Source organism: Vulpes lagopus, chromosome 18, assembly GCF_018345385.1.
Source record: "Vulpes lagopus strain Blue_001 chromosome 18, ASM1834538v1, whole genome shotgun sequence".
Taxonomy (NCBI): Eukaryota; Metazoa; Chordata; class Mammalia; order Carnivora; family Canidae; genus Vulpes; species Vulpes lagopus.
This window is the reverse complement of record NC_054841.1, coordinates 13,870,748-14,012,426: the sequence shown is the minus strand read 5'-3', so window position 1 is coordinate 14,012,426 and position 141,679 is coordinate 13,870,748. Positions and strand designations below refer to the sequence as shown.

Sequence of the window (141,679 nt, the reverse complement as noted above, 5' to 3'; positions counted from 1 at the left end):
TTCCCTTCATTGATGAGGCTGCTTTCACATGATCCCCATAAGAAGGGAGAGTAGTAGGAGTGGGAACCCTCCCCTGGAACACAGCCTACACTATGAGTCCAGTAAATCACCTGTGCCCTCATTCCTTTCCGTGGGAAAATGGTGGGATGGGGGACCTGCACATTTTCTTTTCTCTCCGATCCTCAAAGAACTTTACTACCTACACAATAAATCTTACCTTAACCTGTTCCATGAGAATGTCTTTGAATTTCTAAATTTCTACTGAGCCCAACAAGTGGAGACCCCACAGGGGTCTCCCTAACAGTGGTCTCTTGCCCTAACAATGCTTTGTCAAGATCCTAGAGCAGGTGGGGCTACCCAGAAAACCCCCTGTCTGTCCCACCTCATTTCTATCTCTGCCCTGTCTCCCTACCTGTCAATGCTACCTTTGTTCTAGATCCTTTGGTACCTTAAAACCTTTTTAGAGGGAAAGCTTTTAAGAACTTGCCATCCACACTGAAGTTTCAGGGACTCAGTTAACTCCTTCTCCCAAGGAAATGTGCATATCCAGGAAAGACAATGCTTAACAAACTTCAAATAAACACCAACAGAGGGTGGGTGGGGGGATTTTTTTTTAGGACGGGGATGTTTCAGATTCCCTTCAATGAAAACATGGAGACCCTGCCTCTAGGTAAGGCTGGTTCCAGCAGTCATTTTATATTCCTCCTTCCCTGCACTATGAGATTTGGTGGTCCTAGAAACCTGGATCCAGGCGACAGGTCCAGAGGGCTCAGGCCCTGTTTAGACAAGGCAGGTGTCTCCAGCACCCACCTGGCTGCCTCCCCAGGCACATCAGCCAGGATTCTAGTGCCCATGCTGGACGTGTTCTCACTTCCCTCCCCTATTAGACTGGGAGCTCCTAAGAACAGGAGCCCAGTTGGCATTATCTCTGTAGTATCTGTAATGCCCAGCAGGCTTGCCCTGTATGTAGCAGGGTCCCAATAAAGTCATATGTCACTATGTAGAGGGAGGCAGCATTTGATGTTTATTCTGCAGGATTTTTTTTTTTTCAACAAAAAAAAAAAAAAAAGGTTCCCTGAATTTTCAGGAAGAGTGTGAACAGATTCCCAAGAGACCCTGGTGCTAGCTCCTACCCTACTCAATCTGCAAATGTTCATCCACCAGGCTGCCATTAGGCCATGGAGTGCTTTTGTGTAAATTATAAAGAGGTGCCTCCCTCTCAGACTGTATACTTATTAAATCTGGAAATTGTTTTACTAAATATACAAATCTCGACTGTGATGTGAATGGTGACCCCCCTAGGGCTGTGTGCAGTGCACAACCTGTGCACCTGTACCAAACAGTCCTGGGCACTACTCCCTCCTCCACCACTCCCCCCTCAGTAGAGATGAAGTAGTGAGTCTTGCCCTCAGGTGCCAGGATCTCCTTCCTGTCTGGACATCATGCTCCCTGGTTGCTTCTAGGAGCTCAATCTGATCTGGGAGGAGTCTTTGATGACACTGTAGTACACAGAGGCGGCCTCCTGGGGTGGGAGCTGGGGTGGGGCCCGACGACACTGAAATAGTCCGTGGAAGGCCTCCCGGAAGCGCTGGGACATCAGGGCGTAGATGACCGGGTTGACCGCGCTGTTCAGGTAGACGCAAAGGCGGCAGAAGAGAAGGAAGCCAAGGTTGAGGTAAGGCGGGCTCAGAAAGGAATTCACCACCACTAGGGTGCGGTAGGGCAGCCAGAGCAGAGCAAAAACCAGCACCACCACAGCCAGCATCTTGGTGACCTGCCAGGAAAGACAGGAAAAAGGGGACGGGTGGGTGCCGAATGCAGAGGGAGAATCCGAGGTCCAGGCCTCTCTGCGGGTATGCAAGAGGAGGAAGCCAACAGAGCATGCGGGCCTTCGCCAAAGGTACCCTCAAGCATGTCCCCGCTCCCCTTCAACCCCATTCCCAGCTAGAAAGCTGCTGTGCATCCTCCCAGGTCTTGCTCAACTCATTTTCCTGGGGTACAGAGGGAGGGACACCCCCATCCCACCTCCTACCCCCACCCACTCCCCAGCCACCTCCAAAGCTCTTGGACAGGCTATCATTTTTGCTGGCAGCAAATTCATGAATCCACTGCCTCATCACAGGAAGACTTGAGGATTGAAGGAGGGAGTGATGGTGAGGAACGCAGAACAGTGCCGAGCAGGCCCTAAATGCCCCGCATGGGCTGCTGCTAACAGGACCTCTGCGACTACCACTGCAAGTGCTCGGAGCTCAGAGCCAGGCACAGCAAGGTTAGGATCCTGGTTGCACCACTAACCAGCTGTTTAGCTTGGACGTACCTCTCTGTCCAGCTCAACTTCTCCCCCAACATCCCTGGCCACCCACTTGCTCACCTATGCTGCTTTCACTGCACCCCACCTCCCACTCGATCTCCAGACTCTTCCTCCCACCTTCTCTGGACATCCAGTCATGCCCCAGCCCCCTCCCCTCCCATCCCTCCCCTCCTCCCACTTCATCCTAGGCCAGCACTTCCCTAACGGCTAAGACTAAAGCCTCCTAGGAATCCCTGGGTGGCGCAGCGGTTTAGTGCCTGCCTTTGGCCCAGGGTGTGATCCTGGAGACCCGGGATCAAATCCCATGTTGGGCTCCCGATGCATGGAGCCTGCTTCTCCCTCTGCCTAGGTCTCTGCCTCTCTCTCTCTGTGTGACTATCATAAATAAATAAAAATTAAAAAAAAAAAAGACTAAACCTCCTAGAGGTGGTACACACTGGAAGGTGTTTCAAAAGATGCTTCGTTTTTAAATTCCAGAATGAAAAGCCCACAAGGGGCATCCGTCAATGGGAGACAGAGACATAAATTCCAGAATGAAAAGCCCACAAGGGGCATCCGTCAATGGGAGACAGAGACATCACTAATACGGAGGACAGCAGCACACTCAAGCTGCTGGAGTCCTGGGTGACTCCTTCGGAGACCAGATCTAGGGTGGCAAAAGTGCACTTGCTAGAGCTTGCATTGAGACAACTTGCCCATCAAGGAGGAAGCTAGCCTGGAATGTTCCTGCGTAAGATTGCTTCTCAGAGTCCAGGACTTTAGTGCTAGAAGTGATCTCTCCAAAGAGGCCTGACCCTGACTACATCAATAAGCTTCAGTGCTGTAATATTCTCCAGGCACCAGAAATCTCAGGAATTCCCTAGTCAGTCTTGACTCCTGACTTTACCAAATTCAGATTTAATTCTACTCCATTTTAAGTTCATTTGGGTGATAAATACTGGATACCAGTGTGTGGGCTGTGGAGCCAGTTTGCCTGGGTTCAAATCTTGGCTCTGCACTTACCAGTCCTGTAACCTGGGGCAGCCCCTCTGTGACTCAGTTTCCTCATCTGTCAAACAGAGATGGTAGCAGTACATAGATCACGGAGTTATTAGAAAAACTCAATATGCTAACTTTTGTAAAAGACTTGGGCCAGTGCCTGGCACATAGAAAATCCCCAATAATTGTTAACTATTATTAGTAGCAGTAGTATTCTCTACCTTGCTCTCCTAGACATGCGGCTTTCATTCAATGCCTCTTCCCTTTTGCTGCTGTACATGGCATTCTGCAAGGGCTCTCTTGGACATCAAAGAATGCTTAGGCCTTAGACTGCCCACTGTCAAAAAGACACTGATGCTCCAACAAAACAGTAATAATAGGTACCCTATACTGAACACTTACTATGTGCCAGATTCATAATATTCACTATCATCCACTGAGGTAGAGGGCACTATAGTTATAATGACTTTACAGAGTTGAAAATCAAGGTTCAGAGAGGTGAGTTGACCTACCTAAGGCCACACAGCAAGACATTAACAAAGCTGGAGGCTGGATAGATCCAGGTCTGGAATATAATTTTCACCAGCAGAAGTTGCACCCAAAACATAGGCCAGGTGGGAGCTTGAACCCAGCCCTTTTAGACTGAGCAGGAAAGTGGTAAACAGAGAAGTAAATAAGTAGTGGGAGGGAAGGAGGGACATTTGTTTGGAGCCTAAGGTGGTGTGGGGCCTACAACCAGAGTTAATGCTCCGCACCTGCTCAGCCTATGTCCTGCCCCCTTTCCTCTAAGAACCATTCTTGAGCTAACATGCCTGCAAGCAGGGGCTGTTTGAGGCGGCTGGAAGGGCCCCCCAACAGTGCACCCACCCCGGGAGGCAGGGAGATGGCACAGATGGTCCTCACGCCCAGGGCTCAGGAGTGACTCAGCAGGGGCTAGGTGTCCTCCCCCCTCCCCCGCCAGCTGAGGGTGTGGGTGGAAGGCTGAAGATAAAGACCAGTTGGGTTTGGGGAGCTCTCCTCCCACCTGTATTCCTTGAATACCCTTGGGAAGCCACACTGCCTGCTGGAGTGTGGGTGGAGGATATAAGGAGTCTGGACACTTGGGTTCTCGTCCCACTTCCCTCCATGTGTCACCTTCTCACTCCCTTTGTCCACTCTGAGCCTATTTCTTTATTCATGAAAATAGGTGTTCAACCTCCCAAAAGAGTAATGTCAGGAATGTCAGGCACACAGTAAGCGCTCTGTAAGTGCTGGGTCTCTCCTGACCTCACCACAACCCATCCCCCCTTAGGCTGACTGGCTCTGGAGTCCATGCTGGCAGCTTTAGTGTCAGATGTGGTAAGGACTTGAGAAAGTCACTTCTCCTCTCTGGGTCTCAGTCTCCCCATCATTAGGAGAATACCACCATGGGTGTAGCCACTGGTTGGGAAAGTTTAATAATAACCAATCTTAGGGGCACCTGGATGGCTCAGTGGTTGAGCACCTCCCTTCCACAGGTGGTGATCCTGGGATCCTGGGATCCTGGGATCGAGTTCTGCATCAGGCTCCCTACAGGGAACCTGCTTCTCCCTCTGCCTATGTTTTTGTCTCTCTCTCTCTCTCTCTCTCTCCCTCTCTCTCTGTGTCTCTCATTAATAAATAAATAATCTTTAAAAAATAACCAATCTTAATTGAATATTTAGTTTGTGACATGCTTCACATGGGCTAAAGACTTCCCATGGGTAATCCCATTTCTCAGGACACTCCAATGTGATAGAGTGTGATAGAATGTGTGTGTGAGGCGCTGTCATTATCCCATATGACAGAAGAGGAAACTGAGGCTCAGAAAGACAGAAGTGATAGCTCCAAAATCAAGCCTGGTAAATGGCACGACAGGGCTTGACACTGAGGAGTTTGACTCCAAAAGGGCCCAAGCTTCCATCCATCCATCTGCTGGCTCTGCACAGGGGTCCCAAGGAAGACAGAGGTCCCCACCTGCTTCCGGGAGCTGAGGGCACCTCTCTTGCCTCTGGAGGAGAAGTGCTGGTGGCCAGCAAGGTGGCCCTGGGGCGCAGAGCCTGAGTGCCCTCGGTCATCAGGAGACAGCGGCCCCACAAAGAGGACGCGCGCTATGAGCACGTAGAACACGGTGGCCAGGCCCAGGGGCAGCGCATAGAAGAGCGCGAAGTCCAGGAAGTAGATGGGCAGGTAGAGGGAGCGCGACACGCGGTAGCCGCACTGCACCTGCACGCCGTCGGCATACGCGGTCTCGCGTGTGTCCACCAGGAAGAGCCAGAGCACGCAGTAGGCGCCGGTGCCCAGCCACACGGACGCCGCGATGCGCTTGGCCCGCGCCACGGTGCACAGAGTTTGGGCGCGCAGCGGGTGGCAGATGGCGAGGTAGCGCTCCACCGTGAACGCGGTGATGGAGCCGGTGGACGCGTTGATGCCCACGTACTGCAGGTAGGTGATGCCCAGGCAGCCCGCGTGGCCGAAGACCCAAACCCGGGCGGACGCCGCCTCGGCCACGGTGGGGACTCCGGCCGCCAGGAGCACCAGCAGGTCCGCGGCGGCCAGGCTCACCAAGTAACAGTTGGTGGGTGTGACCATGTGGCGGCTCCGGAGCACCACCAGCACCACCATGGCGTTGCCCGCCACGCCCATGGCGCAGACGAAGGGCACCAGGGTCAAGGTCACCGCTTGTACAGCCAGCGGAGACCGGGGCATGGTGCCCAGGCCCGACGCGTTGGCGCGCTGGGGGTGCTCGGTGTGGTTCTCCATGCGCTCGGGGCCGCGCTGCGCCGCCAAGGCGAGCTGGGGCGAGTTGGGGCAATTCCCCGGCGGGCCGGCCGCACAAGTGCCCTCGGGGATCTGGAGACGCTCTCGGGGCGGGAGGTGGGGTGCCGGCCGCTGCCTCCCGCTGAACAGGTTTCTCCAGCTCCGTGCAGGGTCCCACTGTCCCCCGCAGGGCGCTGGGGACTCCCAGGAATCGGGACCGGGAGCCGGTTTCCAAGACGCCTCTGAAGCGCGCAGTCTCCCCGGGGCTGCGGTTCCCTGCAGGGGCGCGTTGCGGGCTGCTGGCGGGGCGCTCCCGGAGCGCACTGGGCCCCCAGAGGCCGCCCCCGACAGACCTGCTGCTGGAGCCCGCTTCAGGTCTTACCTCCGCTCCGTAGGCTCGGGGGGCTCGGGACTCTGATCTGGGGTGTCCGCTCCAGGAGGCACGCGGCGTGGGGCCGGGTCTCCGCCTCGCTAGTCTCTTTGCTCCGCTGTCCGCGACCACGGCGCGCGGGCTCCTCTGCCGGAGTTCGCGTGGTCTCTCCTCTGATACCGCTTGGCTGATTCTGGTTGACCCGGTGCAGCGCGCGTTCTTTGCCACGCGCTCCTGGCACCGCACCCCGGGCCCTTGGGGTCGAGTGGGGGATGCAGGGTGCGGGGTGGGAGGAACGGATGCCGAGGGCGGCCGTGGTATGGGGCGCCCTGCTCGCACGCCTCTTTCCCCCGTCTATGGGGGCGGCTCCATGGGGCCGTGGGGGAGGAGTCGGCCCCTCGCAGGCTCCTGGACTCAATCCAGAAATCCTATCTTGTTTTACTGGCAGAAACCTCAGCCCTGCTGTTGGCGAGGCCCAGAGCTGCGGAGAAAGGGAGGGTATTTGCCCATCTAGACTTGGGTCGGTCCAGTCTCCTAAACTCGCACCTCCTTGTTACTTTTCCCCTTTCTCCTGCTAACCTTTCCCAGTTATCCTTTCTTCCTCCTGCAGAAGATCTGGAAATTCTTGGCAGGTGTGCCCCGCCTCCAGAAGGATCTCTCCCATCTCAAAGACCCTGCCATTCACAGGGCACAAGCCAGTTCGGCATCTTTAGCTTTATGTTTGCCTCGGAGAAGGAGAAGGCGCATCATGGTAGTTGAAGAAAGGAAAAAACTTTTTTCTCCACTTAGAGGAAGCTTCCTGAAGGCGGGACCCACTGAGCTTCATAAAAAGCATAAAGGCTGCTTTCCAGGGACTCCAGCTCTGTACCTGCATAGAGTAGATGCTGTAGAATTGTTTGCTGCTTGCAGTCAATCAGTTATGCTCTCTAAAAATTATTTCTTCATCTGTGAGATGGGATAATAATGATGGAACTCATCTCGGAGTGTCCTTGGAAGGCTTACACGAGGGACATAGGAAAAATCCATGCAAAGTGCTTAGCTATGCTCGGCCATGGCAAGGGGTTAGTGTATATCCCTCCCTCCCCTCATGTATGACCCCAAACTCTGATAAATGGATAAGAAATGCATGATGGGGAACTTGGTAGGGTAGTATCTTGGGGGCACAGCCAGGGTTCAGGACATCCCCCGTTGTCAGCCTTTGTAATGAATGATGACAGTGTATATGAGGCACCTGCTATTGCCTGGTGATATTCTGAGTGCTTTACATGTATTTATTCATTCTGTGCTCACAACATCCACAGGGGAAGTTATTTCCAGATCCCCCACTTTACAGACAAAGAAACTGAGATCTAGAGCAGTTAAATTTCTTGCTCAAAGATACATGGGTTAGTAAGGTGGGGGGGGGGGACTACTAGCATTTTAGCTCAATATTGTGTCCACGGAGTCCTCATTCTTATACCCCCCCCCCACACATACTATGCTACTTCTCTGCCCTATACTCTTCTCTGGGATCTTCAGCAATAACAATAGCAAAGCATCCTACTCAGAGCCAAACACCATGCTGTGTTCATTATCTTTATTTCCCCCAGCCCTGGCGAGGCAGGTACTGTCAGTCCCATTTTATAGGTGAGGAAACGGAGGTCCAGAGAGGAATGATTTCCAGTGTCATCAGTCAGGGGCCAGGCAGGAAGCAGAACCCCAAGACTCTCTGTGTCCCCACCCCAACCCCAGCCATCCCTTACTCAGCTCTTTCCAAGGTATCAAACGCCAGTTAAGCCCAGGGTTCCTCCTCCCCAGTCCAGAGGGTGGCAGTCCTCCCTGAGTGTGGTCCAGAGCAATCCTTTTAGCCATATTAAATGCAAGTGGCTCCTTGGGCTTCTTTCCCTCTAAGCCTGCCGGCTCAGCTCTCTCTCCTGCCTAATTGAGCTGTTCGGTTGCCAGCAGCAAAGGGCAGTACTTGGCAATGAGCTAAGTACATCTCAAGTGGCATTCTCTATTTTTCCCAGACCCTCCCTCATCTCGTCTTCCTCATCTTAGCAAAGACATCTTAGTAATGGCACTGGTTGCTAAAACCTCCACCCTGTTGCTAAAACCAAACATTTGGGAATTATTTATCTCTCCCTCACTGCCGACATCCAATACTTAAGGAAGTCCCTCAATTCTACCTCCAAAATATACATCAAATTAATGCACCTTTCATCACCATGTCCTGAACTAGCACTTTCCTCCATCCAGATCCTCTTGATAGGACAACTGTGATTGTTTCCCAGTGGGTCTTTAGCTATGTTCTTGCTCCTAACTCGACAGCTCATTCTTCATGCAGTACCAAGTAATCTCTTTTTAAAAAGTAAGCCACTCAATGGCATCCTTTTGCACTTAAAAGGAATCCAAACTCTTTCCACAAGGGCATTCCCTAGAATGCCCTGCATGATGCGGCCCCTCCCCACCTTTCCCTCTTACTCATGATGCCTCAGTCAGAGCCTCCATCTATCTGGCTTACATGGTGCGATGTTTGGATAGTGTCCCCCCAGAGTTCACATCTACCCCAAACCCCAGAAAGTGACCTTATTTGGAAATACGGTCTTTGCATGTATAATTAATTAAGATGAGGTCATCCTGGATTAGAGTGGCCGAAAATTCAATGTCTGGTGTCTTCATAAGAGAAAGGAGAGGGAGATTCAGACAGAGGAGACATTCACGTGGAAAAAGCCATGCAAAGACAGAGGCAGAAGTTGGAATGCTACAGTTATAGGCCAAGGAAGAAGTTGGGAGAGGCGAGGCCTTGAGTCTTCCCTTGAGCCTCAGAAGAGCATGTCCTTGCTGACACCTAGGCTGTAGGCTTCCAGCCTCCAGAAACTGTGAGAGAATAAACTTGTGTAAAGCTATTGCATATGGCAAGCACCTTCCTGCTTTAGAGCCTTTGTACTTTGTACACAATTTCCTTAGCTCAGTGCCCAGCCCAGGTGACCCCAGTTGTGGGCATGTGATTCCTGAAACACTCGTTCTTGGATGCTTGTTTTGGGGATGCTTCTTCTCGGTACCCAGACACTACAAGAAGTCCAAGCCACATAAGCAGCCACATAGAGGCACTTCGATCAACAGTCCAGATGCGATGTCCCAGCTCAGACATCACATGGGGCAGTGAGGCAGCCCCCAGATTCCAGCCCCCAATCACTTGAATCACTCCCAGCTGGAATCCCAAGACATCACAGTGGAAGGCAAGCCATCCCCACTGTCCCATTCAACGTCCTAACACAATCCATGAGCATTAAGACATGGGTTGTTGCTTTATGTCACCAAGTTCAGGGTAGTCATTACATAACAATAGATAATAGCGGACTCATGTGAATCAGACTGTCAGCAATTGTCAGGAAGCAAAGTCTATCAAAGTGGGAAGCGAAACCCATTCAATAATTTAACCCATATTCACCGATTTTGTTGTAGGGACTGATCTGGGTCATCGGAATGAATAGCCAGGTCTGTGAATTAGGCAGAGGGGGCGTGACGACTCCCATTTGACAGGTGAATAAACTGAGGTGGAGTGACAAAGAGAGCTGAAGTGATCTACTCGGTGCCCCATGGACAGCAAGGGATAAAGGAGGCATGGGAACCATATCTGTGCAGTACTAAGCCCTCCGCCAGACCCTGTCCCGTGGAAGGCATTTCAGCTAGGAGGCAGCTGTGAACACAGAAGACTTGGTGCCTCGCCTCCCAGCACTTACGGTCCAGTAAGGGCAGCGAACAAATAGAACATTATATGTGCCGTAAGAGTTTTGGAGGTGTTACAGCATGTGTATTGGAGAGCCGTACGTAGTCTGCGGTGAGGGCGGGGTAGAGAATTCAGGGAATGCCTCCCCAAGAAAGTGATATGTCAGCAGAGCTGCTGGAATGGTCATCCTGTTGGCTCATTATGAATTCCCAAACAATTGACTTAAGCTCCCGGTTTTCTTTTTTGCCCAGTACCCACAAAAAATACATTTCAGATAGCACCCCTGGACACACACACAGCCAAAACAAGGTCTACAAAATTATGCTTATGCTCACTAAGAGCAAATGTATGCTGGGTTTTTTTTCTCTATTCTATTAGTTTTTTTGTTTGTTTGTTTTAAAGAAACAAAGAAACAAAGAAATACTGGTTACAATCTGTTAATTTGGTTCCTGATCTACAGTGGTGACCCACCGTTTGAAAAACATCTTGCCCAGCATTCACAATCCCAACCCCTTTACCCGTGATATGGCTGGAATAGGCAAGTGACTAATTCTAGTTAATGAGTCATGAATGGCTGTTGCCGGGGGGCTTCTGGGAAGGTTATATTCTTATATAACCAGTCCTAGAGGGAGAGGAAGAGAGGGAAAGAGACAGAGATCCTACATACACATGACCCTGAATGAGTGTCTCCTGAAAGTCTGTGCTCTAGGTGCTTTCTTGCCTCATCTGCCCCGCGACCTAGGGTGGAAGAGGTGGGGAGCACAGATCCATGCCACTCTCGGGGAAGGGCTCCCAGGTGAAGTCTGCTCCCCACACCTCAGGTGAAGCTCCAGAGGGAGCAGATTGGGTGACTTGGGCCCCAGGTGCCTGGGACCTGGTGCTGGATGCCCACCTCCATAGCTGCCTCCTGAGGTGTCATTCAGGGGTACACAGAAGCCCTCTGTAGCCAGATGGTAGCAATGCTGTCCCCAGGAGGACACCCTTTCCCTCTCCTGGTTTTCACTGCATGAGGAAGCCCCCCTGAGGACTGGCTATGGGTCCATGGGCGTTCAGTTTCACAGATGGCTTCCACCCCCTTGACTTCCTTCAGATGGAGAGTGAAGAGACCAAGTCTCAGAGAGGTGATAGGGGTGCCACCAAGCCACCCAGTCCTCAGTGAGAGAGCTGAGATTTGAATGCAGCTCTGGATGGCTCAAAGTAACATTGGCATGCTATAGAGATTATTCCCATTTCTCCTTCCCCTTCTTCCTGGAGTAGCATCTGGAGAATGCAAGTGTATAGACAGCGTCTTCTACAAGGTTCTTCCCAGCTGAAGTCAGAATGTCTCTTGCTCTTTGAAAGTCAAAGGCTTCACCTGGCTTCTCCTGCTTCACAGCAGCAGATTGTGTTTTCCAAGGTTATTCCAGGGATATGTCCCAAGTGATCTTTTGAAACATGACCTTAAAAGAGAAAGAAAGAAGAAAGAAGAAGAAAGAAAGAAAGAAAGAAAGAAAGAAAGAAAGAAAGAAAGAAAGAAAGAAAAGAAAGAAAGACCTTGCCACTCCCAGTCAATAGGTGGGCTCCCTTGAGTCTGGGTGGGTTCTGTGATTCTTTTGGTGGAAGTGACGCTGCCCAGTTCCAGGGACGGCCCCTAACTGGCCTGGCAGCTTCTGCTTCCCACCTCTTAGAATCCCAAGGTGCTGGTAAGATGGGCTGTTCAGTCCAGACCACCATAATGAGCACTGTGGCCACAGACACTGAGTGGAGGGGCCAGTCAAGCCTTCAAACGACCCCAGCCCGTCCCTTTCCACCTGTACCAGTACAAGAGACTGCATGCAAGAACCACCTGGGTGAGCCCAGTCAACTCGCAGAACTGTGTGAGATAGTAGTAAATCTTTGTTTCCGGTCCCTAAATTTGGGGGCGGTTTCCTCCCCAGCAATAGATAACCAAGAACACCCACCCTACGACAAGGTGAGTGTAATAGAAGAGATTAGAACTCAGGGACTCTCGTCTTGCAATTTAGACATATTTTGTTTTTGAGCCAGCAAGTGCTAGAGTGGGGATTGGAACTCAGGACTTGAACTCCTTTCCAGGGTCATATTGGCATTTCCAGGTGGGCAGCAGGGAATGTGGCCTTTTCCATACTTGGAAGCTTCCTCTTCTGGTGCTCATCCCCCAGGCTGGGCCTGTGGCAGCCAGCAGAGGGCGTCCAATACCGCCAAGTTTCCAAGGCCTTTGATAGCCCTGACCCCGGGGTCAAGGGAAGTTAGCACTCCTCTTTCCCCATCTCTCTTCTTTGAAGTTGTGGAATCTTCCTTGGGTAGGAGAAAGGCCAACATTAATATTTATGACTCAGGGAAAATCCGATAATCCTCTCTGAACTGCAGGTTTTTCATCTGTAAAATGGCCATAATAATGATCCTTTTGGGGCAGCCCTGGTGGCGCAGCTGTTTAGCGCCGCCTGCAGCCCGGGGCAAGATCCTGAAGACCTGGGATCAAGTCCCACGTCGGGTCTCTGTGTGGTGCCTGCTTCTCCTTCTTCTTTTTTTTTTTTTTTAATTTTTATTTATGATAGTCACAGAGAGAGAGAGAGAGAGAGAGAGGCAGAGACACAGGCAGAGGGAGAAGCAGGCTCCATGCACCGGGAGCCCGATGTGGGATTCGATCCCGGGTCTCCAGGATCGTGCCCTGGGCCAAAGGCAGGCGCCAAACCGCTGCGCCACCCAGGGATCCCCCTGCTTCTCCTTCTGCCTGTGTCTCTGCCTCTCTCTCTCTCTCTGTCTCTATGAATAAATAAATAAAATCTTAAAAAAAAAATAATGATCCCTTTGCCTGCCTCAGAGAGCTCTTGGGATAGAAGGGGGGAGCAACACCACCACACAGTTTCCAGCCATGTGTTTTTCAATCTCTAGACCAAAGAGTAAAAGGATCCCAAGGCCAAATGCGGGATTGTCAACAGGGCTGGAATTAACCTTCACTTTTTTCTGTCCTTTTAGACCTGGCACCCAACAGGTAATCTGGTGATGGATTCCGGAAAAGAGCCATGGCCTCAGAGAAATGATCTAATGACCTCTCCATCCTCTTTTCTGTCCCTCAAAAATATCAAATCTGTCCTCAGTGCCTTTGCACTTGTAATTTCTCTGGCCTGGAATGTTCCTTCCCTTTCTCTTTGCATGCTTGGCTCCTGTTCATCCTTCAGGTCTCAAATCAAATGACATCTCCTCAGAGAGATCTCCCGTGACCACCCCATGTCTACATGAAATTATCTTGTTTATTCATTAACTCATTTTTAGAATGTCAGCTCCATGAGCAGCTCATATGTCCCTTTCACCACTGTACAGACCAGAGCCTAGCACAGGACTTGGCCTGTAGTACGTGCTCAATAAATATTGGTTGAGTACGTGAATGAAATGTTGAAAACCAAGTACGTGTAAAAATGGAGCTAGATGCTTCTTACCATACTTCTCTCACATGGAAAGTCCCATTATCCCCATTGAAAGGCAAAGAAAAATGAGGGAGACATAGTGATTTGTTTAGTGTCACACAGCTACAAAGTGGTGGAATCAGAATGCAAACCTAGATTTTTCTGACCTCCAGTTGTCTGTTCTTTCCAGTATATCTGGAGGAGAAGATGCTGTCCCCCCACTTGCATTCCCTCCACACTAGGACTTCCCATACAGGTGGCTGGTGTCTCACTGTGAACACCTGTGACAGTTCCTGAAGGAGTTTCCCCTCAGTCCAAGAAGAAGGCGGGCTGGAGGCGCCGAGGCAAGGAGCAGCCCTCAGCCCGTGAGAGCTGACAGCAGAGGATAAATACCCAGACTTCCTCAGGGTAAGGGTGGAGGGGACTCTGAGGCACGGTTCTTCACCAACTTCCAGAAGTTCCACAGCAATGATAATCTGTTTACTGATGCACCCGAATCAGCTTCTTTCCCTGTCTTCTCTAGCTTCTCCACATCCCTACTGGTGCTCCCTAGGATCACCTCCCAAATAAATCATACTTAAAACCCTATCTCAGGTTTGGCTTCTTCCCAGCAGGATTGCTGCGTAACAAATTGCCACAAATGAAGTGGCTTAAAACAACACACATTTCTTATCTCAGAGTTTTTGTGGGGCAGGAGTCTGGATATGGAGCCTCTGGGTCCTCTGCTTCAGTGTCTCTGAAGTTCAGGGCTGCGGTCAAGGTATGGGCTGTGGCTGGAGCCTCACCTGAAGACCCAAGGCTCTTCTCACTGGCTGTTGTCAGAATTGAGGCCCTTGGGCTGAAGACCTCAGTTCCAAGCTGGCTATTGCCAGAGGGGACCCTCCGATCCTTCTCTGTGGGCCTCTCCAGCATGGCAGCTTGCTTTATCAAAGCATGCAAGCTGAGAAGATGGCAAGATAGTGAGCCCACTAGCAAGATGGATATTGCATTCTTGGGGAACCTGATCACAGAAATGATACCCCACCATTTGTACCATATTCTCTTAGCTGGAAACAAGTTCAAGGGGAAGAATCACACAAGGGTATGAATTCCACAATGTGAGGTCATTGGGGGGCCATCTTGGATGTCTGTCTGTCATACCAGCTAACATGCACCTAAAAAGCTACAACCTCATAGATAAGTTAATAAGTAAGTTCCCATGTAATTTGGGAAGTTCTACATCTAGTCAAGGAAGCTCTCTGATGTACACAAGGAGGGACAGCCAAGGATGTCCACTGCAGCGTTGTTTACAATAACAAAAGTTGGAAACGACCTAAACATCAACCAAAGGGAAGTGCTAGACAACTCGTGACATATCAATGCCATCCAATAATTAGAAAGAATGAGGTAGGGCGGAGACGTACTGCTGAGTGAAAAGACAGGCTGTAGAACTACACGTATCACATCGTGCCATCGAGAACGACACACAACGGTATACATTCCTATGTTCTATCTGCATATACCTACACGTGTAGAAAAATATCCGAATGGTTCCCACCCAACTGATCATGGCGGTTGTGCTTGTGGGGTAGGGAGGCAGAAATGTGTGTGGTGGTCAAAGGAGACGTTCCTCTTATTTGTTAAGGTCATAGGCTCTGAAAGCCAGAGCACCTGGATTAAAGTTCTGACTCTGTAGCTTATTAGCTGTATGACTTTGGGCAAAACACTTAACCTCTCTGAACCTCAATTTATTCGCCTCTAAAAGGAGAAGAATAATACCACCATCTATTTAGTTTTAAGATGGTATACATAAAGCTTTTTACAGAGTTTTGGACATATCTAATGGTGTGCTAGAGCCAGCCTCCACCAGCTCCCGAGACCAATTGTGGGCATCTCAGCCCCACTCCCAGCACACCCCCAGTGCATCATAAGCACCCAACAAACACCAGCTATTATTATCTGTACTGCTCTAATTTTCATAAGGACAAGGATTCACGTGTTACTTGTGCAATTTAAAAAAACGTGTGGGTGAGTCACTGCCTATACAACCCACAAGGCAGCTTTGTGGGAAAGGAAGCTGGGATGGAACTGGGTTTCGGGTGAGGTCAAAGATGGCCCTCAGGGATGAGCACAAACACCTTCGAGGAGGGGGTGAAGTGCCTGGAGTGTGGCTCAGGTCCGAGCAGCTGGTGACTCACACTGCACTGGCTGTTTAAGTTGAAACACTTGACTGGGAATATATCCCTTCCTGCTTTGTATCTTTCCCTTTGGCCACTTATTTGGCCCAAAGCAAGCTGCTTCCAGTACCTACCATTCCTTTCTGCAAGCCCCAAATCTTCAGGAAGGAGCAGAGAAAGGAGAGCACACAATCCTACCTCCAGATACCTGGCCATTGAACTGATTTTTATACTGAGTGTTTATTCTGTACCAGGCACTGCCTCAGGAACTGGAAATAGCAGGGAGGACCAGACACATAGTCTGGAGTTTACATTCTTGTGAGGATGATATGAAACACACGGCAGGTAACAAAGAGCTAAATCTATGAATACACACGCAAGCTAATATCAAATAAAGGATATTGATAAGGGTATTTATAGAGGTGAGAAAACAATTTGATATGATAGATCAGGGGTCAGCAAACATTTTAGTTAAAGATCCAGAAGGTAAATATTTCAGATTTTTGTGGGCCACGCAGTCCCTGTCTCCACTACTCAAATCTGCCGTGAGAACAGAAGCAGCCAGAAACAATACTTAAACTAATGGGTGTGGCAGTGTTCCAGTACAATCCTGTTCACAAAACCAGCCCGCAGGCCAGATTCGGCTCACAGATTGCAGCTTGTCCACTCCTGTGATGGAGTGAAACTGGCTGGGATGGGACAATATTAGGTGGAGTGGTCAGGGAAGGCTTCTCTGAGAAGGTGACATTTGAGCTAATCCCCGAAGGATGCAAAGAAGCTTCTCCATGCCAAGACTTGAAGGAAGTGTGTTCCAGGATGTGGGAACAGCAAACGCATTGCCCCGAGGTGCAAACCACCCTAGTGTGTCTGAGGAGTTTGAGCCCATGCAGCCGGGCAGAGTAAGAGAGGGAGAGGTTGGCTTGAGCAGGGCTTTGCGACCCAGGCCACATCATCAGTCAGGGTCCTGGCAGGAAAGAGATGATAGTCTTAAATGGGAAATGAAAGAGAGTTTAATGAAGGGACAGAGGTGGGAACTTGGTAAAAGGAAGGATGGTGAGGCTCTCAGAGACCAGCACCTGTGGAAGCCGTACCCTTCCAGAACCCAGGGGCATCTACGCTACCGTGAGGGGCCGCCCAGCCAGAGAGGAGCTGTGGCTGCCAGTGATGGAATCTGGCATCTGCCAAGTAGCCCAGAGGGCCGCAGGAACACCAAACCCAACATCTCTCTCCTCTCCTGCTTTGGATCACCTGCTAGCATCTCCCACTGGCCAAGCCCAATTAGAAGTCATCGGCCAGAGGGGCCAGGGTGATTCAATGCACGGAGGTACAAATTCCTGGAAAAGAGAAGGGCAGAGAATGATCTAGAGGGAACAGAGAATACCAAGCCCACAGAGGAGAGAACTGGGGTTTTCCTAGAATTTCTTTTTTCTTTTTTTAAAGATTTTATTTATTTATTCATGAGAGACACACAGAGAGAGGTAGAGACACAGGCAGATGGAGAAGCAGGCTCCATGCAGGGAGCCCGATGCAAAGGGGTCCCAGGACCCTCTTACCAGTGTCCTTACCTCTTACCCAGGCTGGCAGGCCCAGGTGTTGGGAGCAGGAAGGAGGCCCCGGGGGCAGCCGCTGGCCTTTGTGCCTGTCGATCCCAGGATTCCAGGATCACGCCCTGGACCAAAGGGAGGCACTAAACCACTTAGCCACCCAAGGATCCCCCTTTTCCTAGAATTTCAATGAGGATGCAGTTGCCAGATAAAATATGGGTTACTCAGTCCCATTTGAATTTCAGATAAGCTACAAATACAGGTTTGGTATCAGTATGTTTAGGAATAAGAATACCCCAAGAAGGTACATACTAAAGCCGTATTTGTTATTTATCCGAAATTCAAATGGAACCGGTGTCGTGTATTTTTATTTGCTCAACCCTGGCAACCCTGGATGGGAAATCCCCAAAGGAATTTGAAACAAAAAGTGTTAACATAACTTAATTTAGAATTTAATAAATACCTTGTTTATAAAATCAAGAAAATTTTAGATCGCTAAATCTAAGGAGGATTCAGGGGACATATAAATAAGTTCCGGGAGCATTTAGAGGCATTCGCCATGTGAAGTTTCCGTCTACCAGGGAAAGCAGTGGATACAGAGGAGAGCCTTGGTTGACCCCCCAACTGGCTGGGAGGAACCTCGAGCTGCCTCCACACTTTCTGGTCTTCACTGTGCCGAGGGCTTTACTGCTTCTTGAAGCCTCTTATGCCCAATATCGAATTCCTTCCCTCCCACATCCCCAGGTGGAAAGTAGGTCACATGGGTTATTATTATGCAGTCGTGGAAACTGAGGCTCAGAGAGGTGAAGCAATCTACCCAAGGTCACACAGCAGGGCAGCAGGAGGACCAAGGCCTGTGGGCTCCCAGGCGCCTTCCCCTCGGCCCTCGTGCCCTCTGTTCTCCGCAGCGTCCGGCACTGGCCTGGCTATCCGTGCTGGGTGGGTGCTGGCAGGCCCGGGGGTCGGGAGCAGGAGGGCGTCCCCGGGGGCGGCCGCTGGCCTCCGTGCCCGTCGTATCTGCGCTGGAGCCGGGCGTGAAGGTGGCGGACCCTCCTGGCCTCCTGGGCAGAGAAGAAGGAAGCGGCGATGGTGTGCCGCAGGCGCCGGGCGTAGGTCTCCAGCAGGACGGTGGCACAAGCCGCCAGCTGCAGGGCCCCGGCCACCAGGGGGGCGGCGGTGCGGGGGTGCTGGGCGGGCAGCAGCGGGCAGCCCGGAGAGGTGAAGCGCAGCTCCCACTGCAAGGAGTTGTGAGTGGAGAAGAAGGGGCTCTCCGGAGGGGGCTGGTTGAAGAGGAAGGGGACGAAGCCCAGGACCGTGTACGTGGCCTTCAAAGAGGAATAAAAAGCCGCATCAACAGACACCCAGCCATTCCTGGACACCCACCACTTGGCGGCGGCTTGCCCTCCTCTGCAAGATGGGCCCAGAAGTAACACAGCCTCCTGCCTCCTGGGGGCTGAGGAGCATCAGATGATGAGATCAGGAGTCTGAAGCAGGCTTTCTGACCAACAAAAAGCACTGTACAAATGCTATCTTTATTACTAGGTTCTGAACGGAATGCTTTAGAGAGAACAAACGGGTACTATGGGCATTTATTCTTTGCTAAGCCCTTCGTGAATACTTTAGATGTCTTTTCCAACAAATACTCATGATCCTATGAGGTTGAGTCCAGAATGAGCCTCTCTGAAGAGATGGGAAGCCTGAGGTCACATAATGAGGTGGCCAACCCAGGGGGTCAGTCCCAGCCAAGGCGGGTCCCAACATCCTAAGAATTAGGCTCTACATTTCCCTTGTGGTATGTTGGAGCAGGTGTAGGGAGGCAGTGAGGTCAGAGGTTAACCATTTGACTCTGGAGTCAGACTTTTTGAATTGGATCCTGGTTCGGCCCAGGGCTGACTTCTCTGCTGGGCTCAGTGCAGGGGGCTCACGGAGGTATTTTTTATTCTCTCTCTCTCTCTCTCTCCCCCCCCTTTTTTTTTTTTTTAAGATTTTATTGATTTATTCACGAGAGACACACAGAGAGAGAGAGGCAGAGACAAAGGCAGAGAGAGAAGCAGGCTCCATGCAGGGAGCCCAACATGGGACTTGATCCCAGGACTCCAGGATCAGGCCCTGGGCCGAAGGCAGGCGCTAAACCGCTAAGCCACCCAGGGATCCCCTTATTCTCTTTTAACATCAGAATAATTCACCGGGTACTTTTACAGATGACCACATGTTAAGACTCACAATAACCAAGCAGGGTGAGGAGGATTGATCCAGCTTGTACAAGTGAGGAAAATGAAGCTTGGACACCTTGCCACTCAGGAAAAGAGTAACTTGGCGGGGTGTGGGGGGGGGGGTTCAATTATTTTCAAGTCGTTGGGTATCTATATCCTCATCTGCCCCAGGAGTGAGGATTGAACCCACTGCTTTGGGCTGGGGTGGCAATCAAAGGAGTCAGTCTGCAAATGCCCCAGGGTCCCATAGCTTTTCTAAGGGCTGGGACCTGAAGGCTAATGAAATTCAATTGCAAATCAAGTGGTTAACACACCCCGCCTCTTCCTACCAGGAAGCCACTCTAGTCCCCTCTTCCCGGCACTGGCACTTACATCGTACTTGACCGTGAGCGTGATGGGCACTGTGGGCAGCTTCTGGGCCCAGTCCACGGCGGCCTGAGCCAGGAGAAAGGCTACGTGGTCTGTGGCCACCGTCACAGCTGTGGCCATCAGGAGCAGGGTGAGCAGCCCTAGCCTCAGGAGACAACACAGCAGCTCCCCCGGGGACAGCTTCGGCCGGGCTGCCCAGAGCAGCCAGGCTGGCGGGGAGGCCACCAGGTGCATGGCCTGGGCCTCTTCCAGCTGCCAAAGCAGCTGCCGTGTGGCGTAGATATTGTCAAACTGCAGGTCAGTCAGGTAGCGATGGAGGTACCGGCCCGAGTCCACCAGGAGGCCCAGCGTAAAGAGCCCTGTGACCACCTGCTGGGTCCCGAGCACTGCCCCCTGGGCCAGGGACTCCAGGCGAGAGAAGTCCTCCAGCACCTGCTGAGTGGCCCTGAGCACGTGGAGCCGGAAGGCAGAACCGTTGCCCGGGGCCTGCAGCGTCAAGGCCCGGCTGCCGGCCTGGCCGGCGGGGCCCAGGGCCCTGGACGCCGTGTGCAGCTGCTGAGTGGTGTTGAGCAGACTTTCCAGGGAGCCCTCTGTGACACATCTCAGCACCTGCCCGGCCGCGCCCACATTGGCCAAGATGTTGGGCACCACGGCGGCGCCCAGGGTGGCAGCACTCCAGGACAGGAGCAGGCGGCGGCCCTGCTCCGTGCCCAGGCTGGGGACACTGAGTGCGAACAGACAGCGGACGGGGGGCACCGAGCCCAGCACCAGGAAGACCAGGAGGCCACACACAGTGGCCACCGTGGCTGAGGGTCCCGGGGGATAAAGCAGCGAGGACACCAGCCAGTGGCGCGTCAGACCTGCAGCAGCGACAGCCAGGGAACCGCACAGGAGGAGCTGGGTCAGCAGCTGGCCGCAGCTGGTTGGGACTGGCTGAGAGAAGGCGACCCAGGCAGCTTGCAGTGGGCCAAGGGCCTTGGAGAGCCCTAGCTGCCAGAAACTCCACCTGCACCAAGGACACAGGGGAGGGGGACGCTCTCAGGAGGATGAGGGGTTGGATGTCAACCCAATGTCCCTGATCCTCGAAACCTTCCATTGCTGACAGGCTCCCCCCCTTTGGCCACAGTGTTGGGCAGTCTTCCCCTGTGGGCCAATTCCAGCAACTCACCCCAAACCCACAGGACCCCAGCTGACCCCTAGTCAGAGCCTGCCCTAGGATTATCCTCACTGCACTTGTCGGGGAAGAGTCCAGATCCTGGGGATGTGAGGATGGATGCCTGGGCTGCCTGCGTCCATACTTCCAGTTTTGCCGGGACACCTTGCCCTGGGGAATGAAAGAGTCGTGGAGAGAGAAGCACAGATGAGAGAGAAGAAGAAAGAGACAAAAATGGGGAGAGAGAGAGAGAGAGAGATACTGTTTCACCTGAATTCACCATCTTGGTTAGCTTGGACCAACCAAGGACAACTCTTGGACATTCCTTCGGGGTCTCCTCTACTATTCAGGAGCTTTTCTATTCTGTTATCCTTGTATTTATGAAACAACCACTTTAGGCTCAGCACTGGAGAAACAGGGATGAATGGAACAGAAAAGAATCCCTGCCCTCCTAGAGCCTGTATTAAAGAATGATGGCAGAGGAATTAGTGAGAAGAGGTTGGGTTCTGGGTACGTTCTATAGGAGAAGCCAACACAACTGGCAGTCTGATTGGCTGTGGGAGTGAGAGGAAGAGGGAGGTTAGGGATGACAAGGGGGTTTGGTGCCTGAGGAACTGAGAACACCCAGGTGTCGTCCAGGATGGGAAATAAGTGACCTGTAAAGTCATTGATTTACACATGATACTTAAAGCCATATGGCAGGAGGAGACTCCTCGGGACCATGTGTTGGCAGCTGGGGGGTCAAGAAAGAGGCTGAGGAACCAGGTGATGTGGTGCTGGGGAACCAATTGAGTCAAGTGTTCCAAGAAGAGGGGAGTGACCACATATGTCAAGTGCTGCGGACCAGTCAGTAAGGCTGAGCACTGAGGAATGGCCTTTGGATTTAGCCACTTGGAGGTCCCTGGTGAGTGCCCAAAAGGGTAGTAGCTTGGTGGCATCTTGGGCCAAAACCTGACTAACTAGAGGGAGCCCAGAAGAGACCAGAAGAAGTAGGACGTGAGACACGAGCACGCCGAGTCCTGTTTGCAGGAAAGATGTGCAGAAAGGTGCCAAAGCTGATGGTGGGAATGGGACCAAGATGTGAGAGACTCTAACAGGTTTGCAGATGGCCGAGCCAATCAAGAGGGGGGTGTGGATGAAGCGGAGGCCCTCTGGAGCGATCTTTTCTGTGGTGATGGTGGTGGGGACAGCAGTGGGTAAGGTTGACAGCACAAAGGCTGGGACGGGTGACAGGTAGAGGATGGGTGCCGATCTCTCAGTTCCTCTGACACACAACAGAGCAGTGGTTAAGGGCCTGGGTTTAAATCCCCATTTCACCACCCACCACCATCTGTGTGACTTTGGTTGAGTTTCTTTTCTTCTTCTTCTTCTTCTTCTTCTTCTTCTTCTTCTTCTTCTTCTTCTTCTTCTTCTTCTTCTTCGCTTTTTAGATTATTTATTTGTGAGAGACACGGGGGGTGGGGGGTGGACATAGGCAGAGGGATAACCTGTGGGGATCCTGATGTGGGACTCGATCCTAGGACCCCAGGATCACACCCTGAGCCAAAGGCAGAGGCTCAACCACTGAGCCACCCAAGTGCCCTTGGTCCAAGGGCCTAGAATACTGTCTGGCATAGAGCCTAGAATACTGTCTGGCATAGAGCCAGTGCTCCCTAAATATGTGTCGTATGATTGCTTCTATCTGCCCAGGGTGGCAGGAAAGCCAGGTCAGCGTTGATGGAGGGCACGCTGGAGGAGGCAGCAGGAGCTCGAAGAGGAAGGATAGGGTGGAAGAGTCAACGAATCAGAGAAATGCTACATAAGCCGGCAGCACTAAGGACCCACTTGCAGTGGAAGATGATGAATTATGGCCTTTCTGGCCCCTCCCGCCAGGGCATTTTAATTTAGGACTAAGCCTCCTCCTATTGTGTGATGAGTATTCAGAACGTGGTAACTGTTAAAAAAATAGGGAAGCCAGCTCTAAGTCGTTCTGGAGGCCAAGGCCCGAGGGAGTGTTGGGAATGATGAAGAAAGCACCTGCCATCTGTCCAGAGCTCCACCCCACCCCCCCAGCCCAGCAGGACAGCAGGCCCTGGGCGTGCATTTTCTCATTTATTTCTTACAGCTCCCTGTAGACATTGTTACTATGCTCCTTGACAGATATGGAAACTGAGGCTCAAAGAGGTGGAGTTCACCCAAGGTCCCACAGCCAGGGAATGCCAGAGCTTGAGACCTAAGCTCATACCCATCGTGCCTGAGCACTGACTGTTTCCTCGCCTGTAGTCCCAGTGTCCAGGGTCCCCAGACCTACCCGGTCCTGGCGAGGTACTCAGCTGTCTCCCAGAGGGCCCTCATGCTTCCTGAATAGCCGTGGGTCCAGATCAGGGCAGGCAAGCCTGAGGCGGTGACAGCAGGTGGAGAGGAAGCGGGAGGAATTATATTCTCTAGAACTCAGAACTAGGGAACTCCTGTTGCTTCTGCTTTTTGGTTTTTAATTAAGCCCTCCTGGTCGCTTGGGCCCACCTCCCAGGGGGTTGGGCAAGCTTCCTCCTCCTCTTCCTGGAGGCAGGGGTGGGTGGAAGGTGTGGGAGGAAGGAGCCTATTCCCAGCAGTTATCTGTGATCCTTATAGCAGGAAGGTAAAACTGCTCCCATTTCACAGAGGAAGGAACTGAGGCTCATTAGTGGTAGTGCCAGGACTAGAAGTCTGCTGGGCTTCCCCTTGCCCAGAGAGGAGCCTGATTCCCAGCTCCGAGCAGTGGGAACCCGCTTTCCTGCTACTCTGGGAGACAACTGGACCTCTGCCGAGACTCTTTCAAGCATAGTGGCTCTGGTCTCCTCTCCAGCTGGCTTTCTGTCTTTAGCCTGATGCGGACCTGGCTTCTAATCACAGCTCTGTCCCTCCTTCTCTGTGTGACCTTTAGCAGATGAGCCCATCAGTTTCCTCCTCTTAAAAGAGAGGAAGGATGATAACAGTTAACATTTATTGAGCACAGGCTAAGTATCAGGCACTTCTCAAGAGTTCTATTTGAATTCCCTAAATCCTGGGGGCACCCAGGGGGCTCAGTGGTTGAGCATCTGCCTTGGGCTCAGGCCATGATCCCAGGGTTTTGGGATTGGGTCCTGTATTGGGCTCCCTGCAGAGAGCCTGCTTCTCCCTCTGCCTGTCTCTGCCTCACCCTGTGTCTCTCATGAATAAATAAATAAAATCTTAAAAAAAAAAAAAATGAATTCCCGGGAAGCCTGGATGGTTCAGCAGCTGGGTGGCTGTCTTAGGCTCAGGTCGTGATTCCGGGATCCAGGATTAAGTCCTGCATTGGGCTCCTGCGAAGAGTCTGCTTCTCCCTCTGTCTATGTCTCTGTCTCTGTCTCTGTCTGTCTCTCATGAATAAGTAAATAAATCTTTAAAAAAATTAAGAAATAAAATAAAAAATGAATCCCCTGAATCCTTATTTCCAACAACCCTTTGTGATAGGTATTGTTATTTCCATTCCTCAGTTCAGAAAACCGAGATCCAGAGAACTAAGTCCCTTAACCAAGCCACTCAGCTAGTAAGAGGTAGAGCCATCATTTATAGCCAATGGTCCTGCTCCAGAGTCTACTGTCAGCCACTGTGCTCTACTGGTGTGGAGGGAAGTGTTCACAAGACTCCTGCTACCTTCAGATGCATCTAGCACTGAAAACAGTAGTCACTTAATAAGTGCGAGGTCCCTGCGTGCACGCTCAGTTGCAGTCATTGCCCGGCAGGTACACTTCTGGGCTGGTTGGAAAGCCAACCCCCATCTGGAAGCAGACACCTTGCCCCCCGCATCTCTGTGCTCTGTCACTTGCCAGTAAGCTGCCTCGTTGGGAAGCCTTCCCCTGTGCCCCCAGGTCTCCACCCTGTAGGATGTGCCAGTGAGGAAGGACACACCTAGGTGGTGTTCCAGACTCCCCATCCTTTTCCCTTGTAAGGACGTGTTGCTTGGGTCACTTGCTCAGGCCTGAAGGAGGGTATTCTATGGCCCAGTTAGGGGAAGTGACATTCTCATGGTCACACAATTGAATGGGACACCTGTGGCCCTTGGAGGGCCTGACCCCCTACCCAGATCACAAGCCCCTCCAGGAAACCAGGCCAGGTACCAAGTCTGCAGAGAACTGAGGACCCCAAGTAGATGGGGAGCAGGAAACTCCAGCACCAGCAGGGGCCAGCCAGCCAAGGTAAGAAGCAAAGCAGACCAGATGGAAACAGTGTGAACTGCCGGGAGGGCCTAGGCCCTTTCAGAAAGAACAGCTTCTACTCTGCTCCAGTTGAGGGGTGAAGCCCTTTGAAAAGAGGTCCAATATTATCAGATTTTCCAATTTTTCCAAAGATGCCAGTCATTCCCATTTTTATGTAAAAGTCTCCAAGTTTTTAAAGCCAGCATAAAAAAAAAAAAAAAAAGGACTATTGTTTAGGTCCATCTTAACAGGTCTGTGGGCCAAAGCCAGCATGAGGGCCGCCTACTAACAACCCCTGCAGGAAGCCTCAGAAGGGCTGGTGCAGGGAGCTTTGTCTAGCTGTCCCTCTGAACTGCAGGGGCTCTGGGCTGGGGATAGTAGATCTGTATTTGAACGCCAACTTTGTCACTTACTGTGCTGAGTGACCTTGGACAAGACACTGTCCTGTGAACTTGTACCGACTCTGCTCTCATGAGAATGCTAGTACCTACTTCTCAGGATTGTTTGATTCTATGGAGTAATGTATGTAGAGTTCCCAGTAAATAGATAAATGCTCCTGCCCTACTTTCTCCAACCTGGGCTGACAGCTCTGCCTAAGTGAGCCCCATGCTGCTCGGACCTGATTATACAGGCTTTTGTGATGCCCGCTGGGCCAGAATCCCTGGCCAGGGTCCCCAACGCATGGGGAACTTCAGGGCTTTGTGCCCGTCAGAGGGGAGTGCTCCTGGCAGACACCAGCATTTGCCCGGTTTCTGGACTGACACCAGGTAGCTATTGTTTAAAGACCGTTTTGGTTATTTCCTGAAGGCCTCGGTGAATGTGTAAGACTTAGGGGTTTGGTGGCAGAGGGAAGGCAGGGGCAAAAGATATTTTTGACTTCTCTCAGCACATGTAGGCAGTCACTTCTGCCTACATAAAGCTGGCCTGGCTCCAAATCCCACAGCATCCGGAAGGGTCTTCTGAATCATCCAAAATAGAATCAGCGTTGTTGAGGGGAATTTCTGGGTGAAGGATTCAGAACCATAAGACAGAAAAGGAAGAGGAAGTGGTAAGCCTTCAGATCTAGAATCAGCATCAGAGGTCCGTAGAACATTGGAGTCACTGCATTGTACTGCCCGTGGGCATGGAATATTGCCACCACCCACCCAGCCTGAGAATACGGACAGGTGGCTAAAATCTTACCTAATAGCCAATGCTATCCAATAGAAACAGAGAGCGAGCCGCGTGTATAATTAAACATTTTCTAGTAGCCGCATAAAAAAGTGAAATTTATTTTAATAACATTTTTATCCAATTTTTATTTTAATTTTTTAAATTTTTATTTATTTATTCACGAGAGCCAGAGAGAGCCAGAGACATAGGCAGAGGGAGAAGCAGGCTCCCTGTGGGGAGCCTGACGTGGGCCTCAATCCCAGGACCCCGGGATTACAATCTGACCCGAAGGCAGATGTTCAACCACTGAGCCACTCGAGTGCCCCACAAATCTAGGTTTTAAGGTAAGACTTTCTGAATTTAAAAATATTAGCAGTCAGTTAATAATTTAAAACTCATGAAAGGCGGCCAAAAAAAACCTGACTGTGGGCTGGATGCAGACCTGGGGACCACTAAATTATAAGTTCTGATTTGGTCTAAACCTTCCCTGCTGTGTTTTCTCAGTTTTCTCCTCCAGACCAGTCTCCACTCTTCTCCTCCCCACCCTAAGCCCAGGGGTTAGACCTGGATGGGCGGTATCAAGGGACTCTCTTGCATTTTGGCTTCTGTGGGTGCGACAGACAGTTAGCTTTCTGTGTCAACATGGCTGGGCCGCAGCATCCAGCTCTTTGGTCAAACATTATTCTGGATGTTCCTGTGAAGGTGTCTTTGGATGAGATGTACATTTAGATTAATGGAGTTTGAGTAAATCAGATTGCCGCCCCATAATGTGGTGGGCCTCATCCAATCAGGTGAAGGTCTGAATAGACCAAAAGACTGACTTCCCCTAAGCAAGAGGGAGCTCTGCTAACAGATTGCCTTTGGACTCTTTCCTGGGAATACATATATTCTCCATCCTGTTGGTTCTGTTTCTCTGGAGAACCCTGACCCATACAGTTGGGTTTGGTCGTGGGGAGTGCCAACAGGCCTGCAGAGGGAAGGTGTAGAGAAAGATCCAGGGCAGCGCCCCGCTTTCAGAGTCATCAAGTGTTGAATGTGTCCCAGGAATAGAGGTGCCAGCCCCACTTAGGCCTCTGTCCCTCAGAGCTTTGGCTGGGAGGTTCACCCTCCCACTATTGAGGACTCACACTTTCCCTCCTGGTTTTCCTCACCCTCTGCCCACACCTTGGAACTAGGTTCCAAGCTTCATTACTAAGCTGTCCTCAAATTAGTTAGTCCCTGTGCTTACTATTTCCTTTGGAGACCGTGCCTATGACATCTTGCCTCTCAGATCAAGAAACTAAAGTCCAAAACATAAAGGACCTGCTTAACGTCACACGGCATGGGAAGACCAGGAGTCCCAAGTGGCCACTGAACCCCCATTCAGTGGTTTTTATTCATCTTGGTTTTCATTTACCATCACTGCTTCCATTCCTCTGCCCACCTGCCTGTACTTTCTTGATATATGCGCCAGAATATGTATGTGTGTCCGAACCTTCCACCGACCTGTTGCTCATCACTTCTATGTATTGTGGTGTTTTCCACAGTGTGTTCCCATGTTTCACTTAAATGCCACCCCCCTGGAGGTCACCTAGGTGGCATCTAGCTCCTGGGTACCCCTGGCAGCAGTGGCCTGAATATCCTCCTACATCGTCTCCATAGTGACCATGGGACAATTTTGCTGGAATGTGAACCCAGAAGTTGGAAAAGTGGGCCACCGGGCATGCAGGTTATAAATTCCCCTAATTACTTCCATGATGCTTGCCAGCCTGGCTGTAGAAGGTCGTAGTCTCCCCAGTACAGGAAGGGGGTCAATTTCCTCCCGTTCCACCACCTTATTGTCCTCTTGCCTCGCTGCCGTTGGTCAGATCAGCGTGTTGTTGGTGGAATTTGCGTTTAGCTGAGTTCCCCTTGAACCAGGCCAACTTTGGACTTGAGTTGACCAATAGAATGTGGCGGAGTTGAATTCCCAGACTCCCAAGGCCAGCCCTTAAGGGGCCACATAGCTTTTGCTTTTGCCTTCTGAGAAGCCCACTGTCAGGTTCAGAGGTCTGGCCTAGAATCCTTAGAGGCTCCACAGTCATCGTGTTCATTCAAGCTCCAGCTAAGCTCCCAGCTGCGTGGCCCCGGCCACATTACGTAGAGCAGAGACAAAACCATCCCTGCAGAGCTCGGTCTATATGCAGAAACATGGGGTGCCTGGGTGGTTCAGTGGATAAAATGTCTGATTTCAGCTCAGGTCATGATCTCAAGGTCATGAGATGGAGATCCGTGTTGGGCTCTGCACTGGATGTGGAGTCTGCTTCAGATTCTCTCTCTCCCTCTCCACCCCTCCCCCTCCAGCTCATAGTCTCTCTCTCTCTCAAAAAAAAAAAAAAAAAAAAAAAAAAGCAGAAACTAAAGCCAATAAGTTGCTGTGTTCTAGGGCCTTTTGGGGTGGTTTGTTATATAGCCACAGACTGAAATAGGTATTTTGGCTTGTGTTTGTTCTTTCTGACTTCTGGATGTTCCTCTTGTATTCCAGAGATGAGTCTCATGTATGTTTTCAATGATCCTGTCCCACCCCTGCCACCCACCTCTCTCCCATGCTGCCATAAGCACATGGCTGACTCCTCCAGGTCTCAGTCCAGTGCCACCTCCTCAGAAAAGTCCTCCCTGACCACCCTGGCTGAAGTCTCTGCTGAGTCAGTTTCATTGTCCAGTTTCATCTTCTTCTTAGCCCATATCATGACCCAGAGTCATTTTATTGATTAGTTTACCGGCTCACTGCCTGTCTCCTCAGCTAGAAGGTAAGTTCCACGTGGATGGAGACAGTGAATGGGCACATAACCAGGTTTTAAGTAAATGTTGTTGACTGAATAAGTGGAAGAAGGCATGAGCAAAGAAATGAATAGGACAGACCCCAGATCAGAGGGCAACATTACTTTCTCATAAATTCTGGTATAGATCCACTGGTCAAATATTTACCGAGCACCTGCTATGTATCAGAAACCGTTCCAGGTACCAGAGTTAGGGCACTCGACAAAATAAAGTTTGTGTTCTGGTAAGTTGGTATTCTAGAGGGAGACAAAGTTAATAAACAAGAAAATACATAATACAGTGGCCTGACTAAATACTAAGAAGGAAAATACAGGGCAGCCCCGGTGGTGCAGCGGTTTAGCACCGCCTGCAGCCCAGGGCCTGATCCTGGAGACCTAGGATCGAGTCCCACGTCAGGCTCCTGCATGGAGCCTGCTTCTCCCTCCTCCAGTGTCTCTGCCTCTCTCTGTCTATCATAAATAAATAAATAAATCTTAAAAGAAGAAGAAGAAGAAGAAGAAAAATACAGCAGAGTGAGGAGATGGAGAGTGAGGTGGGCAAGATTTTACACCAGATGGTCCAGGAAGCTTCTCTGGGGAGGTAACATCTGAGCAGAGACCTGAATAAAGTGAGGAAACAAGCACATATTTGGAAGTAAAGTATTCTTGGCAATGGGAACTGCATGTGCAAAGGCCCTGAGGCAGGACAGTATAGGCACGTGGCTAGAGCGGAGAGGAGAGAGCGGTAAGGAAGTGAAGTCGGGGAAGTCAATTCCATGGAATCTCTAGCTCAGGCATTCAGGGCTTTAAAGTTCTCTTATGTTCAGAAAGCAAATAAGCTGTAGGCCCAGTGTTGATTATCACTCTTTATTTTATAGTGTTTTCAATCAGAAGGATTTGAAATCACGATTCATCTGGTTACAAGTCCCTCAGGTTTCTCTGTGCATGGACTTCTTCGTCCCCTGTTTTCCAGGAGGACAGCTCCCAACCCCCTCGGGCTGTAACTGTGACTGAATACTAAGGTAGTCACATGGGAAGAGGTGGAGCCCAGCCTCCATCTCGGGGGACCTCTCCTGTCTCTTCCCCGCTGCTCCCAGGGAAGCATCCATGACTCACTCGTGCTGTACCGGGGACCAAGGATGAGTTCAGTCTCTGGGTGCCACCGTCCCAGCCCATGCTGCTCGGGGAACTTCATCCCTCAGAGATATAGGAAGGGGGTGGGGGGACAGGAGGCTTCCAGACCCCCTGCTTCTGGTGCCAGGCTAATGCTGGGTCGTTCACTGCACTTCTGGGAGTGCCCACTGGGCCTCATACTGTGCTGTTCACTGGGGCTGCCCAGATGCTTCTGCTGAAAACAGGGAGGGATCAAATCTTCCAGCACAGCCCCCTACCAGCCACTAGCTCAGGGGAAGTCTCAGTTGGCCCCCTCTGTAGAAGGTGGCTATGATATTTTCCCTGCCTGAGAAATTTTATCCTGGCCTTTTATGAGGCCCCAATTTATCTTCTGACATTTTTCCCCCTCATTCCTGAAAAATGGTGGCCTTTGCTAATTAAACATGCTTACCCCGTGGGGATGGGTAGGGAGGTAAAGACTGGCTTCTGGAACAGGTAGCAGCTGGCAGCCACAAAGGCCCCTGTGGGCGACATGTAGGAGAGTCCTCACTCTTGGGACCTTGGGTCACTTGTAAGACAGTGGGGCCGGGGCTTGGCCTGACCCCAGAATTATGGTCAAACTAAATCAGATTAAACAGGAAAATCTTAAAAGCCTTGGGTAGAGATGTTGGCTGGGGTTTCTAGAACTCCCCTGGTGTGCTCAGCACCCAGAAGAGCAGCAAGGAGGATTTGCACAGCCTCCATGTCCTCAGGAAGTCATCGATCCCTTCCCTGTTTCCAGGGATTGAAAATAACCCTGGCTGCTGGGTATCAGCAGGGGTAATATTCAAACAACGGGCACAGAATGGGCATCAACCAAGCAAAACCTACACTGGCTGTGAACAGCTGGAAAAACCATACTGGAACATTGCAGCCCCAAAAGCCTCTCTGAGGAAGGTGATATCTAAGGGCACGATGATCTCTCCAGAGTGTAACCTCAAGTAGGCCATGGGGGATGTTAGCTGTGCCCAAAGGAATCGATAGCCCCCCCCCCCACTCCAACCGTTTAAGACAAACGCCATTCTGGATTAGCTTCCTATTGATGAAATTGGGTTCTCTTGCATCCTAGCCATAAAACAGCTCAGAGACAAAGGAGCTTGTTTCCCTGGCAGCAGATCTGGGAGATATCTGGGCCCTGACCTCCATGAAAGAGAAGGAGAGGATGTCCTAGATGATGAGCCTGTGGGCCCAAGTGGACCACGGGAGGTCACCCTTGCTTCCTGCATACTGGATCACAGAAAAGAACTGCTTGATCGTCCCGTAGAGTCCTAGCAGCAGGTGATGGCAAAAGCCTTCTGGGAGGGCCCAGCCCAAAGAGAGTCCCGGGAGCGGGACTCAAAGGGTCCGAAAGGTGTTGTTGGCCAAGGCGGATGGCAGAGCTGTGATGTTGGCTGAGTGGATGTCGGCCCAGTCCGGGAAGGTGCCCAGCTGGAAGATGCTCTGTGCCCAAGTGTTCATGGCTAAGCTGAGCAGCAGGACGCCCATCAGGTTCATTGGGAGGCCTGTCCGCACCTGAAAGGGAGCCCAGATGAAGGGAGGGGTCAGCTCAGGGCCCATCCTACAGATGGGAAAACGCATGCCCAGAGTCAGGAATGCGTTCATTCAAGATCTCCGTGCCAGGACACGAATCCAGGCTGGTGGAGGCTCAAGACCCTTCCATCTTTACACTACCCTAGGCTGCCTCTCAAAGACCTGCAAATGCCTCTCCCCTCGCTCCCCACCCCCCTCCACCGGGTGGTTTCTAGGTGCCAGGGTCTGTGCCATGGAGTTGTCATGGGGATGTGTCATTCAACCCATCCCTAGGACACCCTCGAAGGGTCATTATTACTTACTTCCACTTTACGGAAGATGAAAACGAGGCTCAGAGAAGTTGCTTACCCCCATCACACAGCTTGAACATAATCTGGTTTGATCAATAACACACATGCACACTCACACTCACACACATGCTCATACACACACCTATCCACGCTACTTGTCTACTTAAGGTTATATGTATTTGTTGTGAAGAATTGGTCTCATGGAAATTTCAACCTTTTTAAGTAGCTAGAATAGGTCTGCCCGTTTGCTTCCCGGCCCCCCACCACCCCCCGCAACCTCGGGCTAACCAATTGTGCCATTCAGTCCAACCTTGGGCTGAAAATCCCGGTTTTGCATCTGGGTTTCCCCATTGGTCTACCTTAGCATCGCAAACTGCACAGTGAGAAAAGTCCCTCTCTTTTCAATCCCTTTTTTGGATCACTCAGAGACAGTCTCCCTTAGGTGCTATCATGCCCTTAACACTTCTCTCTCTTCCTTGCCGATTGCCCTCTGAACCTCTTGAACAGGGGTCCAGAACCTTCTCCAGGCCACCATTATCAGGGCGAAGGTAATTTGGTCTTTGCATTAATTTTTCGACTTACCTCCTATGGTGTACAATACCAGTTTTCCTTGTACAGATGCGTCAGAAACTCATCTCTTTAAATACTCTTATTTAGGTACTTTTAAAATGTCAGTAGATGTAGGAAAATTGTTAAGTCCAAATGGCCACGGATGGCTCATGGAAAGGGCATCAGTCGTGGAAGGGAGCATGCTGTCCTGCCTCTGCTCTGGGGTGGGGATGGGGGTTCTCTAAGCCCTGGTAACTTTGGAGGATTGGAAGGGGACTGGCCAAAGCTTTGGGGTGGCTGGGAGGAGGGCTGGGCTCCTGGGAGCCTGGCTCCGAATGCCTGGTGAGTCCCACATTGGTCACTTCAGTTACCAATGTCATCGCTCTTGGGAGCCGGCCCGCAGGTGGGCATGAGGGGTCCAGACTGGCTGGCAGCGGGCGACTCTGAAACATCTGCCCCCCCCCCCCCCCCCGCCCGACCTCCAGCTTCCTCCTGTTCTCAGGACGGGCGTTATGTCTGCATCTCTGGCCTCTTGCTTCCTCCCTAAGCGGCCACCTGCCCCACACCCACCACCAGCCCCCAACAATCTAATCCACCCCGCCTCTGCTGTTTTTCTGCTCGGCCCCATTTACTCATGTTCCCTACTTTGCCTCTGAATAAGCCCAAGATGTTCCCACTTCAAGGGGGAAGCATGAAGTTAATCATTCTCAGAGTTCTGTCCTCAGCCCCAAACACCTGACCACCCCTAAGATGAGCCAGATCCTAACATGTTCCAGGACATCAGCTTCGAATGAACCCCGGCTGACGCTGGCATCAGTCCCCCCACCTTCAGTGATTTATGCAAGAGCATCTAGTGTTCACCTGACTCCTTGAACGGACCCTGCCGTGGATTGCTAAAGGAACATGGACGTTCCCTTTTCCAATGTAAACCCCGCCTTCCCTTCCCAGTTTATCCTGGCCAGAGTCTCTGCACCTGGAGATTCTGGACCAGGAATTGGTTTAAGCACATCCTCCTCCTCTGTGATGCCAGCTTAGGATTTGCATTCCCTGAGTGCCCCGGGCAGCCAGTGGAGGGGCAGCGAGGCAGGAGGAGGGAGGGAGAGGTGGGTTCAGCAGGGGATGGAGGGGAGAGAGAAGACACTGGTGGGTCTCCCCTGCTGCCACTGCCACCCTGGTTTCTGCCTCGCCCCCAGGGTGCAGCCTGCTGCCTGCCTCTCCTGAAGATTCCAGGCACGGAGCAGTTGGCTGACCCAGTAAGAAAAAGAAAGCAGTGCCCGGAGAGAGGAGGAAGTCCCTGTTCCCTGAGGCAGACTCTGGAAAGTCATCACTAAGGCAGTGTTTCCTGAAATTGAGCATAAGAATCGTCCCAGAGTATTTACTAAAACTAAAATGGATATTCCTGGTCCCATTCCAATTCTCTCTCTCTCTCTCTCTCTCTTTTAAGATTTTTAAAAATTTATTTATTCATGAGGGACACAGAGAGAGGTAGAGATATAGGCAGATGGATAAGCAGACTCCCTATGGGGAGCCTGATGTGGGACTTGATCCCAGGACCCCAGGATCATGACCTGAGTCAAAGGCAGACAGTCAACCACGAAGCCACCCAGGTGCCCCTCCAATTGATTTAGTTAGAAACTGGGGGGGGGGGTGAAGCAGGAGCAGGGGTCCTGCCCAGATGTCTGGCCCAGCACCTGCCGTCCACCCCACCCACGGCCTCTGCTAGGACGTGCCCCCACTCACCATGTCTTTGACCAGCAAGTGTCCAGAGGCGAAGGCAATGGAGTTGGGGGGCGTCGAGACCGGGAGCATGAAGGCGTAGGAGCAGCCGACTGTGCCAGGAACCATTAAGTAGAGTGGGTGCACTCTCAGGCGGATGGCCTGGTCCGGACGCCACGACAGGGAAACAGAGAGAGGCCACAGTGACAGATGGAGGTGGTTGCAGGCCACAACAACAGACAGAGACAGAAAGAGACGCGATGACAGAGACGTGTAGACCGAGATTGGCAGAGGGGTGGAGAACAACCGCAGCCGACCAGAAGACAGGTTTAGAGGCACAGAGAGAGACATGCAGATCCACAGGCAAAAGCAGAGACAGACAAGAAGAGAACCAAAATCAAGGGACACACAGAGAAGACATTCCCAAGGTTAGTGACATTCCCCGGGGCCACATTGCATGTTCACCTGCAAGGATGGGCCTGGGAGATTCATCTAGGACACACCTTCTCCAGCCTGCGAGAGCATCTTCATACCTGGAGGACTTGCTAAAACACAGCCTGCCGGCCCCGCTTCACCCAGGGTTCTGATCCAGCAGGTCTGGGGCGGCCCCGAGAACCTGCCTTCCTAACAAGCTCCCAGCTGATGCTCGTGCAGAGAGCCAAGGCCCCGAAAACCAAGTCGCCTGCCTGGTCCTTCCCTCACCAAAAGGTCCCCTGGGCACCTTTCGCTGGGGCCTCACCAGATTTTGGAGACACAGAGAGCTCGAGGTAGCATCTCTTAATAAGCATTTCCCAATTTCTAAGACTGCGTGAATCAAACGTGTCCTTGTGTTGGCCTTGGATTCGTCACCTCTCCCAAATAATGGATTCATCAACAATTCATGTTGGCCTCCACTCTACTAGTGTGTTTAAGATAGGATATTTTTGGCTCCTCTAGGGAATTTTTATGACCTAAAGCATATACATCTTCTCAGAAAGTGCTAAATTCACCCCCTTATATCTAAAACGTTTTAGTGTTGGTGTGATAAGCAACATTTAGAACCCTGTGTCATTCCCTAGTGTCCTCTCTAGTAAGAGTTGCCTCAACAGACCCGGCTGGGTCCACGCTTCCCCTACCCCATCACCCCCCCAGGGACCCCATCTCACTCAATCATCGGCTCCCTTCCTGGGGAAGGGTGTGATTAAGTCAAATAATAGTTGGCAAGGTTTGGGGACCCCACCCCAGACTACTGGTGGGGATGTAAAATGGTGTGCCCACTTTGGAGGACTATTTTCCTACATGGAGCAAAATTATAATTGCACGTGCTCTTCAGTTCTGGGATCTCAGCTGGGCATGTATGTAGATGGAATCAAAGGTGCACAGCCACGGAAAGGTGCAGGCAGCGTTGCTGGATCACAGCAAAGGCTGGAAGCAGCCTACGTGTCCCTCGTAGAGATCTTAAATAGACCCACTGCCATCCACTCATAACAATATCCTCTAGTCCCTGAAAAAGGGTAAATTCATCTCTGTGTGCTAACCCAGTGTGATCTCCATTACAAATTCATGCAAAAATAAGCCAACTAAAACCCAAACCAAAGTGGCTCAGATAAGTGTGCCCGCCATATCACCGTTGGCATACAAAGCACATAGTTGCAACACTGATTTAATGTGACCAATTCTGGATTCTACTGAGATGATCATGTGGCTTGGTCTTCTTTAATCTATTTAAATATAGAACAATGCTGATCGGTTCCAGTGTTGATCTGTTTTGAAATTCCTCCTACAACCTCTATTTGAGCGTGATATATTCGTGATCCTGGATTTATTTTGCTATTTGCATCTTTGTTTACCTGTGAGATTGAGTTGTGACTTTTTTCTCCCCTCCCTTTGCTGTCCTTCTTTGCTTTTGGTTTCTGGGTTCTGCTAACCTTATTCCTGGATTGAATGGCTTTCTCCATCTTTCTCTGAAATCGTGTGAGTGAGGTGGGAGCTAGCTGTTATTTGAAGGTTTGCTAGTTCTCACCTCACCGACCCTCTGAGGACTGGCTGCTGATTTTTAGGGTGGTGGTTCTCAACTGCAGATGATTTTGTCCCCCTCCCTGCCCAGGGGATATTTGGCAATGTCTGCAGACATTTTTGATTTAGGGTAGTGCTACTGGCATCTAGTGGATATTGGCCAGGGATGCTGATGACTGTCCTGCAATGTACAGGAGAGCCCCTCCACACAACAGACAATTGTCCCAAAATGCCAACGGTGCTGAGAAACTCTTCTTTAGAGGGAACTTAGAACTTTGCCCACCATTATAATTTCTTCTGTGGCTGTTTGTCTACTCAAATTTTCTACTTTGTCTTAATCTGCATTTGAAAATTTATATTTTCCTAGAAAAGTCTCCAAAGGAAGGAAATTTGATACACTTTGAAAATATTTACTCTGCATTATTTCATAAAGAAAAAAATAGTATTTTTTTTTTTAAATTGGGGTCTGACACTTTCATGCCTTTCGGAAGAGGGCAAAGGCACCTGTAGCCCCTGGTGCTCCTGGGGGTAGGGGAGAGATTTCTGAAGTACCCTCCACCTCCTGCCCCAGGACTCTCACCAGCTCTGCCAGGACAGGCAGGAAGATGATGATAGTGGCTGTGTTGCTGGCAAACTCGGTGAAGAAGGCGATGACAACAGTGATGAGCAGCACAGCCAGCACGGGCGGCACGTTCTCCAGGGGGTGCAGTTGGCCACCGATCCAGGCAGACAGCCCCGACTCCTACGGGGGTGAGGGGAGCATCTGGTCATACCCCCCACCAAGCCCCAGCCACCCTCCACAAGGGCTGGGGCTAGGAAGGAGGTTAGGATGGACCACAATGATGACAGCAGTGACAACTATGCTCCTTCACAGACAGGGAGACTGGGGTTCAGAAACGGTAAATGACAGGTCCAAGGCCACACATTTGAGCTGACTGGCATCAGCTTCTCTGCTTGTTGAACTACAGTCTACTCCAACTCTGTAGGCCCAGGACCCAAACCCCTGGATCCCCAGATAATCCATTTGCTCTAAGAGCACCCCTAAGCTCCAACCTGAGTGGGAGAGGGTAACTGGACCCTCTGTGGATCATGATTAATTGTAAAATGTTAACACAATTTTGTATACAAAATATACATTGTTAATCTTATCATTACATAATAATATATACAAGATATACTGTATATCATCTGTAAAACAAATATCAAGGAGCACCTGGGTGGCTCAGTGGTGGAGCGTCTGCTTTCAGCTCAGGGCATGAACCCAGAGTCCTGGGATCGAGTCCCACATCGGGGTCCCTGCAGGGAGCCTGCTTCTCCCTCTCCCTATGTCTCTGCCTCTTTCTCTGTGTGTTTCTCATGAACAAATGAACAAAATCTTTAAAAAACAAAACAAAACATGTATCAGATATACATTAAATACTACACTATCAACATGATTAGCAATAGTAAAGATATTTGTGAGTAATGCTAAGGTTGATTATTACAATGATAACACAATATTGTATTATAAGAATCATCATTGCTGAGGCTTTACAGGTTGCTTGGCACTTGCATGCATTCCCTCCTCAAGCCCTCTCAGCCTTCCCTATGTTACAGAGGAGGACACTGAGCCTGGCAAAGTTTTCTGACTTGCCTGCAGTCCCCAAAAGTAATAACCTGAGATGTATTTCACACTCAGGGCCACATGCTTCCTCTTCTTTTTTTTTTTTTTTTTTTAAGATTGTATTTATTTATTTGAGAGAGGATGAGCAAGCATGGGCGGGGGGGAGGGTGGGCAGAGGGAGAAGCAGACTCCCTGCTGAGTGCAGAGCCTGACGTGGGGCTCCATCCCAGGACCCCGGGATCATGACCTGAACTGAAGACAGACGCTTAACTGACTGAGCCACCCAGGCGCCCTGGTGCCATGTACTTCTGTAAGCAAACACAGTCCTGCAAAGCTCCCTGTCACTTGGGCACCGTCCTCTGGACACAGCAGTTTGCCCCCCTTAATGTAGGGCGATGCCCAGAGGTGCTGACAGCCCTCCAGGACAGAGAAAGGACAGGTTAGATGGTCCCCTCTCTGGCTCCAGACTCCACTCCCACATCAGTGGTGAATTATCTCTCTGCTCTCTCTACTGACTTCTCCAGGAGTTCCTCTACCGAGGAGTATTTAAATAATCACCTGTATCCTTATTATCTTATTTAATCCCCGTAACAACTCTGTGAGGTTATATAATTACCTCCATTTTGTGGCTAAAGAAACTGAGGCACAAATTGGTGATGATTCACCTAAGTGAAAAGTGAAATGACTTGCCCTAGGATTGCAATCTTGAATTTAGAATCCGGCTCTTACTTCATTGGGCTACCTCTCCAAAAAGATGATAATACTGATCACCACCACCATCATCATCATCACCATCATCGCCACCACCATCACCACCATCATTAGCACCACCATCATCACCACCACCATCACCATCATCACACATCATCATCACCCCCATCCTCATTGAGGTGACTCTCCAGCAGGAAATGAGGGATGGGAAGGATATAAGTGTTTCTACTTGCCTACAGCATTTGCTCCCTTCTCACTTACTCTCAAGTTCCTATAACCCCAATGTATTTGTAGGTAAGTTTATTTTGTTGGAGATTAAATGAGATACACATGAAGGTGCCAGAAGAAGACTAACTTTTTAATTCATGAGATAATAAAACTATAATAATAATGAAAGTGAGGGGGTTGAAGGTGGTCCTGGTTTTAGCACCTGGTATGTATCAGCTCTGTGCTGGGCACTTTCCACACCTCATGTCATCAACCCTCAAAACAGCCAATCTCATGGGTCATGGCCAACAAATATTTATAGAGCATGTTATGTACCAGGACTCTTCTAGATGCCAGAATAGCAGTGAGTAAGACAAATATGACCCTTGCCCTTGTGGATCTTACATTCCAGTAAGAGAGACATCAATAAGCAAACAAATGAGCAGGATAATTTGGGGGAATGAAACAGGAAGGAAATAGTAAGGTGGCTATAGGGAAAGTGGCTGCAGGGGAGGTTGCTTTAGATCTGCCAGGAAGGGCCCCTGAGTTGGTGACTGTGGGACTGACCAGAGGGCCAGGACTCAAGATCTTGGGGAAGAGTATTAGGCAGAAAGAAAGCAGATGCCAAAGCCCAGGGGTGCAAATAAGTCTAGTGCGGCTGACATTAAGGGGCCAGTGGGATTGGAAGGGAGCCAACAAGGAGAGAGAGGTAAGAGCTGACACCAGGGAAGCAGGCAGGAGCCAGGCCATGCTGGGCCCTGTGTGTAGGCCAAGGAAGACTTCAGACTAGAGTCTAAATATATGGGGCATTAGGGGCAGTTTTACAGCAAGAGAAAGTGTACTGAGGACACTAAGCAGGTTTAAGTGAGTTGCCCAAGCTCAGAGCAAGCACTGGGATCTCCTTCCAGCCCTTCCGAGTCCACACAGCCAGGCTCACCCTGGACCCCATCCAAGGACCTGGCCTGGTGAGGGCACTGGGCAAGGGCCAAGAAGCAGGATGTGCCATGAGTGCTCTGGTCCCTCCTGGGGCCGGCTGTGCTGGCCTGGGCAGGGGACGGTACCAGCAGGGGTGGGGGAAGGGGGCAGCTGAGACACAAAGCCCTTGTTGAACAAAACCCCAGCGGCTGCCCAGGGCTGGGCCAGAAGCCAGCCTGGCCTCCCAGCGTGCTCAGTGGTCCTGCAGCCCAGCCCCCACTGAGAGTTCCCACCACATCCTGAACTCTCCGAGAAGCCTCTGGGGTACTGGACCATCTCCTCTACCCCCTGTCTCAGGGTCAGGCCAGGTTCATACCACCCCAATAAATGGCACCACTGCCCCCGAGTTGCTCAGGCAAGCACCTCCATGTCACCCCTGAATCTGATTCCCCCTCTTCCCTCACATTCAGTTGTAATAACCAACCCTGTCGGCTATATTCTAAGTTCTCCAGATGCATCGGCTCGTTTAATCATTGTAACCAGTCTATGACACGGCACCATTATTATTCCCATTTTACGGATGAGGAAACCGAACCGCACAGCTAAGAGGGACAAGACCCACAACTCCAGCTCAGGCAGTCTGGCTCAACAGCCTCTGCTTTGCATTGCATGGCCTCTTCAGGACCTGGGTAACAGGTCACTTCCTTTGGGAAGCCTTCCCTGATACATCCCTCCGTAGGAGGCAGTAGTTGGAAAAGTCAGACAGGATCCCAAATCCCACCAGGCTCTGCTACCTATGAGCTGTGTTACCTAGGATCAGTCAACCTTTCTGGTCCTCGGGATTCCTAAAATGGAGATGAAGAAGAGTACTTTTGCTCAGCCATCCTTTTGCTTCTTTTGAAGGCTATACTATTGTGTCTGTATGTGTTATTTGTTGGGGGGAAAATGAGTAAAACAAAATACGTCATAAAAAGGAGTCGTTGTGTAGAGAACTTGAATGTGCCACCTTGATCACCTTCAGGGAAGGCCTTGTGGCTGCCCTGGCATAACGGTTCAGGGAGCACGAGCAGCAGCCAGCCTTCACTGTCAGCCCCTGAGGGGCTGTCTCAGACCTGAGAGTCGTCTGCCCAAGGTCACACTCGCTCCTGGCACAGCTCACATGCACACACTGATGCAGGGATGCCGGGGTAGGGCCTGGCCATCTCACATCTCAGACCAATCGGGACATCTCTGAAGGGCCAGCTCGGCTCCGTGCTCCCTGTGGGGTTGGTGGAGGTGTCGTGGGCTCTGCTTATGGTCATGCTTCCCCTGCCCTCATCCTCGCCTGCTTCCCCTCCCTCCAGAGGGGGGAGCCTCGGGCACAGTTGAACCCTGCTCCCTTATCTTTACATCTCTGAGCCTGCTCCCCAGAAGTGGGACCTCCAAAAGCCACGGGATGAGGATTTAGAGAGAATGCACACAGAGTTCTCTGTGCTTCCTATTTGCTGTGTATCACACCAGCTATTGTGTTCTCTAATTACTTCCAAAACCCCCGAAGGATAGGAACTTTGATCCAATTCATAGATGATATAACTGGCGCCCAGAGGGGTTTAGAAACTTGCCCAAAGGGGCAAGGAGTGGTGGACCAGGGATTTGAATCCTGATACTCGATTCTCAAGCCTGAGCTTCTTACTAGTATACACTTTATGGATGTCTTTTACCATATCGCTGTTGGAAACTGAAAATTAAAATTGAATTAAAGAAAGCTATCTGAGAAGCAATTTCAGCTTTCCTTCACCTTAATTTCAGATTGACCCTCAACTGGTTGTGTTCTTAAATGCCTTGGCTTGCAAGGAGAGATTTAGGGTGGGGTGGGGCCCAGCATCGTGTGCTGGAGGTTCAGATCCAGCTCCAACAATCTCCTGGCTGCACAGAGGTATGCACGCTATTTAGCCTCGGGTTACCTCCGTTCCCTCATCTTTGAAGTGGGGGCAGCAATCACATCTACTTCAGCGCTGTTTATGAAGACTAACTGAGTCCCTATTTGCAAAGTGCTTCATGCAAGGCGTGCACTTGGGAAGTTCTTGAAAATGAACCATTAAGGGGCACCTGGGTGGCGCAGTCTGCTAAGCATCTGCCTTCGGCTCAGGTCGTGATCCCGGGGTCCTGGGATTGAGCCCTGCATCGGGCTTCCTGTTCAGCGGGGAGTCTGCTTCTCCTTCTGCCCCTCCCCCCACTCATGTTTTCTCTCTCGCTCTACAGTCTCTCTCAAATAAATAAATACAATCTTTTAAAAAAGAAAGGAAAGGAAAGAAAAGAAAAGAAACAAGAAAAGAGAAGAAAAGAAAGAAAAGAAAAGAAAAAAGAAAAGAAAAGAAAAGAAAAGAAAAGAAAAGAAAAGAGAAGAGAAGAAAAGGAGCTGTTAGGAGGCTGGACTCTGAAAGCAGACCTGGAGTTTGGAACCCCAGCTCCTGAGCAGAGTTCCATTATGTGACCTCAAGAGAGTTGCTTAACTTCTCTATGCCTCAGTTTCCCCACCCATAAAATGGAAATACAAATATTACCCAGCCCCTAGGGTCAGCCTGAGAGTTTGAAGAGATAACCCCGAGGCCTCACCTCCTCTGAGCAGGGCCGGCTGACTCTGCACCTGCACAGCAATGAGAGCCAGTGTTTCCTGAGAGTCTGTGCTCCCCTCCCCTCGTTCTAGCCACAGCCTTGCCTCTGAGCCCACAGAGCCCTCTAGAACAACATTCATAATAACACTAGCCAATTAACATTAGGAATCTCTAACACTTACATCATAGTGGTTAAGAGCATAGGCCATGGCACCAAACTCGCTGGATTCTAATCCTGAATCCACAGCACTGACCTTGGGCAACTCACTTTACTTCTCTGTGCCTCAGTTTCTCAATCTATAGAATGGGGATTGTAATGGCACCTCTCCCATAGCTGGTTGGGAAGTTTAAATGGGTTCATGTGTGTAAAGCGTGAGGCATGGTGCCCGGCCCAGGGGGAGCACCATGTGGTGGGATTCCTCTGTGCTCATGGAACCCCTGGAGCCAGGCTAGTAGGAGCCAGGATAGTAGGATGGATAGAAGCCCCGAGCTCATCGTGAGCTCCTTGAGAGTCAGGATCAGGCCTCACTCCTCTTATTTCTCCGCAGCACCAGGCCCTGGGTATGGGGCTGTGACACAGGAGCCAGGATTATCCTGATCTGGCAAAGGAGGAATGTGCCAGTGTAGCCTGTGCGCTCTGACCGGGAGCAGCTGGGCCAGGGCCCTGCGCCCACCCCCAGGCCTGCAGCCCACTCGCTGCTCTTACCTCACAGCCTTTGGCCATGGCAAAGCCCCCGCCCAGGAGGAGGATGACGTTCCAGGGCACGGTGTCCTGGGCCTTTTTCCACGTCAGCAAGGGCTCTGTCTCTGCGTTGGAAGCTGAGTGGAGAAAAGACGTTTAGCCTGAAGACGGGACATGGGTCCCCTGTGACACACACTCGGGACACTCAGCCTGTGGAAGGGTCACCAGGGGATCCCTGGGTGGCTCAGCGGTTTAGTGCCACCTTCGGCCCAGGGCGTGACCCTGGAGTCCTGGGATCGAGTCCCACGTCAGGCTCCCTGCGTGGAGCCTGCTTCTCCCTCTGCCTGTGTCTTTGCCTCTCAATCTGTGTCTCTCATGAATAAATAAATAAATAAAATCTTAAAAAAAAAAAAAGAAAAAAAAAGGAAGGGTCACCGGCCCCCGCAGCCCCATCTTTGCGGGGACACTTGACAGGAGGGAGTCTCCAGGAAGCCACAATCTGGCTCCAGCTTTTGATTTTGGAGCTTTAAGGGAAAAAGCCCCACGAGCATCATGAGGGGCCTCTGTTCTCTGCAGAATGAAAATAATTGTCATGGTTCCCACAGCATGAGAACCTCCTAGAACCTGGACCCCCACATGTCCATGCAGGACCTCCTTTCAATTTCCCAAAACCCCTTTTGGGGCAGTGCTGCCTTCATCCTCATTTACAAGAGAAAAGGCTCTCTTCGTCATTGACCATGTGCAGAGAGAGGAAAAAAGTGGAAGGAAATTGGGGGAAAAGAGAAGCTAAGAGTATCTTTGGTTTATGGAATTCTGGGAGGATTTTTATTTCCTCAAAAGCAACAGTGTCTGCATGCAGTGGTTAGAATGGGGACCAGCAAACTTCTCTAAAGGGTTAGGGAGCGGATACTTCAGGCTTTGCAAGCCTCTGCTGAACCAGGCTGCCACCAGAGCAGCCACAGACAAGATACAGGTGAGCTGGGCAGCGGTGTTTCCAGGAAACCTTACTTAAAAAGGGGTGTGTGTGTGTTTGGCCATTCCTGTGTCGGGAGCCTAGGCCTCGAGACAGACCCTCTGGGGTGTTGGCTCACCACACACCCTTGAACGTGACCTTGCCTGCCTGAGCCTCCATTTCCTTGGCTGACACATGGCACAGAAACAGTCCCTGGAGGGCCCTTGTGAACACTGACGAGGAAATGACGGAGCAGCCGGTCGAGAGGGACGGTCCCGTCTAGTTCACATCTGAATCCCTGCGTCACTGCCTGGCACCTGGTGTGCACTCGGAAATGCTTGTCTGCTAATGTGATGTGATATGCATAGCCCAGTGTCCGGTGCAGAGTGAACACTCTTGAAATGGAACTGTCCCTGCAGGCAGCCACCAGGGAGGTGGGGAGGACAGGTCTGGCCCATGGTGGCAGTTCCCAACTTCTTAGGACAATTCCTTAAATTTTTTTTTTTAAGATTTTATTTATTTATTCATGAGAGACACAGAGACAGAGGCAGAGACACAGGCAGAGACACAGGCAGAGGGAGAAGCAGGCTCCCTGCAGGGAGCCCGACGCGGGACTGGATCCCAGGTCTCCAGGATCAGGTCCTGGGCCAAAGGCGGTGCTAAACCGCTGAGCCACCTGGGCTGCCCGACAATTCCTGGTCACATAACTGTTGATGTTTTGTTTCTCCAGCTTTTTCCAAATTTCGAATTCTAAAATCAAAGCTGGAGATGTTGGGTGGCTTGGTCTGCTGCCTTTAGGCAATGAAGTATTATTTCATTAAAGAGGCAGACAAGGCCTAAAAAAGCAAAGGGACTTGCCCCACCTAGGAGGTAAGGGTCAGAGAGGGTGGGAGAGGCCCTGTCATCACGCAGATTGAATGAGTGACATGGAAAGCACTCGTGAGGCCACCTGTCCCACGAGAGGCACTCAACCTTCGCTCTGATTGTCTTCACTATGTTCCCATGCAACCATGCCCTCACTGCTGTTTCTTAAAAGCACAGCCTCTAACTGTGAATCTCACACTTCCAGCCCCACTGTATTCGAGTGAGCTGTCTGGAGCAGTAGCCGAAAGCACAGGCTCTGAAGCTGAACTAGATTTGAACCCCAGCTCTGCCCTTTGGCTGTGTGATTTGAGCTGCTGACTCTCGGAGCCTCAGTGTCCCCATCTGCAAAAGGGAGCAATCATGCCTCCTTGAAGACCCACTGGGGAGAAGAAACGGGTCCATGTGTGCAAAGGGTTCAGCTCTGGGTGTGGCCCAGAGCAAGTCCTTGGTCATTCATTTCACAAATATATATTGAGGACCTACCACGTGTTAAGCACTCCTCTAGGCACTTGGGGATTCAGAAGTGGCCAAGACAGAGAAAATCCCTCCCCTTAGAGAACTTACATTTCCAGGAAGGGAGGCAGGTGAGAAACCAATAAATATCTCATCTCAGGAAATTTAATGTGTTATGAAGGAAAGAAAATAGGGTCGCGGGGTGGAGAGTGACAAGGGAGGGATGCTCTTCTGGGCAGTGCAGTCAGGGATGGAAGGCTTCTCTGGGGAAGTGTCATTTGGCCACGGTCTAAGCATAGTGATGGGAGTGAGCCATGCGATATCTGGAGAAAGACTTGGAGGACAGAGAGGAAATGGAAGTCACCACTGTCATCGTCATCATCCATGGGCACAGTGCCCAGCACATAGTAGGCACTGCGTTGATACTTGCTGAGTGACCACAAAGGGACAGAAATGCAAGTGTAACTCCAACCCAGGCAAGGATGGAAGACAGTGGGTATAGTAAGAAAATCAAGGTTGTCCTGGACGCCTGGGCTCTACCCCCTGTCTCTGTTTAGCTAGCTGTGCGACCTTGATCGAGTCACTTTCTCTCCATGGAAACCGGCCGCTCCCAGGCTCCATGTGAGTCCTGAGGGCTGAGCGCTAGAGCGCATCATTTCAAGGCTGTGCGAGCCCACTGGTGGCCGAAGCACAGGCGGTGTTCGTGGAGTGGCCCCTCTCTCCTTCCACTGGAGGCAACACCTGAAACTCCAGCCTGAAGAACCTTCTGCCGAAGTGGCATTTTGTGCTCCGCAGACGGGCCAGACCCAACTCCTGGATGGGCTTTAACGCTCCTGTTCTGGGCCCACACCGTGTTTTCAATTCGAGTTAGTTGCCAATGTTTAAAATCAGGGAGATTGCATGAAGTGTTTTGCTTCTCTTGATAAATCAGGAAACCTGGCAAGATTAGTCCTGTTGTCCCGCATGGTGACACTTGGTGGAAACTGAGTCACAGCCACCTTTTCATTTAAAGGGCATTGGCTTGCCAGTTCTCCATGGACCCCACAGCACCCTGACCCTGAAGTGAAGGGTCTTGCCACTCATGAGCAGCCTCTGCTGCTCTTTTCCTCATATTGATGCTCTTCTCTGTTTCAAAAACTCTAAAGGAAAGCTGGGTGGGGGCGAGGCGGTGGGGGCGGTGGGTGTCATGAAGCACATCTTCCTGCCCCCAGTCGGCTGCACCCAAAGCCATTACCTCCCTGTGGGCATCTGAGTTTGCAAGCTTTGTTCTATCAAACCACTAAAGCCAGAGGTGAAGAGTGTCCAAGGGACATGTTCGTCCTCTAAGTGGGAAGACAAGGCCCAGACAACCAAGGAACTTACTCAGGGCCACCCAGCAACTTAGTACCAGGGCTGGGCTACCAGACATCCTCATCACAGGCCCTCGCCGGAGCCTCGGCTGAGGGGGAGCTCTGGGCCTTCTGAGCCCACCCACAGGTGACAGAGCTGCGGATGGGATCTGACCAAGGGCAGCCAGTCCACATGAGGGCTACGAAGCGGCCTGGTGGGAGAGCTGGCCAAATAAAAACAAGGCCGACCAAGCAGATTCTTACTCTCAGAGGTATGCATGGCAAGTGGAGCGACAGCAGGTGCACAGAAGTGAAGCTAAAAGTGAAAGGACATTAAAAAAATAAAAGTGAAAGCACAGAGAGAAAAGGGAGGCCTTGTGCTACGGGAGGGGGGGTAATGAGCAAGTGGATGCCATGAGAACGTGGGCATCGTGTCAGAGGAGACATGGGAAGGGAACCCAGGTTCTAAAAAAAGCAGGAACTATACAGAAGCAGAAGCTATAAAGAGGCCCAGAAGCAGTAGAAATCGGGGAGAGGCCAGGACGTGGTCTTCGGGGAGCATGATGAAGCCAGCCGGGAGGAAGACGGAGGAGCAGAGACGAAGCCTGCCTGGTTGCCCAATCTTTACCCACAGCCTGAGGCTCCCTGGACCCAGTATTCCTTTGGCTGCAATAACTATTTCCGGGGCCCTGAGAAATCATCTACCTACTGATCCCCACGCCCAGACCTCCTCCTTCTCCTTCTCCTCCTCTGAAACTGGAGCTAACCTGCCCTAGACTCTAGATGATGAACCTATTTCTGACTCTGGGTGCAGAGCTCATCCCACTGCCCCAGATGGAGCAGCCACTGTCACAGGTGGTAGGTGACAGCCTACCTGCACCTGCTGGGGACTCAGTGGGGGCACAGGCTGGCCATCTAAAGGCCAGCTTGCAGAGGTTTTGGTTTGGGGGGCTCAGTGGTCCTTTTAAACTGACCTGGAATGCTGCTAGGCTGTTGTGCCTCAGTCCCCACCACTTCCTATATCTAGCTTGAGATTTGTACGTCTGGTCCCTTAGGCGACGGAGTCAGAGTCCCAACTCCTGCCTTGGGCCCTGGTGTGGTGTGGGTTTTTCTGTAAAAGGGTCAGAAAGTAAGTATTTTTTTGTATGGGTTTTTGTGAGCCAAGAGGCAAAATCAAGGCTTTTGTGTAGATTCTTATGTCACTGAAGAAAATAAATGTCCACAAATTTCTTACTGAAGAAATAAACTTTATTTGTGGACACTGAAATCTGAATTTCATGTAATGTTCATGTCATGAAATATTTTTCTTCTGATTCTTTTCAACTATTAAAAAATGTAAAAGCTAGTCTTTCCTCACAGGTTGTACAAAGCAGCCATCTGGATTTGGCCAACTGTAGCTAACTCCTACCCTGGCCTGTCACCTCTGGCAGCCCCAAGCGCCCAGACTAGCTAATGCCTTGGACAGAGAAGAGGGAAGAAGTGGGACCACATAGTTAGTACAGTGGGGTTGAGGTCCCAGGCAGGGGCCCTGCCTCGAGGTCACTGATTACCATGTTCAGTCACAGTTCTCGCTGAGCCCACTGAGACCCCAGCCTTGACACCTTACCTTTTAAGTCAAACCACCACTTGAAAGAGGGCCTTTGGGATGGGAAGAAGAACAAGATGGTGACAATGGCCACTCCGGTGACAGCATCAGAAAGAAACCTACAATGACAAGGCCCCAAAGCATGTGACCCTCGGGCATCTCAGCAGGCTGCCAGTTTGACAGATTTGCAAATGAGGATTTGTGGGAAGGGGGCACTGTTGGGGGCCACTCAGCACTGATGCAACAGCCCCCTGGGATGCTGGAGCCCTCTCTCTATCCAGACTCCCCGAGGTGCTTTGAGGCTGCCTGTGACAAACAAAGGCTCATCCTCCTAGGAAGAGAGACTTGACCAAAGAGGGAAGAATCTAGGCATCACCAAATATGGGATCTGTGGAACTCCTGCCAATCACCATAACCAGGGCTTCTCTAAGAGCTTGTACAGATTTGCTCAGCTTCTGATTGCATCCCTCCTGGGATGGGCAGCCTAGTCCACAGACGCAGCCCCTTCACACCAGCAGAATGCAGATGGAAGCAGCCTCACGGCCCCACAAAATCTAATTACTGCCTTTGAAGGATCCACTGCGCATCTTATGGAGACATTAAGCTCACAGAAGTCCCAGAAACAGCCCTCTGGGGCAGGCAGCTTCGATCTCAGATGAGAAATCTGAGGCTTAGCTCGCAGAAGCAACTTGCTCAAGGCCACACCATGGTCCATGCAGGAGACGGGCATTGAACCCAGATTTGTCTGGCTCCAAGCCCAAGGAAGCATAGAGCCCCATGTCAACAAAAGCCCTTTCAGCCCACACATTTGAGAAGAAGAGTATTCCAATGACCAAGAAACTGGAAAAGATAGTCAACATCACTGTATCAGAGAAATAGAAGCCCACTGCTAATGGAGCATCACTCGTCTGCTAACAACAGGCAAAAGTTGAAAGGGTAACGATCATACCTAATGGACAGGTTGGAAAACATACACTGGTGGTGTGAAAATAAACTGATTTAACCTGCTGGAGGGCAGCTGGCAACATATTTCAATATTTTACATGTGAATACCCCTTGATCCAGTTGTTATACTTCTAGGAATTGATCCTCAGGAAAACTGGCCTCCGATATACAGATTAGGCGCAGGGATATTCATTATGGATAAGAGGGGAAAATAATGGAAGATTTTTAGTACAGACATGTGTAAATAAATTGTGTATGGTAATGTATATGTAACAGTGTATCTATAATGAAATACCCTGCATCTGCTTTTTTAAAGATAGATCAACCTTTACGCATTGACATAAAAGTACAACCAAGATATTTTGTAAATAAAAAGACAAAGTTTTATTTGCAGTATTAGACACGATCCAAAAGGAATTGTTTAAATAGATTAAGATACTCTCATTCTATAGAGTACTATGGAGGGTTTATTTATTTATTTTTATTTTTTTATTTTTATTTTTTTATTTTTATTTTTTTACTATGGAGGGTTTAAAAAGAGTGAAGTAGGTCAGAAATAGCAAGTTGCTTGTGATGATGTATTTGTACTTGCTAGTTTTTTGTAACATGTGTACACGTGTCTGTGTGTATATCCTATATGTTAGACACCAAACTCTTAATTTGATAATTTCTTCATTTACTGACTTTTACTTTTTTCAATTCAGCATTGTTTGAATTTTTTATAAGGAGTGTGCATAACATATAGTCGAACAAAAAAGAAAAAGGCAGATCACAAATAAAATGTCTACAGTAATCACATTTCTTTTTTAAAAAAATCTTCTGTTTAGATAGGTTTCTTTTCAACTAGTTTGCATGTATTTTTACAATTAGCTTTATTGAAATATATTTAACATGCAATAAAATGCACCCATTTAAAGGACATAGCTTAAATTTTGGCTAATGTATACTGTCCTGTAACCAACCACCAATGGGATTAAGATATAGAACAGTTCCTGGATAGGCATTTTTAAGTCAGAAAAGATAGGTTAAAAAGGCATTTTTAACTCAGAATTGGAGACTGAGTTTCTAGGTGATTTTTGCTTTCTTTGTATTGTTGGAATGTTTACAACACCTACTTTTCATTTGAAAAAAAAAATACAGTATCTACATTTTGGAAAATAAGACAATAGTAGTAAGAGCCACTTCTCTTGGCTCTGTGAAATGACATTGCTTCTTCCTCATAATTACTCACATGAGATCAGAACCTTATTCACCCATTTACCTGGGGTTGTTTGAGGCTCCAAGAGTCCCCTGTGTGGAACTGCTCTATCCAATAGGGCAGCCAGTGGCCACATGTGGCTAGTAGACACTTGAATTCTGGCAAGACCAAACTTAGATGTGTTACCTTATAAAAACACACACCAGACTTTGAAGATTCAGTATGAACAAAAATAAAATATCTCAATAATTCTTTATATAGATTCCATGTTGAAATAATATATTGGGTTAAATGAAATATATTACTAAAATTAATCTCATTGTTTCTTTTGACTTTTTTAAATGTGGCCACTTAAAACTGGGAAATTATGTATGTGGCTGACATTATATTTCTATCAGATGGTGCTGATGGAAATCATCAGATCTCACCAAAACCAGAGGACATATGTCCTATCTAATTCTGTTCTGACACACCAGAATCTGATGTGGTGGCTCACTCACTCATCTTAAAATGCTTCCCAATCTTAGCCTTTGCTCATTTGTTGCACGGGGTTTTCTACTTACCTCACTGCCTGCTTCTTCCAGGTCTCTCCTCTACCCAGCCCCTAAATGTTGGGGGTCCTCAGAGTCTTCTACACTCTCCCTTTACTCTTTTCACTAGCTGACCCCATTAGTTCCTATGGATTTAAATTTCAAATTTATGGGATGACTCCTGGATTTATACCTGCAACTCAATACCTCCGCTGAGCTCCGGGCTTGTGGTTCCAGCTGCCGGTTGCAGTATTTGAAAGACATATTTGGCTTGACAAGTCTAACCCAAGTCCAAAATTGAATTGTTGATAAGCTGCCCACTGTCTCCTAAAGAAGGTTCTTCTCCAACTAACCACCATCCATGCAGGTGCTCCTTCCCTCACGCCCCCAAATCCTACTTGGCAGCAAGAGCTATCATTTCTAACTTCCAAACAGATCTTGATGATGGTTGCCTGTCTAGTGCTACCGTTTTTATCATGCCGGCGAGACCCAGTGAGCATCTTCTGTAAAGGGGCGCACAGTAAGGCACGCACAGTAAAGGGGCACACTCTTGACTTTGCAGGCCATGTGGTCTTTGTCCTGACTCAACTTTGATGTTGCAATATGAAAGCAGCTGCAAGCAATACCTAAATGAGCCAGTGTGGCTGAGTTCCAATGAAACTTTATTCATAGACACTGACCTTTGACTTTCATATAATTTCTATGCATCGTGAATAATATTTGTCTTTTGATTTTTACCCATTTAAAAATGGAAAAGCCATCCGAATACAAGTGGTGGGCCAGAGTTGGCCCATGAGCCTTAGTTTGCCAGCCCTGTCCTAGATGACAGAGGGTCATCTAGATGGTGTTAGAGCTCTTACCTCTTTTCCCCTATCCATCCCCTAGCAAGTAGAGCTAATCCTTTATTGAGTTCATTCCTTGTGCCATCCTAATCACTTGACATGAACTACCTCATTGATCCTTGGAATAATCCAATAGGAATTGTACTTTGATAATTCCACTTTACAGATAAGAAAACAGAGGCACAGAGCCTCCCTCACAGAAAAGTTTTCCCAAAAAAAAAAGAAAAGTTTTCCTCATCCAAGAAGACTCTCCAGGACCTGGCTCTTGCCTGCCCTTTCTGTGATGTCTTGCTGATTTTCCTCCCTTCCCACCGAGCCTTGGTCACATGGGGCTTCCTTCAGTTCCTCAAATTAAGTTCCTGCCCTCTGGCTCTCAGTAGACATTCCCAACATGCCTCCAGTGCTTATTTCTACTGGGAACTTTGCTTCCTCCCAGAACTAGCCACAGTCAATGCCCACGCCTCATTCCTTTATAATATAGTCCTCTTGCTCTTTCTTTCTTTGTGCTCATTGCAATCTGCAGGGTTTTGCTGTCAAACTATTTGCTTTTGTCTGCATCCCCAGCATCTAGCACAATATGTAGCACACAACAGGTGCTCCATAAATGCTGACTGATTGAACAAACTCATGAGTCAATGAATGAATGATGTGCTCAGGATACCACCATTTACAAGCTGCAGAGCTGGCATTTGAACTTAGTTTTGCCTGAGTCCAAAGGCAAAGCTCCTGACACATGAGAACCCAAAATGTTTTATCATCAGAACCTAAATTTTTTTGAGGGTAAATTTTATAGTCACAGGGGACCAAGGATATACACCTAGCCCAGCCCCTTCCCCTCACCCCCAGCTACACTGTCTCTCCAGCTCTTGGTGGCCCATCCCAGAATCTTCCCTGTTGGGGCTCCACCCTCAAGTTCCCCAAGTCTCACCCAGGGGTGAAGAAACTGGCCCAGCCAGGGATGAACTTCGGATCCCGGGAGAAGAGGAGGATGGCGAACATGCAGAAAAGGGTGAACACAGCCTGTTCGGCAAACCTGTGGCACAGATAAGGCAGGCGCTATGCTGACGGCAGGCTTTGGGCGGACCACCGCGTGGGGAGGTCTGGGGCAGGTGCCTGCTGGCTGTAACCTGGTCCCTGGCCCTGCCTCTGAGAAGCTGCGAGAAGTAATCTACTCCCCAGAGTGAGGGGAAGGGTATCCTGAGAACTAATCCACTCCCCAGAGTGAGGGGAAGGGTATCCCGGGGTGTAAGGGGATTCCTGCAAGGGGTTCCCACACTCCCCCAAGCTCCTACCTGAGCATCAGGCACCACCTTCCCCCCAGGTTATTTATATCATTCCCACCAGGAATTTCCCAAGGTCCTAAGGAGAATCACTAGAGAGAAAGAAAAAGCAAAGTAGAGGCAGAGTCAGAAAAAAAGGAAATAGAAACAGAGGGAGGCGAAAGAGAGAGGAACAGTCATACATGCAGAGGGAGATGGATGTGCAGAGGGCAGACACAGACAATCTTCAAAAGTTGGAGTAAACATCTACCCAAAGTGGCCGTTCCACAGACTGGGGAGTAGGACCCAGAGAAGGTTAGTGCTTTGCCCGAGGCTACACAGCAGTTCGTGGCAGGGCCAGCTCCTGGGTGCAGACCTCCTAACTCCTAGGTATTCTCACTGAATGGAAAACGTGCTCTGAGAAAGGTCCCAGGAGGTCGTGTTGGGGATCCCGCGTGCCAGGAGGGAAACAGCACCCAAGCTGGACAGGTGGCAGGTCCCCACCCCAGGTACACCCTGAGGGGCTTCCTGGGCCAGGACAAGAGGCTGACTGGCTAAGCCACCCCCTTACCCTCCATCTTCAGGCTGCCAGGCCATCGTCTTGATTCCCCTGGAACTCAGCCCCCAGGGATCCAGAGGTCAGGGCGGGAGGTGGCTCTCCTGAAAGTCTACGCTGGGCTCCCCCCCACTACCAGGAACCCCGGTACCACGCACTTGATGGGCCCCAGGTTCTGGAATTCCTCCCGAATCACAGCTCGAGCCCTGTCTTCTGCAACACTTTTGATCTCAGATTTCTTCTTCCTCCAGCCCCTGAAATGGAGTAGGGAGGTTAGGAGCAGCCACTGCAAATGTGAATAACCCCTCGACTCCCCACCACTCCCTGGCCAAGCCTCATTATCTCTGTTCTGGAGATGAACAGCCTGCTGCTGAGTGGCCTCCCTCCCTGTGTCTTCCCTTTCTAAAGTCTTTTCTCCCCACTGATAGCCTCATTGGCCTTGTAAAAATGTGGATCTGCTCATAGGACTCCCAGGCTTACAGTTCTTCAGGGAGTCAAAAGGACACGTGAATAAAACCAACGGAACAAAGTCAGAAGTCCAGAAATAGGCTGGGGATTTAGTCTATGGTCAAGTTGGTATCTCAGACTGGTGTAGAAAAGATGGTCAGTGGTGGTGACATACAGATCAATGGGATGGAATTGGGAGTCCACGTATAAACCCATACTTCCATGCTCAACTGGGTTTTGGTAAGAGTACCAAGACCATTCAACCAGGCAAGAATAGTCTTTTCACATATGATGTTAGGACAACTGGATAGCTACATGCAAAAGGATGAACGTGGACCCCTACCTCAAACCATATAAAAAAGATTTAAACTCAAAATGGATAAGACCTAAATATAAGGGCTAGATGTATAAAAATTTTTTTCTTTTTCTTTTTTTGTATAAAATTCTTGGAAGAAGATATGGGGCTAAATTTTTCTGGTTCTGGATTAGGCAACTATTTCTTGATATAATAATGCTAAAAGCTCAAGCAACCAAAGTAGATAAATTGGACTTTGTCAAATTTTAAAACTTTTGTGTGACAATAAATAGCACTGGAAAACTGGGTGGCCACCTGAAACAAAGAAATGAAGTTGGATCCAAACCTCACATTGCACCTTAAGGATAAACTCTAAACAGGGCAGCCCTGGTGGCTCAGTGGGTTTGTCGCCACCTCCAGCCCAGGGCGTGATCCCAGAGACCCGGGATCGAGTCCCACATCAGGCTCCCTACATGAAGCCTACTTCTCCCTCTGCCTGTGTCTCTGCCTCTCTCTCTCTGTGTGTGTCTCTATGAATAAATACATAAAATGTTTTTTAAAAAAAAGGATAAACTCTAAACAGGTAAAAGATTTCAGTGTAAAAATCAACAAGCAAGCAAAAAACTAGATTAAAACATGAGATTATTTTTTTTTTTACAACTCCTGTAATGGGAAAATCTGTTACTGAAAATTCAGAAGTCACAATGAGAAGGATTGAGAAATTCAGCTATAAAAATTTTCTAGGGGCACCTGGGTGGTTCAGTTGGTTGGGTGTCTGCCTTCTGTTCAGGTCATGATCTCAGGGTTCTGGAATTGAGCCTTGCATCAGGCTCCCTGCTCAGCGGGGAGTCTGCTTCTCTTTCTGCTTCTGCCTCTTTCCCGGCTTGTGCACTCTTGCTCTCTCTCACACTCACTCTCTCTCTCTCTCAAATAAACAAAATCTTAAAAAAAAGTTTTTTTTTCTTTTTTTTGAGAGATTTTATTTACGTATTCATTAGAGACACAGAGAGAGAGGCAGAGACATAGGCAGAGGGAGAAGCAAATCCTTGTAGGGAGTCGGATGTGGGACTAGATCCCCAGACCCCAGGATCATGCCCTGAGCCAAAGGGAGATACTCAACCGCTGAGCCACTCAGACGTCCCTTAAAATTTTTTTTTCTAAAAAATTCTTCATGGAAAAAGCACCATAAGCAAAGTAAAACACAAATCAGGAAAAAATATTTGCAACTTATGTTGCAGAATAAACACTAATATTTCAATACATAAAGAGTGCTAGAAATCAAGAAGATCAGGACCAATAATCCATTTGAAAAAATATACAGAGGATATAAACACACGGTTTAGTAAGCCACAAGAAAGAAAATACCAGTGGCCCTAATGAAGATTGGAAAACTTTTCATGTTGCCCTCCAATATGAAAAGTTGCTCAAGTGACTCTTAATAAAATGAATGCAAATTATTTTTCTCTTATCAGATTGGCAAAAATCCACTGCTGCATGGAAGCAGATACTCTCATCCATCATAAATAGAACAAATTTGTATTTGTACAAATTCGTAGGAGAACCATCCATCATAAATAGGAGAACAAATTCTCCAAATTCTATGGAGAATGACTTGATAATATCTATTAGAAGGAAGATGTGTTTATAATGAGACTCCAAAGTCTCACCTATGGAAATTTACTTTAGAAAAATACGTGCTAATATACAAAATCGTATCTGTATTGGGAGACTAGTCACCGGAAAATATACTATATCTGCTTATATTTATTTACAGAAACTCTGGAAGATTACCCAAGAAACCAATAAAAGTAGCTGCCAGTTTTGGGGGAAGTATTGGGTGAATGGGTAAATGAAGGCATGGTTGGGAAGAAGAATTCTCACTGCCTATCTCTATGCATCGTTTTGATTTTTGAACCATGTGTATGTGTTGCTTATCCCAATTAAAACAACAACAACAAATGAATGTATTTTTAAAAAATCCTCACTATGGCTCTTTTGTATGAAGATCAAACCTCCACAAGCCTCTCAATGATCCAGCCCAGGGTTTCTCCACCTTGGAACTAATTAATATATTGGGGCGGGATCTTTCTTTGTTGTGGGGTGGGATGATTCCTTGCTGCAGGAGGCTGACTTGTGTTTTGTAGATCCTGTAGAATTGCAGAATGTCTACTCACTAGATGCCAGTAGTACTTCCTTAGCAGTGACAACCAAAATGTCGGTAGATACTGCCGAATGTCCCTTGGTGAAGGAGTTTGGGGTGGGGGTTTGGGGTTCATTTCCAAGTGAAAACTTCTGCCTCGTTCCCTGACCTTATCTCCCACAGGTCTCCCTCACCCCCTCAACTCAGTCACTTTAACCTTTCAGTTCCAAAACATCCCTCACTACCTGCAGCCTCAGGGCCTTTGCACTCACTGTTCTATCTGCTTGGAATGTTCTTCATCATGCCCACATATCCTTTCCTTCCTTTACCGAATTAGGTCTATTCATTCTTCATGTCGCTTCCCCAAAGAAGCTCTCCTGACCTCCCCATGAGGAGAGAGTCCTCCAGGGCATATCTTCACCTCTCACTGTCTTTTCCTTCACGGCCCTTCCGACTGGCATTCCTGCTACACTTGGCAGCTCCCTGTCTGTCTTCCCCACGTTGAGTGCAAGCTCCCCAAGGGCAGGGATGTTTCTGCCTCGCCCACTGCTACATGCTCGACACCCGTAACAGTGGCAGGCACACAGGAGGTGCTCAGTAGATGTCTGCTGAGTGAAGATGGTGTCATGACATTGGCCTGAAACTTCTCTGTCACCCAGAAACACGTCTGCCACTGAACTTCCCTCTACCTGCATTTCGTCCATCCTCTCGTGCCTGAGTTCTGCAGATGCCTGCTAGATTGAAACAGGTAGACTGGACAAACAGGCTCTATTTCTGGCTCGCGCCTGGACACTTTGTACGTCCTCCCTCATTCAGACTTGACTTTAGCTGAAGCTAACTTTTAGCCCCAATCTAAAGTGAAGACATTAAACCTCAGGGAGGTTACCAAATTGCTCGAGGTCACATGGAAGCGTGATTTGAATTCTGATCCATCTGAGTCCAAGGTCAGAACTTGCTTCTCTGAGCTAACTTGGGTCTTGAATCCCGAGTTTCTGCTCTGAGGATTTCTGGAAGGCATCTGAGTCAAAGAACACCGTGATCAGAGCCTTCCTATTCTCAAACATCTTCACATCCCTTTGATCTAGAGTAGCATCTAGTAGTTCCATTTTACAGATGGACAAATGAAGGCCCAGAGAGATGAGGGGATGGAGTCGGAGAATGACTCCATGACATACCTGCTGCCCTCAGCCCTGAACTGTAGTTCCTACATTAGGATGCCCCAAACTCCAGGCATCCGTAGCCTGCCTTCACAAATGTTCCCATAACCACATACCACCTGGCTCACATTTGCTTAATATTTTCCTCCAAATAGATTCATCATTTTAGATTCTTCATTTTAATGAACGAAATGTATGCAACCAGAAAACTTTCTATCGCTCTCATAAATGGAAAACAAGAATCATTTGTCATAAAAAAAAGTAATCGTAAAAATAAATACATGATAGCAAAGCGATTATTACACTCTGCCTGGACACCATTGCTGGCTTAGGTCTCTGGAACTGACGCTTGCTCTTTGTTTGAAAAGCTGATTTGGAAATGTTAGAGAGGTATTACAGTTTCCCCACCACCCAACTGAGACTCGTTCCATTCTATGAGAGTTGATAAAGGATTCTTTTTCTCACAATAGGAGCTGATGTTATTTAATACCTTGTCCTCACGCCACCCCAGATTATCTCCTGTACCAGGGCCCCATAAAATGGGAGAGAGTGCTCCTCTCTCTCCTCCCATAAGAGTGTTTATCATACTTAAAGGACAGCGCTGTCTGTAATTACCAATGATGGGTGGTCTGGGTGTAGCAGGCAGGTCACATCATCCACAATCCTCACATCCCTGGGAGGTGAGGTCTAGTATAGTCACCACATAAGAAAAGAACATGAGGGTGCCTGGGTGGCTTAGTGGTTGAGCACCTGCCTTTGGCTCAGGCGTGATCCCTGGGTCCTGGGATCAAGTGCCACATCAGACTCCCTGCAAGGAGCTGCTTCTCCCTCTGCCTATGTCTCTGCCTCTCTCATGAATAAATAAATAAATAAAATCTTAAAAAAAAATAAGGGAACATTAAATTGCAGTGACGATCCTCCATTTCCGTAGGAGGAAACTCGACTTGAGAAGACCACTCTCTACCCAATGAGAAGGAACCTGGAACTCCAGCTGGGCTCAGCGCTTGAAGTAAGCATGAAGGGTACCTCAGGGTCATTCCTCCATACAGGAAGGAGATCCACAGCCAGCCCACCAACAGGAACAGCACCATGAGGGGGAAGGCGAAAATGAACCAGGAGCCGAAATTCACCACATCGCACTGTGGGAAGAAACTGGGGAAAGGGGAGCGATGAGAGCCAGCCCAGGCCAGCCAGGCCGATGTATAGTGCATACATACAGGCGGCTATTTCCGAGCTAGAACACCGAAGTTTATATATAGAAACTAGAATATACTTAATATTAACAGTTGATTGAAGGTATTTCAATTTTTTTCCCAACATTTTCTGAGTGTTCTGTAACGTACCTATATAATCAGAGTAAAGTAACAAAATGTATTTGGGGAGCAAAGGCCAAGGGGGTTGCCCAGGGTAGCTCTTTTCCCACCTCCCCACACTCCTGGCTAGAGAATCAGAACCCCCTATTACTTGGCATTCATTTTAAATCCCCCCTTCTAGACCAGAAGGTCCAAGCTTATGCAATTAAATGTTGTATGTGATTCGCATGTGATCTGCATGTGATTTGTTCAAAATCCTTCACATTTGATATTTTTACTTATACCTCCAGCATTTTTTCCTTAATTTCTTTTCAAGCTGGAACAAAGTTCTGCTCACATCAGGGTGGGCAGGCAACCTGAAAACCTTCTGGTAGCAACTGCTCCCCTGCTCTGTCCATTCCTTCCTATGCCCCAACTCGGTATCTGCCCCAGGAGGCCCCAGAGCCCACATCTTTCCTGCCCAACCCTGGGGATGTGCTCCAGCTTTGTCCTCTAGGCCGAATGGCCCTTTGCTGGCACTTCTTCTCACTGAGGACACTAAAAAGCCAACCCAGATTGTCTCCACGTCTCAAGCAGGAGGCCCATCTTGGCTTCTGGTTTTTCAACCCTTAAGCAAAAAATACAAAGCACAGCCAGACCTTGCTCAAAGATGAAAAGACACCAAAGGTGTGCTGTGGGCTTAAGTCAATCGGGGAAATAGTGATGCCTGGCCCCCATCCACACCTCCTGAATCAGAATCTCTGCAACTGAGGCCCAGGCATATTTTTTCACCCTCCAGGCTAACTCTAATATGCACCCCTGGCTGAGAATCACTGGCTTCTATCATCAAGTCTGAAAATCAAAAAGATTTTAGAACGTGAGAATATGGTGGAAAATTAAGGTTTTAAAATTGGCTCAGGAGGTACAACACGGGTGTACCTAGAATTTCTTATGAAAATCACTTGATTAAAAGTGATAATGAACCTGCTTTCAGGAAGTCCAGCCTTCCCTCATCATCCTAGGAAGTCCTTGATTCTTTGGTTGATTACCGGGGCAAAGAAGTTGGCCACAGCCTGGGGCCATGTTGCATATTAAATACTTCTGTTGTGTTTGTTTGCCAAATGCTTACGTTTATGTTCATGTGGATTAAGTGAACACATGATGCATCTCCACTGCAGGGGAATCTTAGAATCCCCACTTCTCAAAATCCTGGAATCTGAAAATCTTAGGAACAGAATCTTTTTTTTTTTAAATAAATTTATTTTTTATTGGTGTTCAATTTGCCAACATATAGAATAACACCCAGTGCTCATCCCGTCAAGTGTCCTTCCCTCTCAGTGCCCGTCACCCAGTCAGTCATCCCCCACCCCACCCCCCTCCGGCCCACCTCCGCCTTTCCACCACCCCTGTTCGTTTCCCAGAGTTAGGAGTCTCTCATGTTCTGTTAGGAACAGAATCTTGAAATACTGGAATTGTTTACATCTGCAAATGCAGAGGCTTGGGATAATAGAATTGACGACTCATGCCATCTGAGAATCCTTCTCTTTTATTCTCCTGCCCTGACAGACAGCCATCCAGCTACTATTTGAACCACTTCAGCGCTGGGGAAACATAGCTCCTGGCCTGTGCACCTGGTTGCAAAGCTTCTTCTTGGGACCTTACAGCCACATACATGTCGTTCTTGCTTGCCTGCTTTCCACTGATGCCGCCAATCTCACTGTCAGGAAAAGCTGGGGTCCTAACAACTTACCTTATCTCCATCCCATCTCTCTCTCTCTCTCTGTGACTATCATAAAAAAAAAAAAAATTCACATTTTTTGCATATATGAGTATTAAGAAAAATTCAGAATAGAGTTTTTTGGTACCTTTCTAGGGGGTGGAAATAGTGGATCCCCCCCCTTTTTTTTCTTTCTTTGTATTTTCTGGTGCAGTGAAAAGAGTATGGGGAAAGAATGAAATTAAAAATTGTTAATTATATAATTAAAAGATAATAATGTTGCTGTAAATTTATTGAGGTGAAAAGATGTTCACTACATTCCATTAAGTGAGACAGCAGGTTTGAGAAGACCAGATACAGCATGATGAATGTTTTTATTTTAAAAATGCACTTAGGTACATAGAGAGGTATCGAGAAATAGTCTAGAATAGTATTCACGTAACTATTTTTAATCTGTCTTTGAGAGGGAGATGTAGGGTACATTTTTCTTTTTGCTTAAAAGTATTCTTCTAAATTGTGCAATTATAAAATTTTTGCAAGTGAATGAAATTAAGAATTGTTCCTGTACAACAAATCATTTTTTAAAAAGAATTAAAGATACTTCAAATATTTTCTGGCCGTAATTACTACATGAGAGGCCCCTTATCAGGATTGGGATATGATTTGGGGTCTAAAAGGATGACAAGGACTGGAGATTAATATCACAGCCCGACTTCTCAGGGTGAAGATTCTGGCAGGAACTGTGGGCTCCCTCAGACCTGGGCACCCAACCAGACTGAGCCTCATGATGCCATCCAGCTACTATTTGAACCACTTCAGCGCTGGGGAAACATAGCTCCTGGCCTGTGCACCTGGTTGCAAAGCTTCTTCTGGGGACCTTACAGCCACATCATGTCGTTTCTTTGCTGCCAGCTTTCCACTAATGCCCCAATCTCACTGTCAGGAAAAGCTGGGGTCCTAACAACTTACCTTATCTCCTCCCACAATTCCCTTTGCCTCCTGAACCCCAGCCTCATTGGTTTTGTGCGATTCACCTTTGAACAGGCTAGTCCCTGTCTGGAATGCTCTTCCCTCCTATGCTCACATAGCTCCTAGGTCTCAGATGTCACCCTGTTAGAGAGGTGGCACATCCCTGACCAGCCTATATAAAATAGCACCCACTCCTGTCCCTTCCACACCCTCATCCCCACTTTATTTTATTTCATAGCTTATCGCACTGATATATTATATACCCATTTCCCATTTCCTTTATTGCTTGTCTCTCCCACCCAAATGGAACTTCCCCAGGGCCGGGACTTTGCTGAGTCTGTCCACTGCTGTGTCCCCAGAAGTCTGGCCAATAGAAGGCATTCAGTACAGATTTCCCCAATGTTGAGATGGAGAGGGAGGCGGGAGGAGCAAGAACTCAAGTGCCAGCAGGGGCACACTTGCCTTTACCTTTTGAGCTGGCCAAGCAGGATGAGGTTGGGGGCCGTGCCCGTGAGGGTCGCAGTGCCCCCAATGCTGGCCGAGTAGGGGATGGAGATGAGGAAGCCCTTCCAGATGTTCCTGCGGTATTCCTCCTCCTTCTTGCAGTCTGCCAGAAGGTCCAATGGAGCCTCAGCCTCGGGACAGTCTTTGCTTTAAACAAACCCAAAGAGAAGCCATTCAGAACACAATCAGAATTCCTGGCCTCCTGGGAAACACACCAGTCGGGGTGGGAAAAAGAAGTGGTCTTCCTTGGAAATAGTCTAAAATAGTATTCACTTAATTGTTTTAATCTATCTTTGAGAGTGAGATGTGGGGTACATTTTTAATTTTGCTTAAAAGTATTCTTTTAAATTGTGCAATTATAAAATTTTTGTAAGTGGCACTAACTATACTAGAACAACCTACATCTCCATCCAGAAGGGATTGGCTCGATAAAAATGATCGTCTTTCCGAATGGGACGTCAGCATAGTTATTAAAAAACAAGATCTAGGTGGATGTTTATTAAGATGAAAGATGTCTATTATGTAAAGGGGAAAAGGGTCAGTGACTGCACCACTTAATTTTTTTATTTTTAAAATTTTCACATATTGGGGTGCCAGGGTGGCTCACTCAGTTAAACATCTGTCTTCTGCTCAGGTCATGAACCCAGGGTCCTAGATTGAGCCCTGCATTGGGCTCTCTGTTCAGTGGGGAGTCTGCTTCTCCCTCTGCCCCTCCCACCACTTGTTCTCTCTCCCTCTCGCTTTTTCTCAAATAAATAAATAAATAAATAAATAAAATCTTTTAAAAATTCACATTTTTTGGGATCCCTGGGTGGCGCAGCGGTTTGGCGCTTGCCTTTGGCCCAGGGCGCGATCCTGGAGACCCGAGATCGAATCCCACGTCGGGCTCCCGGTGCATGGAGCCTGCTTCTCCCTCTGCCTGTGTCTCTGCCTCTCTCTCTCTCTCTCTCTCTCTCTGTGACTATCATAAAAAAATAAAAAAAATAAAAAAAAAAAAAAATAAAATAAAAAAAGTTTGGAAAAAAAAAAAAAAAAAATTCACATTTTTTGCATATATGAGTATTAAGAAAAATTCAGAATAGAGTTTTTTGGTACCTTTCTAGGGGGTGGAAATAGTGGATCCCCCCCCTTTTTTTTCTTTCTTTGTATTTTCTGGTGCAGTGAAAAGAGTATGGGGAAAGAATGAAATTAAAAATTGTTAATTATATAATTAAAAGATAATAATGTTGCTGTAAATTTATTGAGGTGAAAAGATGTTCACTACATTCCATTAAGTGAGACAGCAGGTTTGAGAAGACCAGATACAGCATGATGAATGTTTTTATTTTAAAAATGCACTTAGGTACATAGAGAGGTATCGAGAAATAGTCTAGAATAGTATTCACGTAACTATTTTTAATCTGTCTTTGAGAGGGAGATGTAGGGTACATTTTTCTTTTTGCTTAAAAGTATTCTTCTAAATTGTGCAATTATAAAATTTTTGCAAGTGAATGAAATTAAGAATTGTTCCTGTACAACAAATCATTTTTTAAAAAGAATTAAAGATACTTCAAATATTTTCTGGCCGTAATTACTACATGAGAGGCCCCTTATCAGGATTGGGATATGATTTGGGGTCTAAAAGGATGACAAGGACTGGAGATTAATATCACAGCCCGACTTCTCAGGGTGAAGATTCTGGCAGGAACTGTGGGCTCCCTCAGACCTGGGCACCCAACCAGACTGAGCCTCATGATGAGAATGAGAGAGCAGAAGGGGCCCTAGGGCTCCTCTAGTGCAAGTCTCTCTTTGTTCAGTTGGGGAAACTGAGGCCCAGAGAGAGGACTTTTATTCCAATGAATATAGAGTCTCCATCCAATGGATGAGGTATTCATTCAGTGGACATGGAGTCCTAGAGAATGAGAAGTGGGCTTTTTCCAATAGACTCAGCACAAGCTCTGTGTGGGCAGATGGTCCAAAGAGATTCCTAGGTTGAGTGGTAGGGAGTGGCTGGGCCAATCACAGAAACCATATCTCAAAGCTGGACTCAAAGCCCCCAGGTATAGTGCCAGGAAGGAGCAGAGACCATGGAATAAGACCATCAGACATAAGATCATGTTCCTCCTCTGCTAAAAGCCTCCACTGGCTCCCCTGTCATTGAAAATCAAGGCTACCTCATTGGACAATGAGGTCCCTCACGCTCTGTCCCTCTACCACCACTCCTCAGCACAGAAGCAATATCTCTGACCCTGATTCCTACCATCCACTCACCCAACTCCAGCCATACTGGTTTCCTGGCTGCTTTGGACTCTCAAGACCTTTGCACCTGCTGTCCCCTGTGCTGAGAACACTCTTCCCACAGATCATCCCCTAGCCCCTCACCTCCTACAGGTGTTTGCTTAAGGGGAACCTTCTTAGAGAGGCCTTTCCTGAATACTCATTTTAACACTGCCTTTTCACACCCCACAGGCACCCTCCCTAGCTTTCTTTCTTGCTTTGTTCTCCTGCAAAGCTCTCACCGACCATCTGACATACTGTGACTTTTACTTATGTGTTTGTTTCTTGTTGCTGGGATGTAAACTCCACAAGGGCTGGATTTTTGTCTGTTGCTGCATCCCTGGCAGTTCCTGGCTCATGGTAAGGTATCTATATTTGCTGAGTGAATAAAACAGACCTGACTGATGTCCAGCGATGCCTTGAGCAAGTGACTTTACTTCCTGCTGTTTCATCGATGACCCAAGATAACGATGCCCTGAATAACAAGCATTGCCATCCATGCATGTAAGGGCCAGCATGGTCGATGCTTGACCAACATTGTCTCATTTAATCTCAAAATAACTCTCTAAGGTGGGTTCCACTATCATGTCCAGTGGGTGAAACTAACAGAGGCTCAGAGAGGTTAAGTGTCTTGTCCAAATCACACAGCCGGTAAGCAGCAGAGCCAGGTTCAAAGTCAGGTCTGCAGGGCTCCGGACCTCAAGATCTTAACCACGCTGCCAAATGCAAAGGACACCAGCCACTATGCGTGCCATCAATGTGAAGATGCTTCCTAAGTCACGCAAATGTGAAGGACTGTGATTGTCTCTTATGACACTTTTGTCTTGAGAGCCTCTTGATGCCTGTCTGCATCCCTCTCCTCCTTGACTGTCAGGCAGTCTTTGTGCTCCTACTCCTCTGGACCCTCCTTTCAGATGCTCCACCTCATCAGAAGGATTTAATGTGCTACCCTGCCCTTTCTATCCATATCTGCATTTTGTAAGGACGTTGGGTGTGTCCATGCCTCAGCCAAAGGGATGGATGGTAGAAACCTGGGCATTAGGTCATTTGGAGAAAAATCTGGGGATGGGGGGAGGATTGCTTGTAGCATTAAATTCTTGTTCATCATCTCCTTGAACCAAGCACTGGCTCCTCCATCAATTGTACCAGGAACTCACTCTTCTGTGCTGGCAAGAAACTGCATCTCCGTGGGCACGGGGTGTAGGCCATTCCTCCGCACGGCAGCTAGGGAAAGAGCATGATGTCTTTAGTAACGTAATGAATGGATAGGAGTGCTCCTATTCTCCTGTAGCGAATGGGAAGGACTTCTCGGGTTTCCCTCCTATACTATTAGTTGATTTTTTTTTAAAGGCACTCAAAATTCCATCCTCTTGTCTCATGAATCTCTATTTGGAGATCGCCTAGGCCAGTGGGCAGGGATTAAGTGGCAAGTCCTCTGGACTAAACTCACCTGAGCTGCAATTGCCAAAGGGATATTTGGGAAAGATTAGCTATAAATAATAGATCAACAATGGGCTGGGTGACCCCGCTGTCATTCATTCATTCATTCATTATTTGTTGAGCACCTACTATGTGCTATTGGCTATGAGTTTGCAGTACACAGTGAATAATATAGAACAAGTTCCCTGCTCCCATGAAGGCTATATTCTAGAAGGGGAGACAGGCAATAAGTGAATAAAGGATAGACATCTCAGGTAGTGATGGAGGAGAGGAAAGTGGGTGATATGATGGAGAGTGATCGCAGAGTGGGGAGGGGAGCAGGTGGGCTCAGTCAGGTCAACTGAGAAGACACCATGAGCTGATGGCAGCTGATCTGAGACCTCAAGGTCTCAAGAAGAAGCCAGTCTGTGAGCTGTAGGAAGAGCTGTAGGAAGAGGGTTTTAGGCAACAGGAGCAGCAAGTGCAAAGGCCCCGGGGTGAGAGTATATCTGGTGTGTTGAGTAGAAGGGAGAGCCATGGGGCTAGAGGGGCATGAGGAAAGAGCAGATGGCAGGAGGTAGGGTGAGATGAGGGATGGGGGAGAGATGAGGAGGCCAAGAGGTAGGCTCAGTCATGCAGAGGTCTTGGGGCTCATAGTAAGGACTTTGGCTTCTACTCCAAATCAGATGTGAGCAGAGCCAGGGGAGTATTTGAACAGAGGAGAATAGAGTCAGGACAGAATCTGACTTCCTTTTAAAAATATCCCTTGCCTGATAGGTCAGTTTCCCCAAAAGCCATCAATAGCATTTTGGAGACAAGAAAGATTGAGAGGACTAAAATTTTTTTGCAGCTGAAACCATCAGAGCAAAAAATCCGATCCCTGAGCATTGAGAGTGTGACTCATAGCTGAACACATGGGTTCTGGGTTCAAATCATGAATCCATCACTTACTATGTAACCTTACATCAGTGGTTCCCAGCTGGGGCCAATTCTGCCTCCAAGAGACACTGGGTGATGTCTGGAGTCATTTTGGGTTGTCTTAACTGGAAGGTGGGGTGGAGGTGGGAGTCTGTTACTGGCATTCAGTGGGAAGATGCCAGGAATGTTGCTAAACATCCTACTATGCACAAGTCAGCCCCCACAGCAAAGAATCATCCCACCCAAAATGTCATAGTGCTGGAGTTGAGCAAACTGGGTTTAGATAAATCCCTTAATCTCACAGTACCTCGGTTCTTTAATCCATAAAATGGAAGTGATAATTCTCCTAGGGTTGTCAAGAGGATTCAAGAGTTGATCCATTTGCTATACGCTGAATACTTGCATCCCCACCCACCCAAAATTCATATGTTGAAACCTAATCCCCAATGTAACAGTGTTGTGAGGTGTGGACTTTGGGAGGTGATTATGTCAGAAGTGAAGACTCCTCATGAATGGGATTCAAGCCCTTATAAAAGATGCCCCACAGTGTAGCCTTACCCCTTCCACTATGTGTAGACACAGTCTACACACCCATGAAATGAGAAACAGTCCCTCACCAGACAACAAATTTGCTGGCACCTGGATCTTGGACTTCCCAACCTCCAGAACTATGAAAAATAAATGTCCAATCTATGGCATTTCTGTTATAGCAGACTGGACTAAGACACCCTTCAAAGCAGGGGCTGACTCGGGAAAACTGTGGAGGTTCCTCAAAGAGTTAAAAATAGACCTGCCCAATGACCCAGCAATTGCACTGCTGGGGATTTACCCCAAAGATACAGATGCAGTGAAACGCCGGGACACCTGCACCCCGATGTTTCTAGCAGCAATGTCCACAATAGCCAAACTGTGGAAGGAGCCTCGGTGTCCATCGAAAGATGAATGGATAAAGAAGATGTGGTCTATGTATACACAATGGGATATTACTCAGCCATTAGAAACGACAAATACCCACCATTTGCTTCGACGTGGATGGAACTGGGGGGTATTATGCTGAGTGAAGTAAGTCAATCGGAGAAGGACAAACATTATATGGTCTCATTCATTTGAGGAATATAAAAAATAGTGAAAGGGAATAAAGGGGAAAGGAGAAGAATTGTGTGGGAAATATCAGAAAGGGAGACAGAACATGAGAGACTCCTAACTCTGGGAAACGATCTAGGGGTGGTAGAAAGGGAGGTGGGTGGGGGGTGGGGGTGACTGGGTGACAGGCACTGAGGGGGGCACTTGATGAGATGAGCACTGGGTGTTATTCTATATGTTGGTAAATTGAACACCAATAAAAAATAAATTTATATATATATAAAAAAAGCAGGGGCTGGCAAATTTCTCCTGTAAAAGACCAGATAGTAAATATCCTAGTCTTTGGGGGGCCATGTGGTCTCTGTCATATTCAACTCTGCCGTGAAAGCTGCCATAGACCATACATAAATGAATACATGTGGCTAAACCTTTATTTTTGGACACTGCAATTTGAATTTCATATAATTTTCACATGTCACAAAATCTTGACTTATTCAACCATTTAAAAATATAAAAACTATGCTTAGCTCACAGGTCGCACAAACAACAGGCAGCAGGCTAGATTCGGTGGGCCAAAGTTTGCCAGATGACAACTGAACAAATTTAACAGGAATCTGAACACTAGCAAGGATTTAGTGGATGTGGGTTACTCTTGAGAAAGAAGAAGAAAGCAGTCCTTGACGTCTGGAAGTGGTCTGACCCAGATATACGCTGTGTTGTCCTCGTGTTGGACCTAAATAATCTTAGACATCCCCAACATCGGCCAGAGTTGCTCTCTGACACTGACAAAAGGAGACAGAGCAAAGGCATTTCATAATCTTGCCTTAGCCCAGAGCCACTGGACACCCACAAAATGCCAAACATCCCCCTTTTCTTGCCAATTGAATGGCCGTTACTTCTCCACTCATAGAATCCCCCGTGATTTCTGACTTCGTTCAGTCTTGAGCGAGGTTCCTTAGACCCCCACAAATGTCTCGGCCAAAGTCCAAAGCCCATGAGAGGTCCTTTCTAGCATCTCTGACTGAGTGATCCTGGCTGCTGGGGGCATGTGCTCTCTCTCACGGCCCACCTGTTCAACGGCAGGTGTGTGCTTGGGACGAAGGGTTTGGACTCCAGTCTCAGCTCTTTCCTGTCACAGCAGGTGGCTTGAGGAGGCTGTCCCCTCCCCTCTCCACTCTGGGCTGCTCCTTCCCCGTTGGTTGGTACCCAGAGGGAGCAGGAGCCATTGCCATCTTACCGAGGCTGGTCCTGCCGACCACCTGCAGAGAGGTCTGAAGGCTAACGGCGGATCAGTTCACCCGGGGTCACGGGGACGAGGGCCCCAGATCTCTCATGATGGGAACAAATGTCCACATCCAATGCATGAGGCCAGAGGCCAGGGCAGTGAAGCAGGAAGTGAGAGCAGCTATTAATGAGACACCGGGGCTGGTGGGCAAAGTCGCTCTCCAGGGAAGGCTAAACAGGAAGAACCTGGACCCAGTCACCCCCAGGCCCAACTCACTCACCTCCAGCCTCCTCTGCACCCTTCCCACTCAGGTTGGGACCGCAGCCGTCACACAGCATCAGACCTCAGTAGAGCTTGCCGGCATCTCAGGCATTAAACCCAAGGCGGCTCTGGGCATCCTTGAATGAATGGGAGAATATTCTAGAAGTGTCCCTCCTGGCCCCACCCTAGGAGTCCTGGCTTAGTGGCTTGGGAGTGGAGCTTGGGCCTTGGTATTTTTGAAAAGTTCTGCAATTGATGGTTTTTCAGCCAGGGTTGAAAGCCCTCGTGTCACGTGATAGGTGGGCAGCTGCAGCCTCCAGAGGCTGCCCCCGCAAGAGGGGCCAATTTGCCACAGACAGTCCCCACCTGGCCCCTGTCACTCATCCATGGGGTCTGGTTGCCACCAGCACCCGGCTGGAGAGCCCCAACATGAGGCTGTCCGCACTATGGCCCGGGAAGAGGAGAGCTGTGCGTGCACAATAGCAAACCGCAGTCATCAGTAGCATATAAAATCCGGAAGGAGGAGTTTTGCGTCTTTATACGAGTAAGATGGAAAGATTTTATGCCAGGCTTCATTTTTCTAATAATTATGATGATAGTAAACCCAATGAAGATAAAGTTGAAAAAACAGGAAAACCGAGACCCTGAATGTTCTTAACCATTTACCCAGGGTCCGCCCCCGGGCTCCCTGTGACCGCAGTGACCCAAGTGATCACGCAGGAAATAGGCCAGTGGGGCAAAGTCTCCAAGACGGCTGGCTGGTTAGGAGCTGGGAGCTTACAGGAGGTCTTGCTGAGATAATATGAGTCCGAGGGACACTGAGGACTTTCACGTTTGTAATCTGGCAGTTGCCTCCTGATAGCCTGGGAGAGCCAGGCCGGGGTTACTACCTTCTTCTTTACATCTGGGGAAACTGAGGCCCAGAGAAGGGGCTACAGTCTGGATCAAGATGACCCAGTGGGTCAGCGGCAGAGTCAGGCTTATTCCCAGGACTATTGATCCTGCACCTCTTGAATCTCCCTCCATCTCCCAGAGCTCCTACCTGGCTCTCAGCGGGTCTGATCTGGCCCTGCTAACTCTAGTCCAGCCTCCCCGGGGTGAATGACATGTTCTTGAAGTTCAGGACACTCAGGAAATAGTTCTCGTATCTAATTAGGGTAAAGAGCACCCAGGGAAGGTCAAAGCGCTCCCCCAAAGCTAGGGCAGGTTGACATCCATGAACTCATTCAGAACTTAGAACAACCTGGACAGGAAGTAGTGAGACCTCATTTTATTATTTTTTAAGATTTATTTATTTGAGAGAGAGGGGGGGGGGGAGAGAGAGAGAGAGAATGTGTGGCCAGGTTCACAGGAGCCAGGGGAGAGGGGTGGTAGGCAGAGGGAGAGAAACTCAAGCAGACTCCCCGCTGAGTGCAGAGCCAACAACTTGGGGCTAGATCTCACACCCATGAGATCATGACCTGAACTGAAACCAAGAGTCAGAGGCTCAATCAACTGAGTCATCCAGGTGCCCCCCACCCTCCACACCCCCACCCCACCATTTTATATCGGAAGATGCTGAGCTTTAGAACAGCATTCCTAATCCATTCATTCATTTATTCATTAGTTTCACACATTTATTGAACACCTACTATGTGCCAAACAGTGTTCTGGGTGAGCAAGACTCCACCAGTGGAGGTTGTTCATGGCAATGAGAAGACTTGACACAAGCCCCCATGGAGCTCAGAGTCCACGGAGGAGACAGGTTACATACAAATAAATCCCTCTTGACCAGGCCTTGAAGGAAACACAAAGGTGCTCCAAGGTATAGGATCTCATCACCAGCTCCTCCCTAATCCCAGAAAGCTTACAATGGCTTTTATACAACTGCCACATATTAACTACATCCTGTGTGTCAGGCTCTCCTGTCTCATGGAAGCTTCACAGCAATATGTACGGAGTGGGGAGTGTTGTTCTCACTTCACAGATGAGGAAAGCGTCTCAGAAAGAGACCGCCCTCGCCAAACTGCTTCTGGCCTCCCGAGTGAAGAGTGAAGCAGGAGGGCAATGCTTAATCCAGCCTAAAAGATGGCTTTGGGAATGATGCTGTCTTGAAAGGTGGCAAGTTGGCCTTCTTTGGGCAGAGAAAAGGACGGAGATGGTGATGGAGTTTAGATTCAAAAATCAGACGGACCCCTTACTGGCTGAGGGACACTGGGCAAGTACCCCACCCATTTGAGCACCAGTTTCCTCCTCTGTAACATGGGCATGATGACAGGGCCACCCCTGCAGGGCTGTGGTAGGGGGTCTAATGAGAATGCACGTAGGGTGCTGGAGAAGCCACCACCCCCATGGCCCCTCAGTCCCTCGGGCAGGACAGGGAGCCAAGCTGGGAGAAGAAACTGAATGGAAACACCAGGGCCGCCCTCCAAGATTGAGGATGCACCCCTCTTCCTCCCCGGGTCTTGTCCAGCAAGTTCTGCCCTGCTGCAGGCTCTGTCCTGCTCTGACGTGATGCTTACAAGCACAGGTTCTAGATCCAGGCAGAGATCAGCAACTAAGTACACTGCCTTGGGGAAATAATTTTGCCTCCCCGAGTCTCAGTGTCCTCATCTGTAAAATGGGGATCATTTACCTACTTCCTAGCACATTTCATCATGAAGATGAAATGAGCCAATGGGTATGAAAAATATAGCACGCGTCTGGCGTATGAAGGGTCATCAGGGACTGAGAGCTCACATTGTCATCACTGTTGTTGCTGTGGGTGTCCCTCGTGGACCTAGAGCCCCCAGGAGCCTCCCCAGCCCTGGCCTGGCCCACTGACAGTCTCCACCCCCTCCACGGGTCTTCACGTCCTGCCGCCACGACAGAGCACACATACCGTGTGAAAGGGCACATCTCTCTTTGCCCTGGAATTAGCCTTGTTTTAGGTCTTAGGGCTGATCATTAATCAGTCCGTGCTCTCTGATCCCACCGCTTGCGAAAGCAGGTGTCTGCACCAGCTTCCCAGGCTCTCCTAACCTCCTGACATCTTGCAGCATTTGGGAGAAGACTCTGGATTTCAATTTGCATCCAACATTGTGTGTGACCCTAGGCAAGTCCTTTCCTCTTCCTGGGTCTCAGATTATCCATCTTTATAATGAGGGAAATGGCTTTCAAACCTTTTTTTCTTTTTTGGCCCCTAGACTTTTTGAAAATAAAGAACAGAGCAAAACAAAACAAAACAAAAACAACTCTTGAAAATGAGGCAGAATGGCAGAGATTAAGTCACCCTGGATTCAAAATCCCATAGCCATGGAGCCACGCAGGTATTTTGAATACCTCTCTCTCCCCTGCTCATGCTTGTGCGCTCTCTGTCTCTCTCTCTCTTCTTACTTTATTTATTCATGAGAGATACAGAGAGAGAGAGAGGCAGAGACACAGGCAGAGGGAGAAGCAGGCTCCATGCAGGGAGCCCTATGTGGGACTCAATCCCAGGACCCCAGGATCACGCCCTGAGCCAAAGGCAGATGCTCAACCACTGAGCCCCCCAGGAGGCACTCTCTCTTTCTCTGTCTCAAGTAAATAAATAAAATCTTTAAAGAAAAAAAAAAAGGGGGATCCCTGGGTGGCGCAGCGGTTTGGCGCCTGCCTTTGACCCAGGGCGCGATCCTGGAGACCCGGGATCGAGTCCCACATCGGGCTCCCGGTGCATGGAGCCTGCTTCTCCCTCTGCCTGTGTCTCTGCCTCTCTCTCTCTCTCTCTCTCTGTGACTATCATAAGTAAAAAAAAAAAAAAAAAGAAGAAGAAGAAAGAGAAAAGAAAACACACAAAAAAACAAAATACCGGAGCCACTATTTTGAAACTGTGACCTTGGAGGCTACTTTATCCTCTTTTTTTTTTTTTTTTTTTTAATTTCTTCCCCAGTTTCCAATCTTCTAAATGAGGTCAATGCAGGTTTCACCTCCTGTAGACATAAAGCGCTACGAAGAGCCCCAAGGCTCAGTAAACATCTGTAATTGCTTTCCTGGAAGCCCAGCGTTTAAACTAGGTAAAGTGGAGAAGCTGGGGTAGAAATGGGAGAAGGACCAAAGTCTTCATCGCCTGTCACCACTCAGGCTGATGATGACACACTTCTCTGGAAGCCTTGAGACTTGGGGGGAAACAGTCTGAAAACGAAGGAAGCAAATTCTGGCCTATGGGCTGAATCTGGCCCACAGCCTACTGACTCAGAATGGTTTTTACATTTTTAAATGGCTGGAGAAAGCCAGTAGAAGCAAATACTTCATATTGTAAAAAAAAATTTTTTTTTAAGATTTTATTTATTTATTCATGAGAGACACACAGAGAGAGGCAGAGACACAGGCAGGGGGAGAAGCAGGCTCCCTGCAGGAAACCCGATGCGGAACTCGATCCCGGGACCCCAGGACCATGACCTGAGCTGAAGGCGGATGCTCAACCACTGAGCCAACCAGGTGCCCCTCATGATGTAAAAATTACATACCATTTTAATTTCAGCACCCATAAATAAACTTTCATGGGCACCCAGCCATGCCCACTTATTTCGATCTTGCCTGGGGCTGCCTTCTCTCTGCAAGCGCACAGTTGGAGCAGTGGTGATGGTGTGGCCAGAAAAAGCTAAAATATTTTACAGTCTGGTCACTTACAGAAAAAGTTTTCTGACCCCTGGTATAGAACATCTCTTCCCTTCCATGTGGAAGGCTTTGACCTTCAGAGGCTCTGCTACTTTACCAACAATGTGATTAATTCTGTTCATATCACTTTACCTCTCTGAACCTCACCAGTCAAGTACTTATAATGATCATTTCTAACTTGCAGGGCTGATGTGAAAATAAAACGAGCAAGACCCCTTATTGCCTGATAGGCAAATACCCATACCGCAGTGAATGAGATGAACTTAGATGGTACATGGATCAATATTTAGATTTTTAACATATATATTAATTCTAACACGCATTCAAAAAAATAAAAAACATAACTAGCACTCAAAGCCCACGGTTTCATGAATCATGCTTGTTGTGTTATTTGGGATAAATGATCCAGAGTTCCTGGGCTGATCTGCCATCTGTCCTACAACCTGTGCCTTCCCAGGTAGCATCGCTGGTCCTCACATCATATGCATGTTCCAGGCAGCAGGAGTAGAGGGCAGGAAAGGCGGGACCCAGGAGCTGCATGGACCGTTCCCACTCAATACTGGGGATAAACTAGAAATTTCTGCCCACGTTTGAACCAATTTAAAGCTTCCTTTTAAAATACATTTATGTAAATAGGGGCGTCTGGGTGGCTCAAGTTGGTTAAACGTCCAACTCTTGGTTTCAGCTCAGGTTGTGATCTCAAGCCCTGCTCAGGCTCCACGTTGAACATAGAGCCTGCTTGGGATTCTCTCTCTCCCTCTGCCCCTCCCCGTGCCTGCACACCGGTGCTCTCTCTCTCAAACATACATATATAAATAAAATACATTTATGTAAATAAAAAGAAAGACGTTTTTTAAAGCAGACAATGTGGCAGCCACTGCCACCATGAGGGAAAGACCAAGGGAATCACAGAGATGCCAGTGAAAAGTTCTGATATCTTCGTGCCTCTGAATCAATCCTGAAATTGCCTTTCTCTGACTTCTTGATGTTTGAGGAAAACGAACCCATATCTTTCAAGCCACCTGCAGACAGACCTTCTTCTGCCTGCATTCCCACCAACACAGCTGGTTCCACGGGTAAGAGGGCACACTCTGGAGCCAGACTGCCCGGGTGCAAAGTTGAGCTCAGTTATTGATGTGCTGTGTGACTTGGGGAAGTGACTTCTCCTCTCTGAGCCCTTGCTCAGTCATCTAAGAATGCAGTGGCTACTTATATTTTGTTTTGTTTAGAACAGTTTCTGAGGTTCAAGTGAAAAATCCTTCAGTAGGTGGCACGTTCTCACTCTTTGTTGTAGGACGCCCCTTTTTTGTTCTTTGTTTCTTTCTTTGGTCTCTTGGATTCCCATTTCCCACTCCCAACCTTCCCAGAGCAACCATGCAGATGGGTTTAACTGTAGCTTTTCATTTGCTGGTGTTCTTGCAAAATGGTCACTTGTGTGAATTTTTAATTTACATAAAGGTATTGTCTTCTAGATCTCACCCTGGTTTCTTTTTCCAATCATGACTATGTTTTGTGAGATCCATTTCTATAACTACGTCCCTCTGATTCTTTGCTCCTACAGCTGCATGGTGCTCAATGGAACACATTTGACCTTTCCCCTCTACTGGTGGTCGTGCTCGTGTGGCTACTAACTCACCACACCACAGAGAATGCTGCAGTGAACACTGTCACACCTGTCCCCTCGTGGACCTCTGTCAGAACTCCTTTGGCATTTGTATCCAGGAGCCAAACTGCTAGGTGACAGGGTATCTGCACTTCTTTTAAGGGTATGTGCACATTTAATTCAATTGAATATCTGCAGAATTCCCTTAAGAAAGGCTGACCTAGTACACACGCTCTCTGAAAGAACACAAGGGTTCCCATGGCCCCATTCTTGCCAACACAGGGCATTGTCCAGCTTTCATATCTTTGCTGATCTCACTGAAGTAAATCACATTGCATTTCAATTTGCATTTCTCTAGGTATTAATGGTTTTGAGCAACTCTTCAAATGCTCTAAAGCCAGGTTTAAGGTTTAAGTATTGTATCTACTTCATAGATATTTTTTTAAAGATTTTATTTATTTATTCATGAAAGACACACAGAGAGAAAGACACAGAGACACAGGCAGAGGGAGAAGCAGGCTCCATGCAGGGAGCCTGACATGGGACTCAATCCTGGGCCTCCAGGATCACACCCCAGGCTGAAGGCGGCACTAAACTGCTGAGCCACTCGGGCTGCCCTAGTTAGATGGTTTTGAGAAGTAGAAGAGATACTGTAGGCAAAGTGTTGACCTCATTACTCAGTACACAGTAAGCACCCAATAAATGAAAATCTTTTAAAAACCAAGGTATCAAGTTTTGACTTAGCTAATTCTCAGTTTTTATTATTATTTAAACACTTGGCACATAGTAGATGCTCAATAAGTGCATTCGCTTCACCCTCCTCTGCACCCTTTGGATGTCCTGCTCCAACTCCTCCACGTTGGTGGGGCCGCCCCAGTCCCTTTCCACAGCCTCACCTGTGTTCTCGTCACTCTGCCAGCTGAGGTCTTTCTGAGCCTCCTTCTGGCTGAAGAGACTTTTCAGGATGGCACTGGCGATGGGCAGCATCATGGCGGTGGAGGCAGTATTGCTCAGCCACATGGACAGGAAGGAGGTGGTCACCATCATCCCCAGGATGAGCCTGAGAACAGAGGGCATTAAAGGCACACCCAGAACGGGGGCCCAAGAGATTCTCTGGTTCTATTTTGCCGACCCTGAGGAATCCAGCCCACTCGTTTTACAGATGGAAAGTTAAGGACCAGAGAAGACAAGCCAGTGACCAGGTAGGGACCAGATTCACTTACCAGCCTTATTTCAGGTCTAAGGAAACTGATTCCACACATTTAAGTGAGCTGGTCACAAGCGCCCAAGGTAAAAGAGTCCAAAGACACGCCAACCTTGAAATTTTCTCTCCCTTGACCCCCAGTCCTTGATGGCTTTCATTACAGAATAAAGTTGCCTTGGTTTGGCACCAAGACTGTCTACCATATCCCTCCAAACCATCTTCCCAGCCTCTTCTCCCACTTCCCCTCTCACTCTTACCAGGCACCTGCTTAGACTCCCCTGATCTCACCAACACACCCCAATAGGCCCCAATCTCCTGCCTGCCTGCCATTGCTTGGCCCCTCCTAGCAGCAAGAATCCAAATTCCATGATCTTTTTTCCTTACATTGAATTGTTAACCTGCCTGGAATTTATCTAAATGGATAATCAGATGAAGTAAGATCTAAGTAGATTATCTTTTTCAAAGAATAAGCCAATTATTCCAACCCTCACCATTTACTGAATAATTCTTTCGTTTCCCATGAATTTAGATTTCTTCCAGAATATGTATCTAGCATTTAAAAATCTATTTCTGGATTAGTGTCATGCTGTTTTCATTGTTCTAACTTTATCATATGTTTGAATAACAGCCCCACCCAGTCTTCAAGGTCAAACATAACCTGCTCCATGAAGTAGTCTACCCCTTACCTCTCCTGTGTGCTCCCACACCACATGCACCCCTAAGGTTGGAATTCCGCTTTGCACTGGAATCAGTTCTATGGATAGTGTTTCTTGCACAGGACTCACAGTCCCTCCATGAGGAAACACTGCTACAGAACCTAGCAAAGGGCTTGACGTAGAGCAGATACTAGACACTTAGGAGTTATCTAGAACCTTCTTTTCCCTAATCACTACTCTCATCGATTTTATCAACCCAAGAACTCTCAAAGCTATTTATCTTGTTCATCTCCACTCCCACTGTTCAAGTCCAGGCTGTCACCATTGCTTGTCTGGACACCCAGAACAGTCTCCTAACCAGGCTGCATTGGGTGTGTCACTCCTAATCTGCTCTCCACCTAGCAGCCTAGAGGAATTTTTTTAAAAATGCAAATCTGGTCAAGTCATTCCCCAACTTAGAACCTTTAAAATGCACAGATTCATAACCAGCAAGGATGTGGATATGATTCAGGATGGAAATGAGGAGAAAAATGCATCTTTATTTTACTGACCTCTAATGGAAATTAAGCATTTCCTTTGGTGATAAACAAAGGCAACAAAGTTCAATAGTATTAGAAGTGCCTGGGACTCCGCTGTAATTAAGATCGCAGATATTTTCAGATCATTTTATAATAGATGCATTTTATTATAATAGATGCAAATATCTTAGAATTTCACTGACACTCAAAACAGTCTCAAAACTGTAGCTGTTATTAGGCACTGGATCTAGTCACTGGGTCTTACCATTTACTGTAAAGGAGTACAAATGGTACTATATCACAAATTTATCTGTTTTTAAAATTTTATTTGGATAACTGCATTTTGTTGTGACTGTTGTTGTTTTAAATCCTGTGTGTTATGTGCTTTATACATTTAAAAACATTATTCTAGTAACGGATCCTTAGGTTGCAACAAATTGTAAAGGAAAAAAAAAAAACACCGAAGGAACAGTGAAACCCTATTTTAAAGGCCATTTAATCTTCTTAGAATAAAAGTTCAAATCCTAGCCAGGAAGCCGGAGGCCCTGCAGGAATGGCCCCTGCCTCCCTATCTCTCAGGGCCATCTTGCCTCCTACTCCCCACCTGCTTGGGCTATTAAACAGCAAAATGGGATGATAATGGCCGGGATTTATTGCACTTTACAGGTCTAAGTTATTATACTTTCATTTTAGAGGCAAAGAGAGAGAAGTTAAGTCAGTTCCCAGAGCAGGAAAGGTGGGTTTCAGACCCAGCAGTCTGGGAGTCACACTACTAAGATGGATCTCTCTAAAGCAACTAGACACTAATCCCGGGGGGGCAAGGCCTGTGATAAGTATTTCAATTGGCTCCCCAGGTGATTCTTATGCACTTTTGAGAACAGCCTAAAAGCCTGGCACTGGTCTGGCACACAGAAAGGGCTCACAAAATATCCAGGGAATGAATGAGTAAATGGAAGGTGGGATATGATGAGCTTGTTGGCCTGGGTGACCAGACCAGGAAGAGTGAGTTTGGGCTCCAAGAGATGTGGTCCCTCTGCCTCCCCACCTTTGGACTGGACCCATTACCTGGTCTTACCTGGCTGGCTGGACCCCAGCGAGCATTAGGATCTTGAGGGCGATTCTCCGGTGCAGGTTCCACTCCTCAATGGCACTGGCCATGATCAGTCCGCTGAGGAAGAGGAAGTTGGTGTCCAGGAAGTACTGGGGGCAGACTTTGTTGGAGGGCAGAATGCCCAAGAAGGGGAAGAGGATGATGGGCAGCAGGGCCGTCACCGAGAGGGGCAGGGCTTCCGTGCACCAGTACACCGCCATAAGCAGGATGACAAACAGGCAGCGGCCTTCCTGCGGGGAATGTGGGGGTGAGATGCAGCTCAGAAGGGTCAGTGGAGCCCTGAGTGGTAGAGGGAGAAGAGATCCTGGGGTAGCACCCATCAAGGTGTGTTCCACAGGGAAGCTATGGAGAGGATGAGCACCCAAAGTTTTGACCTTGAATAGATAACATCACCTATCTAAGCCTCATTTTGCTCAACTATACAATGGGAAGGCAATATCTGTATATTTTATAAGACTGTTTGAGGATTAAATGAAATATTCCATTGGGTTAGAAGTAGACCCCAAGATGAGCATGAGTGTGAAAATAGTTTACTTGAGGGTGGATCCCAGAAAGTTCTGGAAGGACGACAACAGAGAAGTGAAACAGAAAGAAGCCAATACAGACAGTGTATTAATGGGAAGAACACCCTTGTGGCCAGTTGGGGCTCAATCCTGATGGGGGCCCCTGAGAGAGAGTGTAGATCATGCTTCAGGGTTGTCCTTCCAGGAGACAAGGGAGGTGGCTTTTTACCTGCCAACTCCTGGCCATCACTGGTTGAAGGCTGCTCCTGAGAGCATTAATTCCCCCAAACTTCTTGCCTGCCCTGCATAGAGTGAGAGAACACACCAGTACAGAGCATCTCAGGTTCAGTAGGAGGCCACTGGCAGGTGCAGAATGGTGAGTGCCAATGGAGACGTGGAGAGAGCACCAGTAGCAGTTACCACATCCATGCACAGCACTTACACAATGCCCAACACAGAGCACACACTCTGTTAGCAGTAATAATAATAAGCAATATTTGTGGGGCTCTAAAGTACTGGGAACTGTTTAATCCTCACAAAATCCCAGAGGAGTAAGTACCCCCATTTTATGGAGCAGAAAGCTGAGATGCAAGGAGGTCACTAGCAAGACAATGATTGTGCAGAACATGTCAATCTGCATCCAGAGCGATCGCTCTTAATCAAGTACCCCCCAACTGTTATTAGCGCAATACTAGAACCTATGACAATTTGATAGGGCAACATTGAAGATTCAGAACAAAATAGCTCAGTGGTTGCCAGGGCTTGGGCAGGAGGTGCATGTATTGGGGAAGGGGGGCTGCAAAGGAGTTCAAGGGAACATTTTGAGGTGATGGAAATGTTCTAGAAATAAGAGTGTCGTAATGACAATGCCTTCACTTCCGAAACATCATCGTCTCATAAGATCCATCGTCAATAGTGTCATATTATTATTCACGTGGTCACTATCTGAATAAAATTTCTTACTGTCCTGACCTTGCTTTCTTAGGGTCTTTCAAGGCAATGACCTTGCATGTTCCAGGAAACACAGACTATTTCTTGAATTTGATGCTGTCTGGTACCATTTTATGCTTCTTACTTCTTACTCACAGTAGGTTTGGTTGACTTTATTCAGTGTCCACAAGAAATTGGACTGAATTCCATCCTAACAGAACATGGCATCGGCTACATGCAGACACTAGGACTAGTTAATCCATTTACCAGATGGGCAAGGGCAGGATCCGAGGGACTGACGGCTTTGGCAGCAATCCAAGCAAAGATTACCGGGGCCTAGGGTCTGGGAGAGTGGTAGAGGTAGTGAGAAGTGGTCAAAGTCAGGGTGTATTTCCAAGGGAGAGCCTGACAGCTTTGCTGAGGATCTGCTGGGTTGTGTAAGGCAAAGAGGGCAACCAGGAGGAATTCTAGTTGTTGGCCTCAGCAGGGGGAAGAAGGATGTAGTCACTTACGAAGCAGGAAAGACTGTGGGATACATCCATACCCATTTGCATACCTTGAGAAAATGCATCCTGTTTTCTCAAGAACCTGGCTGGGAGTTGAGACCAGGAAAATGAGTGAGACATAGAGACTCCCTTGAGCCAGCAAATCTGACCATGCCAATTATAGAAGATTCTCGGTGGCTGGTTGTTCTCAAACTTGAGTGATCCTCGCAGACTCAGTCTACCAAGTCTCCCTCAAGCAGAGGTTTGCTGCTAAGTGTTTAACAGCTGGCTCTCTGAAAAGCTCTGTATGTGTGCATATGTGTGTGTGTGTAGAAGTTTTTGATTACTATTCAGTGTGGTTAGGAAGTCACTCATGTCATTGACCCATGAATTCAGTTCTACTACGAATGTCAGTTTATCTTTTTATTTACGCTAGTGATTAAGACAAGAAGGAAACAATGAAGTATGTCAGAAATTCACTTGTTCACCAATGATGGGAGTGACTTCTGTACTGAATCAAATGATAGTTTTCAAATACTGGCAGATACTTCTTCTTCATTTTGGGGGGGATGTGCATAATGTGACCACGGTTGACGCAACATATTTTAAGTTTAATCTGCACTAGTAACATTTTCCATCACTTTCTTAAATCTAGACAAGCAAGGGGCTCCTGGGTGGCTCAGTTGGTTAAGTGTCTGACTCTTGATTTTTGCTCAGGTCATGATCTCAGGGTTGTGAGATCAAGCCCCACATTGGCCTGGCGGTGGGCATGGAGCCTGCTTAAAATTCTCTCTCTTGCTCTGCCCTCCCTTGCCGCCCCCCCCCTCAAAAAAAAAAAAAAGTCTAGACAAGCAACAATAAACTAAGCCCTGATTTGCAGTGTTTGCCAACTTCTATGGTATAAATACCTCCACGTGGTTGATTTCAAGTTATCAAGTGAGCACTGAATGAGATAGGCAGAATCACACCACTACACAGTACTTCCTCCATCCATACTGAGATAAATAACACAGATACAGATAATCTCAAGATCTTAGATACTAGTAAAATGATCAGGAAATGGTGAGCTTTGAGTATCTATTACCTTTGTGTTAATATATTGAATCACAAGTTTGTATGATTTCATTTTAAATATCTATGTTCACGACTGGCTAGCAAAATTTATGAAAACTTGACAATCAGATCTGAGAGCTAGGACACATGCTCCAGGACACTGTTGCAGGCTTTCAAGCAGAACATCTGTGCAAATCCCTACCAAGAAATCTGAGTCACGTTCTGTTGCAAACTGGACATTCTTCAACCCATGCTTGGTATCATGTTTATTTTTTAAAAATAAACAACTATTTTCTGTCAAGTCTGTTCTGTTGCAAACTGGACATTCTTCAACCCATGCTTGGTATCATGTTTATTTTTTAAAAATAAACAACTATTTTCTGTCAAGTCTTACTGCTGGCTCAGGAAGACATGCCACAGCTATCTTATTTTTTATATACCACCTGACAGACCGACAGGTATCCTGGCTTAGAAGACGTATGTCTACCTTAGCTCAGGCTTCTATAACCAAATCCCATGGGCTTAGTGGTTGAAACAACAGACATTTACTTCTCACGGTCCTGGAAGCTGGAAAATCTAAGATCAAGGTGCCAGCACATTTGGGTTCTGATAACAGCTCTCTTCCAGGCTTATAGATCCCATCTCCTTATTATGTCCTCACCTGGTCCTTACTTGGTGTGCGCACGCAGAAAGCTCTCTTTCTCCAAAGGCTATAATCCCATTACGGGGTCCCACTCTCATAAACTGATCTAATCTTATAGTTTCAAAAGGACAATATAGGGGTTATATAAACGACTTTCTACCATTAACTTTGATAACCTAGAAGAAATAGAAAAACTTTTCGAAAAACATAAGTTATTCAACTATTAGAAAAAGAAAAAGCCGAATGTTTCAGTATCTATTAAAGGGGCAAAATCAAACATCAAAAACCTTCCTGCAAAAACAAAAACAAAAACAAAAACAAAAACAAAAACAAAACCTTCAAAAAAAGGCCTGCTGGCTTCAGTGGTAATTCTACCAAACATTTAAGGAATAAAAAAATACACATCTGGGCAGCCCCAGTGGCGCAGCTGTTTAACGCCGCCTGCGGCCTGGGGTGTGATCCTGGAGACCCTGGATCGAGTCCCACATCAGGCTCCCTGCATAGAGCCTGCTTCTTCCTCTGCCTGTGTCTCTGCCTCTCTCTCCTCTGTGTCTTTAATGAATAAATAAATAAAATCTTAAAAAAAGTACACATCTTACATAAGCTCTTCCAAAGAATGGAGAAACGAGATACAATTCATTTTATGAGGTCAGGGTAACCCTGCTACTCTCTTACCCTGACGAGGGCATTGAAAAGAGTAATGCTTGAGCATGATGGGACTTGCAAAGCCATCTTTGCAAACTGGGAAACCAGTTTCCTTGTCTCTCCTGCCTCTCATAACCATGCAAAAGAATTATGGAGACGATGACAACAAAAAATACCAACACTTTCATGTATTAATTCATTCAATAATGGGTACTAATACTATCCTCTATTTCATCCGCATTATAGGGGAAGATCATCCCCTACTAAAAACACTTTAGAGCAACTGCAAGAGAGAAAAATAAATGTGGCTTTTCAAAAACTTGCTTTAGAGCGATAATTCACATACAATCAAGTATATCCATTGCTAAGTATCCAGTTTGAAGTTTAACAAGTGTACATACCCACAACCCATCCCAATCAAGATAGAGAATGTTTTTGTTACCCCACAAAGTTTCCTTTTGCCCTTTCTCAGTCAATCCTCATGCCCCTTTGAAAACACTGCTGATTTCCTTTTTTTTTTTTTTTTTAAGATATATTTATTCACAAGAGACACAGAGAGACAGAGAGGCAGAGACACAGGCAAAGGGAGAAGCAGGCTCCATGCAAGGAGCCCAACGTGGGACTCAATCCCGGGTCTCCAGGATTAGGCCCTGGGCCGAAGGCGGTGCTAAACCACTGAGCCACCCAGGCTGCCCTGTAATTTCCATCACTGGAAGCTGGTATTGCCTGTCCCTGGACTTAAATGGAATCGCACAGGATGTACTTTTGTACTTTTTGCTCGGTACAAAGTCTACGAGATTCATCCACGTGGTTGTGGGTATCAGCGGTCCATTCTTTGTTACTGTTGGGTAGTATTCCACTGTGTGACTATACCACCGTTGGTTTGTACTTCCTTCTGCTGATGGACATTTGGATTGTTTCCAGTTTGGAGCAATATGAGTAAAGCTGCTGTGAACATACAAATGCATCTGCTTTGGGGGTGACATCCTATGCATCCTTTTCTTCAGGGTACATATATGACACATTATGTAATGGGGGCAGGAGTGAGGGGTTACTGATAAATTCTGGCTCTAAGGGGTTGCCTTTCAAGGGCTCCGAGTCCCAGGCCTGTTTTCTCCCCCTTCCTCTTCTTCCCTCCCGGGCTCTCTCTCTGTTTCACTCTCTCTTATCTCTACTCACTCCCACTCCCACTCTTCCCTCCCCTGGTGCTCTCACCAAGATGTCAACACCAATCCTTTGCGGAGGAACAGATAACAGCACATGTCGGCTGGGGAGGTGACCCAAGGAGAGTGGCAGGAATTGGGAAGTTGATCCTTGGCCGGCATGGGGGCTTTGCCAGTAAGTGGGTTAAGAGTGTGTTTCATTACCTCGCTGGTTAGTTAGGGCTTGGAGCAGGGCCGAGGTGACCCCAAATAACTTCCCTGCCCTAGCTGGGCTTCCTGTGGGCAAATGGATTCAGAATTGCCTGTTGGCTGCCAGACATCTGGTGGGGAATTAATACGTACTCCTGCTCCTCCCCCCCAACCCCCCCCCCACCCCCCCACCAATCCCTGTCAGGCTTGGAGGACAGCACTGACTCCAAGAGCAAAAATCTCCCAGGAGGTTTGGGGGCAAGGCCTGGAGAGCGGGCGCCCATACACACTGAGTGGTGGGCTCTCAGAGATCGGGCAGGCCGAACCAGTTCCCACCTCCAGGTCTTCGCACCTGCTGTCCCCTCTGCTGGGGCCCCTCCACCCCCATCTCCGTCCAGCTGGCTCCTGCTGGTTGTCTGGCCCTCATCTCAAAGGTCACCTCTTCAGGGAGTCCCTCTCTGGCCACACTATCGATTGTGGTCAGCTTCCCATTGTCTGGCCTTGTTCTTGTCAAGCACTTCCCAATCGCTGAAGTACTTCTCTTTTGTTGCCTTATTCCCCCCTTTCATCCACCAGACCATGAGCTCCATACAAACACGACCCTTGGCTTTATTTGTTCACCTCTGTCTCCGGGGCCTCAATGGATATTGGCGGGATGAATGAATACATGATCTAAGTCAGGCAGCACAAACTCAAGGGCAGGGGACAGCTTAAGGAGTGAAGTGGGTTGGCGGAAGAAAAAAAAAATCACATCGTTTTCTTGAGTCTGATTTGCACCTCTGGCAGTGCCGTTGTTTTAGTAGCAGGGAGACGGCTCTCACTTGACAATAAATCACAGCTGGCACTAGGCCTCAGTGTCAGGAGTGCAATAGGGAGGAGTGGGGACTGTGGCGAATGGGGGCGGGTATAGGTTCCTCGAAGAATAACCACTGCTGCCCAGCTCCTGGTTGTTGTCATGAGAACAGGAACCCCACGATGTCAGATCTCCTGATTTTTCAAAAAAAGCTCGAAACCATGCTTTTATGTGAAATCTCACAGTTTTAAAAAGATTTGCTTCTTAAGAGGAAAGTACAGGCAAAAAAAAAAAAAAAAAACCAAACCCCCATCTGCAAGCAGTATCAAACCCATGGTCACCACATTTCGATCTCCGGTCTAAATGGTTTTAATTGGTATAACATTCCAGTAAAGTGCTCACACATACACAATTCCGAATCTAATGTCAAGTTGTTCACAGAACAAGAGGGATTATGGGAGGCTATATTAAAAAATCTCTGCTCCACTTTAAAATTCCTATCTTATAGGCAGAGAAACTGAGGTCTGGTGAGGAGCAGTGATCTCTTGAGGACCATGCAGAACACCAGAGCAGAGGTCACCGCACCCAGGCCTGGTAACCACTTAAATGGTGGGCCAGGGAATGGGGTCCAGGCAGATCCACGATTTTACTCCAGCCCACAGCACCTCTGTGCCCGCTCTGCCTCTTCACCTCCACCACTCCCTCCTCCCCTTTCATGAACTCAGACCAGCCACTTGGACGCATGGAAGTTTGGCCTGCAAACAGAGACTTCCCTTGATCCCTCAAAGGCAGATTACAGTAGAAGCATCGAGTCACATGGTCCCAGGGCCTTGTTCCTTTGAATTTTAACTTCTGGAGTTGAGGTTGGGGCAGGTGTCTGATCCTGCAGAAATTCATTTTCTGGGTCATCTCCAAGTCAGCAATTTGCCCCTTTGCCGCTTTGCTCTGTCCAGAGGCTCCGCTTCAGGAGATGGAATCTTGCTGAGGTAGCCCAGGATAGATGGAATCATGGCTTCTGGTGAAATAGCTCTTGGCGACCCGGCCCCTCCCCTGTGCCTTTTAGAAGCTGGCACCGCTCGACTGAATCCTCCAGGAGTGGATGAGCCTGATGCAGGCCACAGCCTGGGGAGACAGGTGCCGGCAGCTCTTGCCGATCCTGATTATCAAGGATGACACATCAGCCAGATTTTGGACGAACCTGACGTGGAGGGGGTTGGGGGATGCTGAAATGGAAGGGAAAAGAATGCCAAGGAAATCTCCAGAGCTGGGCCGTCCACACACAGAGCTTCTGCCCACACCTGGCTATAGATGTTTGAATCCATTAAAATTGAATGAAATTTGGGATTCCAGTTTCTCGGTCCCGGGAGCCACAGTAGCTCCGTAGCTCAGTAGCTACTTGAGACTAGCAGCCACCACTCTGAATAGAGCAGATAAGAACATTTCCATCATCAGAAAATTCTGGTGGACAGAGTTGCTCATTTGGCCTGAGGCCCAGGAAGTCCGGGTGTGGTGGCTCTGCTACAGAATCCGAAGGCAAGCCACTGAACCCCCTAAGCGTGAGTTCCTTCACTTGCAGACCGAGAAGAATATGGTACATCCCAGGGGACCCCATTAGATTGAGTGTGCGCGAGAGCACTTGCAATATGTACTTGACCCGCAGGCTGCTGGTCTTAGGAGTGAGATTACGAATACACTTCTGTTTCTTCATTATATGCCTTACTTTCCAAATTTCAACCACAAAATGGTATTTTCTTAGAGAAGACATTCTCTGAATACACCAGCAATATATCTGTAAAACTCTGGGGTTGCACTTTCTTTCTCCGAGGATTACTAGATATTTCATTGTTAGTGGAAATTTGGAGGCCAGCCTGATTTCTTCCTCCGTATAGCTCACCTGAAGTTTTTGCCTTGATATCTATAAGATTTTTTATTTAAACCCGCCAGTCCATTAATGCACCATGAAATAAATAAATAAATAAATAATATATATCAGTGTTGATGAGACTCTAAGTTTTTTTTTCTGGGACACAGAAAATCCGCATATGTTTTACTTTCGTCTTAGGGAAGTTTTCCATTATTAAAGATTCTAATACAGATGGTCCCCAACTTTCGACGGTTCAACTTCTGTTTTTTCTGCGTGAGGATGGCACGCAAAAGCAACACACATAAGGCAGAAACCATACTTTGAATTTTGATCTTTTCTTGGGCCAGCAATAATCAGTGATGCCCTCTCATGCTCTTAGAAACAGATGCTGGGCAGCAGCCACGGGCACGCAATCCCAAAGGACAACCACCCATGCACCTGACACCATCATGCACCCATGCAACCATTCTGCTTTCCATTTCAACACTCGGCATTACATGACTCTACCCAACTATAGGCTAACGTAGTGTTCCAAGCACTGTTTAGGGCAGGAGAGGCTGGGCTGGGATGTCCGGTAGTTTAGGTGTAGCAAATGCATTGGTGACCTGTGATATTTCCAACTTACAATCAGTTTGTCGGGATGTAACCCTGCTGGAAGTGGAAGAAGAGCTGCACTGTTTTCTGCTCTATTTCTTTATTTCGAGCAATGCCAATTATGCATTAGTTGGATTTCCTTTGTATACCACACTGGTCATTTCCTCTCCTCCTTTCTTACTTTTTTTCCCACTTCATCTTGCTCTATCTTCTTCAGCCTGCATATCATGTCCCTGAGTATGTTTTTATTTTATATTTTATATATATTTTTTCTGACTATGTGTTTAACCTGTCTCCATCTTGCTGTTTCTAATATGGCTTGTATAAAAGAGCAGCTGTATTTTTCTCTTCCCTCTCCTTCCAGAACCCTGCTTTCTTCATGTCCTTCTATTTTTCACTGCCTCTCCTTTGAACCTTTTATTTCACATCTTGAGATTTATATGAGGAAGGCCATGATTTCTTTAATTTTTTTTTTCATATTTCACAGAGAAATGTCTGTTCCACAGTTTCTCCTCCTTGATAATGCAGCTCTTCCAGTATTCATTCTTTATGTACTTTGTATTTGATGTTCTCTGTTATCTTATTTCTCATATTGCCTTCCTGCAGGTCCCATGCTGGCTCCTCATCACAGAACAGGGCAGGGGCCATTCTTCTCAGGTGAGTTCTTTGTGAAAGGTGAGTGTGAGGAGAGGGGCTGGAGGGGAAGCTGAGGCAGCAGGGGTCTAGGCATTGGCAGCGCTGATCTTCCCAGAACCCTGTCTCACCAGCACTGCCTGAAATATGTCTCCACTCTAAGCAAGAATATCATAGTTCTTTGGTGTCTCTTTGACCTTTACATCACTTAAAAAAAAAAAAAAAAGATTTTATTTATTCATGAGACACACAGAGATAGAGGCAGAGACACAGGCAGAGGAGAAGCAGGCTCTATCCCAGGACCCCGGGATCAGGACCTGAGCCAAAGGCAGACCCTCAACCACTGAGCCACCAGGCATCCTGAGCTTTACAACTCTTTGACTAAGAAAGTGAGAACCATTGCAGCCACACAGTGGGGCACTATCGATCCTTTCTCTTCCGCCTGCCACCTGAACATCCCGCTTTGTGCCCAGGATCTTCAAGCCTCCTCATCCAGTTCATCTGAACTCTGTATTGTCACATGTGTCTTGGGGACACTGCCTTCCCCACTGTGCATGCCTCAGGCTTTGCCAGCATTCATAAAGGGCTCAGAAAGTTTGAAAAACACTTCAGAAATCTGGACGCTGCCAGGAACTGCTGAGGCTCGCATCACTCCCGGCCTCCTGCAACGTGGCCCAAACCCCACCGCCAGTGTCCGCCTGTCTTCACACCCTAGGGATGGCTCTGCGATCTGGCGTCTTTCCTCAGGATGGCAGGTTCCTCTCTCTCTCTGCTGCTCTGTTGCTCTTTTCAGACTGCTTCTAAAAGGTGAATGGTACAGAAAAGTCTGGATCCCAGCAACTTGAACCAGAAGTGCCTTCCACCTAGGGCTTTGGTCATCAGAAAGGGTTGTCCTGTCTTTTTGCTTATTTATATTTATACGCGCAGGAGAAGTAGCACAGGCTCTGGAATCAGGCAAGCCTGAGTTAGAACTGCAGTACTTCCATACTCTGGCTGTGTGATCCGGGTATTCAACTGGTCTCAGCCTCAGTTTCCTTATCTGCTGTAGGCACGTAATAATAGCACCTACTTTGGAGAGTGATTTCTATTTACACCTGGAGAGAATAAGATAACCACTGACCCAGTGAAAGTTATGTGAAAACACTCAATAAACATGAGCTGTTGTTATGTTTTCTTTGTTCTTAGTAATCATGGAGTGATGGTGTTACTACATTCTTAATAACACAAATTTAATTTCTTGGAATTAGGCTTCGGAAATGCTGTTCTTAATTCTTAAAAAACAAATCTTAAAATATGAGAGAATGGGCCTGAGATCATTTAATTCAGTGGTTCTCAACAGGGGGTACTTTTGTCCCCTGGAAGACATTTGTCTGGGGACATTTAGGGTTGTCATGATGGGGAGGGTGCTTCTGGTGTCTAGTGGGTAGAGGCTTGGATGCTGCTAAACACCGGCCAAAGCATAGCACAGCCCCGCAAGAGAGGATTATTTGTTTTTGTTTTCAGTACTGTCAATGTCATTATCGTCAGGGTTGACACGCCCTGGTCTACACTTCCCCCAGTACAATGGTCATCCAGAGAAGGAGAGTGTCTTGCCTGAGGTCACACTGAATACAAGGGAAGGACTTATCTCACCTTGTTTCATTGAAAGACTGCTGCCTTGAGCTTTACCAGGCAGGGGATTTGGGAGCAGGGCTGGAAGGGGTGAGGCAAGTGCCCCATCTGACAGCAAGCCCAGCTTAAACGTTGCTCCCTGGGTGCCTCACCATGCTTACGCTGGTCCCTGTCCTGGGCGGGAGCAAGAACGGGGGCCACGGGGTTAGTCAGGACAGTCCCTGACCCTGACCTCGTCATGCCAAGCTAGCCTCGGCATTTCTTACAGGAAGCCTTATAATCCCTCCACCAAGGAAATCTCCGCTTCTTGGGTTTAGCCAATCCATTACTACAGGGATTAAAGTCTGCAGACAAAATACGAAGAGATGAGGTGGGGGAGAAAGAAAAAAATGCCATGTCAGGTGGTTAATTTTTGAGCTGGGGAATGATTTTCCAGGCAGACACAAGGCCATTTTTTTCCATTGCCCCCAAGCTTGCCCTCCCGCTTGCCCCGGCAAATGTTCTCTGAGGCCAGAGCAGGAGCGGTGCAGAAACCAGCCCCCCCCCCCCAACCATCCCTCCTGTGCCCCATCTCCCTACTGAACTGCGGCAGGCGTTTTTGTCAGGACACAGAGCCATGGCCAGGCTCCCAGCGGGCACCAGAGGTGGCTCCCTGCCAGGCAGAGAGCGGCTTGGCCAGCCCATCAGGGAGTAGGATTGAGGCCAGCAGCCCCCGGTGGTGCCCTCTAGCTAAAGGCCCACTAAAGGCCCATTCCCTAGGGGGGCGCAGGGCGGACTGTGGGAAGCCCCAAACTCTGGAAAGGCAGAAGCGATGCCTTAAACGCTCAGTATTCTCTCATGACCCCCAGCTCAGTGCCCGTGCAGTGAACAGAACCCTTGCAGCCACAGGGGGCTAGAAGCTTCATAGCTCAGGCACTAGCTAGTGGTGTGAGTGACCTCAAGCAGGCCACCTCCCCACTCAGAGCCTCAGTGTGCACAGATAACATGAGAGCGATGGCATCACAGTCACGAGGGTGGTCCGGCACCTGGAGGATGACCAGCCCCCAAGAGGCAGTAACGGTTGGGATCAGCAGAAGCAGCAGCGCACAGGGAATTAGGACACAGTGGTGGAAATCTGGGCCTGGCCCCAAAAAGCAGAGGACCCTAGGAGTCATGCTCTTGGCATCCCGAGCCAGAGTGCCTGGGTTCACATCCTGCCTTGACTGCCTCCTGGAGTAGGTGACATAGCTCTATGCCTCAGTCCCCTCTTCTGTAAAATGGGGATGATGATAATGATAAGAATTTCAACTCCCGGGGTTATTGTTACAGGGATTGAGTAAGTTAATGTAGGTAACGTGCTGGGAGCCACGCCTGGCACCAAGTCAGTGCTTCACAAAACGTGTCCCACTGCTGACAAGCTGTTTCCCTGAGCTTATTTCTTGCCCCTGTTGCTTTTCTGTTACTTTCCTACCCTTGGAAACTAGAAATTTCCTCCCAAGGATCTGCGAGGTCCTTCAGGTCTGCCAAGTAAGGATGAAGGCAGTGATTCTGGGTGACACACAGACATGGATCTCAAAGGGAAGAGAGTTTGGAGCACACACACCAATGGCCCCCCGGGGAAAGGGAAAGGGCCTGGTCAAGCAAAACAAGAGAGAACCCAAGAAACAGAGTTGCATCTAGGCCTGCGGCCTCCACTTGCAAAGGGGGAGTTAACCAAAGCAGGCGAGGCCCAGGGGTGCAAGGCCGCCAGGAATCGCATAGTTCTGGGGGTGAAGCCTGGTCTAGCACTCAACCAGCTGCAAGCTCTGGACAGACAGGTGTCCCTTCTGGGCCTCTGGGTCCTCATCAGTATATCAGGAGACATGTTACGCCATCCTCAGAGAACTAGGAGAGAGATCAAAGGGAGTGTGGCCGTGGCCCTTCTGTGAAAGCCCCACAGACTGGGGGCACCTCCCCTCTCTCCTCTCTTCTCCCTTCCACTCCCCACCCAGTCTCTCCAGCGACTCTCGCTCATTGGCTCAGAGCGATACCACAGCTGTGGCATCAAGCACTGTACTGGGCCAGGGAGGTTCCCGGGGATTCCCTTGTTCAACCCCACACACAGCCCCATGAGGCAGCTACAACTGCCGTCCCCAGCCTGCCGTGGCTCAGAGAGCTTGGGTGACTGGCCCAAGGTCACACTGCCTCAGTATGAGCCGTAGATGAGGACCATAAAGCTACCATCTACTGAGGGCTTCCCCTGGCAGCCGCCGAGCACGCCCTTGCCATGCATTAACTCACTTGCTCAGCACACGAGCCCGTTTGGAAATGAGAAAACAAGCACCGAGAGGTACCCCCACTTTTTGATTCATGGGTGCGCTTCTAGGCAGGGATGGAGTGGGACTCCCTCCATGTGGTCTGAGCCCAGGGCCCTAGACCAGGCCCAGCAAGGAAAATAGCAGTGACAGTAACAGCCAGTGCTTACTCTGCGCGGGTGCTGGGACGAGCTCCTTTACATGTATTGTGACTTTTGTTCCATACACATTCTGGTATTAAAGAAAACGAAAGGACACTCAACAGAAAAGTACTTTATAAGCCCTGTCTCATCCTCTCTGGGTCTGTTCAGCCTTGAGGATACGCAGAGCTGAGGTTAGTGTGCCCATTTTCCAGAGGAGGAGACTGAGGCTTAGAAGGTTAAGCCGGAAACAAGCCCAGGGTGATCCAGAAGGAAACAGTGGCGGCAGCCCAGTGTCTGGTCTGGTTTCCCACCAGGGCTCTCCTCTCCTGTGCCTGAAAACAGCCGAGGAAGCAGTTAAGAGCCACCTGTGTCCACCTGGGCCCAAAACTCAAGGGGGGGAAGAGGAAAAAGTGTGAGTGTGGGGGACTCGCCTCGGGAGACCTCCAAGGCCAGCCCCCTCACCCTCCTACCATTCCTCTGGACTGGATTGGTTAGACCCCTGGACTCATTAGCAGATGTTCTAACAAGTTCAAGTTCTTGAAGACATTCATTAAAAGTGTTCCTGGGGCAGCTCATACATCACGGCTGTCCAAGCTTCACTAATCATTTATGAGTGAGATGGCGGGGGGGGGGGGGGGGAGCCCCATGGGACTCGGGAGGCCCCAGGGGCCGGGCTCAGCCCAAGGGGGATAGAGCACATTGTTCTGAAAAAAGAAAGCCACCCACAGTGTGACCTTGGGCAGTTCCTTCCCCTCTCTGGGCCTTAGTGTCCCCATTTGTCCAGAGGGCCCTTCAGTTCCCAACGTGGGGTAGGGGTACACTTAAAGCCCCCCTCAGGGCTTCTCTACCTGCCCTGGTTCTCAAGAGCCCCTCCCCACGTCTTTGGAGGCCTGTACTAACAGGAGCCCTTTCTCTGGCCAAAAGTGAAATCTGGCTTGAAGGCAAGAGGAGGATGTGACTCTAAATCCCAGCTATGCCCTGGAACTCCATGTTCAGGGGGCCAAGAGCCTATCTCCTGGGAAGGGTTGTCTTGAGGCCCAGGAAGATCATTTGATGAACACCTGTCATGCTCCTACCTCAGTGCCCCTGCACCTCTGTCCCTTGCTCTTCCTTTATATGTGCTCAGCTTTGTTCAAATATCATCTCCATCAGGTATTTGTTCAAATATTCCCTCCTCAATGAAACCTTCCTGACTCTACAATTGCACTGCCTCCATTGTCAACTCCCCGCTCCCCTTCCCTGATTTTATTCTTATCACCATCTGCCATACCATAGATCTTATTTTTCTGGTTTCTTTTTTTCAATGTCTCCCTCCCTAGAATGTCAGTTCCATAAATATAAAGACTTGCAACTATATGGTTCACTGCCATGTTCCTCTGGAATAGTAGCTGGCATTGAGTAGGTGCTCAATTAATAGTTTTTGACCGAATGTATTAATCACTTGGGGACAGTGCCTGGCATACAGAAAATAGTCATTTTATTCCACATTCATTCTGGACATATTTATTAAGCACCTACTGTGCGCCAGGTGTTGGAAGGTACATTGGTGAATGAACAAGGTAGACGGGATCCCTGATCCCTGCTTGTAATTTACTATTTGCAGAGACTTTACTGTTTTCTTTAAAATATATTTTTTATTTATCTGAGAGAGAGAGTGCAGAGAGAGAGAGAGAGAGAGAGAGAGAATGAGTAAGGGTGAAAGGGAGAGGGAGAAGCACATTCCTCACTGAGCAGGGAACCCAATGAGGGGCTCCATCCCAGGACCCTGAGATCACAACCTGAGCCACAGGCAGCCACCTAACCAACTAAGCTACCCAGGGGCCCTGAGGCACTTTACTGTTAACAAAGTCTTAGCTTCCCTGGATCCTCACGATGAGGTGGGCAGGCCCATTAGACAGATGAGGAAACTGAGTCTGGCACATGCTTTGGTCACTCGTGGAGCAAGTTCTCGGCCACACCAGCGGGCAACCCAGGTCAGCTGAGGCCATATCCTGTGCGCCCACTACTTTGCACTAGGAGTCTGTCCTGCTCCTAACACGTTCAATTCTCTACTATTTCCCATCATTCCACTCATACTCTGGTCAGGCGGGCCCTGCTCCAGGCATCCTGGGAGCCCCTGTGGCACACATGGGGAGTTGGAGGAAGCTGGCCCCTGCTGCAGAGGCCTGACCTATGGAGTTTCCAAGCCCCTTTTGACAACGACCCTCTGTTGCCCACAATCCCTCCCTTCTCAGGCTTCTGGGGTTCCAGACTTCAGACTAAGAAAAAGAGGTTTCTCTCTGATAAGCTCTATCTCATTTAATCTCTGCAGCTCCTAGGGAAAAGCTTATTCTGTTTTATAAGGGAGGAAACAGAGGCTCAGAAGACCCAAGAACCCACACAGTGAGTGCGGGGAGGAGGCCAAGAGGACCCAGGAGTAAGCCTCATACTCTGTAGAGCACTTCCAGAGCCTGGATCCCCAAGCTCATTTGTAATGCAAATATTACTACCACTAGTAGTAAAATAACATTAATAGCAACTATTGACCTAGTACCTCTTATGGGCCAGGCACAGCCCCAAGTATTCAAGGTATATGAGCCAACACCCTTACAAGGTAGGTCCTATCAGTCCTCATTTTACAGAGGGGGAACTGAGGCACAGAGAGGCTAAGTCGCTTGCCCACGGTCATACAGCCAGGAAGAGAGGGAGCAAGAGGACTCCCGGAAGTTTGGTGTCATGTCAGTGTTCACACTTTCACGATGCTGCCCCTCTCCCCCAGAAAGTGGTTCTGGGAAGGACACGCCAGCCCAGGGATTCCAGGCAGACCCCTCTCCTAAAGGAAAAAAGCCAAGGTCTGGAGGAATCTAGGTCCCCAGAAGAAAAAGGGTGGGGAGCAGGAAATGGAAACAGGCCTCCTAGGTGGGCGTCAGGTTAGCAGAGGTGAGAAGGTGACCTCAGAACAGGTCTCAAGCCTCTGGTCCCCCAGCAAGAGGAGGGAGATGACCCTCGAGCAGGGTGCAGCCCCAGGCCTCTGCCGGGCTCCCTGGGCCTGGACACCCCATGTTCTTGCCCCAGATGTCAGCGCCCCTCAGATGCACTTGCCAGCCAAGTGCCAACACGTCTAGGTTTGGGGTTCAGCTGTAAAATGCCCTGCTCAGCACCCCCCCACACACACATACCCCTCACCGAGGTTTTGCTAAGTTCCAGGCCTTTCAAAGAGAAGGGGCCGCAGAGCCGGCGGGGAGAGCAGTGTGTCAGGAGAGGAAGGTGCAAGTGCGAAAGTATGGGGACAAGCAGCTGTGAGTGGCAGAGAACAAGGGCCTCTCTTGTTTCTCCCAACCGAGGGACCAGTGTGTCGCCCGCTGAGAGCCCTGGGGCAGAGGGGACGAGGGGTCAGCTCCACCCAGCACAGCCAGGAGCAGGCTGGGCGGCAGGGGTATTTCCAAATCCTCCCTACCCGTGAGGCCTCTGCAGCCAGGCTGTGGCCCCCAGGCAAGCACGGGCCCCCAGGCCTGCTTCCTTTTTCTTTTGTTTTTTTAATTTTATTTTATTTATGTATTTGAGAGAGAAATTGAGAGAGAGAGAGAGAGTAAGTCGGGAGAGAGGCAGAGGGAGAAGCAGCGGGGAGCCCCATGCAAGACTCGATCCCAAGTCCCCGGGATCATGACCTGAGCCGAAGGCAGCCACTCAACCACTGAGCCACCCAGGCACCCTCGGCCTGAGTACTGGACAGAAAATGGGATTTGACTGTGCCTGCCTCACAGGCCGGCTCGGGGATCAAAGCAATGAACACACAGAAGGCGAGCTTCTGGAGCACAACACCACGGAAGTTCGGGGCCTGAGGTCGCTGCAGCAGGGGCATCCCGTGCTGTGGGATGTTTAGCCCCATGCCTGGCCTCTACCCACTCAATGCCAGTCGCACCTCCATCATGTCGTGACAACCAGTAATGTCTCCAAACTCTGCCAATTATCTCCTGTGGAGCAAAATGCTTGAGAATCACTGATTTAAAGCAGTTCCCAGAACCTGGAACGTAGTAGGTGGTTTGCCCATGAAATCAGATTTGAAATCAAATTTGTTGAGACCTTTACAAACAATTATTGGTTATGACACTATCAGGTTATAGGTGAGGCACAGAGAGGTTAAGTAACTGGCCTAAGGTTACACAGCATATTAAAAAGCCAGGATTTGAACCCAAGCAGCCATATCCAAGCTCCCATCCATCATGTATGACCACCCCATGTTAGTTCCTGTCTTCAGAGAGCATCCTGAGACTTCCATACTCCTACTCGGGCCAGGATGACATCTCTTGTCTTCTGGAAAGCTCTTCCTGATGTCCCTGACAGCACGCTGCACAATCACTTCCTTTCCCCTTTGCCTCCACCCAACCAGGCAAGAGTGTGGGCCTTCAACAAGGTAGACCAAGGGTCAAATGCCAGCCCCACTACTCATTCAGTGACTGTGAGGTGCTGGGCAAGTGGCCTCACTTCTCAGCCTTGACCTTTCCATCTATAAAATGTGTCCATCACCCCTGCATCACACGTCGTGGCTAAGAGCACAGATTCCAGAGCTAGAATGCCAGGGTCTGCAGCTTCCAAGCCTTGGGAGTGTGGACAAGTGGCTAAATCATTCTGTGCCTCAGTTCTCCCATCTGTGAATGTGGGCAAGAGCAACACTTGCCCCACAGAGCCGTGGTGAGCATAATGAGCTAGCAAGCACATGCTGAGTGCTTTGAATTGGGCCTGGCACTTAATAAGTGCTGGAGAGGTGCTGGCTACGACTCTTAGAAGCCTCCTGGGGCACGGATAAGGCATGTGGCCCAGGCCATCAACAAGCTTGAATTCACTTCCTGCAGCCTCCCAGGGACCCCAGCACATTCCTGTAACAGAGCTTATACGGTTGAAATCAAATCCCCATCTTGGCCCAGACTGCTGATAAGGACCCACGCAGGAGAGTAGAGCAAAGGGACAGGCGGGCCAAGAGAGCCCCCAGGCTGGCCAGCAGGGGCCCGTGGTCCCCTCAGCCCTCTTCCCACTTCTTTATCAGCTGGGGATCACTGTTCCGTTCTGTGTGTCGGTGCTTCCCTCTACCCAACAACACAGGCTCATCCCCATTGGTTGCCTCTCGCCCTGTAGGTTTCAGGGACAAGGAGCAGAGCCAAGAGCCTGATACCCCCATAATGCAGATAAATAGCAACAGTCAGGCTCCTTTCCTGAGCACCTACTCTGTGTCAGATGTTTTGAAGTCTTCCCAGCAGGTAGGCTTTGATATGCCCACTTTGCAGATGAGAAAATTGAGGCTCAGAGGAGGGAAGTGACCTGGCAGGAGGTGCTTTGAACTGTGTCCTGGTGTGTCTCTCCCTTGATGCATCTCAGCGGGAAAGAACAGCTCAGGAACACGGGTGTGACTTAATCCAGGCCCCAGTCAGGTCTGGCTCGGCTAAGGTGTTGATTCTGTGTCTTCAAGGTCGGGCAAGGGTGGGGGAGGGGGAGGGGAAAGGGAGGGAGGGCAGAAAGTCCTGCTCATCAGTCCAGAGGGCACTGTCCTGTTGCGTCTGGTCGGGAAACGATCTTGCTCCCTGCTGCATCCCCAGGAATCACATCGGCCTGTTTACACACCTGGCAGGAGCTCCAGGAAAGTGGAAAGTTGGCCGGGCCTCAGAGGAGCAGCTCCGAGGCCAAGGGGGCCGTGTGGGCAAAGGGTCAGACCCGGCCGGAGAGCGTGCAGGGGCAGGGATGAGGGTTCTGGGACCACCTGGCTGGGAGCAGCTGGGAAGGTCCCTCAGGCCCTCTCTGGGCCTCGGTCTTTCCAACTTTAGAAAGGAGAGCCAGAATGCTGCCTCTAGCTCAGGTCTTCCACAAACGCCACAGTCTGGAGTTTCTGAAAATGCAAGGCCGCCTGGGTTCAAATCCAAGTTAATTCATTCACTGGTCTCCTGAGTACCTACTACATGTCTGGTGCTGTCCCAGGCACGGGGGATGCTGTGGGGAACAAGCTGTGCCCTTCCATTGCCCACTGCCTACTTTTGAAGGCAGACAGTTGAGCAAATAATGACCATAATTTAGATTGTGATGAATTCCACGAAGGAAATAAAATAGGAGGGTGTAGAGAGTGACTGGTGGGGTAAGGAGGACAAGTATTCTTGAGGAGGGGTAATCCGGGAGGACTCCTCAGAAGAGGTGCTGTTAGGACTAAGACTTGAATGACCAGAAAGATCCAACTGTGGCAGATCAGCAGCAAGAGCAACCCAGGCAGAGAAAACAGCAAGTGCAAAGGCCCCGAGGCAGGAACAAGCTTGGTGGGTTTGAAGAACTAAAAGAAGGCCTATGAGGCTAGATCACAGTGAGAGAAGAGAAGACTATGGAAGACCAGATCAAGTGTGTGTTCTAGTTTCTGAATTTGACGCTCTGATATCTTGGGACCTTGATAACTCTGAAAGGTCAGCCCCTCCCAGGGCTAGCTAGTTCCTCCTGATAGTAAATAACTCAGGTGTTTTTCAGATGCAAACCTGCCCAATCCAAAGCCTACACCGGCAACCACCTCTCTTATTTGGCTCTATCTCCAGGCCATGATCCACCCACCGGCCTTAATCACTGAGGGTCAGGTACCAGACACCTAGGGGACAGCCTGCATCCCAGAGCCCATTGAAGTGATTTGCAGCAGCCAATCCTCAGCTGCTTACCCTGATTTGCCCGTTCCTTAAATGCATAATAAACTGCCAGATAGTGATAAGGTAAGGCAGGGAAGAGAATGGAGGATTTTTTTTTTTTTTTTTTGGTGGTCAGGGAAAGCCTTTGAGGAGGGTCATCTTTGAGCAGAGATGAATGAAGTGAGAAAGCAAGCCTTGCAGACATCTGGGGAAAGAGCAGTTCAGACAGAGGCAACTTGCAAGTGCAAAGGCCCTGGGGGTGAGGACAATTTTGAGATATTTAAGAAAGAGGCAAGGTTAATGTGGTAGCAGAGGGAGCAAAGAGGCCAGAGCTCCTGGTAAGTGATCAATGGATATTTGCTGTTTATATTCTCTGTTGAGGGCCAACTGTGATCTGAACAGAAGTAAGGGAGCTTGACCTGGATTCCCCTCACCCCTCACCTAGAAGTTAGGCTCAGAGATTAAATATTGCTAGTTAACACATGATAGCCAGAAGCCTAAGATGGGGATCAGTGGACAAAGACAGGGCGGAAGGTGCTCGCCCTCCACCCTGCCACTCCTTCACCGTGACGCCTCGGGCAACCCACTTGCTTCTCTGGACCGCAGTTACCTCTTGGTGGAAGTTGAGCTAGTATGAGCCCCAAATTCTGAACCGCGGTGACCGGGGCTGTAATAGCAGCAGCTGACATTTACCAAGAGCTTACTACAAGCCAGCACTCAAGCATGAACGCATTTCAGTAGGATTAGACCCAATCTCCATACGAATAAACTGAGGCTCAGGACTGACCGTGTCAACTAGCTCATTCCACCAAACACCACAAGCGTCTCTCCTTTCCCCACAGTCAGCATCAAAGATCTCTCCATGGGGGAGGGGGAGCATGTACAGGATAGACCTCAAAAGAAACAAAATGTAAGTGCATCTGAGATGGAGTGTTTGCAAATAAACCTATCTTTGATCACAAAAACCCCCGCAAGGAAAGGACTATGAAGAAATCCGCTTATCAGACCGGGGACTGCGTCAGAGTCAGAGAGTCAGAGAGCTTCGTGAAGGTTTTCTGCGGATTCTTTACTCCTTCTCGGATTCTTTACTCCTTCTCGTTTCTTCCAAAGCCAAGTCTCAGTTTGGTACTAAACTTGTCTTCAACGCCTCTCCTGAGCATTTGCCTCCCTGGGCAACACAGAAAGGATAGGTCTCAGGCCCTCAGCTTCAAGCGGGCAGCGCGTGTAGCCACAATCAACCAACACTGGATATTTGCTGCATTTCTTCTATTGGTCATTCGTGATCCTGGTTCCCATACGTGGTCTTGACATTAAATTTTCCTTTTAAGTCACTGGATTTAAGTTTTTTGAAAAGGAGGGGTGAAGGGACGCCTGAGTGGCTCAGTGGTTGAGCGTCTACCTTCGGCTCAGGGTGTGATGCTTGGGGTCCTGAGATCAAGTCCTAAATCAGGCTCTCCCCGCAGGGGAGCCTGCTTCTCCCTCTGCCCATGTCTCTCTCTCTCTCTTTCTGTGTCTCTCATGAATAAATTTTTAAAAATCTTTAAAAAAGAAAAAAGGAAAGGAGGGGCAGGTAGTAAGGCAGCAATAATGTAAAAAATGGGGGGTAGGCATGATAGGAATATAATTAAGTAATACTGAGCAGGGGAAGGGGACCTGGCAAAAATGTTGTGGGCAATGATTTGGGTGATGGAAACGAAATCGGATCCTAGTCCATTTTGGGGGTTCCCTGTCCAAGCTCTCTGGGTTCAGTGAGATAATACAAGTTTAAAGCACTAGGAAGGTACTGGATCCACAGGGCTGGATCTATGGGGTTTTTCTGGGAAGTCCCGGTTAAGGAAAGACTCAAGGTCTCTAAGAACCCTGGCCATGCTGTCTTCATTTCAAAACCCAGGACCAAGAGAAGTGAACAAAGTAATGTTGAGGAACTGTGTGACTTTAGGAACATTACCTAACTTCTCTGTGCTTTGCTCTCCTCATCTGTAAAAATGGGGATCATCCTTACTCTCTCTTCTTAAGGCTGACGTGAAGAGTAAATAAACAAAATTTGAAAGGTATATAAAACAGTATAGGATAAATGGGGAAAATTTTTTTACAGTTATTATTATTATAAACTCCCACTACATTCAGCACAGCACAGGACAATTTCCATATGTTCTCTTAATTAAGGCTCATAAAGCCCTTGGGGGAAGGTGTGAGTCCTCGCTTCGCAAATGAGGGAACAGAGGCTCAGAAATGCAGAGCTGCCCATCTGAGTTTCAGAGCCAAGACCCAAATGCAGGCCTTCTCAGTGCTATGGCCCGTGCTCTATCCATCCTTTGACTTACCTGGGTCTCGGTTGCCCAGGTACGGCTCAGGAGAGGTGAAACAAACCTTGAGCACTGAACTTAAAAGTAGGAAGTTATGGCACAGGTACTATATATGATTTCACGGGACCCAAAAATGACCAGGGAGCGAGGTGATCTTGTGGCCGTGTTATCAAGTGAAGAAACTGGAGCCCAGAGAAGTAAAATGACTTGCCCAAGGTCACAGAGCAAGTATGTGGAATGAGAATCCAGTTCTGATTCCAAAGAGTCAAAACTGGGAATGAAATGACCATTTTCCTCATCATCCACTTAAATCCCACCCACCTAAGAATTAGGCAAATGCAAAAAAAGTGGGCCTTTGACCTTAGAGGTGTACTACCATCCTCTAAAAAGATCCACCACCCCAGAACAAGTTGGCTGCTAGCAGCATATTAGGAAAGGAGGCTTTCCTTTTTTTCCTCAGGTAGATCCAGCACTGCACCAGGATACACAGTTGGGCAGGTGGAGTGCAGGAAGGTCCAGTCTCTTTTTGCCAACTCAAGGTCCTTTGTGCAGTGCACAGCCTGTTCAACACCCTGTAGCAGTCCTGCCTAGAATATCTCCCCAATACTTCTTCGAAGCATCCTTAGAAAGAGTCACCTGTGAGTACCCATTGCAAGAACTCATCTTGGCTACCTGGTTAGTCTGGCTACATCTGCTTTCGGTGGGTATGGGTGCAAGACGGGAAAGGCGGCAAGATTCCCCTGCAAACACATGGATGGAGCTAGTGCTCACTTGCAAGCTGCTCTAACAGTCTCACCTATCCCCACTAGCTGCCCAAGGCCAGCTCCCAAACTTCCATCTCCCAGGGTGGCCATTCCTGGAAAATGTTGAGGTGATCCTTCCAGCAGCATCCGACTTCCTATGTTTCCAGCACTCTTGTAGCAAGAGCTGGAACCTCCAGTGGCACTGGAAATTGCAATCACTGCATTCCAGAAGTACACCCCACTCCTTTTCATCCCTGTTCTGTTCCAAGCCAGGAGGACATAATGTAAGAATTGTTCCCCGCCCCCATCCCTCCACTTCCATCTGCTCATCAGATTAACTCTGACCTCCCCGCAGACTGGCTCACCAGTCTCCAGGGGACAGGTGCACAAGGGCCGACGCTGTCAACCACACAGACTCCTAGGACATCAGAGCAGCAGTGGTTTGGAGGCATCATCAAGCTGGACAACCAGGACCCAACAAAGGGCAAATGGCAAATGCCCAGGCTTCTTCACTGTTTTTCCTGATCTGACACCTGCAAAGTTTTTGGGAACCCATACGTACAATATCACATGCATGGGTGGTTCTAGAATTTCTGTATGAGAGAGGCTTAGAAGTGACATTGGGGGTGGGAGTTGACACTATGGATGCTTGCCTTGAAACTACATTTTCACAGCAAACATAAAGTTTTTGTTAGCCCCCCAGCCCTTGTTTGGTGAGGTTATCACAGGGTTGAAATTGGATAAGATTACAACAGAAATTGTCTGGAACCTGTGTTTGCATAGCACACCCACTCTTTGCTTTAAACGTATGTCCCCGATCAATAAAAACAGCAATGTTCTCTGTTCAATGTTCTCTAAAGATGCCGTGACTCACGTTGTACATCAGACTGAGAAACATATCAGTGATTATGAGCCAAGAATGAAATAATGATAATTACATACATATTATATGGGGTGAGGCTTTGAGGATGCTGAGAAGAGATTTTTGAGGGAGGCTAAGATACCCCAAGAAGCCAGACCTGTCTCCTGGGAGCAAGCCCTCACTTATCAGCCACTTAAAGAGGGCCACACGCAGGATTCTCCCGCCCCCAGCATCTGTAGGGAACCAGGAGAGGTTCTTATTCAATGATAACGGAGGAAAGAGTATCAAGTGCAATGGTTAGAGGCACACTCCCTGCCTTCTGGCTCTGTCCAGGGTATGTGATCTTGGGCAAGTCACCTAATCTTGCTAACGTCCATTTCCTCACCTGCTCAGAGAGCAGCTGTCTCCCCAGCTCTGTGCACGTTACCTAGGATGCCTGAGAAGCTCTTCACGTGGCGCCTGGCACATAGTAAGAGTGAAGCGTCCCACAAATCCCGACTCATCAGCCCCCCACCATCGCAGAAGGCTACTGGCATGTTACTGGGGCACTTGGGGTTCAAGTGGAACCCCACTCGAACTTGTATCATCTCACCCAACCCAGTGAAGTGGATTCACTGTGAAGCTAATGACGCTTAAGATTCAGAGCCCCTCCCAAGCCCTCCGTGTACTTTTTCTTACAAAGCACCCTTCCAATACTATATGCTTCAGGCCCCGTAACACTTGGCTCTGCCCCTGGGTTCAGAGATCTTGCTAGAGGCCAGAGCAGAGAGAAGCTTGCAGAAGCCCCTGCTGGGGAGAAGGATGCTGCGTGCTCTCTTTTCTTCCCTGGGGCTCCACCTGGGACCTCACAGGCCCACCCATCCTTCCACCGGTGATGCTCTACAAAGTGAGGCAACTTCCTCACTCAGCCCTTCACATCAATTCTCAGAAGCCAGCGCCATGACGGCCCCACTTTGCAGACAAGGAAAGCGAGACCCAAAGAAGAAAGGAAGTTGGTCCAAGGTCCTGAGGTCAGCAGCTGCCCAGGAATGGGATGGTGTTTAAAAAGTGACCTCATCTTATTCCGGCATTTGTCATTTCTCTCTTCAATGTCAAAGAAGTCCAAGAGCCTGGATCATTCCACACCAGAAAGCTTGTTTGTACATCAGACCTGGATCTCTTTGGCACCAGCTGGTATCACCTTCCTATTCCCTGTGCCCAAGATGGGCTCCCTCCTCCATGCAGCCCTCTCTGAACACCTCGCCCAGCTCTCCTGGTCTCTGCTCATGGTGCTGGGTAATGTACCACTAAATTACACCCTCTACCTGCTTTTCTTTTTTATGAACATTTAATAACGCATTGAGAGGTAGTGAAGCAACCACCTGGTGGTAGAAGCCTTGTCCGTGCCCTCCCATAATGCCCCAGATGGGCCAGGCACCGTTGAGGGACCCCATCCGGGCCTGTGATGCCATCTTCTCCCAGGCCCCACTGCGGTTGATGTAGGTTGACTTACATGAGTTACATTCCTGACCTCAATCTGCAGCCTTTGGTGGAGGGATTTACTTTCTCTGAGAGGGCAGAAAGTGCTCAAGTTCTGGGTTCCGACAAGCCAGGAGCTGGATCCCCACTGAGGCACGTGCTGTGTGATTCTGGGCAAGTCACTTCATCTCTCTGAGCCTCATTTTTTCTTCTCTGGAAAATTGAGCTAAATAACCCTTCCCCTCTGCGGGGCTCGGAAAGGCTGAAACAAAACGATGCCCGCAAGGCAAAGCTTCACTGCCAGGCTCCCGGTGAGGGTTCCTCAAACCCTGGCTCTTCCCATCAGGAAAGGGGCCTGGAGTAAAGCCAGCCCGCGTGCCTGTCGTGGGCACTTGCTGGGCACCAGTTCTAAGAGATTTACATATATTGCCTCGTCTGCACAACCCTATGGGTCGACGGTCTCATTTCCTCCCTTTTTACATGGGAGTTAAATGAAGTTCAGAGAGGTTCAGGGACTTGCCCCGGACCCTACAGCGTGGCACTCCTTCAGGGGGTCGTGGTGGCTGTCGGGTGAAACGTTGAACACCGCGCGCTCAGCGCATCCTCAGAGCTCATCAAAGAGGAGAGACTCACTCCCGGGCCGGTGAGGACATCCCGGAGGCTGCGTGGGACGCGGCTCCAGGCGCAGCGGGGAAGGGGTTAGAGGGGCAGGGTACAGGGGAGAGGGCCGGGGGCGCCCGGGAGGAGGAGGCGTTACCTTGGGCGGGAGGGCGAAGACCACCGGCAGCAGCGCGAGCGGCGCCAACAGCAGCACGAGCAGCCGCCGCGCGCTCCACACCTTCTTGGCCACTGTCGCCAGCGCTGCCATCGCGCGATCGCCCGGACTGCCCGCGCCTGGGCCCCGGCGCCGGCTTAAAGCCTGGGGGAGGGTCCGGGGAGGGTCCGGGGAGGGCCCGGGGAGGGGACTGCGCTCGGGGCCCGCCCTCTCCCTGCCCCTCCCGGAGGAAGAGGGTGGGGCCTGCGCCCCTGGGACTCGGGCGGGGGGCAGGGGACGCGGGTAGGGTGGGGGGGGCGTGGACTGTCGGGATAGTCAGGGAACTTTAGTCACGGGAACAAGGAATGGACTCCAGCCCTCAAGGCAGCGTGGCCTCGTGTTTAACCTGCGGACACCTGCGGGACCTTCCCTGGCCCCCCTTGCCCGCCCGTGGAAGGGGCGGTAAAGACGATGCGAGGATCCAAGCACCTGTTAGCATCGGGTTCCAGTCCTGACTCTGCACGGTCTAGCTGCGTCGCCTTGAGCGATGGCCCTGGAGCCTCAGTTTATTCATCCGCAAAGTGGGGCTGATGATAATGGCCTCAACCAGACCAGAGGTCTGTTGGGCAGTTTAAATGGGATGATGCACGGCGCCTGGCACGGAGCAAGGGCTCCCTGGGAATCTCCACGGCTGTTCGTTTTGTTCTTACTTCCTCCCTGGGGTCGGTTGAGTCACCTGTAGGTAGGAGCCTGGAGGCATCTTTTCCTTCCTCCTGGATAAAAGCCCAGGAAGGAGCACAGCTGCTGAGTGATGTGGTAATTGCGTCCTTAGTTTTCAAAGAAACTGCCAAGCTTTCTCCAGAGTGTTTGCACCACTTTCCATTTCCATCCGCAGCGAGTCAGTGATCTAGTTTGTCCATGTCTTTGTCAGCATTTGGTGTTGTCCCTATTTTTGATTTTAGCCATTCTGATAGAGGTGTGGCAACATCTCACTGTGGCTTTAATATTTAATTTCCTAGTGACTGAGGATATTAAACATTTTTTCATGTGGCTTCTTTGCCATCTGCATATCCTCTTCCGGGAATCATCTTTTCCTGCTGTTTGCTTGCCAGTTGGACTGTTTGTTTTAAGCTACTGAGTTTTGAGAGTAATTTATATATTCTTACATATGTGGTTTGCAAATATTCACCCCCCCCCCCCAGCTTGCCTTTTCATCTCTTCAACAAAGCATTTCACAGAGCAAACATGGTAAGGGGGTGGCAGGAGATGAGGATCCTTACTAGGCCAGGAAGGACGAAAGTCCCAGCCCCCTCCACTTCCTCTGACACAGCCCTGGGAAGGAAGCTTGGGACACACTGTGACAGCCTGGTGAGGTTGGAAGTCAAGGCTCCTCAGGCAGCCTATGTTGGTGGGGGTGAGGTCACAGTTTTTTCCGTGGTGTTCAGCTGGAGTAAAGTCGGATTGTCTGATAGAGGTCTGGCTAGGCTGATCTTTCCCGGTGCTTTGGCTATAGAGTGCAGGTTCTTGTCGGGGCTTTCTGGGAGCTTCTGTGGGCATTTCTGGGTAGCCTGCTTCTTCCAAGTCTAAGATAGAGGAGGCAAAAATAAAACCCAATAGACTTTATCACCGGATTGTTCCTTGGGTCCCAAGGTACTGCCTTTATCTCTCTACTTTCCAGAGTCTTCTTGTTTTATGTGTATTGTACAGGGGTTTTCAGTTGTATTCAGCAGGAAGTAAAGAAAATTATGTCTACTCTGTCTTCTCAGAAGTGGAGGCTCCTCTGCTCTTTTTTATTATTTCCCATGTGGGTCACACTGCCATGATTCCCATAAACCCCTAGGGCAAGTTATTTCCCAATGGACCCTTTGCAGGCTGTGATGAAACTTTCTCCAGTGTCCTTTCAAATTGGGCACCTGACCTTGAGCCAGCCCAATCACCGGCTTCATCAAAGGTTCCAGCCAGGTTAGTAGCAGACGACCTCGGATGGAGGGTGAGGCCCTGCAGGGAGCACTTTGGACATTCGAAGCCTGGGTGTGGGAGGATAGTTTTCCAAACCAGAGAAACTATTCCTGGAGATTTGGGCCAGCTGACATCTAGAAACTGTGGCCCATTCCCCAAAGCCTGAGTGGAGGTAGTTGGGACCAGGATATATTGCACCCAGGGTCCCTGGACTGGCTTCCTTGTTCTGGAAGGAGCTAAGAGATAAAGAGGACAGTATTTAGTTTTACGGCAGAGGTTTCAGTCTAGTGGCTCAAATGGAATAATAATAAATAGCAAGCACATATACTGCACTCACTATGTGCCAGGCACTGTTTTCAGAACTTTACATGTTTTAACTCATTTAATCTGTACGATAATCTGTGTGCATTACCCTTCTGAATCTGTCACCCTGCATTAGACAAAGCTACATTCAACTTCTGGCTGTACCACTTGACTTCTTATGTAACCCTAGACAAAGGCTTTAACCCCAGTGGGCCTGTTTCCTTATCTGAAATGGAAACAAGAGTATGTGGCTCACAGGGATGTTGGAAGAATTAATAAGCAAGGCTGTAACATGGTACTTACACAGAGTAAGCATTCAACAATTGACAACACTTATGATCATTCTGCTTGTGGCAGATTTTATTTTCCCAGGATGGCACCAACATCTATCTTCCATCCTCCATGGGCTTCCCATATGCTCCTCTTAAAACGTGATTGACACTCTTCCCACTGAGAGCTGGAGGTCCACGTTCCCACCTGTTGAATGTGGGTGGGGGCTTGTGCCACACCAACCAATAGAACACAGCAGAACTGATGCTATGGGATCTCCAAGGCTGAGCCATAAGAAGGGTACAGCTTCTGCTTGGTTCGCTCAGTCCTGGGATTCCTGTCCTTGAAACCCAGCTACCATAACTGAATGTCAGACTAAACTAGGCACAAAAGCCACAGAGAGAAAGCAAGGCTCTAAACGAGCAGCCAGCAACAACTAACTGGCATATGAGCAAACGAGCCTACAGATAATTTCAGCTCCTAGCCTTCGAGTCTTTCAGCTAATGTCCCAGACATGGTGGAACAGAAACCAGACACCCCCACGCTGCGCTCTCCAAATTTCTGAGCCACATGATCCATGAGCATAACAAATAATTGTTTCATGTCATTGAGTTTTGGAGCAATTTGTTACATAGCAATAGGTACCTATTAGTATCGCTATTACTTTTCTCACCAGAGAGAGCAAGTGGGGGCAGAGTAACAGAAGAAGGGATCAAACTCACAGAGGAAGTTGGTGGCAGATATCACCCAGAACTTGCAGAGGCTGAATCCTCTAAGAAGAGCTTCTTACAGGAAGCAGAATCCACACAACATGAGGCCCCTCATTGGATGACTTGGACCTTAGCACCCTATAGGAGAAAAGGTGGCTCCCAGGCTGGATCCACTCACACCCTTTCTTTGTTTTCCCCCCTTTACACTGAGAAAGAAGTAGAATGTGGGAGGGAGTTCTTAAAGAATTTCCATAGTTGATGGATGGTTTGACTACCATTTATTTTCATTCCCTGCTAGGCTTGTCAGTTAGATGAGGAAACTGAGGCTCAGAGAGATTAAGACATTTGCCCAAGGTCACACAGCTAGGGCATGATAGAGCTGAAATTCCTGTGATACACATCACCACTCCCCTACCACATTTTTAGAATTATTATTTTTTAGAAGATTTTATTTATTTATTATAGAGAGGAGTATGTGAGCAGGGGGAGGGGAGGAGGAAAGGACCCCTCATGCAGACTCCTTGCTGAGTGTGGAGCCCAATGTGGGATCGATCTCATGACCCTGAGATCATGACCTGGTCAAAACAAAGAGTCAGATGCTTAACTGACTGAGCCACCCAGGCGCCCCTCCCCCCATTTAATAGGAGCGCGCATACATATTGATTATAGTCACCAGCCCAGGTTTTAAGGGCTTGCTGTGGGTCAAGCACTGTGCTGAGCACTTACATGAATGACCATGCCATGCCTGATGACCTGCCTTCTCCTTGATCACTGAATGCCTTCCTCTTTGCAACCTTCTTCCTACTCTTTGAACATGCCGAGTACTTGGCATGACTGCTCCCTCTGCCTGGATGTCCCCCTGCGCCCCCTCCCACCATCCCATCTCAATGGTTGCTTCCTTCTCTCAAGTCTCAACTCAAATGTCACTTCTTCAGAGCACCCCCTCCCCCCCCATCTACTGGAACATAACCTTCCTCAACTCCTCAACTTCGCGTCATACACTCTATAAAATCCCCGGAGTTCTTTCCTTCACTATGTGAGTCATCATTTGAAGTATTCTCCACTAGATTAAACTCCATGAGAACAACGAGTCCAAATTACTCCCTGCCACATTCCCAGCACCTGGGACAGTACCTGGAACGTAGCAGAGGTCCAGTAAGTCCTGAAAAATTGAAAATGCCTTAAGTCATTGTACTTTATTATTATGAACATCAACCAAAAGCATGACTCTCATTCATTCACAAGTGTTAACTGAGCATCTACTATATACTGGGTATCATTCTTGGTGCTGGGGCTATAGCAGTGGACAAACAAGATTAAAATCTCTGGTCTCTGGAGCTTTCCTTTTATTAGCTCTTTAATAAGATGAATGAATGAAATATGTCACATCTTCCATAGTGCTCACTGCTCTGGAGAAAAATAAAGCTGGGAGAGGGGAGAGTGCGCGGGGTATTAGTACCAGCTTTCCACTCCCCCTCCACAGAAGGGGAGGACTCAGCACCCCCCTCCTGCCCCCCTCACTAAGTCACGCATCGCTGTCAGCATTTTTCAGTGGGACATTTCAGTGGGACATTTTGGTCAGGCCTCTATAGCTCCAAGAGCAATATTGGCTTTGAATCTAGTCCCAGCAGGTGGGCCTCAGGCTGGGGTTGGGATTAGTTACCCCTTTTAGCTCTCTGGCTGGGTTTGAGGGGAGGTAGCAAGAGGTTCAGCCGTGCAGGGCCTTTCCTCTCTATGGGGGAGGGGGTAGGCCCAGAGTAACACCCCCCCCCCACCACCAGCCCCAACCAGTGGGCTCATCTAACTCTGGGTTCTGGGCCATCCCCTGACCTTCTGTGTCCCAGGCAGGAGAGGAAGGTTTACAAATATGAGGAGGCCTTTGATCTTGATCGGCACCAAACCCCCAGGGTTCTGAATGTTTTTTGTTCCAAGCTGCAGGCCAGGACCATCCTCTGTTTTGCCTCCAGCAGGGAAGACTGTGGGTAGGTGGTGTGTGCGTGTGTGTGCATGTGTGTGTGTGCGTGTGCATGTGTGTGTGTGTTTGGGGTAGTGGGAGGAAGCCTCATGTGGCTCCATGATTTTCTTTTCCACAAGCAGGCTGCACTGGCATGAGGGAATTCAGTTCAGCAAATTTTACAGAGCACCTACTACCTTCTAGGCACTATTGTAGAAACCGTAGCTGGAGCAGGGGACAAACCAGGCCCCTGCCCACAGGGTAAACATGAAGCAATCAAGCAGATGAATGTGAAAGACAGCAGCAGGTGCTCAGGAATGGGATGAAAGTCAGGCTGCGGGGAAGCCTGGGTGGCTCAGCGGTTTAGTGCCACCTTTGGCCCAGAGCGTGATCCCGGAATCCCGGGATGGAGTCCCATGTCGGCTCCCTGTGTGGAGCCTGCTTCTCCTTCTGCCTGTGTCTCTGCCTCTCTCTCTCTCTCTCTCTCTCTCTGTGTTTCTCATGAGTAAATAAATAAAATAAAATAAATAAATAAATAAATAAATAAATAAATAAATAAATAAATAAAAGGCTAGGGAGGGCTGGGAGGGGGTGTCACTTTTACATAGGGTGCTCACTGGAGACCTCTCAAAGTGGCATTTGGCAGAGACCTACAGGAAGTGAGGGAGGCAGTCACATCAAGATTCGTAAGGAACAGTGTTGCAGGCAAAGGGAACAGCAAGTACAAAGTCCCTGAAATAGCAGCAGGACTGTCTATTGGAAGAACGGGGTGACCAAGTAGGGGCAGAGGAACAGAAGGGGCCAAACCCACAGAGGAAGCTGCTGGCAGAGATCGGCCAGGTCTTCCAGAGGCTGAATCTCAGTCCAGGGGTCTCACCTTACAGCCCACGAAGGGAAGGGGCTGGAGTCTGCCTGTAATGCTTCTTCACTTTGATCTCAGTAGAGAGGCCTGTGCTGCCCAATATGCCAAGCTGACCCAGGAAGGAAGCAAGATGCCAATGAAGAAGTATGACTTTAGGGGACGGGTATCTGTGTTTTGGTTAGGAATATTTTGGCTTCAAGTGATAGGAAACCTGGCTAAAGCACTTTCAGCTTCAAAGATGCTTACTTATATAAGTCATAAGTCAGGGAAAAGAGGTCTGAGGTGTGACATCACTAAGGATGGACTCACATTTCTGCCCATTCTTTATTCCCTTGTCTTCCTCTCACTGATGCTTTACCCAAAGGGCAGCCTCTGGTCCCAAGACGGCTGCTGAACCTCCAGTTATCACGACTGCACTTAAAGGGAGGAATTGCTGATTGGGGGTGTGTTGGAATCAGGGCATAAAGAGAATTCTCACACCTTTCCTAACTTCTCTGCCCCAGAAGCAACTTCTGCAGATTTGCTTTGTGTCTTATTGGCCAGAAAAAAGTCACATGCCCATCTGTATATCAGGGACCAGGCCGACATTCCCTGAGATGAAGCCATTTTCACCTACTAAATACCTGAACAAATAGAGGCTCTGTCCAAAAGGAATCAAGAGGGTGGCTTTTGGTTGGCAAATGACAGTGCCTGGCATAAGCTCTATCATTTATAAGCTGATGACTGGGCAAGTCACTTAGCATCTCTGAGACTTGGCTTCCTCATCCTTAAAATGAGTACAGTAAATAACTGCTGTTTCTGCTTTCTTAGCATCTACCAGCCATCCTTCTCAGGAACACTTGGATTTTCTTTAGGGCAGTGGTTCTCAGAACAGCATCACTTGGGAACTTGTTAAAATGCAAATTCTCAGCTCAGGCCCAGAACTTTGGATTTGGAAACACTGGAATTGGGGCCAGCAGTGTGGAGAAGTGTACCTGTGTATCTTTGGCTTCTAAGTGGAGCAAATGATGCTTTATTATAATTGCCTATTTGTTGTTTGTAAAAATTGTATTAATAGGTCATATGATAATAACAGTTGCTAGTCGTTACAATGTGCCAGACACTGTGGTAGCACTCTAAATGCATTATTTCACTGATGCTTGTGCTGGGCATCGACCTGCAGCCCAGGTCCCCAAGACAAGCCTGATTGCCCCAAATGTAGGAAGTATGGTCAGGAGACAGCCATCAGCTGTCAGCCCTTCAAGGATGGTGTCCCTGCAGAGAATGACCTCACCCATGTTCATGTCCTTCCAGGGGTGGCCCACCAGTGACTGTGTGATGGGGGATTATGAGGGCCTGTTCATCTCAGCCCAACTTGGGACATCACTGCAGGGCCACTGTAGCCAAAAGCTCCCCATGGGGTCAGCTGAGGCCATTGCTGGGTCTGTTTTCTGATCGTACTTCTCCCCCTGCCCTCTCTTGCCCTCTCCTGCCCTTCTCTTCCCTTTTTCCTTCCCTTCTGTGAAGGATGACCCTCAAAGGGACACTTTAGTAAACATCCCACCTACATTGCAGCTCACAGTCTGCTTCCCGGGATTCTGACCCATGACCGCTCACGGCAGCTCCACGAGGTAGGCACCATCATCAATCCATCTTACAGATGGGGACACTGAGGCTCCAAGAGGTGCGATGAGTGGGTCCCACGTCACACAGCTGGTAAGCAAGGAGACATGAGATGAGAAGCCATCAAGTTTCTGATTAGAGTAGCAGCATAGATTGGCTTTACAAGGGTGCCTCTGGTTGTTGAACAGGGGAGAGTATGGAAGGCAGGTCAGAAGCAGGGGGAGCAATGAGGACACCGTGGATTGCAGCAGCGTCGAAAGGGGGGGAAGGGGCTCCAGGGTGGAGCTGGGCTCCGTCATCCCTGTAGCTTCTTCAAGATCCAGCACAGAGCCAGACACAGCCAAGGTGCTCAACAAATACCCAGTGAATGAATGAGTGAAGAGGTGAGGGAGTGAATGACAAAATTAAATCAGGAGAGAACTAGACAGCCCCATGCAGCCCGAGTGATTAGCACAGGGCCTGCCAGAGAGGGATGCTCAGCTGAGGTGCTGAGTGGATAAATGAACCAAGTTCCAAGTAGGGAGAGAGATGGAAAGGAGGGAAGGAGAGGAAGGAGAAGGAGGGGCAGAGGAGGGAGGGGACGAGAGAAGGGGGGAAGGAGGAGGATGGAATTGGAGGGAAGCTTCTTCACACTGACAAGGACAGTAACTGGCGACCTCTGCTGGCAAACAGAGCCACTCCTCTGGGCCCCAGAAAGGGTGGTTGGGTCTTTTGGAGTGGCAGCACTGTGAATTCAGGGCACTAGAGGAAAGTCCCAGTGCCCTGTCAGCTGGGTTCTCACAGCCAGGGGTTCTAGCAGCCAGTGGCAGCAGGGTCAGGACCAGGATGAGGCAAGGGAGGCTCTCCTGCAGGCACACGTTTAAGGGAGCACCTAAAAACTCAATAAATCAAGACAAGTATCTTAATGTGGTATTTTAAAAAATCAACTTGGCTGACTATGGCCCACAAGTTGGCTGCCTGGCTTTGTAAATAAGTTGTTATCGGAACCAGGACCCATCCCAGCAGAGATGAGACACAGGTCCCCTCAATGGTGCGGGGGTTGCCAGATCCTCGTGGCAAGCACATGCCGTGAGTGTGGTCAGTTTACCAAACAAGAATGTGCCTGATGGACAGGGCACTCACTGTGCCCAGTTTGGGTAACTCTACTCCGTGGTCCATAGGCCAGCCACAAGAGCTCTTCTAAATGTTCTAGAAAGATGTGGGCATTGTATGCTTGGCAGTGTTGGACATATCACAATGTCACATCATATTTTCCTGGCTATGCCACTCACTAGCTGTGTGACCTCAGCCAAGCAAGGCTCCATTCCCCTGTGCTTCAATTGCCTCCTCTGTCAAATAGGTTAATGCATGCAAAGAACTTAGTAACTGCTCAATGGTGAACTGCTAGGCTTAAAAATGTGGGATTGAATCCCAGCTCTGTCACTTATGTGATCCTACAGACATGATATTTTGCATTGCTGAGCATATTTCCTCATCTGTAAAATGAGGTTTATAACTCCTGCCTGGGAAGGTTCCCATTGGAATTCACACGGAGCTGCTAGTGCCACTGGCTCACAGCTGCAAAGTACCAGGTGTCCCCATGAGGACTTTGAGGAAACTGGAATTGCGGTGGGTTGCTCAGCGCTTTGTGAGATACTGAACCAGGGGTGGAATTCATGGCTTGTCTAGGAATGCTTGAATCCATTACTTCCCGTCATGGGCCACAGGCTGAGCATACAAAGGGACAGTTCTCCTCCTGGGAACATTTGGGGTTTCTCCAGTATCCCCCTCTCCCTCAATGCTTACAAAGATCATTTTAACTTCTCCACTGCCGCTGGCCACAGTGCCACACACACCAACAGGGCCAAGCGGTTCACAGCACATGCGCCAAGGCCTCCGCTCCAAGGCCACCACCATCACTGACCTGGCTAGTGGAGCAGCCTTCCCCCTGGTTTCTCGCTTCTCTGATTGCCCTCTCTGAGCCCCTTTTCTACCAATGTAAATGTCTCCCTGTTTAAAAGACTGAGATGCAGTGAGAACAAAACCCAGGCTGGTTACAAGGCCCTGTGTGATCTGATCCTTCCCTCTTCCCCCATATCATTCCCTGCTCCTCCTCCACTCTGTTCCCTGCAAACCCGCCACCCTGGCCTCACTGCCCAAGGATGCTCCGCCTTTGCCAACTTTGTCCCTGTGCCTGGACCATGCTCCCCGCTTCCCACTTCTGCACACATCATTTCCAGTGTCAGTTTGTTTCCTTGTAAGAGTAAGGACAGCCTCGTGTCTCCTCTGTAACTCCAGTGCCTGGGCACACAGCGAGCACCAGGTATTTGCTAATAATTTACTGCCTGCATGTGCATGTGAACCACCCACTCTCCCCACAAGGCAGATACCAGCCTTATTAGCCTTATAGTACATGTGAGGAAATAAGCCCTCTCAGTCATGCTGAAAATAGTCATTGAAAAAATTATTGCCAGCTCCTAGGGCCCCTGAAGTTTTTTAAAAATGTTATAGAATGCCAATACATACTATAATAATATAAAGATAAAATTATAACTATATAAATACTAAGTATAATATGACAATATAAATATATAAAATAATATTACAAATAATAATATAATCATAACCAGCATCTCATTTCTTAAAGAATCATGAAGAGCATGTGGGCTTGGGAATCATGTAGAAGTATCCCTTGCTACCTGTGACATCTTGGGCAAGGTCACCCCTCTTGGAGCCCATTTCTCCATCCACAAACTGGGGAGAATACCTTAGAGTTGTTTTAAATACGGTATAAACACTCCTGGCACAGTATCCAACAAGCAGTAAACAGGCAACGATATTAACACTACTCTCTACTGGTCATCACTACACAGGAAGGGAAGTTTTTGTTCATCCCTGGGCATCTGCCACAGGCAGAGTTGACTATGGTGAAGGAGACACAGCCCCAGACTCCCAGGAATGCTCACTCCCCATGCACACCCCAGGATCCAATAGGATACCAGCTACATATAAGGCACTCAAAATATTTATTTGCTAACTGGAGCTGGCAAGGAGGAAAGGTACTTTATTATACCTCCCCACAGCCACACACCTCTTGGGGAGAAACTGAGGATGGGCAGGGTTTTAAGTGTAAGTTAATTTGTGGCATCTTGCACCTTAGCTCAGTTTTCCTGCCCTTTCCCTCAAATCAGGCTTTATCAAATTCTAGTCCTTTCCAGGCCACTTCACCTCTTTTGTTCTATATATTTACTACCTGTGACCAAAATGAACTCATCTACATAAACTAAAAGGAACTTTGTATCAGTCAACTTTTTGACAGAGCAACAAAAATAAAAACAATTCTCTATAAAATTATGTACATTTCAGCTGCCTGGCTGCTATGAGCCTACTTTTTTTTTTTTTTTTTTAACAAGACTAATTGGAGTAAAGCAGTATTTTTCCTTTCTTGACTATGACCCTCAAAAAGTATACTTTATATCAAAACCCGGTATATACCCTTGTCTACATGGACCTTTGAAACAAGTTTTCTAAAACAGTACTTACACATCATGCACTCTGATTTCCTAGTCTATGATACTACTTCAGTTTTAATATGCTGGTGATATCCCATATATTGGTTTCCAAAGGACTAGGCCATGTACACAACAAAAAAATGCTGGATTAGCAGGCTGATAGAGACATCCGTCACCAACTGAGACTTTGTCTTTGTCTCACCCAAAGGACTGAAAGGCAAATAACATCTTCATTATGTGGTTCAATGTTCTGCAATGCCATGTCCACGTACCCAACGTATATATGGCACAGCGGGAGAAAGCCTGTCCTAGATTTCTTTTAGATACACAATTCTGCTTAGAATGTGTTGAGAACTGTGGACAATAATGATACTTAACAAGCATGATCACAGACAGCACTTAAAATGTCTCAACACCTTTATTTAGGTCTAATCTCGTATTTGGAGCACTCCTTCATGTTCCTTTTGACATAAATGGCCTAAATGCCTGTAGGCATCAAACAGACTCTTCTACCCAACCATGGACCTCTTTCTTCCTCTTAGGCGCACTTCATCTAATTTTTTTAACACTGGCCTGGACTTTTTGGAGAAGGTGGAGTAGCTTTTCAGGAAGGCTTCAAACACAGTCTCAGTTTTGGGGTGGGTACTGAGGAAGGCTTTCTCTAGCACGTAGAGGTCAACTCCCTTATCTTCTGGAAGTGCTGAAATGAAACTCAGCCCAAAGTCTATGAGCACAATGTTCAGCTGTTCCACGGGGGGTTTCAGGAGCATGTTCGAGGTGGTGAGATCACCATGAATGAGGTCTTCATCGTGCATTCGAGCCAAAACCTGCCCAACTGTCTTGGCTAGGCTGAGGAGACTTTGAGGAGTTTTTTCAGTCTCCATGGTAGACTGAATATAATCTCGAACAGTCACTGAGCCTTCGATTTCTTCCATGTATAAGCAGTTGGATGCATAGTCTACAAAAAAGACAACTGGAGCAGATATCCCTGCAATCAAGATATAAATGGTTATTGGATTCAATTCTTTCCTAATGTTAAGTTTGATTTTCAAAGACTGAGCCAGACTTTTACAGTGCACATCTGCTTCTTCTAGGAAAAGAGATTTAGGAATGCTGCAGAATAGTACAACTTAACTCATCTGGAAGTTTCTTTCCCCTGTTCATGCCCTGCAGGACTGTGCCTTAAGCCACCCCACAGCTAGGTTTAGGAGTGCCAAAGCGCCCTCCTCCTTTCCACTCTTTATGAATGGATTTCATGTGTCATACTTCTTCCCTAAACAACAACAACAAAGAGCCAGAAGGGTAAGCATAGTCAGAGTAGGTTCTTGTATCCTCACAAGGATACAAATGGGCCAAACAATGTGTTGCCTGAAATAATCACCTTTAGTCAGAAATGGTGGATTCAAATTCTGGCTCCCTTCCTTATCAGTTGTTTGACCTAAAAGTCAAATCAATTCTCCAAGCCTCCAAGCTTCTGTTTCTAGAATATGAATCATTCAAGAATTCATTGCATTCAAAGACTGAATGACAATCAGGCCCAGCACGCTTTTCCAACATACTGGAACCATCTCAGTTGAGGATACAGCAGGAAACAAAGCAGCTATGATCCCTACTTAATGGAAATTACATCCTAGAGAGAGTGAAAATAGAGAACAGGAGCACACAAATAACCCCATTAAATCCATGCAAGGGCAGATATATATATATATATATATATATACACACACACACACTTGCTGGCTACAAAATTTCCTCCAGCTCTCCCATCACCTAACAATGTCCTGGTGTAAAGCAAGTGCCTAAAGAATATTAATAGGGCAGCCAGGGTGGCTCAGCGGTTTAGTGCCTGCCTTCGGCCCAGGGTGTGATCCTGGAGTTCCGGGATCCAGTCCCACATTGGGCTTCCTGCATGGAGCCTGCTTCTCCCTCTGCCTGTGTCTCAGCCTCTCTCTCTGTGTGTCTCTCATGAATAAATAAATAAAATCTTTTAAAATATTATTTTTAAAAAAGAATATCAATAAAAGAAAGAAAGGACATGTAAAAGTCAAAGGCCAGTGTTTGAGTCAGAGTAATGGGGTGAGAGCCTGGCTGGGTCACTAACTGTGCAACCCTGAACAAGTTACCTGAGCCTCAGTTTCTCATCTGAGGACAAGACATACCCTGGTGGTGTACAATGGTGTTTTATTGATTTATTTTAAAAGATTTTATTTACTTATTCGTGAGAGACACAGAGACAGGCGGAGGGAGAAGCACCTTGGCTCAGTTTACCCGGGATCCCGATGCCAGAACTCGATCCCAGGACCCTGGGATCGTGACCTGAGCCAAAGGTAAATAAATGCTCAACCACTGAGCCACCCGGGCGTCCCTTAACGAAAAAGCAAGAAAGGATTCAATGAAATCTAAAACGGACTGAGTGCTGTGGACCAGCCATACATTCCAACGTACTGTGAATTCCCTTCACAGGGGAGGACGCCTAAGCCGTTTGTTGCAAGCTTTGCAATATGAAGCGGTGGGGGGGGGGGGGGGGTCGGTATTTGAACCCAGAGAGCCTGGCTCCGCGGCAAGCATTTGTAATTCCACCTGCTCCTTAATTAAAAGGAAGGAAATGAAGAGAGAATGCACGGGCACGGAGACGGTAGAAATGGGGAAACTGAGGCTCGGGGCGCTCGGCGTCGCGTGGAGTACCAGCGGTAGAGCAACGGCTCCAGGACACATGCTCGCGGCTGCTAGAACCAGCTGCTAAGAAACGCGGCTCCTGGAGAATGGATGAAACGGAGAGCGAGAGGGGAGGGCCACTGCTCAGCAGAAGTTCAGGCAGCAGGTGCACAGGGAGCTGGGGGAGCAGGCAGCGCGCGGCGCGGCGCGGCGCTCACGGAGACCCCCGCCCCGCCCTGGCCCGCCCCGCCCCGCCCCCGGCCGCCCCGCGCCCCGGCCCGTCCGCCTCACCTGCGCGGCGGCAGCGGAGCAGCGCCCGGGCCTCCTGCACCGTCCGCCGCCGGCCGAGCCGCGCCTCCAGCGCCGGGTGCCGGTAGCCCTTGGGGAAGCGGTGCTTCACCACCGCCGCGCGGCCCTGGAAGCGGCCGCGGAACACGCGCGCCTCGGCGCCCTGCTTCACCAGTTCCAGGCCGCTCAAGAAGCGGCTGTTCCGCTCCCGGGCCGCGGCCAGCGCCTCGGCCTCCCGCGGCGGCTCCTCGTTCTCCGCGCCGGCAGCGGCGTCGGGGGCCGCCATGACTGCGCCTCGGCGCCGCCTCTCGGAGCCCGTCGGCTCTCTCCGGAAACTGCCGGCGATGTTCGGCTCGCCCCGTGAGTCTTCGGGCCTCTTCGGCCACTCCGAGGCCGACGCTTCCGCCTGTGGCAGTAGCCCCGCCTCCCACATCTTCGGCTATCTCCGTGCGCCCTCGGCAGCCCTCGGCAACCCTCGGCAACTCTCGGCCGTCCTGGGCTCTCTCCTGAAGTGCCGGGTCTCTTGGTCGGCCTTGGTGCCCACGCCTCCCAGTTCTTGGGCCCTTTGCGGAAATCGTTTATTAATGGTATCCCCTCTTTACTCTTTTTTTTTTTTTTTAAGATTTTATTTATTTATTCATAGTGACAGAGAGAGAGGCAGAGACATAGGCAGAAGGAGAAGCAGGCTCCATGCAGGGAGCCCGACGTGGGACTCCATCCTGGGTCTCCAGGGTCACCCCCCGGGCTGCAGGCGGCGCGAAACCATTGTGCCACCGGGGCTGCCCTCCTTTTTTTTTTTTTAAGAATTTATTTATTTATTCATGAGAGACACAGAGAGAGGGAGAAGCAGGCTCCACGCAGGGAGCCCAACGGGACTCGATTCCGGATCCCCAGGACCACGCCCCGGGCCCAAGGCGGTGCTAAACCGCTGCCCGTCCCCTCTTTACTCTTAAAAGCGTGCTAGTTTGGATGATATGGTATCATATCATGACCAGAGTATATGGTCACCCTATGGGTCCTGGAGTGGTGGCAGGGGATGGGTAGTGGTACAATTTCAAATAAGGTAATTAAGAAGGCTTCTTTGAACACGTAATGTTTGAGCCCTGTGAATGGATGCCTGCGAGATGAGCACTCTGGGCATAGGGAATGGCAAGTGCAAAGGCCCTGGGGGAGAAGTATGCTTTGCATGTTTGGGGAAGAGCAAGTTTTTTAACTTCTCTGTGCTTTAGTTTCTCATCTATGTATAAGATTATAAATAATATCCATCACGGAGGCTTTGTGAGGATTAAAAGAGTAACTAGAAATAAAACCCATAGTACCATGCCAGGCACATGATAAGCATATCATCTATGGAGGTGAAAGCTAATATTATTTATGGAGGGCTTAATACAATAGCTGTTATAAAAAGACTCCCAGCATCCAACCACTATTCAGGGGGATGGGCCTCCCCATAGTGTGATATCAAAGCCACACTGCATTGTAGATGACCCCCGTTACCCATGTCTTGGCTGCCAGTGCTCAGACACAGGAGCAAAGGGTTAGTGTGGCTTCCTGCAAGAGCCCTGACTTGTACCACCTGGGGATGGCTGTGTGTTTTAGTGATTGTATTAGTTAGGGTACAGGATAAGCTGCTATAACAAAGTGACCCAAAAATAGTGGCTTATTATGAGAGATCTTTCTTTCTTATGTAGGAGCATAGCTCTGGCATCCTCAACTGGTTGCTACCTTCTCTGAGTCTATTCCAGTTGTACCCCTACTCCAGTTGGCAAGAAGAGGAATTAGAGTGAGGATAGGCAGCTAAGAATTTGATCCAATGTTCCACACATCGCTTCCACTCACATTCTCTTGGCCAGAACTGAGTCACATGGCCCCTGAAGCTAAAAAGGAAGCTGGAAAAACCTATTCTCTAGGCAGGGCAGCCATGAACTCAGCTAAAACTTTGGGAGAGTATTACTAAAAGGAAGTAGGGGAGGAATTATAACAGGAGAAAATCAGTAGGCTGCCACAGTTTTGGTATTTTAAGCTGCAAGGAGCAGATTTGTCAACTAAATAGCTTACTTAGGATAAACAATACGTTCATTTATTATCCAACAGAATAAAATTTTAAGAAGTCATGGGTCCCAGGTATCCTTCAGTTACTTCATGATTTTAAGAACCCATGGTATTCCCATTTTTCTACCTTCATGTCTGAATTCATACCCTTTACCAGCCTTAGCTTTGGTCCTTACACTTGTCATCTTATGGTCACAAGACGGCCATCAAAATTCCACACATGATATGAAGTTACAAAAACATCTGGCTAAAGAAGAGAGGTGCTACATCCTATGCACCACTCTTTGGGAGAAAACCCTTTGCTAGAAGTCCCTCCTCTCCCACCAGCCTTCCTCCATGGGACATTGGCCACAATAGGGCCATGCATCTTTGCTTTAGCTCCTGAGGAAGATGGAAAAGTGAGAATCTGGCATTTTTGGCCTGTGCAGATGGAGACCTGCTCTAGAAGCAAGGAGGAAGGGAACTAGGCATAGCCACTGGGGAGGCAGCCACAAATGCCTGGTGCACTGTGTGATGCAGCCACAAGCACCATTTCTTTTGAGGTTCAGATTCATCATCCTCAGAATGAGGATCATTAGTTTGACTGTGACAATTGCCTATTAAGATTAAATAAGATGTTGCTCGTGAGGGTTGCCTGGGGGATGGCAGACACTGTTTGCTCATTTTCCTTCCCCCATCATTGGGACCCTGTTTGAAATACCAAAGAAAGACCCTTTCGTCCAAGGGTTGCTATGACACCAAGCCTCAGCTCTGCAGTCCCTGCATTCCATTCATACACAGGGCAAGCCACCTTTTCAGGCATCAGACCCTTTGTGTTGGCACAATGTGGTTTCCAGCACCTTTCATCAGCCCAGACTACTCAAAGCTCACCCAGAACCAATTCTATTTATGAAGCCCAGTTTCCCAAGTTTGTGGCTTCATTATCATCATTGTTAGTGGCCACATAGCCATCTCCATGGTAACCAAATCTGTCTGAACCCCTCCTTTGGAAAATCCACTGTGCAAACATATTTACAAGTCCCAGTTGCTATGGTCAGACTGGTTCTGGCTTCTACGGTAGGAAAACCTAGTTTAAAACCTTTCAATGCCTCTGCATTATACTTAAGATTAAAGACCCACGAGGTCCTGCGTGGGACCCTTCTGTCCCACTTCAAATCTCGTCTCTGCCAAGCTCCGATTTGCTGTCTGATACTCAAACACATTTGCCTTCTATCAGTCTCTCAATTCTTGCAGCCTCTCTCTTGTGAGAGGGCCTTTGCACCTGCTGTTTCCCATGCCAGAAGTGCTCTTCTCTCCCTTTGTTGCCTAGACCCATCCAGATACTTTTCCATGCTCAGCTCAAATGTCACTTCCTCAAATGTCCTTCCTGACTTCTCAGAGGAGAGAAAACCCAACTTTGATCAGTTCTGACATCCCTTTTTGGCATCGTCACAGACTTTCCTTTTTTGTTTGTTTTTTGTGGCGATTTAAGTCATGGCAGGATTTAATTTCTCACTGGTTGTTGCTTGGAGGCCACCCTCAGCTCTTGCCACTTGGGCCTCTCCATCACGCAGCTGACAAGCTGGCAGAGAGGGTGAGTGAGAGATCTGGAGAGGACGAGCAAGGTGGAAACCACCGTCTTTTATAATCTAATCTCTGAGATGACATCTATCACTTTTGCTGTGTTAGAAATGAGTTAGTTGGTCCTGCCCACCTTCAAGGGATACCATTTTTGAAGATGCTTACCAAAAGGACCAATTAAATCATTTCCTTTCTCTTTTGGGGCCAACAAATGAAGAAGGATTCCATATTATCTAGGAGAGACAGCAAGCCTGCACACATTGTCATGACTTTAATATGAGCCACAGAGATCTAGGGACTTCATGCTCTTTCTATCATACAACTTCTATAGGTGATCACATAGGAACGGAGTGGCCCAGACCTTGCTTTATGAGGCCCTCATGTCATCAATCTATCATAACCACTAACTCAGGAGACTGAGGAGTGAGCACTGCCACAGCCAACCATTACATCCCTGTGGGACCTGGACAGATCAGAAGCATAGCTCTTGGATGGGTCTGCCAACACTGCTGCGGAACAAACAGGTTAACTCACTGCAAGAGAAGCCAATAAGTCAAGAGACAAGGGATTGGAAAAGAGAAAGGAAGAAATTTGTTTGGGGTGTGGGCAGCCGAGGGAGGTGGTAGGCTCAAACGTTAACAACTACCCTCTCCCTCCCCAAGATAAACACCTAGGGTAAGACCTAGGTAAGGAGAGGTTCAAGGGGGTACCACAAGAGACCTAGCAGAGAGCGTGTGATCATGAGTGGGGGTTGGTATGTGCTCAGCACGTGATCACGGGCAGAGAAGGGGATGTGGTCTTTTAGGCATTCCTTTGCTCTCAGAGCTTTTCTGGCCTGTTCCAATCATTGCAAAACATCTTCTCAGTGCAGAAAGGGCAATAGAAAATAAGAACAATGGGTTTCAGAGCATGAGTGAAGGGGTCTTGTCTATGTCTGGCTTTAACCGTTGGGGTCTGTAGTTGAGCAAGAGGACTTGCTGACATCCAAGTGACAATTCTAGAGGAGGAATTGTCATTGTCATGTGACAACAGTCATGAGGCCATTCTTGGGCTCTTCTCTATCCCAGAAAGGCAGTAGAGTGTGATGGCCAAGAGCCTGATTTCCCCAGTAGTGGGCTTGACTTCCTGCTCAGCTCCATACTATTGTGTGTCTTTGAGCACTACCTGTCTTACTTATTTATTATGCAAGCCACTTATTTTATCTCCCTTTGTCTCAGTTTCCTCATTTATAAAACAGGAGTAAATTGTCATAAATTTACTATCTCATCGAATAGTTGTGAGGGTCAGTAGTGAGCTAATGCACCCAAAGTACTTAAAGTGTATAATTATCATTCAGTAGTTTATTGTTCCTATTATTATTGCTGCATTAACAGTGTGCTTTGGAACTTTTTACCTTAAAACATCCATTTATTACCCTTGTGGAATTTGTGGGTCAAGAATCCAGACTGGAAACAGAAGGGATGGCTTGTCTCTGCTCCACTGTGTCGGGAGTCTCAGCTGGAAAAATGTAACAGCTAGGAGTTGGAATCATTTGAAGGAGTGTTCTGGAAACAATGCTGGCCGACGTGTCCACACGTGGCCTGTGTGCCTTGGGCTTCTCCACAGCATGGCAACATTGGGGTAGTTGGACTCTTTAGGGCTTGAGATGCCAGTGTCCCAGTGACCCAGCCTCAGGAGTCTGCAGGGCCACTCTGTGCCACCTACTGGTTGAAGCAGTCACAAGCCCATTTAGATTTCAGGGGAGGGAACAAATAATTTTGGAGCTGTTTTCAGGCTGCCCTAGTTATTGTTGCTGTCAGAACTGGACAAGGGTCCCCTGGCTCAGAAGGTCCTTCTTCTTTGCCCAGAGGGCCGTGTGTGTCTGTGACACATGATCCCCGTGGGGTGAGAGCGTGGTGGCCAATGCTGCTGAATGAGTGCGTCTGTGTGAACACTCCATGAGAGACTGGACAAGCCTGTGGCCATGCACTGATCTCATACGTGCATTTTTGCCTGAGAGGGAGATTTGTGGGGGTGTCCGCAGCCCGGTTCCTTTCTAGAGCTCACATATGGAATGGCCCCCCTATATCCACATGGCTGCCTAATGAGACCCTAGCCATCACACAGCCAGAACAGAGCTCTGCCCCAAGCCACTCCCATCCCAGTGGGCAAGTCCTTTCTGAGTTTATCTGCCATCAGCCTACTTTCCTCTGTCCCAACTGCTATCCCTTGAGTCCAGATCAACCTCCCTCTCACCTCCTGACAGCCTCCTCCACTTGGGTCACCCCGTTTCTGCCCATGTTCCCTATAACCTACTAAAACTCTCTGATTATTTCTTGTGTCCTTGGGAATAAGATCCACATTCCCTACGCTTGCCTCCCAAGGTCTTAAATGATCTGGCCCTTGCTGACCCCTCCCTCGGACTCCATCTCCCTCCACTGTCCCCACCAAGCCCTGGGCTCCAGACACCACGACTTCACTTCGGCTCTTCTTTATATTCCACGACCTCCTTCCACCACTTCCCGGCCTTGCCTCTGCTTTCTTTCCCCTGGAACCTCAGGTCTCAGCTCAGATATCCCTCTAGAGAGCAGCCTTCCCTGCTGCTTCCCTGCGGCCACCTGCACCTGTTGCCTCAGTGTCCTGGTTTACTTCTCCCCTTGGCCTTTACCACTGCGGGGGGGGCGGAGGGGGCGGCTCCTGCAGGCACGTATTTCTCCTCTTCCCCCACTGGAAAGCAAGCCCCACATTCTTTGCTGTTAGCAAAGAATCTGTCCTGTTCTTCCAGCCCATCGCTAAGGCCTAGCCCTGTGCCTGTGGTGGGTACTTGGGAGCTGCCCCAACCCAATCGTCCACCAAATGGACAATAATCCAGGGGAGAGTGAGTGGCTGAGTCGGGTATGTGAGTGTCCCGGTTGGTCAGTGTAGACGCATGAGAGAGGCCAGACTAGGAGTGTGGACTGCAGTGATTGAGGATGCTCCTTCCTGCGGGGCGCACAGGAGAGGGAAGCGCGCGGGGTCCCCCCCCCCCCAGCGGGGATGACAGGGGCGAGGGGCCCAGAGCAGGATAGTTGGGGGGGCCCCCAGCCAGGCCCGGGGCGGTCCCTGCGCCCCTCGGTCCCGCCTCCAGGCGCGGGGGCGCAGGGCTGGCGGACGTGGCGGGCGGGGAGGAGGGACGCAGGCGGGAGGCGGGCCCGAAAGTTTGTCGCGCGGCGGAGGCGGCGAGGCTGGGACTCGGGGCGGGGGTGCGGGCCGGTCCCGGTGCCCCCAGCTCGCAGGGGAGTCGTGCTCGCCATGGGTAAGTCGTGAGCGGGCGCTGCGCCGGGAGCCCCCGCGGCCTCTCCGCGGGCCCCATCCCGCCCCCGTGGCACCCAGTCGGGTGGGGGCAGCAGGCCCGGCTGCGCGCTGGGAGGGGACGCGGGCACACTTCCTTCCCTGCTCCTTTCTGCCTCCCCAAAAGTGCTCTTTACTTGATACCAAGTGCGCACTCGGGGCAGGCCCCGTCCTGACCGCCTCAAGCCTTACAACCACCCCGGGCAAGGGAAACTGCTCCTATTCGGCAAAGACAGAGGCTCCGAAAGGAGCAACTGCAGGACTGTTTGCTGACCACTTCTAAGTGTGGCCAGGCCTCAGGAGGCTGCCAGGAGCAACACAGACAAAACCTCCGCTTTGGAGGTATTCCATGAGGGGAGATGGATTAGAATCCGGAACTGGGAGGGGTGGGTTTGGCGGGGGGAGGAGAATAGGGAATTGCTTTGTTGCTGCAGGGAACTAGGATTTCCATTTCTCTCTGTGGGTCCAGAGCCTCACCCTGTCTTTCAGTCATTCATCCCTCTACTATGCGGCAGGGGCTGGGGACTCAGTGGTGAGCAAAGCAGACAGCAGCCCTCTCTTCCATGGAGCTGACATTCCAGTCGAGAAGCTGGAAGGGAGTAAATGAATAAAATGATTTCCAAGAGCGATAAGATGCTGTGGAACACATAAAATGGGAAAATGTTGAGGGAAGCAGCTTTGTTAGGTAGGTAGGTAGCCAAGGGCTCCCAGGGTAGGAGGCGCTGGTGCTGAGACATCGCTCAGATGAAGTATGTGTACTAAGATCTGGAAAAAACTACAAGAGGGCAAGGATAGCATGTGCAAAGGCCCTGAGGCATGAGTGGGCTGGTGTGGTCAGACCAGTGTGGCTGAAGCACAGTGGGAAAGGGGAAAAGGGTGAGAGGGAGATCAGAGAGTTAGACAGGGGCTAGACTGTAGAACTTTGTAGGCCGTGGTGAGAAGTTTGGGTTTTATTCCAAATGGCATGGGAAACTGGAGAAGCAGTTTAAGCTGGAGTGGGACATGACCTGAATTGTGTTTTAAAAACTGACTCTGGATTATTCTATGGAGCAACATAATAGCCAACAGTGGCTATAAGGTAGCCACGCTACAAGGTGGATATTGCTATTATCCACACTGGTAGATGGGGAAGCTCAGAGAGGTTAAGCGAGCTGCCTGAGGCCACACAGCTATGGAGTAGAAGAGCTGGGATAGAACCCCAGCATTCTGGCTTCAGTCTGCATTCCAACCACTGTACCATCCAGGCTCTCATGCACAGAGTCATGGCAGGAATGGTCACCAACTCCAGCTCTGACTCCAGAATCCATGCTCTTAACCCTCAAGGCACCCTGCCCCAGAACCTGAGGGAAAACAGAGACCCAGAGAGGTTCTCCCAACAACACTCAGCTTGACCCTGGTCCCTTGCACCTGCCCCTCCTAGCCCTTTGCTGCCTCCTACATTAATTCACAGCTATTGACTGAGCGTCTCCCAAGGGCAGAGCTGGGCCTGGGTGGAAGTAGGGAAGGGGGGGGAAGTGCAAGCTACCTGGGCTAGCTCTGTCCTCCACAGAGATCCCAGGCTGCTTTCCTGGGCTCCCTGTCTCAGGGATTGGGCCCCCAGGTGTAGACCTGGATTCCAGCCCCCGTTCTCCTGCTTCTGGGGTGCATCACCTGGTCTACCTTTCTGACGCTCAGCATTCTCACCTATGAAATGACCCCCATACGATACTTCTCACAAGGTGGCCTTGAGAACAACATGAGCAAATGAATGAAAGGGGCTCAGCTCACCACCTACACCACCTACACGTGGTAAATGATCTGTCAATGTGAGCTTTGCTTTTTTTTACCCCACCCAGTGTTGGGACTCTGCTCTTGTCACTTACACACTGTCACTTCGGGCAATGTCTTCACCTCTCTGTGCCTCAGTTATTTCATCTGTAAAATGGGAATGACAGCTGAGCCTGTGGCATAGGTTTGCTGTAAGGGTTAAGTCAGCTGATGCAGATACGGCTTCCAGAAGGGGAGGCGCGGCTGGCTGTGGGGAGTGCTCTGTACATATTAGGTGTGTTAGGATGTTTGGAAGTCAGCCCTCTGGGTGAGGATATTTGCATAGTTCAGTTTAGCTCTGGTTTCTCCCTGGAATTTCAGGGAAAGCCATGGCAGATCTCTGGCGGGGGAGGGACCCAGTGTGTTGTGACTTCTGGTTGAAATGCTATTCTGGTGTCACCAACAGGAGGCTCCCTGGGACTTGCAACTAGCTGGTGATACATGCACCCGAAACCTGACTTCTTTCCCCTTCCCGTGATCCTTGATTCTCTCCCTGGGAAGCTCTGACCTCCACAGTAAGGGGTTTAGGGGATTAGGGCATTTCCTCCAGTGTGAGACAGCTTCACATACAACTTTTTTGTTGTTGTTGTTGTTTTTAGAGAGAGGGAAGGAAAGAGAGAGTATGTGTGTATACAGGTAAAGGGAGGGACAGAGAGAGGGAGAGAGAGAATCTTAAGCAGGCTCCACACTCAGCAGAGAGCCTGTTATGGGGCTCAATCTCACGACCTTGAGATCATGACCTGAGCTGAAATCAAGAGAGGGACATTTAGCTGACTGAGCCCCACCCCCCCCACCCCCACCCCCCGGGTGCACTTACAGATAATTCATAGAAAGGGAGACCAGTTCCCAAACCCAGGCTGGGCCCTCCTTTGGGGGCCAGAATTTACTCTTACTTCCTCTGGAGTGTGGTCCCTTTCAGACCTTAGACCTCTCCAAAGAAACATCTCCCTCAAGAGCCAAGACCCTTCCTCTCTGGATTCCCTAAGCCCCCAGAGTCCCTTCATTTAATCATCTGTTTATTCAACAATTATTCCTGAGCTCCAGGAACTGTCATCAGCGTCAGGGAGCGGCTAAGGACAAACGATTCCTGTTCCTTTTGGGACTGGCACTCTGGTTGGAGAGAAGGATAAATATGTAAAATACATAGCTCTTTCAGATGGTGAGAAGGACTATGGAGAGCAAGCAGAGAAGGGCATGGGAAGTGATGTGATGGGGAGTTGGGTGGAGAAGGCCTCAGGAGAAGGCCGTGTTTGAGTACAGGCCATTGGGCGAGAGGGGAGGGATGGAGGGAGAGGGCTCTCCTAGCAGAGGGGACAGCTGGTAAAAAGTCTTGGGTTGAGTCACACAGGAATGAGGAGGAACAGCAAGGAAGCTGGCATGGCCGAGCTGAGAGAGAGAGAGAGCGAGCGAGCACAGGCAGATCCAGCAGAGCATTGAAGGACACTGTAAGGACTTCAGCTCTTGAGGGCTCTGAGCAGAATGACTTAGGCTGTCCCAGCACCACCCCCCCCACCACCCCCGGCTGTCATGTAGCATCCTTTGACGTTCACATGTGCCTGAGGCAGTCCTTGCAATGCCATGTGGTGATGCCTCCCTAGTCTCCAACTCAGTCATTGGCTTATTTGGCAGAAGGAGCCCCTCTGGGGTGTCAGGTCGGGGGCTGGGGCTCCGGAGGCAAGTCTCCATTGCCGCCCTGCCCTGTTTAACAAGGAAGCCGCACCCACAAACCTGAGACGGTGTCAGCAAGGGACAGGGCAATGCAGAGGTGGTGGGAAGTGAAAAATGTGGCTTGGAAAGTGGAGGAAGACGTACAGGAATTAGCCAGGGCCTCCCCTGAATTACCTTAAGAAGAAAGGAAAGGAAAGGAAAGGAAAGGAAAGGAAAGGAAAGGAAAGGAAAGGAAAGGAAAGGAAAAAGGAAAGGAAAAAGGAAAGGAAAAAGGAAAGGAAAGGAAAGGAAAGGAAAGGAAAGGAAAGGGGAAAGGAAAGGAAAGGGAAGGAAAAAGGAAAGGAAAGGAAAGGAGAAAGGAAAGGAAAGGAAAAAGGGGAAAGGGGAAAGGGAAAGAAGAGAAGAAGAGAAAAGAAAAGGAAAAAAGTAGGAAGAAGAGAAAAAGAAAAAAGCTATTTCTTAGTCACTAAGACATTCATGGCTTCAGGAGCTGGGGCTCAGGCAGTGTTGTCGGGGACACCCCTCCAAAGGGGAAGATGGCCCCCAGCTGCTCCAAACATGTAGACTACCAGCTTTGCATTTTTAGTGAGTAAACACAGTGGCCCAGCCCAGGGTCAGCACTTGTTCATCGCTGCCCAGGGCCTGGGAACCTGCTGGTTGTTCAGATCTGGGTCATGGATGCCCTGGAGCCAGGCCGGGGAGGAAGGGTGAGGCGGGGGGAGTCATTTCTACCCAAACCAGGAGACTGAGAGACAAAGCACAGGGAAGGGCAGCACCCCAACAGAGAGGGGCGATGCCAAACAGCAGACACATACAACTCAAAGCCCTTTGGAGAGGTGACCGCGAGCGGGCCTGACGAGGATGAGTGGGGACCCAGGCGATGCAGGGAGAGCAGAGGGGCGTGAAAGTGGATGGTTGTGCTGGGAACAAGTGTGCACTGGGCTTGTGGGAGGCAGGAGGGGAAGTGGGGACAGAGCTGGGGAAGGGTATGACTGAGGAGTTTGGCTGGGGGCCACCAGCTAAGGAGTTAGGACTTACTAGAGCAGAGGACGGGAGCCATGGCTTAAGGAAGGGGATGTGCTTCCCTAGTCTTTCCAATGGCCCTGACTCCCTGGGGGCTGTCCTTCGTAGTTCCTTGGGGCACTGTTGGTTTGCAGTGCTCTGTGACTGGGTTTTCCTGAGAGCTAACACATCTGTCTCCCCCCACCACCCCTGACGCTGCACTGCTGCTCTCTCTCACACCCCACCTACCTTTGATTGTCCTTACTTGAAGTCCATTCGGCAAAGCTCTTAAGTATATGGGTTTGGGAGTCAGATGGATCAACGTTGGAGTCCTGATCCTGTTGCCTCCCAGCTGTGGGAACACTCTGAGCCTTACTTTCCCCATCTCTAAAATAGGGATAACTGTAGCTATACCATTTAGGGGTTGTTACGAAGATGGGTTGAGAGAAGGCACTGAAGTCTTTACATAGGGGAGCTACTCAATAAATGACACCTGTTATCAGTACTATATTATTTCACTATTATTTTTGCTGTTCTGCTCTTAAACCACTGTGACCCAAAGCTGCCCCGATGCATTTTCCTTTTTTTTTTTTGTTTAATATTTTATTTTATTTATTCATGAGAGACACAGAGAGGCAGAGACACAGGCAGAGGGAGAAACAGGCTCCATGCAAGGAGCCCGATGTGGGACTCGATCCCAGGAATCCAGGATCATGCCCTGAGCCAAAGGCAGATGCTCAACCGCTGAGCCACCCAGGCATCCCCCCGATGCATTTTCCAACGCGACCTGTGGACAGTCAGCTTGGCCTCTGAGCTCCTTGGCTGGGTTCCCTTTCAGCTCCAGAGAACTGAGGAAATGGCAAACAAATTCTGTTTTCACTTGATTGCCTCACATGGCCTGGAAGTACCTTCCCTTCTGGAAGTAGGCTCCAGGAACCGAGGGAGATGGGGCAAAGGGAGGTGAAGACAGGGCAGGACCTTGGTACTGTCATCTTCCTAGGGTGCTCGTTGATGGTCATGAACAGGAGGTGCAGGACCAGCCAGGGAAAGGGAGGCGGTGATTTCCCAGAGGCAGGGTGGGAGGGAGAAGGGTGAGCAGAATTGGGAGCTGAGCCTTCCACCCGTGAAACTCCACCCCACCCCCTACCCCCCACACCTCCCACACAAGAATTGCCTAACAGAGATGCGGAAAGGTAGAGGTAGGAGAGAACAGCGCAAAATCATAACATGCCAAGGGTTTGTAATGGAGTGGTTAAGGGTGTGGATTGTGGAGTCAGACCGCCCGGCTCTGAGTCTGGGCTTAGCTACTGACTACTTTTGACCTTAGACAAGTCACTTCCCCTCTGATGGTCAGTTTGTTCATTCATAAATAATTCAAAAGCCCACCACATGAAGTTATATTAAGTCAAATGTGTTACTGCATTTAAGTGCCCAAAGCAGTGCCTACTTCAGAGAAAACACTCAGTGAATCTGACTGTAGTATTATGAATATTCTTGTCAGGTCCAGGGTGGGTGTGGGTGTGATACTGCTAGGTTACTCCAGATGCCTCTAGAAATATCTAAGTGTAAGTATGTGAATTAAGAGTAACCTGTAAGTGTACTGCCAGTATGGTGGCTGGCTGCTAGCCACATGTGGCTATTTTTACATTTAAATTAGTGAAAATTAAATAAATTGAAAAATTCAGTTCATTAGTCACTTTAGCCATATTTTAAGTGCTCAGGAACCACATGTGCTGGTAACTGCTCTCTCTTCCCAGCTCAAGCCTTCAAAGACTGCCTCCATCCACTGAGGATGAAATTCATTATTATCTTCATGACCTAAAAAGTTCCATGTGATCTGGCCCCTGCCTGCTTCTCCTGCCTCATTATCTCCTATGGCTCCAGCCACCTTGGCCTCCTTACTGAAAGCACTGTGATTAAAAGCTTGCACTCTCTAGCTGCATCCGTCACTCACTTGCTCTGTGACCATGAGAAAGTTTCTTAACTTCTCTGAGCTTGGAGGATGGTACTAATACTAATATGTTATAGGGTTGTTTTAAGAATTAAATAAGTAAATGCATATAAAGTTTTTAAAACAGGGCCTAGCACTTAGTGTCATATAAGCACTAGCTATTAATTCTCAAAACTATCTTGCTTCAGGGCTTTTATTTTGCTATTCTCTCTGTCTAGAATATTCTTCTCCCAGATTTTATATGGCTTTCACCCTCACTTAATTCAGATCTCTGTTCAAATCTTCTTTGAGAGGCCTTAACTGACTACCCTATTTAAAATAGAACTCCTGGGATCCCTGGGTGGCGCAGCGGTTTGGCGCCTGCCTTTGGCCCAGGGCGCGATCCTGGAGACCCGGGATCGAATCCCACATCAGGCTCCCGGCGCATGGAGCCTGCTTCTCCCTCTGCCTGTGTCTCTGCCTCTCTCTCTTTCTCTCTGTATGACTATCATAAATAAATAAAATTAAAAAAAAATTAAAAAAAAATAAAATAGAACTCCTCCATCATTTTCAATCCACTTGCTTTTTTTAATGACACCTGTCACCTGAAGTTATATATATATTTATTTATCGTCTGCCTTTTGCTACTAGAATATCAGGTGCTTGAGCACACTACTGTATTGAAAGCCCCACGAATAGTCTGGCATGTTGTAGATGCCAGATAAATAAGTTTTTGAATGATTGGATGAATGGATGCATAGACGGATGGGTAAGTGTGTGAATGGGTACATAAGGGATGGAATACAAAGATTGGTGGATGAATGGATGTATGTGTGGATAGATGTGTCAATAGATGGATGGTGAATTAAGAAGTATATGAATGACCAAATGGATGGATGAATATGTGGTAGACGGAGCAAATGGATGGATAGAGGAGGAGATGATGAAGGGATGGATGGATAGATTGATTAATAAATAGCTGAATAGATGAATAGATGTAGTAGATGGATGGATGGATGGATGGATGATGAATGATGAATGCATGCATGAATGCATGTGTAAATGGATGGCTGGATAAATGGATGGAATGGATGGATGGATGGGGATGAAGGAGAGATGGATGAAGATTGAAGTGGATTGATGAATGGATGGATAGATGCATGAAAGCCTGCATGAGTAGATGGATAGTGAATAAATGGATGGAGTGGGTGGGTAAATGGATGAACTGGATGCATGTAGGGAGGGATGAGGGAAGAAGTGGATGGATAGATGAATGTATTGATGAATGGATGAATGGATTGATGGATGGATGAATGGATCAGTAGATGGATAGATAGGTGAATGACAGTAGATGGATGGAGGGGTGGGTAGGTGAAGGAAGGAGTGGATGGATGAAAGATGGATGGATCAATGAATGGATGGGTAGATGGACGGACAGGTGAATAGATGGAGTAGCTGGGTGGATAGTTGAGGGGTTGACAGATGGATGATGCTCTGGTAAGGAACCATCCTGAACTCTGCTCCTGTTACTTTTGTTTTCCAGGCCATCCCCAACTGCTCCTGCCCCTGTGTGCCTCTGTGTCTTTGCTGGGTGGCCTGACCTTTGGTTATGAACTGGCAGTTGTATCAGGTGCCCTGCTGCCCCTGCAGCTTGACTTTGGGCTATCCTGCTTGGAGCAGGAGCTCCTGGTGGGCAGCCTGCTCCTGGGGGCTCTCCTTGCCTCCCTGGTGGGGGGCATCTTCATCGACCAGTATGGCAGGAAACAAGCCATCCTCGGCAGCAACTTGGTGCTTTTGGCAGGCAGCCTGAGCCTAGGCCTGGCTGGCTCCCTGGCCTGGCTGGTCCTGGGCCGCTTGGTGGCTGGCTTTGCCATCTCCCTCTCTTCCATGGCCTGCTGTATTTATGTGTCAGAGCTGGTGGGGCCACGGCAGCGGGGAGTGCTGGTATCCCTCTATGAGGCCGGCATCACCCTGGGCATCCTGCTGTCCTATGCACTCAACTATGCACTGGCTGGTGCCCCCGGGGGATGGAGGCATATGTTTGGCTGGGCCGCTGCACCTGCTCTTCTGCAGTCCCTCAGCCTCTTCTGTCTCCCTGCTGGTACCACCAAAGCTGCAGCCAACAAGGACCTCATTCCTCTCCAGGGAGGAGAGGCCACCAAGCTGGGCCTGGGGAGGCCGAGATACTCCCTTCTGGACCTCTTCAGGGCACGGGATAACATGCGAGGCCGGACTGTGGTGGGGCTGGGCCTAGTGATTTTCCAGCAGCTAACGGGGCAGCCCAATGTGCTTTGCTATGCCTCCACCATCTTCCACTCGGTTGGCTTCCGTGGGGGTTCCTCGGCTGTGCTGGCCTCTGTGGGACTTGGTGCGGTGAAGGTGGTGGCTACCCTGGCTGCCATGGGACTGGTGGACCGAGTGGGCCGCAGAGCCCTATTACTGGCTGGCTGTGCCCTTATGGCCCTGTCGGTCAGTGGCATAGGCCTTGTCAGCTTTGCCGCACCCATGGACTCTGGTCCGAGTTGCCTGGCCATGCCCAACGCCACTAGGCTGTCAGGCCTCCCTGGAGACCCTAGCCTGCCGAGGGGCATCACTCCACTTCCATTGCCAACAACCAGTGAGAACCAAGGGAAGCCAGTCTTGTCAACCTCTAAGAAAATCAAGCTTCATCCCAGAGCTGGGAACCCCACAGACCCTCCCCTGCGAATGGCCTTAAGCACTGCCTCCCCTGCACCCCATCCTGCCCCAGAGCGTGCCTTGCTGCACTGGACCGCACTGGTCTGCATGATGGTCTTTGTGAGTGCCTTCTCCTTTGGATTTGGACCAGGTAGGTGGGAGTTCTCTTGCAGGTAACTCTGCAGCCTTTTACCCCACCCAGCAGAAAGGTTGGGGATGTGTCAGTCAGGGTCTCAGAGGTGACCTCAGGGTCTCAGGGTCTCAGAGGTGACCTCAGGTCTCAGGGTCTAGAGATGGCTTGACCATGAAGCCAATGAAGCTTACGCTTTAAGGACTCCTTGCTTACTTGCAGGCTCTCCTTCCAAGGGCTTAATTTTCTGTTCCTAGTGTGGGGGCCTTTCTTATAAAGGTCCCCAAATTATTTAAGCTTTGGGCCTCATGAAACCTGAATTTGCCCCTGGATCGATCTTTCAAAAGGTTTACTAGAAAGGGGTTCTTGCAGGGGTATCAGGGAGGCAGTGGGAGGACTGAGTGTCAGGGGCCTGACATTCTGCTTGAGTCACATTGTCATGGGGCTGTCCGCTGAGCCATGGGGGCCAGGCCCCAGTTCCCACCACAGCCCACAAGTCCTCCCTGCTTTCCTGTCCTAGTGACCTGGCTTGTCCTTAGCGAGATCTATCCCATGGAGATCCGGGGCCGAGCCTTCGCCTTCTGTAACAGCTTCAACTGGGCCTGCAACCTCCTTGTCAGCCTCTCCTTCCTCGACCTCATTGGTGAGTCCTCTGGCCTAATTCCATGGTCTGATCCCTTCTAGATCCAAGAACACTTGTTTCCAGACAGCCAGGACTTCCATATCTGACTGGGTCTAAGTGACAGAAAAGCCAGGGCAAACTAGCTGATGAACAAAAGGGAGGATTTTTGTCATAAATCACAGAATGGTGGACAGTGGCCAGCTTCAAGCACTGCTGATCCCTGGGCTGCCATAAAGCTGTCGCCCGGCCCTGCTCTCTTTCTGCTCTGCCTCCCATGCTGTCAGCTTCTGTCTCAGCCAGACCCACCTCATGGTGGCAGGGGTGGCACCTGCAGATCTTGAAGTATGGCATTCAAGAAAGAGTATTTCTTTCCCCGTGCTCTTGCCCATGTCCTGGGATGGGCTCCTGTTGGTTCAGCAAGACTGCATGCCCATCTACGGCTAGAAGGCTGCAAGACTCTGATGCCCAGGCCTGGGGCATTTAGCACCCCCTGGAGTCAGGGCCGGTGGGGAATGGCTTCACCCAACCACACAGACAGAGGTAGAAGGGGGTGTCTCCTCAAAATAGAATCAGAGACTAGTATCTTCAAAGGGGGGAGGAGAGGCTGACAGACAAAGAGAAGACATGACCTTAGATGTCTGCCTTCTACCTTAGATGGTTCCAGGCCCCATCAAGTAGTGGGCCAGCTTGATTGACAGCCTGGAAATTGAGGCTGAAGAAGGGGAAAATCCTCCATCTGGAAGCCATCTGTGATTGCTGTGGTAGGGGAGAGAACAACTCCCCGGGGTGATGGGGTGGGGGGAGTCTGGAGGCCTGAGTGTGGGGCTCTGGTACTCACCCACTCCGCATCTTCTTCACTGTAGCTGTGAGGATTAAGTGGAGGCCCAGCTGGTCAGGGAAGGTTACTCAGAGGTCCTGGCCTCTAAAGGGGAGAATGGCCATGGCTCTGGAAGGTCATCGATGCTTCTGCCTCAACAAAGCCCTCCCCTCACTGTCTCCTTTCTCTGATCTGGACTGATGGCCTCCTAAGGAGCCAGAGTCACCCCGGTGGTCCAGGTTGCTGGCCCTGAAACCCTGCCCTCACCAGAGGCTCCAGGAAGAGACAGGGGCTGGGGAATGATCTGGGAGTCAGACACAGGCCAAATGGGCTGAAACTTTATTCCCTGGATACTCAATTCATTCACCCAATAACCAGTTTATGAAATTTCTGAGGATCTTTTTTCTTTAGGGGCTGGGCTGGGCCAAGCCTGAAACTATTTTGCTGCTAAAGTAAAGGCCATTCCTGTTTTCAGATTATGAACTCAGTCCTCTGGGTAGTGTTTTAGGTGTGGGTGAGTGGGTTTCCCATGCAGACCAGATGTCCTCATCTGTGTTTGCACATCTGGGCCCTGGTCCTTTGCCTGCCTCTGGGATAACCAGTCCTACTTACCTGACAGCTTGTTCTCTTCATTCTGCAAATCAGACATCTGGAGAATTTGCTTTGGGGGAACTGACTCGCAGTGCCCTCTCTGGAACCAGCCAGCTAGCCAGGCTGCACCTCTGCTCACGCTCCCGCCCTCCTGTTCCCAGGTACCATTGGCTTGTCCTGGACCTTCCTGCTCTACGGGCTGACCGCTGTCCTCAGCCTGGGCTTCATCTACTCATTTGTCCCTGAAACGAAAGGTCTGTCATTGGCAGAGATAGACCAGCAGTTCCAGAGGAGACGGTAAGAGGAGACAGGGCGAAAGACTCACATCACACCCTGAGCAGATCAGTTCAGGATTTACTTCTCGTACTTTCTCTTTGCAAGAGACTGATTTTCTCCTCCTCCTGACTGTCTTAGTGCCCGGACGCTGTCAGTTTTGTCTTGTCTTCGTGCAGAAGCTGTTTTCCTGGAGTTGTTTGTGTCTTCCTCCAGCAGAGTTTCATTTGACTATGAGGCCCCAGCTCATGAGAATTTTAAGACCATGCGGTTATGGAATCACATAAGGTCAGAGTAGTAGAATCTTAGAGTCATAGAAGCTTAGAGAAAATAGTCTAACTGTGGCCTTTTAAAGTCACACACAAAGACCTGTGGGCTTAATCTACTGATTCTTTAGGAGTTTATTAAATCCCTATTATGTTCCAGGCCATGTCTGGGCCTTAGGAGACATGGCCAAGAGTATGATGGGCAAGGTCCTTGTCCTCCTGGAGCTTCCATTCTATTGGAGAAGTGGGAACAGAAAATAAATAAGCCAACAAATGCAGCAACAAGAGCATTTTGGTTAGTTATATGTATCTGGGAGAAAATGAAACAGAGTGAAGTACGTTGAGAAGGCCTGATTGGCAGAGCAGGGTTGTGGCTAAATTAGAGTGGGTAGTCAGAGAGGGGGGACCTCGGAGGAGGTGCAATTTAAATGCCTGAGAAGGAGGGACACCTGGGTGACTCAGCAGTTGGGCATCTGCCTTTGGCTTAGGTCATGATTCTGGGGTCCCAGATTGAGTCCTGCATTGGGCTCCCCTTGAGGAGCCTGCTTCTCCCTCTTGCCTGTGTCTCTGCCTCTGTGTGCCTCTTGTGAATAAATAAAATCTTTAAAAATAAATAAGTAAATAAGTAAATAAATAAATAAATAAATGTGTGAGAAGGAGACAGCTGCGTAGAGATGAGGGGGAGGAGCATTCCAGGTAGAGGGAACAGTATGTGCAAAGGTCCTGTGGTTGGGAGTGTATCTGGCATATGCAAGGAACCACAAGGAAGCCAGTGTGGCTGGAACAGAGGGAAGCATGGCAGGAGGGGTAGAAGATCAGCTCAGCCAAGCTGGTAGGAGCTTGATCATGTAAGGTCTTTAGGTCATAGAGAGAAGTTCAGAATCTTAGCATCATGGAGCCTTGGGGGCCATTCAAATAAGAAATGAGAGGAATAGGAGCATCAGAAGGGACCTAAAAACTCTACAATCCTAAATATCCTTGGCAAATGCCCCTGGTTACTTCTTGTAGTAAAGGGAGTCACCAGCACCTGACTGCCCTTTCTACTCCTGGGAGGCCCTAAATGACTAAAAAGATCAGCTTCTAATATGGAGTTGGAACTTGCCTCCTGCATCTCCTGCCAAGTGCCACCCCATCCTGGCCCCTGAAGGGATGCAGCACTAGTCTAGTGCAAAAGCCTCTAACCTGCTCCACCCCAACCCTGAGGGTTCTCTGCTGGTGGAACACCCCCAATTTGTCGGATGGCCCCCCTGCAGGTCACTCAGCAGCCCAACCCTATTGGTTAGGAAATAGATCTGGCTGCTCAGAATGGTCTGGATGTAGGGGGTCCAGGGCTGGGGTGGCGGCTGTGCTCTGAGAGGTCATCCAGGGTTGCAAGTTCCTTCTCTGGTGGCTCCACCCTCCCTTTGATAATTACCTTTCCCACATGGCCTGTGACAGTGAGCCACCACGGTCCTGCAAGAGGGAAGGTGGGAGGGGACACACAACCTGAAAGATGCTCACGTCACTTCCACCTGCATCCTTTGGACAGAATCTGGCTACACCTACATGTGGGGGAGGCTGAGAAACAGAGGCTATAATCTGGGGAGCTGTGTGCCCAGCTAAAAATCAAGGTACTGTTACTAGGCTTAAAAGGGGGGAGTCCAGGTACTAGGAGCCACCTGGAATCTCTGCCATACTGGCTTTCTTGGGAGAAGATTCCAGAACCCCTCCTCTGGGATGAGGAGCTAAGGAGGCCGAAAGGCAGGTAGAAGCCAGCTTTGGGGTAAAGCAGGTTGTGATCGCAGCCGAGGGGAGTGGCAGGCTGGACCTGGGGACTCAGGGGTCACGTGGCGGAGCCTGGGCCAGCCTGTGGGGCAAGGAAGCTGAGTCTGCTGTGACCTGAGGAGGAGACTGAAAGTTGGGGGCTCTGACAGGGTCTGGCAGTCACCACCTCAGTCCCTGACATCAGAGGCCACAGAGACAGACAGAGACAGAGACCCCCCCTCCCCCCACTCTCTGCTTGACAGGTTTGCTCTGAGCTTTGGCCACAGGCAGAGCTCCGCCGGCATCCCGTACACCCGCATCGAGGTCTCTGCAGCCTCCTGAGGAGTCCATCTGCCTGGAACATGCTGGAACCGTGGCTGTAGCAGACTCCTCAGCTCCCCGCTTGTCTGGCCCCTGGAGCACTGTTTTAGGTGGCTCCGTAAGAGTCACCTCTGCTCCAGAAGAGGTCTTTGGGGCCCAGGTGAAAGAGGAGAAAGTTTGAGAACCCAAAAGTCTTCATTTTGAACCTCAGGCTCTGAGAGGCCCTGAGGATCCGCCTTCTTGCCTGAGTTTCCCCACTGTCCCCACACATCCCCGCAGTATGTATAATGAAAACATCTCATGGAGTCTGTTGCTCCATGGGCTTCCTCAAAGAACCTCTAGGGTACCAGCGCCTGGAAGGAAGTCTCCTCTGGTGTCACCCCCAAATCCAGACAAAGATACTTCAGTCTCTGCTCTCTTTTCCCATCTGGCTGGGACTTTCTGGTGAGGCGGAAGCCTGCTTCTATCATTCACCAACTCAGATTGGTGGATAAGATGTTGAGTTCCAGTCCTGCTTTTCTGGGGTCCTTGCCGTAGGACCATAGGCCTCGGTTTCCCCATATGTACAATGGGGGACCCTGACCAAGGAGTTCTTAAGATTGCTTCTGATGCCAATGAACTGGAATTCTAAATGCTGCTCATAGAACGTGTATTCAGCATGGGCCCTGCCCTCAAGTGACTGGCCATCTCTTTAGGGGATGTGAGTTTTAATTAGGGGAGCAATAAATAGAATTCCAGAATGGTGTGCACTAAAACCCAAGGTGCAGGAAGCAAGCTCCAGGAGCTGTTTCTAGGATGCTGCAGGAGAGCTATGCAGAAAGGAGGTGGGTTTGGGGGGCTGCCAAGCTGGGCTTGTTGGCATTGCCTCGGTCCCCTGGCAGCTGTTGACCTTGGGTGACTAACGGCTCTCACTATCCTCAGTTCCCACATCTGCAGAATGGGGATGATTAGGCCCCTGGGCGTGTCCTTAACCCCTGCCTTCCTGCAGGAGGGTCTTCAGTTGGTCCCATTCAGCTAGTCAGGGCCACGGGGTCAGGGAGGTTTCTGCTCACCCTCAGTTACCCAGGTCCCCACCTTTGGGACATTGTTAAGGGTCAGCCCCTGAGGGGTGAGTCAGATGGAGACTGAGCAAGAATCTCAGATCTGAGGTCAGCAGAGGAAGAGACGAGCAAGAGTGAGTTCCCGGATGCCGAGGAACATGAAGAGCTGGTGTGGGACGACGCTTCATCATCTGTGCCTGCTTCACGCCCAGTGGACCCTGGCCCCTCGACCTCTCTCCTCTTGTTCTAGATGCTTCCCTTGTACCCCGTGGTGTGCTGGAGGCCCCTCATACTCACTTGTGAGAGCCCCTTGTTAAGTTTTCGAGACTTTTGCCAGCTGGTTGTTAAACATAGCCGTTTATAGATATTAAATTATTGAATATTTCAATAAATTATATTAAAAATAAAAGTAATAAATACTAAAAACTCATCGCTTCCTTATTTTGCTACATTTCACCATCATCTGTGCTCTTGAGACTACTTGGCGTCTAGGGTGTCTAATGAGAGACACGGGGGAGATCCTGCACATCTCCCGATTCTGTGTACAAGACGTCATGCTGGTCACTCAGAACTGCCCACAGGGAGTGAACTG

The 141,679-nt window shown here is 49.2% G+C and overlaps 5 protein-coding genes across 5 annotated transcripts; 1 reads left to right on the top strand and 4 right to left on the bottom strand.

Moving 5' to 3' along the window:
- Positions 1-1,459: 1,459 nt before the first annotated feature.
- Positions 1,460-7,080, bottom strand: LOC121477816 (thyrotropin-releasing hormone receptor-like). Its single transcript, XM_041732355.1, has 5 exons — positions 6,996-7,080; positions 6,429-6,770; positions 6,225-6,322; positions 5,264-6,148; positions 1,460-1,774 (listed from the first exon to the last, which is right to left on the bottom strand). Exons 1-5 carry the CDS (start codon positions 7,078-7,080, stop codon positions 1,460-1,462), a joined length of 1,725 nt encoding a protein of 574 aa, XP_041588289.1.
- Positions 7,081-17,768: 10,688 nt separating this feature from the next.
- LOC121477690 (osteoclast stimulatory transmembrane protein) lies at positions 17,769-23,374 on the bottom strand. Its single transcript, XM_041732132.1, is given in 5 exon segments — positions 17,769-18,071; positions 18,073-18,197; positions 18,200-18,554; positions 19,815-20,817; positions 23,255-23,374. Coding segments are annotated over 5 exon segments (1,665 nt in total). The 5' UTR covers positions 23,299-23,374; the 3' UTR covers positions 17,769-17,933.
- A 6,548-nt stretch (positions 23,375-29,922) lies between these two features.
- On the bottom strand, positions 29,923-105,339 carry SLC13A3 (solute carrier family 13 member 3). Its single transcript, XM_041732567.1, has 13 exons — positions 105,191-105,339; positions 78,881-79,146; positions 76,324-76,487; positions 65,462-65,528; positions 62,013-62,195; positions 58,593-58,718; positions 53,686-53,781; positions 52,641-52,745; positions 48,219-48,316; positions 43,040-43,152; positions 36,884-37,045; positions 34,333-34,470; positions 29,923-31,735 (listed from the first exon to the last, which is right to left on the bottom strand). Exons 1-13 carry the CDS (start codon positions 105,299-105,301, stop codon positions 31,559-31,561), a joined length of 1,806 nt encoding a protein of 601 aa, XP_041588501.1. The 5' UTR covers positions 105,302-105,339; the 3' UTR covers positions 29,923-31,558.
- Positions 105,340-116,737: 11,398 nt separating this feature from the next.
- TP53RK (TP53 regulating kinase) lies at positions 116,738-119,596 on the bottom strand. The gene is made up of 2 exons (XM_041732241.1): positions 119,285-119,596; positions 116,738-117,326 (listed from the first exon to the last, which is right to left on the bottom strand). Exons 1-2 carry the CDS (start codon positions 119,565-119,567, stop codon positions 116,848-116,850), a joined length of 762 nt encoding a protein of 253 aa, XP_041588175.1. The 5' UTR covers positions 119,568-119,596; the 3' UTR covers positions 116,738-116,847.
- Positions 119,597-126,057: 6,461 nt separating this feature from the next.
- Positions 126,058-141,463, top strand: SLC2A10 (solute carrier family 2 member 10). Its single transcript, XM_041733539.1, has 5 exons — positions 126,058-126,167; positions 134,152-135,435; positions 135,935-136,057; positions 137,606-137,741; positions 139,990-141,463. Exons 1-5 carry the CDS (start codon positions 126,164-126,166, stop codon positions 140,066-140,068), a joined length of 1,626 nt encoding a protein of 541 aa, XP_041589473.1. The 5' UTR covers positions 126,058-126,163; the 3' UTR covers positions 140,069-141,463.
- Positions 141,464-141,679: the final 216 nt, after the last annotated feature.

Coding starts and splice junctions, on each gene's coding strand:
- SLC13A3 (XM_041732567.1), bottom strand. CDS start 105,301: ATGGCAGCGCTGGCGACAGTGGCCAAGAAGGTGTGGAGCGCGCGGCGG. Junction 58,719..62,012: donor CTGCTTGGCCAGCTCAAAAG/GTAAAGGCAAGT, acceptor CCCTTTCCCCAG/TTTCTTCCCACAGTGCGATG. Junction 34,471..36,883: donor TGCCTGTCCTGGCAGAGCTG/GTGAGAGTCCTG, acceptor CGTCCGGACCAG/GCCATCCGCCTGAGAGTGCA.
- SLC2A10 (XM_041733539.1), top strand. Junction 136,058..137,605: donor CTCCTTCCTCGACCTCATTG/GTGAGTCCTCTG, acceptor TCCTGTTCCCAG/GTACCATTGGCTTGTCCTGG. Junction 137,742..139,989: donor CAGCAGTTCCAGAGGAGACG/GTAAGAGGAGAC, acceptor TCTGCTTGACAG/GTTTGCTCTGAGCTTTGGCC.
- LOC121477816 (XM_041732355.1), bottom strand. CDS start 7,080: ATGGGAGAGATCCTTCTGGAGGCGGGGCACACCTGCCAAGAATTTCCA. Junction 6,771..6,995: donor AGAAAGGATAACTGGGAAAG/GTTAGCAGGAGA, acceptor CCGCCCCCATAG/ACGGGGGAAAGAGGCGTGCG. Junction 6,149..6,224: donor CCAGCGCCCTGCGGGGGACA/GTGGGACCCTGC, acceptor CCGCCCCGAGAG/CGTCTCCAGATCCCCGAGGG.
- TP53RK (XM_041732241.1), bottom strand. CDS start 119,567: ATGGCGGCCCCCGACGCCGCTGCCGGCGCGGAGAACGAGGAGCCGCCG. Junction 117,327..119,284: donor GCTCCGCTGCCGCCGCGCAG/GTGAGGCGGACG, acceptor TCTTGATTGCAG/GGATATCTGCTCCAGTTGTC.